Here is a 144,179-nt window from a genome sequence, read left to right on the forward strand (position 1 = left end):
AATTAAATCTAATTAGGTTCCATGCATGTGGCCAAGATTTAGTTTACACAACACATCTAGCTTATTAGCTATGATTTGCTAACACCCAGAATTGGCTGAGTTTCCCAAATACTGTAAATTAGGTCTGTTATATCTAGACTGCAACGATCTAGATCAGGGGTGTCAAACTCGCATTGTCACAGTGGTGTCACATGACGTATCGGGACTTTTTCCCCCTTCGCTAAACTGGGTGTGGGCGTGGCCACATCTGGTCCGCGGGCCAGGAGCTTGACAGCCCTGATTTAGATGATCATGGAAGCTAAAAGATACAGAAAACTCTTTGCTGCCACCTAATCATCATCTGGATTTTTGCAGCCCAGAAATGTTCATTTCTCCTAAATGCTGCATGGCAAATATCTGTTAATAAAAGAACCCTCATAATAGGAAGCTATACAAATAGATGATAGTTTTGTTATCAAGCTATGTACTGCTTTACAGATAATAAAAACATTTATATCTTCCTCCTTCTCCTTTGCTGTTTCTGACACTCAAGCTGGCTCTAAATCATTCATACTGTAGATCAGCTGGTTGCCTGGTGATAGAATAGTATTATTAGAGCGTTTTTAAATAATAGAAACAATTTTGGCTTCAATGGAATTATAATAAGGAAAATAAGCGTACAATATACTGTTGCTTTATGTCTTATATAACTTTTTAATTTGTTACACAGCTCAATCTGAATTTTTCTTGATATTCAGGTTAAATAGTAATCCATAAAACTGATTAAAACAAATTTGCAAGACAGCAAATATGCACCATAATTATAGTATGGCTGCCAACGACATCAGACATGCTTCTAGGCTACTCATTTGTCTTTAAAGAAAATAATCAGTTTATAGATTATCCTAAGCAATAATGTGGTTTAGTCATACAGGTAATCCTCAGTTTATGACCACAATTGAGCCCAAATTTTCTGTTCCTAAGCAAGGCAGCTGTTAAGCTGTTTGACCCATTTTGTGACTTTTTTTTATGTGAGAGCTGTTAAGCAAATTATTGCAGTTGTTAAGTGAATCATGTGGTCGTTAAGCGGATCTGGCTTTCCTCATTGACTTTGCTTGTTGGAAGCCAGCTGGAAAGGTTACAAATGGGGATCACATGACCCCAGGACATTAAACAGTCATAAATACATGTCAGTTGCCAAACACTCAAATTTTGATTATGTGACCATGGGGATGGCGCAACAGTTGTAAATGTGAAAACTGGTCATCAGTCCAATTTTTTCAGTGCTGTTGTAACTTTGAACAGCCACTAAACAAATGGTTGTAAGTCGAGGATTACTTGTACTTACAAATCAGGCCATTATGGCCCCTGTTCAATCTTGATTTAAATTATGCGTGAGGGTAGTCTAAGATTAAAACTAAAAGCATGTTTATATTTTTATAACAGTGTAAGTCATGCGACACACTTTACAAACCAAAACTGCCACATCAAAACCAAACACACCACCCTATGTTGCAGTATATCAGGAGATCATTATATAAAAAACGATATGAATTGATACAATAGATCCAGCTGCAAAGCACATCTGTTAGGGGAAAATGCGGTACGTAAGAAATGTATATAGTAAAATTCGTCAGAAAGTCCAAAATGAATGGGTGATGAATGAACATGGATTTAATAGTAGCCTTTGATTTATGATCATAATTGGGGATGGAGGTTCGGTTGATAAGTGATACGGTTGTCAAATAAGTCATCACATGATCGGACTCTAGTTTAAAACAATTTCTACTGCAGTCATTAAGTGAATCAGCTGTTGTTAGACCAGTTTGCAAGGCTGTGTAGTTCATTTAAAAATATTACTGAGAACCACCACAGAAGTACTAACCCTTTAATTAATACAGTGAAAATAACAGTTTCTATATATAAAAACATGTCTATAAAGAAAGTAAAGAAATATTTTATAGGATTAATTTTCCATAAACAAATGTAATCGATCTTACAAAATTAAAAGTACATATTCCAATCATTGTTAAAAAGACAGCAAAGCTGTCAGAATCTGATAAATTCCAGCATCGCATGAAAACTGAGTTCTACAATTCCAGTTATATTCCTTCTAATATTTGTTTATCCAGTTGCCTCTTTCGAGATCTTATTTCCTCTTTATTATGCTGTAAACATGTCTGCCTTTGTATCTACTGCCACGGTCAGCAAATAATTTTGCTAGATGCCTAACTCGGAGAAGGAAGTGGGTAACTGGCAGTTAAGTTTGACTCCCAGAAAAAAATGCTTATGAACAAATTCTGGGGCCACAGACATTATTTTTCCAGACAAGCAACTTAGTTCCTGGGTAGATACACTAAACAATCGGGTAAGCTAACTATGTTTAATTCTTACCTAGGGGTAATTTAGCCATGATTTAACCATATTTCCTGCAAGGCTAAAATGTAATTGACTAGATGGAATCCCCTTAGCATCTAAGAGATTACCAGTTACTGATCTCTCAAATGAGGGATGCTCAGACGTATCCTCAGATTGATAATGAGACGGTTAGACAATCTGTTACTCATTGGGTCATCGTTTCAGAAATGTTTTCTTACCTAGACTGAGAAACAGAATGACCACAGGTGGGCAAAAGAGTAGAAGAAGCAGGAGTAAATTCAGACTTCCTGCCAGCTTTATCTTTTGGGTTTTCTTGTGAGAAGCTGATAAGGAGCATCAGAAATTCTTCCTCTCCTCTCCTCTCCTCTTTGTAGGTGCAAAAGTATAGATTTATTGTGAATAGGTGCACATTTCCCATGAAATAAAACTCTCTATTAATGTTCCCCCACCCCAGCATGATAAAAATATTTTTGTGAAACTTGATCCGATTCCTATCCCATATACATTCAGAATTTAAAACTCTATGGTTATGCATAATGAACAGAGCAGTCTCTATTATGTATTCTTGTAAGTAATTTTGCAGAAACTGCATAGGCTTCCAGTCTACGGTCCATTCAGTTGGGTGAACTTTCCTTTTGCTGTGCTAGGATTGAAGGATAGCCGGAGTAGTGGTCCTTTAGCAACTGACACATTTAGTGTCCATTCACAGTTATAACTGTGATGAAAAATAACTACGCGACTGATGCTTACAAGTTATGACATTTGCAAGTCTGTAAAAGCTTAAATAAGATCAGAAGCACATTCGGTTTCTACTTAGCAACTGTTTCACTTAACAGTTGACTTGCCAGTTGCAATTGTGGTTGCTACATGGAAACTATCTCTAGTACAACTCTTACCATTGCTTGTATGAACAGTTGCCTTGAGAAACTAAAGAACAGGCTAGAGTAAAAATAGTTCAACTACAGCCGACATACAGGTAGTCCTCAACTTACGAGCACAATTGAGCCCAAAATTTATGTTATGTGAGAAATTTGTTAAGTGAGTTTTGCCCCATTTTACGACTTTTCTCATCACGTTTGTTAAGTGAATCACTGCAGTTCTTAAATTAGTAACCCGGTTATTAAGTGAATCTGGCTTCCCCATTGACTTTGCTTGTCAGGTGGTCACAAAAGGTGATCACATGATCCTGAAATATTGCAACTGTCATAAATATAAGTTAGTTGTCGAGAGTCTGAATTTTGATCATGTGAGCATGGACATGCTGCAACAGACATGTGAAAAATGGTCATAAGCCACTTTTTCCTGTGCCGTTTTAAAACTTCAAATGGTCATTAAATGAACTGTTGTAAGTCAACGACTACCTGTAGTTGTTTTAGGTTTACAGAGAATCCTTGACTTACGACCACAATTGAGACAGGAATTTATGTTGCTAAACAAGGCAGTCATAAAGCGCAACATCACACGCCCGCATTGCTTAGTGATGACAATCTTGGTTGATGTCTTAACTCCAGACACACATGAGTCATTAAATGAAAAGCAGAGGAAGTTCCAGGTAAAGAGTGTGGAGATGTTGCAAGCAACTGAAGAAGATTCTGGGATGTCTAGAGCAGGCCAGACACAAATTGGGATGTGTCTGTGTTCTGCAGTATAATATGAATTCCGGGAAGCCAGGGAAAGAGATTGCAGTGCCTGTCTGCACGCATTTAACATTGGGGAGCCAGAGAAAGAATATGCTTCAGTTTAGAGCAGGGATCCCCAACCCCCGGTCCATGGACCGCCACGGGTCCACAGCGTGCCAGAAACCGGGCAATGCAAACAAGCGAAGCCCCATCTGCGGGATGCAGGCAGTATGCAAAACCACGCCCCCTCTGGTCCGCGGGAAAAAACTCTCTTCACGGAACCGGTCCCTGATGCCCAAAAAGTTGGGGACCACTGGTTTAGAGGCTTCTTGCCACCCTGTGACTCTAGGGCTGCCAGAAGCCCAAGTTCAGCACAGCACAGCACAAAGCCACAGCCACCCCAGCTCAGCAGAGCAGCTATGCCCCAGGAAGCCCTGGCAGAATGGCACAAGGCTGCAGTGCCTTGGAAAGCACATAGGGGCTTCTTGGCATATCGTATTTCTGGGGCTGGAAGAAACTCCAGAGCTGCAGCGCAGAACTAAGTCCAGCCCCAGCCTGGCTGAACAGAGTGGCACGAACGGGCTATTCATTGCCTCAGATGGCCCCAGCCAGCCAAGCCTATTCCTACCTGCAGCTGCCCTTGCCATTTTGGCACTCCAAAGCCCCTGCTGTCTGTGCTCTGTTGTCCTAGCTAACCATTGCCATCTTCTTGGCCCCGCTGCAGACAAAGCATGGGTGACCTGGCCCTTCAGGAGGCAGTCCCCCCCCTTCAAGTTTCATGAGGTCATCACCTTGCACAACCTGGTGAAGAGCCAGACTGGGCAGGTTTGGTCAGATACAGGAGAACCAGTGGTGGGTTGCTACTGGTTCGCCCCAAATCGGGCAAACTGGTAGCGGTGGGAGGCTCCGCCCACCCGCTTCTGTGCATGCGCAGAAGCATCATGCGTGCGCGCACACACACAAGCGAAGCAGCAGCAAACTAAATTGAAACCCACTACTGAGGAGAACGAAGAGTGAAAGTCAACTAAGGGACCAGGGATCCTGAGACGCAGAGGCCAAAAGGCCATATATTGTACATAGGTGGGGAATTGAAGCACCCCCATGGACATTGGTGCAGCAGGTGGCTGTGAAATGCCTGAATTTTGAGCACATGAGAACCCTAAAGGGCAGGTCGTAAGTTCGTTCATTCAGTGCTGCCCAGCTTTGAATAGTAGCTGAACAAATGGTCATAAGTCAAGGACTACTAGTATAAGCAACTTCCAGAACGCTAACTCCACTCCCACCCTCCATCATGGAGGGAGAGAGCCTTGGGACAAAATAGGCGAAGAAGAAAAGAACAACTAATAACATTACCTTTTATGGTGCAAAACGACTGCAGGTAGTCCTCAATTTATGACCACAATTGAGCCTCAAATTCCTGTTACGTCAGACATTTGTTAAGTGAGCTTTGCCCCATTTTACGACCTTTCTGGCCACAGTTGTTAAGTCAATCACTGTAGTTGGTAAGACAATTGTTAACTGAATCTGGCTTCCCCATTTATTTTGCTTGTCAGGTCGCAAAAGGGGATCACATGACCTTGGGACACAGCAACGGACGTAAGTATGAACTAGTTGCCAAGCATCTGAATTTTGATCATATATATGATCATGGGGATGCTACAAAGGTCGTAAGTGTGAAAAGTGGTCATAAGTCACTCTTTTTCAGTGCTGTTGTAATTTTCAGTGGTCACTAAATGAACTGTTGTAAGTCGAGGACTACCTGTATTCAAATGCTGCCCATCATAGGGACTTTCCCCTGTTCCACATCCACAATTTGTTCCGCGCCCCCATTTGCTTTCTTCTGGTCCCCAAATCATCACTTTATAATTTTAATGTTTTCATTTGTTGGGATACGAGAAGGGCGGCAAATAAATTTCATAATAAAATAAAAAATAGATAACGTAGGGAATTGAAAATACTTTGCTGTTCCAGTGATAAAATAATGTTTTCCTTCCGAAGAAGCCATTAGCCATCGATGGTTTTGATGCTACCTGATGTGCTTTGCAAATCATTTTTTGGACAGCAACCCTTACAGGATCAGCTCAACAGCTATTGGCTACTTTATACTGGTTCAGACATATTGCATCCTCCTTCCTGCAGCCTTTTAGAGCAATATTGCTTTCAGAAACATACTGGTCTGTTTCTTTCAAACCAGATACTTCCCTAGTAAACGTAGTCCTCAACTTACAACAGTTCATTTAGTGACCGTCCAAAGTTACAACAGCACTGAAAAAAAGTGATTTATGGCCATTTTTCACAGTTACAACCTATGCAGCATCCCTATGGTCATATTTATGACCGTGGCTGTGTCCCAAAGTCATGTGGTCCCTTTTTGCGAACTTCTGACAAGCACAATCAATGGGGAAGCCCTCACTCAACAACCGCGTGACTAATTTAACAACTGCAGTGATTCACTTAACAACCGAGGCAGGAATGGTTGTTAAAATGGGGCAAAACTCACTTAACAAATGTCTCACTTAACAACAGAAATGTTGGGCTCAACTGTGGTCGTAAATCAAGGACTACATTTATTTACCAGTTCTCAAAGCTGTTCCCCGACTTGGGATAGCCCAAATAGCAGCCGGTCAGCAGCGATTGCGGGGAAGGACTGTGCCTTGAAGCAGTACAGAATATAGAATTGGAAGGGACCTCGGAGGTCTTCTAGTCCAACCCCCTGCTCGAGCAGGAGATCCTACACGTTTTTAGACAAGTGAAAGAGTTTCCTCTTTTCTTGCAGGTCCTCCCATATCTGGCAGCACTTGGAGCCACTTTAGAATTTAGGCTGTTCCAGAAAAGCCTTATATATCAAAAGCATCAAGGTCAGCAGTTGATAAGTGGGGGGTGCTTGCACAATTTTATAGTAGTGGTGTTCTGAAGAGGTGAAGAGTAGGTTTGTACAATAGCCCACCCCAGGCTCCTGTTTGGGTTGATCCTAATCTTCTGGCTTCCCTCTTTCCCTATCCTCTGCCAGCCCCACAGCGAACATCCAGCCCAAAAGGAGGCAATTCTGACATTACAAGCTAAACCATAGATCTAATCATCATTACCAGTAGTCATAGCAGTGATGTGACTGACAAGACTTTTTTCTTTCCCCTGCTGGCTTTTAACAGTAGAGGGAAGTCATGGGCATTTTTCTCCGCATGGGAAATGTGGCTATCCATCTCATCCTACAAACTAGGATATAGGCAGATGAGAGACTGATAGTAATAATAATAATAAAAGTAATTTTAATAAAAATAATTTGATTTTTTTAAAAAAATAATATGTAATAATTTAATAAATATTAATAAATATAGAAAATAATTTAAATAAATAAATAAAAAGTAATAAATTATTTATATTTTTAATCATTCATTAAAATTTTAATACTCTTTTCAAAATTAAAAAAAGATAAATTTAATAACAACGGGAACAGCGACATTCTTGCTGAGTTAATGTTTAGCCAGAAAGGCAATCCCAGAGTGATTAGTTCTCACCCAAACGTTTAAGACAGAAATCACAATCCTTGGGGTTCACACAACGCTCTAAATTAAACTCGATTAAACCTTTGGATTAGCTCTTCAATTTAAAAAAAAAGAAAAAAAGTGGACTCCTTTCCTTATTTTGACCTGATTTTCTGTAGCTGGCACCGGATTCTTTAAAGGCAACCAGCCGGCAACTCGCGGGTTTCTAAAAGGAAGCCGACCTCGCCGTCTTAGACGGGGCTCTTGTTCCCTTTAAGGACCGTCTGCGTGCAATTCCGCCAAGTACACACGTGCAATTCAGGCACGGCGCGCTCCAGCTTGCACCCTTCTCCTTTAGGCCTGTATCCGCAGCTCCGCGTCTCTCTCTCGCCCCCCCCCCCCCCCACTTTATCCCGCGTCCCCCCTTCATCATCGGGCTTTATTTTGTCAGAGGTCTCCGGTGCAGATTTGAGGTGTATGTATGTGTGTGTGTCGGGGGGGGGGAAGGTTGTCCTCCCGACGGCAGACGCTGGCCTTGCACACCGGGATTGCGCCTGCGCGCGCGAGTGACACACACACACACACACACACACACAGAGACGGACGGACACACATAGACACACGCAAACACACATATTCTTCCCCGCCAAGGGACATGGCCCCGTTTCTTGAGAGCGGAGCGGCTCGCGGGGTCTAGGGAAGGGAGAGGGGCGGGGGGCGGGGCGGGGCGGGGAAGGAAGGAAGGAAGGAAGGAAGGAGAGAAGGAGTCGAAAAGCGAGACGCCGTCCGGGCGGAGAGATCTGTCTGACCAACAAGAAGGGCAGCTCTGCAAGCCGCGGCGGCTCCGGGCCGGGCTGCAGGGGAACCCGATGCACGCAACGCCTCGCCTCCCCGGCAAAGGCTTCCAAGGTGAGCGCGGAGGAGTCGCCTGTTCTTGCCTTCCACTCCAAGGGGCAGGAAAAGAGAGAGAGAGAGGGAGGGAGGGAGGGAGGGAGCGGGGGGGGAAAACCTCCCTGGCGTTGCCCGCCTGGGTCCCACCGCGGTGGTCGTGGGGGGACCCTCTCCTAAAGAAGGACCCCTCCCTTCCCCGGCCGTTCTCAGCTTCTCTCCGGACCGCCTGCCACGTTCTTGGGCCTGTTTCTGGCCTTGGGAAAAAGTCTCTTGCCTGGACGTCATTATCAGCCAAGCACGAATCGTTGCCATATAAATCTTGGGAGAAGAGTTGTTGTTCTCCCTGTTATAGTTTCCTGCTCTATATAGGTTTAAGGCTTAGGCTAGGCTTGTCGTCACGCTCCAAGGGATTTCCTCCTCCTCCTCCTCTGCCTCTCCTCGCCCACGACCCACCGGATTTCCTCTCTCGGGTGGCGTGGAGGGACCGGGGGATGCCTTCGGGGCTGTGGTGGGGTTTTCCACTCTTGTGATCGCGCTTCCCTTTGTTCCCGCAGGGAGCGCGGATAAAAAAAAAAAAAAAGAAGAAGCTTTGGGCCAAACTCTCAGGAAGTGCAGAGAAGTCCTGAGTGTCAAAAAAGTTTTTTTTCCCCCTCCCCCTGCCCAGCTTTTCCTGGGAGATCATGTATTATCTGCCTCTGAGATTCCACCGAGTCCATTTTATTATTGCTGCCTGTCTGCGCTATCAGATTTACTGTTTAAACTAGGGTTTGATGGCCCCCTCCCCATCTCCCTGAATGGTTTCTGTTAATCTTACTGTTTCTACAAATGATTATTTCTTGAGTGGGGCCCATCCATTTTTTCCCTTTTGTTTGTTTGTTTTGCTCCCCACAGATACTTGTATCCCCATGTGCTTTCTGTGCATACTTCTAAGGTTTTCTGTTGGAGGATTTTTGATCGATGCTTCTATCTATGCTGCATGTAATACAGCATCCTTGACTGCAGCATATATAAGATAATTTCTCAATTCTCTCCGTTAGAACAAGATAGTTAAGAGAGGAGGAAGATGCCTGGATAAGGGATGGTTACTGGTCTGATCAGGAGTTGAAGAAGAGTGAGCTGCTGTTGTGTTAAAAAAAAATGCTGGTCTTTTGACTTTTCTTTGTTTAATCGTACATTGGGAACTTGGGAGAAAGTAGTTTGGGCTAGGCTTTCTACCCATCATCTGACATACTGTACTTTCCTGTGTCTCTGAATGGATATAATGATAAAAGATACTGGAATCCCAGTCTTTTAACAAGGGAAAGGGAAAAATTCTAAGTCTGCAACTTGGTAAATTATTGGGTTTTATAATTTTTTAAAAATCCACAATACTGAACCCAACTTTATATATAGCCTGTAAACTGAATAGCTCAAAAAAAGCCTGTAAATATATGTTCAAATCTTGGTTAAAAGAATTATTTAACCAATTTGTTTTATTTTGAATTGTCTTAAAAGAGAATGACCTAAAATTGTTGCTTTCATTCGGCTATGATGTCTATTAAATTGAAATGCAACTTGCTGTCTGAGAGGTAGTAACATGCCGATTTCCTGTTTACTAAGATGGTCCTTCCTAAGGTTTTTGAATATTTTATTGAGAAAGTTTTAAGGAAAAGATCCTCCTCCCCAATCTAAGCCATTACAGTCATTAGTATTAATTATATTTGTCCCTTGACGTTATCCCCAAAAGCTCAAGGCAGTGTAAACATTATTTCCCTATTCACCTTTATTCTCTTAATAACCTTGAAAGATTAGACTGACGGACAATCACCACCCCAAAGTCATGTAGTGATTTTCTATAGTTGAGTACTGATTTTAATCTATATGTCTCTAGTTTTAGACAGGCATTTTTTCTATAAAAATAGTTTTAAATGTCAAACTTATATCTGCTAGTATTCTGTTTGGAAAAAATGATTTTTTTATTTATCACAAGGGTTATTGAAGTTGCATAAGAAAGAGGATGAATTAGTGATTAACTTCCTTTCTGCAAAACATATTCTCTGCAAGAAAAAAATAGTTAAGTCAGCTATTATCCTTGGCATGATGTAAGTTATCCAAGGACAGCTTTCCAGGAAGTTTAGTTTGCTTGTGGAAGGTCTAAATTCTTCCTGAAAATTTCATTTAGAAAAACATAGGTAGCATGTCAAAATAAATGAAACTAGAGTGCATTTTATACTGAAAAAGCAGAGATGCAGCTCAAATTATTCTGACTTAATTATATTAATTGCACAGTGTTAACAAAATATTAATGAACTTTTTTAATATTTAAAGCTTTTCAAGTCAATTATTTTTCTGCACATGAAAATAGATGTTTTATCCTCAATCCTTATTAGCCCCCCCCTTTTTTTTTCTATTATACTTCATGCCATTTTTAAAATCTACATTCCTGTCTGCTCTAGAAATTCAGTTTTGGTTCTTTTTTTCTGCTTGAAATTCTTTTGATTTGATTTTATTCCATCTCTGCTCTGCCCATTTTTAATATTCCTCATCAATCTAGCTTAAGGTGACCAGATTTTAACATTGGTAAAGAGGGACATTGTGGGCGTGGCTTATTTTGTGGGCATGGCTAGCTGGTCATGTGACTGGGTGGGCGTGGCTAGCTGGTCATGTGACCGGGTGGCCATGGCTATGTCTATAGGGTAAGGTGAACAGATTTTAACATTGGTAAGAAGGACACCATTGTGGGCGTGGCTTATTGTGTGGGCGTGGCTTGGAGGCCATGTGACTGGGTGGGCGTGGCTACCTGGTCATGTGACCGGGTGGCCATGGCTATGTGTATAGGGACTACTCAGAGGGCTGGAAAGTCATTTCTGACAGGTCCTCACACTTTTGACTGGTCCTCACACTTATGACCATCCTCACATTTATGCCCGTGCAGCATTCTTAACAACCATGTCACTCATTTCACAACTGCTTCTCTTCAACATGGTGACAAGATAGGGCAAAAATGTAAAATGTGAGGACAGTCATAAGTTCGAGGACTGGTCAAAAGTGTGAGGACCAGTCAAAAATAACTTTTTCAGCCCTCTGAGTAGTCCATATGCACAAAAGGACTAACCAGAGGGCTGAAAAAAGTCATTTCTAACAGGTCCTCGCACTTTTGACTGGTCCTCACACTTATGACCATCCTCACATTTATGCCCATGCAGCATTCTTAACAACCATGTCACTCATTTCACAACTGCTTCTCTTCACCATGATGACAAGATAGGGCAAAAATGTAAAATGTGAGGACAGTCATAAGTTCGAGGACTGGTCAAAAGTGTGAGGACCAGTCAAAAATAACTTTTTCAGCCCTCTGAGTAGTCCATATGCATTAAAGGATTACAGCAATAGAGAGGGATGAAGGAATGGAAATTAGAGTAGGAGTGAGGGTAAGAGAGGGAGGAAGAGAGGAGGAGAAGGAGAAAGAAAGAGGAAGTAGGGAGGAGAAAAAGAGGGTGGGGGGAAGAGAAAGTAAGAAGGAAAGAAAAGAGAGAGGTGGTAGGTTTGAGGAGAAAGATTGCTGTACAATAAAAAAGATGAAAGGGAAGAAAGCCAACCCCAAGCAAATATAAAGATATTAAGATAAAGAATGAATTGTTAAACTTTAAAGAATAAAAGAGAACAAATATGAATAAATAGCAATAATTAGAAACACACATACAAACATACAATGTATTTTCTTTGAACAGAATATTTGGCTGGTTCACAAATTTAAACAGCGTTTAGTCATTTCAATTAAATTTACAATTTCTATATTTCCTTTTTGCCATATTTATTCCTCATCTATTTTTTAAAAAAACCAATATTACCCTTCATCCTCATCTCTAATCTTAATCAAATTCAATTTTTCCCTTCTATTCTATATTATACCCCTTCCCATTGTCATCTATTTTTATATCCATCCTCACATTGTTTAATTATGTAATACAGTTGTTTAATACAAATTCAACATTTTAATATAAATCAATTAGTTATAAAACTATCTTTTTGTATATTAATCAATATGAACATGAATATTCCAATTATTTCCATGCAATCCAATTTCTTACAAATCAATTAATTATATTTACCAATAATAATAAACCAAATAATTTCTCCCATATATTCCTCCGAACCACAACTTAACCATTTCTGCTTTCAACACAATATACAATTAATAGTATCTCAATTATTACAATTCCCTAGTTAAATACAGCTTTTTTTCCTTTGTGTTTTAAAATCTTGAAGTCTCCTCCTAAATTTCCCATTGTTTGCAGTTTTTCACCTACCTTTTTTGGGGAGGAAAAATAAAAATAAAAATAAATCTCTCTCTGCCTCATTTTGTCACGATGCACCAAAGACCTGGTTTCGGTTTCGTTTTCGTTTCTGAAGCTTAGCTAGGGGAAAAAAAAAACTGCTTTACACTGATTGCCTGTAGGGCGGCCCTTTGAAGCCCCGGGCAAGAGTTTAAACAGTTTTTTTTTCTTTTAGCCATCAGCTGGGGCTCAAGAAAAATCGGGACTTTTTTGAAACGCCGCGGGACGCGGGACAAATTGCTCAAAAGCGGGACTGTCCCGCCAAAAGCGGGACGTCTGGTCACCTTAATCTAGCTGAAAACTGATTGAGATTCCATGCTAAACCATAGTTAGATTCCAACTATGGAATCCACTTGGTACTTCTGTATTCCTGGGGGAAAAGCAAAATGAGTAGTGATGTGGGCATTTTCTCACCACATTATTCTCTTAAGGAGAATGGATTGATTTTTTTGTTAAAATTTGTTGTTCCTAGAGGATGTGGCAAAGAACTACAAACTGTGGGTACTTGGAACACCCCCCTCCCCCCCAAATACCAACAAGATGAGGGTGTGGCTTTATTTTGTTTAGGCCTATTGTGAAGAAATGCTGAGGAAGAAAAGATGACCTTGAATAAGGCAACAGATCCCTAGATCTAGGGTAGACAGACTTAATAGCATTAGGAGATTTGTAACTAATCCACTTTTTCAATTTTAATTTAATACTGTAAAGTTGAAAGGAGAGAAGTTAATTTGATTAAGAGAAGGCTTATTTCTCACTTGTATTCCCATTTGTCATTGTTGTTCAGAAGCAATTGTGATGGATTTGATACAGAGGCCTGTAAACAAATGTTCAAACATAAATCTTCTAAAAATAAATGCAGACAAACACAAACATTATAAGATGGAAACATGGATTTCTCTGCATAAGGCATAGCTTTATTGCATCAATGTTTATTTCCTTACCAGAGCAGAAAAAAATAAGTTTTTTTAAGAGAATCATTTTAATTAAGGGTTTATTTAATTTTGTCTTGGCTTTTACATACCTTCTGATTTCTGGAATTTAAGCCAGGGCAGAGAAGGTCCTTATATATACCTTATAGACTGAATTGTTGCGTCTTCTGCACATATTTAATAGGCTTACATTAAGTTTTTACAGTTAGGAATTAATTTTGCTTCAAATGACAGTTGAAGGAAGATAGAAGAATAGACCTCACTGAACCATAGATTAGTAGAAACATGGGTTATAAATTTGTGCAAATAGTTATATAGATTTTTTTTCCTTTTTAATATTTTAAAATTATTTTAAAATCTTTTTCTATTTGGAAGAAAGTAATATGAGTAGATTGCCTTTTTGACTTTTATATATGCCATATGCTTTAGGCAGTTGTGTACAAACCGTAAGCTTTTTTATATAATGAAATGAAAATGTCAGAATCTTCATAAAGACTGATATTAGGACAAGAATAGTGCTTAATTTTAACAAAGTGAAGTAATTGAATTAGCATTTAACCCCCAGTATTTCTCTTGAAAGTGAAGGGATTAATTCCCAAGAGCAGAAAAATAAAACTAAGAACTAGATAGATTGCAGTACCCAGCCGATAGCGGTTAATCTCAAAAAGTAAACAAGGTTGGCTTGGGATTGTAGTAGGTGCGATGTTACTAGGAAATCTGAAGGCTGGTGATAGACTGGCATTTAAAAAAACCCCAGAAATTAATTAAAATCATTCCTATGCTGTTTGCAAGGAAAATTACATAGATGCATCCATGAAGTCATTAAGGGTTTAGCTTAGCTTGAGGGAATCTTCATTACAGATAGTCCCTCGATTTACAACAGTTTGCTAGTGATTGTTCAAAGTTAGAATGGCACTGAAAAAAGAGACTTATGACCATTTTTCACACTTATGACAGTTACAGCATCTCTATGGTCAGATGATTTACATTCCGGTGTTTGACAACCGGTTCATATTTATGATGATTGCAATGTCCCAGAGTCATGTGATCATCTTTTGCAATTTTTCTGACAAGCAAAATCAATCGGGAAGCCAGATTCACTTAACAACCATGTTACTAATTTAACAACCGCAGAGATTTACTTAACAAATGCGGCAAGAAAAGTCATAAAATGGGACAAAACTCACCTAACAAATTTCTCACCTAGCAACATAAATTCTCGGGTCAATTGTGGTCGTAAGTTGAGGACTACCTGTATTTTTAAGAATTAAAGTAGAAAAAAACTCATAATAAATCTATTTCCAAATAAGTTTGGCTAGATGTGTTTACATTTTCTAATGTTTTAAAGACTTTTTCCTTTATATGACGTGCATGTAGATGGCCTGTGGAAAATGTAAAATCATATAAAGGCATGTGAAATATGTTTATATTGCTTAGAAGCTCAAGAATGCATGCTGGTGCTTCCTGAGGCATGTACCTAGATGTGGCAAATTTAAAGGAGATACACTACTGTAATCCCTTTAGGACAGGCATGTCAAACTTGATTTCATTGAGGGCCGCATCAGGGTTGTGTTTGGACGGGGGGGGGGGGGAGGGGCATGGGCAACTTGATATTACTCATGTTGGGGGCACCTGTGGTAGCCAAGTGCTAAGGCAGGACTTCCCTCAGACCCTCCCTCTCATTATAGTCTTCCTTCCTTCCTTCCTTCCTTCCTTCCTTCCTTCCTTCCTTCCTTCCTTCCTTCCTTCCTTCCTTCCTTCCTTCTTCATTCTACTTCATTCTTCCTTCCCCTCTTTCCTTATTTTTCCTTCCTTGTTTTCTTCCCATCTTCCCTTCTTTTTCTTTGTCTTTCCTCTTTCCCTTTCTCCTTTCCTGACCCTTCTTGGATGCTCAAATGCAAAAGGGGAAACATTTCTACTTTTGTTTTGTTTTGCTTTTAGTTTGTTTTGCTAGCCCTCTGCCACAAAAATGGAGCCCGGAGGATGGGCTGTGTGCAGCCTCCCTGGCCCCGTTTTCAGCTGCGACAGCCTCCTGCAGCCCTCTGCAAGAGGCCATTGCGTCTGAAAACGGAGTGGCACCGCAGGCTGGTCTTTGCTGCTTCCAGATCTAAGCCCCCCGTGGGCTGGATCCAGACCAAGGGGCTTGAGTTTGACACCCCTGCTTTAGGATAACATGAATTACATATTTTCTTTTACAGATTAACTGAGTTGTTTAAAATATCTTGTATCCATGTAACTTCCAATATTAAACTCTGAAAGTTTTAGCCTATTTTTAAAATTATGACTTGTGTATCATTTTCCTTAGCTGGTTAGGTAACTTTGGGCCAGTCACTGTTAGCCAACAATGTCAGGTTCAGGCGACAAGATGGTTGGTTAATTTTTGTCGCAACCAAATGGATCAGCTCTTGATTTCTCTGAAAAAAAGCAGACTCTGCTCTTGAGGAAAATGCTAGGAAGGAAAGTTTGTTCTTTTGAGATCTGCTTATTTCTGGACATTCTAATTAATATACGATCTCAAATTTTCAGAATAAAAGTATCTTGGTGCATACATATGTTTTAAAAATTAAAGTGCAGTAAAGTTACTATTAAGTTTTATAGGATGTATGGTCATTAACTAAATATAGATTATAACTGTTTCTATTTGAGGATATGTTTTTTCCCATTCAGTAATGAGTCTTCAGGTTTTTACAAATAGTTTGATATTGCATATCAAATATTAATTATGCACTAGGAATAAAAACAGAGTGGAATTAGCTTTATGCAAAAATACATTCCATAGGATGCCTTATTAAATCATTATCTCCTCTTATCAAAAGCTGTGTATATGTCTGTGTTTGTATGTTATTTTCAAATCTTTGTTAGTTTTAGTACTGGGGTACAGCTCTGTCCATGACAAAGAATAGCAGTCTTCAACTATCCGAAAGGCAACTGTCATGTAGATTTATTGTCTATGTAAATGCAAGATAGATTTATTCAGTTTATAAATTACAAAGAACTAGAATTTTATTGGACACCTGAAGTAAGAGTTGTTCAATATAGTAGAAACTACCCTGGGAGTTGATGGATTCTTTCTTTGAAGGTGTTTAAATAAAGACTACTATATAGATGACCATCTGCCATGGATGCTGCAAGAGCAGATTCCTGCACTGGGCAGGGAGTTGGATGAAATGATCTCCAAAATTTTCTTCCTCCTTCCCCCCCCACCCTTACATTCTGTGATTGTATTATATTTAGAATGGCATCAAGCAGCACTGGGGCATATTTTGCTGACTTGTGAAGAGCTTTCTAAATGCTCTGAAAGGAACGAAAGCATATTCTTATTAATCTTTGAAGTACAAGATTATAATGTTAATAATGTTAATCTTTAACATTATTTTGTTGCTTTCCTTTACTGGGATTGTGTGCCTTTCTTGCAAGACATCCTTTTTCCACCTTTTGTTCATTCAATTAAACTGCCTCCTGTAAGACCTTTTTTTGGTCTAAATTTTCTGTAAATCGCATTTAGTGTGTGAAATCCTTTGAGTATTATATGTAGTCCCCAATTTATGACTGCAATTGAGGTTCAGATTTTTGTTGTTAAGCAAGTGAATCGTACCTGATTTTATGACCTTTTTTTTTTTTGCCATGCTGTTTAAGCAAATCGTTGCAGTTGTTAAGTGAATCATGCAGTTGTTAATCAAATAAGGCTCTTTCTCGCCCCTCCCCCCCCATTTGATTTTGCTTGTTGGAAGCTAGCTGGGAAGGTCGCAAATGGGATCATGTGACCCCAGGACACTCTGGCCATCATAAATACATGCTGGTTGCCAAGTTTCCAAATTTGCTAGGGATGCTGTGACAGTTGTAAATCACTTATTTCACTGCTGTTGTAACTTTGAATGTTTGTTAAACAAATGGTTGTGAGTCGAGGACTACCTGTATGCCACACACACACACACACACACACACACACACACACACTCTCTCTAACTATACCTTTTGCGTGCAAACTGACAGCAGATGGGAGTTATTGTGATATAATTAAATTAACTTGCAGCATTGTCATTTGAATTCTGGTGATACAATCATAGGGACATGCTGGGGCAATGAAAATTAATTGTAACAAGTGTACTGAGTTTCAGTAGATTCTATTGCAGAAAGCAGTAAAATCAGTTAACTCAGAAGTCAAGAATGATTAAGATTAAGGAAAAGGATGCTTATGTTCTTAAGGGCAATAGAAGTCATAGAATCATATGGTCTGGAAGGGATCTTGGAGGTCTTCTAGTCCAACCCAATGCCTAAGGCAGGAGTTCTTACACCATCCTGGACAAATGGCTGTCCAATTTTTCTTGAAAACCTTCAGTGATGAATCAGCTATAACTACTGGAAAAGAGGAAGGTTTCTGTGTCTGTCCATCCGTCGTCCGTTTCCCGCTTCCCCCCCCCCCCCCCGGTGTATTGGAAAAGTTTCTGGAATATCTTTTCTTGAGATGCTCACTAAAACAACTTTCTGTGTTTTTCCCCCCAGAGATCAGATGAAGATCTTTTAATATGATCCAGCTTTTGAAAATACATTGATGATGTTTTAGGTTACTGCTATGGATTTTATTTCTGGGAGGTCCAATGTATGGTTTAAATGCATGGCTGCCCTAAAATTTCTTATAAAGTGATTTATAAGAAATTATTAGTTTGTGGAGAATAAGTTCAGTAAAGATTTTTTTTACATCTTAATGGCATTATTTTTACACACACACACACACAGAGACACTCTATACCTCGAGTGCAAACTGACAGTAGATGGGAGTTATTGTGATGTAATTAAAGTCCTAGATCTGTCTGTCCCTTTTTTGAAAACGTTATCATGTTTTATGGTGTTGAACAGTTTTATAAATAATCCACTGTGGTTGCTCCTAAATCTGTCTAGTTAAGTCCTTACATTAAATTTACATACAGTTGATAATAAAAGAAATTGCTATAGTGTTACGGCTTGAAATTTTGATATATTGGTGCTCAGCAGTTGAGGCAGGCTATAGAGAGGCCAGATTTTCCTTGACAATGCAGTTTCTTACTCTGACTAAATGTAGGGATGTAATACACAAGAAACAGAAGTGCTGACCCTTGCTGATCTTTCTAAGTGCTTGCTATTCTACAAATATTCAAATATATTTATGTTTTTCAAGTTCTCTGGAAACTTGCTAAGAAGATAGGATACCAGCTTCCCTATTTCGATAAAAGGCTTCAGCTATTAAGTTTTGTTACACTAAAATTATAAATATTTACTTCTTTCAGATTAGGGTAATGGCTATGAAATTAATGGTAGTGTTAAATTTCTCCCTCATAAAAGCAAAGATTCTAAGTACTTATTTGGATTTAGTCATAACCAATGTCTGTTTTGCTCTTCATTGCTCTGGAGCTGATACTGCTCTCTTTCTGAATGTGAGAAATGGATCACAATTGTCTATATGCTCTCTTTTGCTTCTCCTTTAATTGCTTGCTTGCATATTTCTTGGTTTTATTACACAGTTTAGAGATGGAGGTGGTATATAACAGAGTGGAGGGGAGGCTTTCCTTCACCTTTTATCCTATCTATGCATATCATATCATAGCTATTTATGTTGTCTATGGATTACTTTGGTTAAGATCACAAATGGGACTGAAAGGATTACAATCCATGCAGATAGTCCTCAGGCAATTGGGCAATTGGGATAGAGCATGATGTCATGTGACCACATGACTGCACTGATTTACAACAGCAGTTTCAGCCATTCCGGTCGTTAAGCATATCCCACACAGTTTATTTGTCTGCTTATTAAAATGTTATGCTACCTAACTGCCCTCTAAGGTGACTGTGTTCTTAAGTGTGACATCATGTGATTGTCAGTTATGATCTCTTGCCAGCTTTCCCATTGACACTGCTTGTCAGAAGTCAGCAGGAAAGGCCACAGTTTCATTCATTTACTGAATTTATATAGCTGTCCATCTCACAAGAAGCGACTCCAGGCAGTGTACAGCAAAAAATGTAAAAACAATAAACATGTAAATAGTGATCATTCAACTATGAGATGCTACAGCCATTGTAATTGCAAGCTCGTTGCCAAGTCCCTGAATTGCGATTCCACAAGTGATGGTGGCAACTTTGAGGACCAGTTGTCACTCTCATTGCTCAGTGCTGTCATTAAACAAGTCATTAATCAAGGACTATCTGTACTTTTTCTTGCCCTCATGAGCTCTAAAAAAGTAACTTATCTTTGGAAGACGACTCTTATGTGAAATAGTTTCCTTCTACAGGCAATTTTTAAAATTATTTTTAGTCTTGGTGACACAAAAAGGTAAATGATCCTGTGAGATGACCTTGACCATTGATGTAATATTGGAGATATCCATGTCAGCGTTTGGGCAGGAATGTGAAAGTGGTTTGCCATTGTGTCCTCCTGGGATATTTTCCTGATTTTCCAGCCTAACCTGCAGCCATGGAATTCCCTGCTGTTTCCTTTTCAAGCAGGCACCTCACTTAGGGTTTTCAGATCTATCAGGATAAGCTAGTTGCTGCCCTGTTTACGCTTAGAGAAGTCAACTCTTTCATATGTAAATTATGACAATATGGAATGCAAATATTCAGTGTGTCTACAAACTGGGCATATCTTTTTTCTATCTTGGGTTTACATCATACTAATAGCGTCTTACATAAGTAGACCTGGACTTAGTGACTGTTTGTTTAATGACTTGCTTAAAGTTACAATGGCACTGAAAAAAGTGACTTATGGACGTTTTTCACATGAACCTGTTGCCAAATATCTGAATTTTGATCACATGGGGATTGTTTGACCATCCCCATGTGATCAAAATTCAGATATTTGGCAACAGGTTCATATGTATGATGGTCCTTGGATCATGTGATCACTTTTGCGACTTTCTGACAAACAAAGTCCATGGGGAGCCAGATTCACTTAACAGCCATATTACTAACTTAACAACTGCAGTGATTTCATTTAACAACTGTGGCAATAAATGTTAATAAATAAATGGGGTAAAACTCACTTAACAACTCTCTCACTTAGCAACAGAAATGTTGAGATCAGTTGTGGGCATAAGTTGAGGACCCACCTGTAGTATCTCCCATTCTTTACTTTGTGGTGCCTTAATGACTCTTCTTTGCTCAGCCCCACCAGGTGCTGTAGAACCTGTTGCTATTGTTTGTCAGGTTTCAATTGTGTAAATAGATACAAGCTGGTTCTTTTCTGTCAGGTAACATACCTCCAGAAGAGTATGAGGAGAAGTTACTCTGAATCAGAGGTAGGACTAGTTCTCTGCAAAGGTATAGTTGGAGTATGTGAGCAGGTAGTGGAGATAATTAGCTCACATAGATAGTTTTTCTCCATGATATATTGCCATATCTGATGCTTTCCATAACTTTCAGATTTTTCTGTAAAGCTTTTTGTGCTTTTATTAGTTTGACACATATAATAGCATCATAAAATCTAAGGGAATACTTTGACATTTGTGGGGGTAATATGTAAGTTAGAGATTTCTGTTCTTTTTTTTAATTCATTGGTTGCATAATCAAAACTTACACTTATGTCTGTGGAGATTCTCAGTCATCCAGGTCATGGTTGCCCCAAAGGTGCTTTTTCAAGAGGCAACTGGACTTTCTGGTTTTTCTTTGAAGACATTTCACTTCTCATCCAAGAAGCTTCTTCAGCTCTGGCTGGAAGCTCTGGCTGAAAACACAGGAATTGGAAGCGTTCACCAAACATATCAATTCTGGACAGATACATCCAGTTCACTTGGGAAGATCCAGCCAGAGCTGAAGAAGTTGCCTCTTGAAAAAGCACCTTTGGGACAACTTACACTTATGTGACTTTTTGCAGGAGTATTAAAGAAAATGTTTTTCCTCCCCTCCTCCAGGTGGCGACAGACAAGGTTGCAGGGAGATTCAGTTCTACTCTCTCATGGGTGAAGAACACTGTCAGTCAAATGGCCAGCCAGGTGGCAAGTCCATCTGTTTCATTACACACTACATCCTCCTCTACCACACACTCCACGCCAGCAGTGTCTCCGTCATCGCCAGCAGAACTGAGTCCTGATGACATAGAGTTACTGGCTAAATTAGAAGAACAAAACAGGTAGGTGATCATCACTTTGATATTTATTTATTTATTTATTTATTTATTTATTTATTTATTTATTTATTTATTTATTTATTTATTTATTTATTTATTTATTTATTTATTTATTTATTTATTTATTTATAAATCCGGAGACTCAGGGCGGCTTACAATGCGTTAAGCAATAGCCTTCATACTTTTGTATATACCTGCTTAGTAGGGCTTTCGGCCCCCTCAAGCGGTGTTCTTTTTTATACAAAGTCAGCTTATTGCCCCCACAATCCGGGTCCTCATTTTACCTACCTCGAAAGGATGGAAGGCTGAGTCAATTTATACAGGTAGTCCTCGATTTATAACAGTTCACTTAGTGAATGTTCGAAGTTACAACGGCACTGAAAAAAGTGAATTATGACCATTTTTCACACTTATGACAGTTGCAGCATCCCCATGGTCAGATGATTTACATTCCAGTGTTTGACAACCGGTTCATATTTATGATGGTTGCAATGTCCCAGGGTCATGTGACCACCTTTTGCAACCTTCTGACAAGCAAAATCAATGGGGAAACCAGATTTACTTAACGACTGGGTTACTAACTTAACAACTACAATGATTCACTTAACAACTGTGGCAGGAAAAGTCGTAAAATGGGACAAAACTCACTTAACAAAATTCTCACTTAACAACATAAATTTTGGACTCAATTGTGGTCGTAAGCTGAGACTATCTACACTCTAATGGAAAGGCATCACAAGATAATTTGGTATTCTTTAAAATAAAGCTTCTTTTAGATATTTATAGGAAATGCTTCAGCATGTTCCAAAGATATAAAATAAATTAACTGGGTTCGTCCTGTCAGAGAGAAGTTTCATTTGCTTTGTCCCACCATCATTATTCAATTTTGAAACTATTTATTCATTTAATCAAGATCTGTAATGGTGTGGCTCAGAATGACTAACAATAATATACATGTGTTTACAAATGAGTTAATTTAAATTATATGTGACATGTATGTTTCTGCAAGTATATGACCAGTACATTATTTTGGTTGCTTTTTTAAAAAAGAAAATCTTTATGCTTTATTGAAATCTGAGCTGTTGTATTGTGTATGTATTCAAGATCATAAAATCTAAGATTTTTTTCTTTTAATTTTTTCTTTTCTTTCTACTTTTAAAATCTTTGTAATGCTTTTAGAGTATGATCGATCAAACCAATATTGACTTTATTGACCATCTAGATCTGTAATGGCGAACCTATGAGGTGGCACGCAGTGCCCTTTCTGTGGGCACGCAAGCCGTCGCCCAGTTAAGTTCTGTGCATGCATGTGCACCTCCCGCCAGCCAGCTGGTCGTCGGGTCTCTACCACGCATGTGCGGGGGTTGGGTGTGAAGGGAGGGTACATGCATGCGCGGGGGGCCACATGCACATTGCATTTTGGGGTTCAGGCGCACGTGTGAGCGAGTGAGCAAGTGTGCACACACTTTGGGCACTTGGTCCAGAAAAGGTTAGCCATCACTGATCTAGCCTGATTAGGTGGCTCAGTCTCTAAAACACTGAGCTTGTCAATCAGAAAGGTCAGCAGTTCAGCAGTTCGAATCCTTAGTACAAGTATCCTGCGTGAGCAGGGGGTTGGACTAGATGACCTCCAAGGTCCTTCCAACTCTGTTACTGTTAGATAGATCTTTTACAGGACATTTGTTCCTAACTTCTTTCTTCAGTTCTTTCAGTATTATAACCACGGCTATAATTGAGCCCATCTATTTTGTTGCTGGCGGTCTTTGATCATTTTACTTCTAGTTCTCAGAATTGTTGAGAGTGAGAGTCCGGCGATACACAAGTTTAAATTATTATGATTGGGTGCACGGTCAGCCAGATGTCTAGACTGGATTTGGCATTTTTATTCACCTATTGAGTCCTTCCCAAAGTCCTGGGATAGGCAGATGTTATTTGAAGGTGCTAAGTTATTATTGTTACTATATACACAACAATGTGAAGTCACCAGTGCCAGTTGTTTAGCTGATGTTGGCCTTCATATGCATCAAGTTCTTCCCAAGAATCTAGGCTGTTGTAATGTATTGGCATAGTGTATGTGCAAATCTAGTGCACATTTACAAAAGTGTGGCCTTTTGTAATTGATAGATGGAAATTTCCTTAACACAGAGATTTTCTAAATGCTGTCCCAAGATTTTTTGGTGTGATCCCAAGTGTGTGGATAACCCAGTTTATGCCACAATCTTTTAACTTTGATTTTCCGATGTTGATACTTTGTGATCTTTTCCAGTTCTTCGTCTTTTATTTTACTACCCCCTGGAATTGCCACATCAGTTATGCACACTTTTTCTTTTCAACCAGAGTTATATCTGGTGTGTTTTTTCGAGCCAAGAGTTATCAGTCTGTATTCTGAAATACCACAATAGTTTAACCTGCTCGTTTTCAATTACTTTTTCAGCTGTATGTTCCCACTAATTTTTCACAACCGGCACATGATAATTCATTCCAGTGAATCATTTCAGTGACTGTGCTGCGTTGTTGTTTATAATTAGTTTGTGTAAAATTCTTGGGCAATTCTGGAAGTTGAAGTCCATACATTTTAAAAGTTGCCAGGTTTGATAAACATTGATTTAAATAATCTCTTAAATATAATGTTTCTTTAATGAATGGAAAAGATCATCTTACATCTTACAGGTAAGGTAGATAAATTTCCTTTACTAGTGGCTTCAGGGGCACTTCATGGAATTTTCTTGGCATCAACATAGAAATGGTTTTACCTTGCCTTATATCAGCATGTTTGTCCTTTCAGCATAGACTAAGCCTTGGGGTTTCCTCGAAGTCTCTCATTTGAGTCAAATCTTTCCCTGCTTAGCTTTTTCAGCCCAGATAAGCTCTGCTAGATGGTGCCACCTAGCGGTGCTTCCAACCGATACAATAATGCATTGGATTATTATAATTATTACAAAAGGGTAGTTTCTTTTAATCTTGAAGTAAGTATTCTGTGTTGTGAAAAAATTACATGAGAAGCTGTTTTAAGTACTACTTATATGCCTATGAAATCCTCACAGTATGAATACAGTGAACCAAAATCTCTCTTCAGCTAACTAGTTATTCTTCAAGGAACTAATTCCTAAGTGGGAAGGAATCTCTTGTTGAGTTTGTTTATTTTATATGTAATATCATTTATTGTTTGCCTGTCTGTAGAGGCCATGTTTTTGGACATTCTATTGTTGAAAGAATAATCTCATTGATATCCTTTGAAAAACATTGACTATATAAAATAGTTTGGTCACTTAAATATTTTACATTAATTTTTATGAAGGGCTCTAATAATTCAAAACCAGAAGCATGATTTATATTATTTATTAGATTTAGATCACATTTTTTTCTACAGGAGCTTAAGGTATCATAAACAGCTCTTTGTCATTCCGTTTTCTCCACAATAACAACTTCTGAGATAGGCTAGTCTGAGAGAATGAATGGTCCAAAGTCATGCAAAAATGTAGTGGACAGTTAAAGGGAAAAAAAGACGTAAAAGAAAAGGAGACAGTTTATGTGAAAGGAAAAGAAACGTTGGTAGGTCTTATGAAAAAAGTGAACCCTGGTTCTGTATGTAAGTATGGAGTTCTGTACCTCTAAACAAAAACAATATATATCTATAATACCTTTCCTACAATGTTATAATTAAATAGAGTTTTAATTCTTTATATACTCTAGATCCTCTGAATCATGAGAGAATATGCCCCTGGCTAAGCTACTAGGGAAACAATTCTTAAGACAGCAAATCAGCTTAGTATAATAACTCTTTAAGTATCTTAATAGGGTGTTGGCAGCAATATTTTAAAGTATTTTTTATTTCCAAAATAATTTTAGAAGAAATGATGCTGTTTTGACCATTAACCTGGTTTCATCACACCTATACAAATCTTTACATGGTGATCCGAACTTCCTTTAGTCCAACATATAATTAAAAATTGTTACTATCGTTAAATAACTGAGAAGGGACTTATTTCTTATCTGTCTATATATCCAGATCTGATCTAGCTCATAAGTTAATGATAAATGACAGCAAAGGCAACGTAGGCAGTTTCCTATCCTTGTTATGCTTCACTTAGTTCTTTATAGGTTGTCCTCATTTCCTGTGTTAAAATACTTCTTGTTGTTTAGACCATTGTCAGCTGGTTGGTTTCACTATCTCTTTTTCAGAAATGAGCCTGTTTCACACATTCAGCCTACTTTTTCCCCAACCAGCAAGTTTTGAGTTTTACCCACTTTCACACTTGGATAATAAGTTGTTTTTTTGGAAAATTTCTGAAATTGTGGTCCACACTTTATAAATTGATTAAGATTATTTTTTTAAAAAAATATAATCATCTTTTGTTTAGTATAGGGACGAAAGGGTTATTCTTAACAAGTTGGATGAATTGGCTGCTGTCATGGCTTATAAATGTAACGCCTTTCCTTGCAAACTTCAGGAACTACCAGCCTAGATTTGATAAATGTCTGAGAGGAGTTCTAAAATGATTATTTTGTGTGTTGGGTGAGGGAATCTTTGGATCTGAGCAGATGAAGAAGAGTTTACAGAAATATGTCAATGAAAAAGAAGAAACACTGATATTTTTTCTAGACACATAATATAAAATAACTTTTTATACAAATATCAGGTTAAAGAATGGGTTAAGTTCCACCCCCCCCCCCCACCAAAGTTGGTTTGGTTCAGTCCCAGTGAACAACTAATCTTATTTGTAAAAGGTAAATCATTAATGGAAAGGAAATGGCTTACAGTACTTTGTGCTTATGGCATTAAACTCAACCTTGTCAATTAAAAAACTATGAACATATTCAGGTAAGATTTTCATAATAGAATAATGATCAATATTTTACAGTATAAGTATTTTCTAGATTGTGGTTTTATAGCAATAGAGCTAAAAGTATTTTTTTTGCTTTCAGAATATATCCTTTTCTAAGCTTAGTCTGGAATTTGGACTTGTTTGTTGTGAAGCGTGTAAAGAACAGCTTTTTGGAATAGAGCCTTGCAATTTTGCTAGGTTAAATAGGTGAATTCATCACAATTTCATACCTATATTATTAGAATCAAAGAAGTAGCATAGTATTTATTAAGCCATTTGAAAATTGAGAGAAAGAATACGCAGAAGCTCTTTCATGAATCTTGTAGAAGTGCACATACGAATTATTTATTTATGTATTTATTCAGTTTCTGTGGCCACCCGTCTCAGTCAATAACTCATTTCATGAACTTATTTTCTTAAAACGGGTTTGGAAGTCAAAATCAGAGTGGGGACACAATAGCATGAGGGAATAAATGGCAGAGGAGATGTTTAATTCTTTCTATTCCTGATCAGTTTTCCTGACAGATGGTTCCTTCCCAGTGCCTGGGGAAAGAGGCTAAATTTTTCAAGCCATAGTCCATGTAATCTTTTGAGAAACTATTAAAATGTATGATGTGCCTATGCTCCTTTTGTACTCTTCCCGGGCTCTCAAAATAAAATTTCTTACTGAGAATTATAGTTCTGAAGAGATAGGATCTTTTAAAAACGAAGTGTAATATTATGTTGCTTCCGATTTATGAACAAGGTTTTTTTGTTTATTTACTTAAATATATATGTCACCTATCTTGCTGTTCAAAGTGACTCTTGTTTACCTAAATTAGATCTAGATGATGATTACAATTAAGTATAGTCGTATTTCATTGAAATTTCTGTGTAGAATGTATAATACGTATTATAATATGTATATGCTTCTCATGCATGTATATATAATTAGAAAACCTATGAGCCATTAAGTCATTCTTTCAGAGGTATTTCCTTACCTATATCAAGAAACAGAACGACCGTGGGCAGGCAAAAAAGCAGTGGGAGTGGGAATAGCGTTAACTTCCCCTTTGACTTTGCTTGCGAGAAGCTGGCAGGGAACATCGGACATCATGATCATGTGACTTCAACTAACTGCAGAAACCTGCAGCCGTCACAACTTTGTGAATACAATTGGTTTGAAGCGCCTTAAAATTTCCATTACACAGAAGTAACATGAATGTTTTGTACGAATTGTTTAATTTAGCAGATTTGCAGTACTTTGATTCAGAAATGTTTGCCTTATGATGCATTGTGTGAGCTAATTGAAGGTTACAAAGAGTTTTAGTAGTATATAAATACATACATAAAAAGTTTTCATTTTTCTATTTTTTTTTTGTTTGTTTAATCAAAGGCATAAAAGTTCAAAAAATTAAATACGGTTGTAGTTTAAGAAACACTTTGTACATAGATAAATTCTGTTATACTGTCAAAATACAACAAATGAGATCTGTGCAGGAAATTGGAATTTGACTTACAGTTACACTTTCTATGAATGAAAAGAGCAATGTGTTGAATATTTTGGCAGCCGAGAAACCCATTTTGTGTTTTTCCTCCAGATTGCTGGAGACTGACAGCAAATCATTGAGATCTGTAAATGGATCAAGAAGAAACAGTGGCTCCTCACTTGTGTCTAGCTCATCGGCTTCTAGCAATCTTAGCCATCTTGAAGAAGATTCCTGGATGCTCTGGGGGAGAATAGTAAATGAATGGGATGATATCCGCAAAAAGAAAGAGAAACAGATTAAGGTTTGTTGAGTGTTGTTATTCAGTATTAGGGTTGTTGTTATGGGAAAAATAGGAGGAGGAAGCAGTGGTGGGATTCAAAATTTTTTACTACCGGTTCTGTGGGCGTGGCTTGGTGGGCGTGGTGTGGTGTGGTGGGCGTGGCAGGGGAAGGATACTGTAAAATCTCCATTCCCACCCCACTCCAGGGGAAGGTTACTGTAAAATCCCCATTTCCTCCCGATCAGCTGGAACTCGGGAGGCAGAGAATAGATGGGGGCAGGGCCAGTCAGAGGTGGTATTTACCAGTTCTCTGAACTACTCAAAATTTCTGCTACCGGTTCTCCAGAACTGATCAGAACCTGCTGAATACCACTCTGGGAAGAAGGTATGTTGGATATGTTTGCTGCCTTCAATGATTTGTAAGAATAATAAAGGCGGGATGCAAATAAGAATCAAATAAATAAGGCAACAACAATGTAAGAATTTTAACTATAGTAAGCCATCTGGTTTGCATTTGGCTAGTGATTTTTTTTTTTAAATTCTAGGATTATTGGGTAGATTTCAATTTTCACAACCTTGTAGAAAGTTGAGAACTTTGTCCATAACTAAAGCTCATCAGGATTTTAAAAACATATATATTTTGCTCCTTAAGGAACTTGTTCGAAAAGGGATACCACATCATTTCCGAGCAATAGTTTGGCAGCTTTTGTGCACAGCTCAAAATATGACAATTAAGGATCAATATTCAGAACTCTTGAAAATGACTTCGCCTTGTGAAAAGCTCATAAGAAGAGACATTGCTAGAACGTATCCTGAACATGACTTTTTTAAAGAAAAAGATAGCTTTGGGCAGGAGGTTTTATTTAATGTCATGAAGGTAAGTTATCAACCTAATGTCTTAATGGATAATAAAAAGGTTTACTTCCTGCATATAAATATTATTGTTATCTTCATTTACTTCTGAATATTAGATACTGGAGATGAGGAAAAGGCCATGCCCATCTAATACCCAGTCCTTTGCTGAGGTGGTATTCTAAAGTCTTTCAATGTTATTGAGGGATTCTTGTTTTACTGTGTATAATTAATAAAGCACAGTGATTTGCCTTGCTTTTCTGTACAATGTGGGTAATAGCTAACGAAAGCATTTATTGGACATTATTATAAGACTTCCTTAAACTTCACTAAAAATGAGGCAGTAATTGTTTTGAACCAGGAGTAGAAAAAAGATGGCTTGGTGTTAGGTGCTCATCCAACTAAAGTCAGGTGCAGGATGTACACATCTCTAGGGCAGTGGTGGGTTTCTACCAGTTTGCCCCGGTTCGGGCGAACCGGTAGCGGTGGCGGGAGGCTCCGCCCATCCACCCGGACCTCATCACGGATGCTCTGCGCATGTGCAGAAGGTTATGTGCAGAAGCGTCCCCGCGCACACTCACAGTTCTGAACTGGTAGCAAAGATAAGTGAAACACACTACTGCTCTAGGGTAGTGTTTCTCAACCTTGTCAATTCTAAGAAGTGTGAACTTCCAACTCCCAGAATTCCTCTGGGCTGAGAATGAGAAACACTGCACTAAGGAGATATCATTCCAGGGGTCAGTCTCTGTGATAGAGTAGGCTCATTTTTTTGGATCCTATCAGATAGCCTACCTGATGGAAACTGAACATTGATGGATCATATAGGACAAGCAGCAACTACAAAGACATCTTTCAAATAACTAGACTGTATGCCATTAAGAGTTTTATAGGTGATAATCAGCATACTGATTTGCACCTAGACTAGTAGTAATCAATATGTGTCCTAGAAAAGAGGTGTTACATAAACATATTGAGACACCCAATAACTTGCACATGCTACTGCATTCTGGACTAGCCATAGCTTCCAATTGTCTTCAAGGGCAGTCTTATGTAAAGTATATTGCAATGGTTGAAATGTGAGATCACCAAAGCATGAGGGACTAAGGATCTTCCAGTCCAAATACGGGCTCAAATGGCAAACTAAACTAATTCTCTGCTAAAACTTTTCTAGGCATGGTTGCTGCTTGAGTAGGAATTGTGGTCCAAGAAGGATCCCAAATGTGATGCCAGTCCAAATGGGGGCAGTGTAACCTGGGAGTAAACAGGGAGGGACTACTCAGGGTACCGTCAGTCAAATTATGCTGACTGGCGACTCCCAGGGGGAGGGCCTTCTCTGTGAGGGCTCCAACCCTTTGGAATGAACTGCCCCCTGAGATACGAAATATCCCTGATCTCCGTGCTTTCCGCCGTGCCCTCAAAACCCTGATGTTTCAACAGGGGGGGGCTAAACATATGGACATGTGAATGTTTTTAAAATGTTATCTAATTTTAGGTTTTATTTAATTGGGCCAAACTATGTTATAATAATAATTTTAATTAGCAATTTTATGATGTTTGTGTATCTATATTTTTCTTGACTGTACACCGCCTTGAGTCCTACGAGAGAAAGGCGGTATAGAAATATAATATAATATAATATAATATAATATAATATAATATAATATAATATAATATAATATAATATAATATAATATAATATAATATAATATAATATAATATAATATAATATAATATAATAATATAATATAATATAATATAATATAATAAAATAAATAAATAAATAAATAAATAAATAAATAAATAAATAAATAAATAAATAAATAAATAAATAAATTTAGGATTAAAGATAGAAAATATCCAGATCCCGATAGCCATAGCTATAGTTTTAATACATTCATAATCTTACACAGTCTTTAGATTTAGATGCTTAATGCAATCTTTTCACCACTTAATGTCTCTGAGTCCCTCTTAAAAATAGGTCCTTGACACACTTATGGGTACAATTCTCAAAGTTATGAAGGTTGCACTCCTACTTTGGTAAACTTTCCCCAGATAGCGTTTTCTTGACTTGTTGGATTTCAACCGTATTTGTCTTGTGATCTGAAAATGCTTCAGAGTCCATGAACTTTTAACCTGCTTTGTATGTAGCTATGTGAAAAAGACATTTTCATCTGTAAATGAAAAAATATATAAGTGAAATGTTGGAATAAAAATGTGACCTTTAGAAAATACAAAAGACTTCACGGTTTCAATTAAAACCCCTGATATTAGAGACGGAATTAACTATTGTTGAAAGGTTAGCACATCTGCTGTAAATTCCCAAGACAACTTATCTTAGATAGCTTGTCTTATGTAGCAAATAAGTTTTGTTATAATTGAAAACACTTTCCTTTCTTTATATTACATCTGCTGGCTAATGTAAAACTAACTAAAGGAGATTTTTTTTTTTTAGAAAATAAATTGAATTATAACTCTGAAACATAATGACTAGAATGTAGGAAGCTGTCATATAATCTGTTGATTGAACTAGCTAATATTATTAAACATGCATTGAATGATAGTGACATGGAGCAAGCCCTGTTCTACACTGTTGTCTCTTTTCTGACATATAAGGAATAATGGTGCTTGGGATTCTAATTTATTATGGTGCTTGTCATGGAACACGAAAATTTTTCTGCATTTTATTGAATAAAGTTTGAAAGTTATTAAAACGAATTTTATTTAAAATCTTCAAAATATAAATATGTAATTTACTATTATATTATCTGTATAAAACTATAATTAGTTATTCCTCTCATATCAAGTTAGAAACTGGGTTCTACTGGGCTGTGGTCTAATTGCCAACAGGCAGCATGGAGTGGCCCCACTCGCATGAGCGTCACCGCAAGTGTCGCGGGTGGTTCAGCCACACTTGTACGAGCGTCGTAGACAGTCCCCACTCTACTCGAGCGAGTGTCATCTCACAGGCACATGCGGTCCCACTCGTGTGAGCCTTATTGCGGGCACTCACAGCCCCACTTGCATAAGTGTCATCACAAATGTCATGGGTGCTCACATGTACGCATACTCACACATATGCGCCTGCCCCTCCCATATAACCATCCCCTCTTTCCCCCCTCCTCCTGCTCTGGGCCGCCAACCTGGAAATGTTAGGGAATTCTGGTATAATCTGCAGACATTTTCTCTATTATAGTGGCATTCGCACCTTCACCTCTGAAGATAAAAAGCATTAAGGTTATTTGGGAAAGTCAATGTGGATATTCATTATTCTTTCTAAATGTTACCCTCTTATTAATGTTTTCTAGGCATATTCTTTAGTGGATCGTGAGGTTGGTTATTGCCAAGGAAGTGCTTTTATTGTTGGTCTGCTCCTTATGCAGGTAGGAAGAAAGAGCCTCCTATTTCAAAAGTTATCTTGAAATTCTACTACTTCATTTAAAGTAAGAGAGTAATAATAAAAGGAGGGGCAATATTTACAAATTAGAACTCCCTCATATTGGGAGTTGTCATAATTTATCACAGATGTATATATTTTTCAAGTCACACTCTAAGTTTTTGGGGTTGAGTCAAGGTTTGAAGATCTTGTTAATTTTTCTTCTCTTCTACAGGCAACTATATACACTGCTCAAAAAAATAAAGGGAACACAAGCAGAAAACATCCAAGATCTGAATGAATAAAATAGCCTTATTAAATACTTTGTTAATTACATACAGTAGTTTTGTGTTCCCTTTAGTAGTTTGAACAGTGCATAAACTACTGTATGTAAAGAACAAAGTATTTAATAAGGCTAGTACATTCATTCAGATCTCGGATGTCTTCTGCTTGTGTTCCCTTTATTTTTTTGAGCGGTATATTATTCCCTTGCTTGCTAAAAGGGAGAAAATCCCATTACATCTGACTTTTTTTTTTATTTAAAGAGTTGTTCTAGAACAGTGAAGGTGAACCTTTGCAATTCTATCACAAATTCACGCTCGACAATCAACTGGTCGTCGTGCATGCGCAGGCCAGTTTTTGGCACTGCCACGTGCGCGAAGGGATCGCGCTCAAGAAAAGCCCAACTTCCGGGTTCTGGCACACATGCGCACCTGACAATCAGCTGACTGGCGCATATGCTTACACCGGTTTTGGCAGTGCCGCACACGCGAAGGACAGCTGATCGCCTGTGCATGTAGACAAGAAACCGGGAACACAAACAGACAAGGCCGCACATGCCTGGCAATATGGCTTTGTGTGCCACTTTGGGCATGTGTGCCATAGGTTTGCCATCGCGGTTCTAGAACATAGAAACAGGTCATCTATGGGAGAAGATTTCTAGAGAATTGTAACATCTTCCAGCAAGACATATATAATCTCATTCACAAAGATACTAAACCATAACTCTTATGTGGTTTGATTATAAATCAAAGGGATTTTTTTTCAACATGAGGTCACGGTTAACACCAATTCCAATGGTGTTTTATGTATGTGAGCACTGTATTAGATAACAGTAGAAAAATTGGTTACAATGTTTTTTATTGCCAAGAAATTATTAGCGTTAGAAGTCCAGTGTAGAAAGACCCAGGATTGTTATGTTAATCGCAGAACATATTTACTCAAATTGAGAAAAGAAAGAGGAGACTTGCTCACATCTGCAGTGCCATTTGCTTACCATACGTAGGGAGGCTGTAAGGACCTGAGAATACCAACAGTATTATTTCTTCAGTTCTTTAGATGCTGCAATAAATATATAGTGCTGCAGTTTAACACATCTTGTTAAAGGCTTGGCAGGTGTAATTTTTTCCAGATACATCTCTTGAATTACACCTGCAATTAAGTGGTGTTGAAAACGTCTTGTGAACTTTTGAAGTGCTTTGTAACTAAGAAGGTTAAGCTGTGATTGTAATCTCCTTCAAAATAGATGCCAGAAGAAGAAGCCTTCTGTGTATTTTTTAAATTAATGCAAGATTATCGACTTCGAGAACTCTTCAAACCAAGTATGGCTGAGCTGGGCCTTTGTATGTATCAATTTGAATCCATGATACAGGTACATTAAAAAAATCTGTTATCTCTTGCCTATATCTATGTTTTTAAGCAGTTGATTTAAAAAGCTGAGTGCATAAGCATTAATTAATTGCAAAAAGGTTGCAGAAAAATGCCGAAGTATGAAATGTAGAAAGCAATGGTACTATTATCTATGATTTTTAACACATTGTCTTTTGTATTTTAAACATGTTCTCTATGTAAAATGTTTTAATGAGATAACAGTGCTTCACTTCTAAATATAAAAATAGTTTAATGCAGTGGTGAAATCCAAATTTTTTTACTACCGGTTCTGTGGGCTTGGTGGGCGTGGCTTGGTGGGCATGGCAGGGGAAGAATATTGCAAAATCTCCATTTCCTCCCCACTCCTGGGGGAAGGATATTGCAAAATCTCCATTCCCACCCCACTCTTTGCCAGTATTTGCCAGTTCTCTGAACTAGTCAAAATTTCTGCTACCAGTTCTCCAGAACCTGTGCTGGATTTCACCCCTGATTTAATGTTCTTTTAAATAATCTCTAATGATTTTATCTCTAATAATCTCTAATAATAATTTCTAATGACATATGAAGTCTTCCAGATTGGATTTCAAATTCCAATGTCTAACTATGTAAAATATTTTAAAATACATATTTCAGAAACATTATTGAAAACAACTGTTCGATTTGTTTCTTCTTTCAGGAGCAACTTCCAGAGCTTTTTATGCATTTCCAGGCCCAGAGTTTCCATACGTCTATGTACGCATCCTCATGGTTCTTAACTATTTTTCTTACATCTTTCCCACTACCAATTGCAACAAGAATATTTGATATATTTATGTCTGAGGTAAGCTATCACGACTATCAAATAAGATGGATGGCTGTTTGGTTAACATTTTGTGTTTCTGGGGAAGCTGAATTCAAATCCCCATTTATAATGGGTTATTAATTAAGTTTAGTGTCATTTTCCAATAAATATATCAATGTAAGGCTATTTTAAAAATTCTTAAAAAATAAGCATTACAAATATTTATTTGGAAGAAAATAATGATATTATTCACAGGGTTTAGAGATTGTGTTTCGGGTTGGCGTGGCACTGCTTCAGATGAATCAAGCAGAATTAGTGCAACTTGACATGGAAGGGATGTTACAGGTAAGCTAAACATGCCATTGTATTGCATTACTTGACACGCGGGTATAAATCCATATTTCTCACTTCTAACTCTATGCTTTCATTCTCTTTCCAGCACTTTCAAAAGGTTGTTCCACATCAATTTGATGGTGGACCAGACAAGTTAATCCAAATGGCTTACCAAGTCAAATATAATGCAAAAAAGATGAAAAAGTAAGTATTTCTTTTCTTTAAAAATGCCACCATGCTATTATTACAAAGAGGTGAATCACTGAATTATGACATTCTCTTTCTACATAAGTACATGAATTTTATTATATAGAAGTTTCTAGAAAGTCTATTTATTTGCCAGACATATAACCAAGAGTTTATTCTTATCCCTAGATAGAAAATGTAGGCATTTCCATTTTCTCTCTATAGGGCTTATTCTTCTGGCCTAGCCATTATCTCACCTTCTTTTCTTTCATACCCCTGCCTTCCCATAGCCACTGATGTCCCATACAAATTAATATGAACAATAATCAGTAGTAGTAAGTACAGTTTCATATTATTAAAAAGAGATTATCATGTCTTTCAATATTCTTTAGGCTAGAAAAAGAATATACTACTATAAAAACAAAGGAAATGGAAGAACAAGTTGAAATTAAGGTAAGTAGTTAATTATTTGAGCAAGGTAATAGGAATTTCACTTTTGTAATAAAAAAGTCAGATTGGACAGGATTATTATTACAAAACATATGAAGTATATGTTTGTGGGTTTATTTCATTTACTTTATTCTTTTTATATTTTTAATATACCGATGTTTAGGATCCTGTTGTAGGGTGTGTGTTTTTTGATGAATGTAACAGGAAATACAGAAGTTAATAGAATTATGCTAATTCAGAAGTAGCTTTGAGAATCAGTGTTTTATAAATGGTTGGAATATTGGGTTTCATTTTGAATTAGTTCAAAATTCTCTTCTGTCAGAAGAGCACTGAGACTAATATTGTGTGAGATGTGATGTAAAAGGAAAAATCAAGAATCCATTGTTTTAAGACTTTTGGAATAAAGGTGAATGCAGTTGCCATCAATGAATAAACAAGGACTCTAGCAAAAGCAAGATATCTCTCTACTATATGCCTGAGTTTAATGTACTAGAAAGTTTAACATTTACATTTAATACATGCACATCTGAATATATTTTAATGAGAAAGCAAGCAGCATCCATAGTGTTGGTTTTGTGTACCATATTTAAAATCTAGCTGTGAGCAATTCTGAATTAAGTTGTAACTTCCCTGATGATCACTGAAATATCAGCTTGCATATTTATTTATTTGTTTGTTTGTTTGTTTATTAAATTTATATGCCGCCCATCTTGTTGTTTGAAGCGGCTCTGGGAGGCTTACAAAATGTTATAACTTTGCACCATTAGAAAGGATGAGGTATATGATATATCAGGAGTCTGTTTTCCCCTTTGAGGAAATACTGAGAAGCGTCTAGCTTTGAGTTTAACAGCTGTTATAAGCCTTGCAGTCCACAGAATGACCGATATTCTTTTTTAAAAAAATTAACGTCCTTCAGTTCCAGAAGATAGAAATTATTTGACAAATATTTCAGATAACGTTCTTTACAGTTTTGCTTGATTTTCAGAGATTGAGAACAGAAAACAGACTCTTAAAACAGAGAATTGAAACGCTGGAAAAAGTAAGTATCCAAGAAACTGAAGCCTGAATTATGTTAGTCCTAAACGTTTTATTAATAACAGAGTAGCTGCATGAAGATTAATAATGTGGTATTATTCCTGTTCTTTGTATTGATGGGCTTTCATAATAAGATTTGATTTTTTAAAGTATACTCTAGTTGCCATTTTGTATGAAAACATAAGTGTGGGTATCATGGAATTCATTGGGAGAGGGGAGTTAAAGTATATTTACAATGGACAACAGTTGAAAGTTGGCATCTCCAGGTAGTCTTCAGGAAGCCAAGTCGTTTTCTACTTTGCATTAAGAAAATAATTCTTCGCATTTGTGTAATAGTTCTTCCACCTAAATTTTCCATTTCTTTGGTACTTACAATTAACTGAGAAAATATGACAACCTGTCTAGCTGCTGTCCATTTTTTCAAACTTGAATTACTTTTAGAAATTTTGTTTTTGTTCCAAGCTTATCACAGAAAATAAAACACAGGTGAATTACATCGTTTGTCAATTGTTCAATAAATCTTTGCTTGAGTTTTGCTTAGATCAAATGAAGATCTTCATTTCCCCCTCATACTGCTGCAAATATATTCACTTCCAGGTTTTTAAGAACAGAATAGCTATCTTTATCCTTTGAAGAGCTATGAAGAATAGAGTTTCTGTCAAATTCCAAATTAATTATGTCTCTGTCTAAATATCAGTAATTTCTAATAAGATCAAGTAACTATCTCCCATTTTATCTCATCCTTTAATTCCTAGATGTACTGTAGACATATAAAGAATGACATGTAATTGTTTTAGAAAATTGGATCCTTTTATATGAACCATGGTTTTTCCCCCCCTTGACAGAGGATCAAGTATGTTCCAAAATCAGCCTGTTTCATTAATTTTCAGAAGGAGGGAGGGAGAGAGAAAAGTGCAAGTAATAGTGTCAGAATCAAAGGAAGGAAAAAAACTGTGTCAGGCAGTTGCATGGTGAAGATGAAAATGTATTTGAACAGAAATAACTGGACCTAGCATAATTATGTAACACTCAGTGAGGTGAAGGATAGCAACGATAACAGTTTATTTTTAAAAATGAAGTGTTGTATATATCATTCAAATTCTTGATGCAGCATTGTTAGAAAATATGGGTTAAAATGTACATCATTGGGTTGTGTCATGTTGTTCCATTTCAATCCCCTTATTTTAACCTGTAGAAGGTACTGCAAATATACTTGTGGTGTGAAATATTTACCAATGAGAGGGCAATCTGAAAAACCCTACTTTCCTTGGGATTGTGGAAATAGGCTTCCCAGGGGTGAAAGCTATGATTAATAGCTCATATTGGCCTGGTACTTATATCAAGAACAGCAGAAAATCTGAAGCATAAGGAAATTGTCAAAAATATTCTGTTTCTTCAATGTTGCTGCTTTTATAATGCTATCACTACTTTTGAAATGTTTACTTTTGGGGCAGAATTTTATTTTGTTCTTATTAGTAGAGGCAGCAATAACTGTAAGAATTAGAGAATCTATCCGAATTTTCCGTTCTATGCCTAGGTAGTGGGAATCCAGTTTCCTATGAGCAGTGGATGTTTATTATTTTTGTCTCTTTTAGCCCAAATAAGACAAAAGATATTGCTCACTATGGTTTTTAAAGTAGCATGAAGTGGTTTTCACACATCTGTTCTTCAGGTTTTCTGTAATATCCAAAAAAAACCCTGTAGTTATCAAATTAAATATATGATGGAAATATCTAATTCAGTCTAATCAAATCTTGGTCCCAGCTCCTAAAATATATTTTAAAAAACCTAGCAGTAGGTAGAATTTATAGAATAATCAGAGGGTCAGCCATTCATCCTGAAATGTAATTGAACTTCTTTTATTTGGCATGTTTCTAAATGGTTTCAGATTTGGAAAATCTGTTGGCTCTTCCAGTGGTAGGATCCTACCGGTTTAACAACCGGTTCGGTGATTGCGCTCTTTGCGCACGTGCGCAATTGAACAAAAAATCACCTTCCGTATTAGTGCTAGGGAATTAAAACAGCTGAGGCGCGGCAATCCAGTCTGCCACGCTAATCAGCTGTGAAGTTATAGGTAACTAAAGCACAGGGGTGGGCGGGCCCAGCTGATCGGCGGAGCGAACTGATTCACTCCCAGCTGATCGGCGGATCTACCGGTTCACCCGAACCGGTCTGAAACGGTAAAATCTCATCCCTGGCTCTTACAAAGTTTCACCCAAAGGATCTAAGGGCTAATATTCCCTTTTTTCCATCATATGTATAAATTATGTCATGCTATATTCTTACAAGCTTTTTAGAGAGCCATCTCCATTTTAGGAAAGCTTAAAAAGTAATGAGAGCCTAGTAAGTATGGGTGCCCATCTTCTAGGATAGATCATGCTATGCTTAGCTTTTAAATCTAGGTAAGTCAATATCCCTGGGAACCGCTATGATTCAGGAAGTGTTCTTGAAGGATTAGCTAATACCTTTCTTCGAATATTTTAATGTATCTTGGTGTCTATCAATATGACATCATCCCTCCTCAGCTGTAGTAAGCTTGTTGCCACTCAGAGCATGAAATATAACCCATCCTTCCTTCTCTGATAGATATTCAGTGGGAATAAATAGGATCCTTTTTTCTGATACTTAATCACAGCTTTTTTAAAAAAAAAGATTTCAAAAAATAAAAGAGCCATAAAAGTTCTTGATCCCAAAACTTTGTTCTTCTTCCCTAGGATATGGCTATTCCCCATAACGAGAGCTGTCCTTAGTATGTTCTGAGGAAATATTACTTGTTACTAAAAGTTTCTGTCTTGGATCTCACAAAGTAGGATGGAAATTGCCTTCCTAAATCATATCACTTTAGAAAAGGATTAAAATCTCAAATCATCTTGAATATATTGTCTACAGTATAAATTTTCCCTAATCTGTACGTATCAAGAAGTTTACTTAATCTAATCTGATAGTACAAACACATTTTCATTTAGCTGTGTCTTTTTGCTCCTTAAAGCAAATTTTGCATGTGGATCTGCTGATTTATTTTGTTCTGAGTTGCTGTATTTATAAGTGGAAATGTCTGATACATTTGTGGTTTAGGTGGATGTTTCTGGATTGAAAAATGACAGAATATTTGAATTATTCTGAAAGTTCTCTTCAATTTATCGTTGTAAATGATATCAATTTATCATTGTAAATTTATCATTGTAAATGATAAATTAGCCAGGTTTTGCTAAAATTAGCCATATTTTATTTGTATACTTCAGATCTTCTTACTTGACTTTTTCATTACTGAACTCTTATTCCTTAAATCCTGTTTAGCACAAGTGGTTCTGCCTTTCTTGGATAGCCAAACTTTTAAAATATGCTCAGATTATGCTTCCTTTCAGTTTGTAACACTTTGATCAAATATATTCCTCACGTAATTGGAGAATTCTTTAAGCAAGGAACTATTGAACTTTAAAGAAAAATGTAAAAATATGAAATGTTATTTTTCAAAATCAACTACCGGTAGCCTATGCTACTGAAAGATTTAACTATTGGAACAATGCATGCTTTAACTTTATTGTATTGGGAAAGTAGGTAAAATTTGAGCATAATTCTCTGTTTTTACTCTGTTGCTTTGTTTCTCCTTTCTCTTATTTCTGTCTGAATTTTTTTCCCTTTTTGTAGGAAAGTGCTTCCTTGGCAGATAGATTGATACAGGTATACTACTTTAGTATTTCACACTAATTATTTTTTCTGCTACCAAACAAGCCCTTAGCTTTCTATTTTTAGCGCATGGATAACTACATGCATTTTCATATGAAATGTTTACTGTAATTAATTGAGCAATTGTGCCATATCAGATAATATTTAAGCACATGCCTGCATGTTACTTTTAATAACATCCAGGATTCTTAATCATTGGTGGGCTCTCATCTTTTGCCACTAATTCCGTAGATTACTATGAACTGGTAACAGACGTGTGCATGCACAAATGAAATAATAAATGCATGAACAGAGTTCAACTGAATGCAGGTACACAGCTGACCTTGCTTAAGAATACTAAACATTTTAAGGTGGTGCAGTTACTAAACTGCTTTACTTTACTAAATTGATGTATTGGCTGTTAACACTTACGTGACGATTTGCAAGATCTTAACCGTACGGCAGAATAAATATGTAAAACTCTCGGTCTTCCCTGGATCGATCTTCCTATTGCTTTAAAAAGAAAATTATGTCCTAAGGGACAAGTGACGAGGGCCCAGGAAGCTGAGGAAAACTATCTTACAAAACGGGAGTTGGCCACCATCAAACAACAGAGTGATGAGGCCATTACTAAACTAGAGCAAGCTGAGAATACCATCAGAGAGCTCCAGCAACAGCAACAATGGGTAAGGCTGATAGCACCTTGATCTCTGGTCTTCCTCCTTTACTTGTGCTTATTTGTATTCATCATGGCTTGTTTCTGTTCTGTTCTGTTCTGTTCTTCCAAATACACTGAATATGGTTGAATCTTCGTTGATAAAAGGAAACCAAAAATGAATGAAGAATGCCATATGAATCTAATTTACTCCAAAGCAAAATCTATTGATTTTAATGAGCCAACTTCATAATATATTTCCTTATGATTGCATCTGGCATATACAAGCAAATGACTATAAAGTGTAATTACAGCAGGGGCCCCCAACCTCCGGTTGGTAGACTGGAACCAGGCCACAGCATGCCAGAAACTGGGCTGCCGAAACAAGTGAAACCCCATCCGCGGGATGCAGGCAGCATGCAAAACCACACCCCCTCCAATCTGCAGAAAAATCTCTCTCCACGGAACCGGTGCCTGCTACCCAAAAGGTTGGGGGCCTCTGAATTACAGGATGCCTACATTTCTCTCTATTTCTACTCACACAGCGTTATGTGGCTAGATATATAATTTGACAAATTTTTGTGAAATTTAAAAAGCACTTAGGAAGGGATGATAAAAGCATTTTACTATGCATCATTAAGTTATCAATGTAATGTGCCACAGTTAACATTAAAAACTATTAGCTGTTATCAACTTAATGCCCTCCAAATATGATAGACTGCAGTTTTCCAACTAGCAATTTTGGAAGCCTGTTTGACCCATTTGGAGGGCACCTATTTGGATAAAGTTAGAACCTCAATTGTAGAAATTTTTTTAAATGCATTAGTTATATTCCATATGCAAATTTGGATCAAATAAGTTTCACCAAAACAAAAATGTTGTTTTGTATCTGAATCCAAGTAGTCCTCAACTTACAACAGTTTGGTTAATGACCGTTCGAAGTTACAACTGCACTGAAGAAAGTGACTTATGACCATTTTTGACACTTATGACCATTACAACATCCTCATGGTCATGTGATTCACATTTGGATACTTGGCAATTGATTCACATTTATGCATTTATTGCAGTGTCCCAGGATCAGATGATCACCTTTTGCGATACAAGCAAAGTTAATGAGAAAGCCAGATTCACTTAACAACCTGTGTTACTAATTTAACAACCGCAGTGATTCGCTTAACAAATATGGCAAGAAAAGTTGTAAAATGGGACAAAACTCACTTAACAAATTTCTCATTTAGCCACATAGATTCTGGACTCAATTATGGTCATCAGTAGAGGACTACCCATATATAGAAAGTTTTATTTGGTCTGTACTGTTTGAAAAACATCGGAAGATGATTTTTTACAAACTAGAATTAGTTTCAGCTTTAGAAAATAATTTTGAAATGTTGCTAAACCTGTTTTATTTGTTCATTAACAAATAATTGATAACTGAAAAATACCTTAAAGCCTGTTACTTGTGTTGATAAGGTTGGGTTAGGAAATGATAATAGTGTGGGCAGGGGTGAAATCCAGCAAGTTCTGACAGGTTCTGGAGAACTGGTAGCAGAAATTTTGAGCAGTTCGGAGAACCGGCAAATACCACCTCTGACTGGCCCCAGAGTGGGTGGGGAATGGGGATTTTGCAGTATCCTTCCCCTGCCACGCCCACCAAGCTACACCACGCCTACAGAATTGGTAGTAAAAAAAAATTGAATTTCACCATTGAGTGGGGGATTATGGAAGCAGAAGGAAAAATAACATTTCCACAAGGCAAGAATACCTTTCTTATGGTTAGGTTCTAGCAGAACTAATAACAAAGAAAGCAGAAGTACAAGACTTGATTGGAATCTTAAGGATTCTGTGGAACAGATGGATGATTAACTCAAATGTGAAAGAAAGAGATTCTTGTTCTTGATTAGTTCATGTGTGAAAAACAGAGATTGTGGAGACTAGCTCTCTGCCGTGCTTCTTGTCTTCCAACCTATGATTGCAAATTGTAGAAGGTGAGGATGGAATGTAACATTAAAGCTATTGTTACTATCTACTGGTGACAATTTAGAAACGTAGAGTGTTGTAATGGGATAGGACTCACAAAGAAAATACAGCTTTCTGGAGACAATTATATCTTTGCAAGTATAGAAGACGGCTTTTCAGAAGTTATTTCCAATAATAAAGTTTGTTTGTAAGCACTTTCAGAATTCTTAGATTGTAGTAGACTCTCTTACATTAATCATTAATCCTGCTACTGTGATTCTTGCATTGCAAAATCAATGATTCATTTTATTGTTTAACGAAAGTGCTTTATTTTTAAAATAAGAATTACATTCTGATCAATAATATAAATAGCAGCATTAGAAACTTTTTAAAAAAAGTTCTTAGTATGTATATGCAAGCATTTTTTGGGTTAATTTAGGTTAATTTTTAATCTTCGTTATATAACTTTCTGACCTGTTATAAGTTCAGTTGAGAGGGAATGGCTACTGGAATACTGTAACATAACTAATAGGTTCTGTTAAAACATGCCTCAAGTTTTCAATATAATTGTTCTTTTGGTAAAACTTTATTTAAGCTTAATTTCTTCATATGGCAATTTTCTGAATATTTTTTTAATCTTATTTTTACCCCTTTGATGGAAAAAAAATGCTTATTTTAGTGTTGAACAGTGTATGTCAACAGTCCATTATTTTAATGAGGTCTAGATTTATCATCACAGTTCCTTTTCCCTCAGCTGAAAGTTAATGCATTGATAAATTCTAAATTCTGGAAATATAACCAAGGAGAGCATATGCTTATACTACAGGATTAGTCCAATCTCATATGAACAATCCTGGTGATTCAGCCCAAATTGTAGCAATAAAAGACTAAATTCATATCATATGAAATAGTATTCCATTTCTTTGAGGTGTCTAATATACGCAAAACAAATTTTTCTTCTGAATTTGCATTTTGGTAGTTGTGATGTTTTCCAGATCCTGATACAGCATCTGTGCTTTGTGCTACATTCTAGTTCCAATTGATTTGTATTACCTTAAAAGAATTCCAAATTGCTTGGTATGTATATAGATTTTAGGAATCGTCTGAGACAGCCATCAGACATAAATCATTAATTCAATAGCCTTGGACAAGAATATAGACTCTTAGAATGTTTGGATAGATAAGTGGATTACAAATTCATTTCAGCTGAGGTAATTAAAAAAGGGTACAGAAAGATTTTAGCATTGACTTAGTAGCCATGAAGAATGTGGTGAGAAGTAATGGATAGATGCCACAGGAAGGAACTGAATGCTATATAAAGCATTCCCTATTTTTAAATCAGATGCTGCCTGCACATAGTCAGTTCAAGTACAGTGACTTAAAATTTCCTTTCAGTGAAAACTTTATAATGAATAATATCCAGAGTCTGCCACTATCATTCCATCATTGTGTATTGTTTAAAAGCAAGGTTGTTTTTCTGAGTGTCTTATATTTTAGACTGGTTCCTTACCTTATGGCCTCATTTAGAATTTTGTATCAGTAGCATTCTAACTAAGTGTATTTAAATGTTATATGCTGTATTGCTGCCTAAAAAAGGCTAAGGTAATATAAAAAATAATGCTGGATGTTCTGGAAGTATTTTATATGCTATAATTAATTGTGGATTTTTTAAAAAAAATATTCCATACTGAATGGCTTTTTTAAAGTCCCTTTTATACGTTGGTTGCTTTAAATCAGGGGTGTCAAACTCATAGCCCGCTGGCCAGATGCGTCATATGCTGGCCACGCCCACCCCCAGTTAGCGAAGGGGAAAAAATCCTGATACATCACGTGATGACGACGTGAGTTTGACATCCCTGTTTTAAATCAAATGCCTTTGAAGGAGGACTCTGTCTTGTCAAAAAAAAATTAACATTTTTGATTGTGTTCCAAATAAATATTATTCAGTTGAGAATAACTAGACATAAAGTTCAGATAATTCAACTGAATTTAAATGAGTTGCTCTCAAAAACAAAACTTGGGCCTCATTTAAACCTAATGTTTGTAACAATATTTTGAAAACACGTATTTGTTACAAATGGTTCCTAATCTTTGAGAATGTTTTAAAAGCTGGGATTTTCTGCTGCAGAAAAGTGTGCATAAGTACACAAAATACCTAATATGGTTAATTTTATAGCACCGGAAGTGGATTTTCTTTCCCTAGGTAGAATATAAATATAATCTTTACAAATATACCCTATCATTTTTCATGCAAAAATCAATGGCCAGTTCCTTAAAACCTTGAAATAAATTTAGATCGCACAGATAAAAACTTTAATTGTGCCCCAAAGTAAATTTCATTGAGGACCTGCTCATTCCTTTTTGGTTTGAATAAGAAATTGAAATTGTGGTGGTTCAGAGACTCCTGTAAAGTCTTATGGAATCCATAGTTCATAAGTTAAGAAGCTTTGCTCTCTATGTGCACAAAATGTTTCAGAAAGTCAATGCACCATTTTGGAGGCTTTGGGAAATTATCTCTTCCTTATTTCATTTAGAAAGTTTAAATTTTTAGAGAAGGGAGACTTAGTTTTCCAGGTTTAAGTGTATGCCATAATGTATATCTTCTTTCCCAGGTTGATGAATCACAGATTTTTGCTTATTAGGAAATTATCATCATACACTTGACCAGTATTTAAAACGCCTTGTAATTTAATGACTTGTATTATGTTTTATAAGACGGGGTCCCCAACCCCCAGTCCGTGGCCCGGTGCTGGGCTGCAGCCTGTTTGGAACCGGGCGGCAGAAGTGGTGGGCAAACGTGCATTTGTGTGCGTGTGCATGCACATCTGCATTTGTGAAAGCGGCGTGCACACGAAACCATCCCCTCCACCCCCACCGCTGCTGGTCCGCCAGTCCGGAAAGTTTGGGGAAACGCTGTTATAAGATGTAAGCTGCCCAGAGGATAGGAATGATATTTGCAATAAATTACAGTGACAAAAACTTGTCGAAAAGAGGGTCAATTATCCATTGTGCAGTTGCATAGTTGCAGCCAGTTAAGCCAATATATTAAATACTGTTGACATTTAGATAAAGCCAAACAGGATGTGAGAGTATATTTGATGCTGCTGTGATTTGTTGACTGCAATTGCACTCAAGAGATGAAATCCTTAAAGCAGTGGTGGTAATGGGGTGCATAGTGCTGTTTGGCAATGGCCACATATTTCCTTGATAGACTCTCAATGACATTTGATAATGGCACAGATACAAATCTGTTAACCAACTCTTGATCGCTGTGGGTAGATCTCTGTACCTTATTTTCAGCAATGAAAGGATTGGCTCTAGCTGCTTTGTTCATAATAAACAGTGTAAAAATGAAAGATTGAGTTCTCTGTTAGTCATTGCTGCAGACTGGCTGACTCAGATTGCCTATAATTGGAAAAACACTGGCTTAGTGGCTAAGTGGAGAAGTAAACATACCTTTTAGTCTTAAAATATTTCTACCATATCTTCAGAACTGGGTGGTTTGTTCGTCAAGTGGAACAAAACTTTAGCATTATCACAAAATGTTAATAATTTTGATTAATTGAGTAGTTTTTTTAATTAGACCTTAAGAAAACTAGATCAGCATTCATTCAACTTTTAGAAACAATTTATTTACATGTTTGAATTAGGGAAAAATCACAGTGGAAAGAAAACAAAGGTGTACATAATACTAAACTTTTGAAAGGAGTAGCATTGTCTTTGTTGTGATGCTGTAGGTCTGGTGAGAAATATTTTAGAGAAAGAAGCTTTACTGTTTCTAATATTACAGCTTTTAAAAAAGTCTTTTTGTCTGCTTTATTATGTGCATGATTTTGCATTTTAAGATATCTCCTTTCCTTCTGTTAACACCGATGTTGGATTTACTTGCTCTGTAGCATAAGAGCAGTTCCCACCACAGTGAAGACTTTGTGCTGCAGTTGCAAAGAGAGTTGATCGAAGCAAAACTAAGTGAAGCCGAATCACACAGTGCCCTGAAGGAAATGCAAGATAAGGTTATTGAGATGGAAAAAGTAAGTCAAACTATGAGCACTCTGTAGAATCAAAGTTTTCCAAATCCTTTGACCATTACATACTTTGCATAACAGAATAATAGAATTGGAAGGGACCTTGGAGGTCTTCTAGTCCAACCCCCTGCTCGAGCAGGAGACCCTGTCATTTCAAACAAATGGTTGTCCAGTCTCTTTATGAAAGTCTTCAGTGATGGAGCACTTACAACTTCTGAAAGCAAGCTATTCCATTGGTTGATTGCTCTCACCATTAGGAAATTTCTCCTTAGTTCTAGATTGCTTCTCTCCTTGATTAATTTCCAGCCATTGTTTCTTGTCTTGCCTTTTGGTGCTTTGGAAAATTTATTTTCCATTGAATAGAAAATTGAATAGAATTTAAGGTACATGATAAATATGGGTCAGTTTTAATATATATATATATTTAAATGTTTTAATATTTGTATTCTATGTTTTTTATCTTGGCTGTACACCGCCCTGAGTCCTCAGGGAGAAGGGCGGTATATAAATTGGAAATTAAATTAAATTAAATTAAATTAAATTACTTTAAAATAAAATGTTTGTTCATGAAATGTTTGGATGTCCATAATTAGATTTAGTTGAAGATATTGAAGGACCATCTCATCCATATATTTCCATCTGTGCATTATATTTAGCATCAGGCACATTACTGTGTATTCAATTATTTTCAGTATCACGGTGGGGAGATGACATGAGTCTTCTATTGAAGCACTCAAGAAATGGAGAATCCTTTGTATAGAATTTTGACCCTTGCTATAAATTATTAATGCAGGCCGAGGATTTGTCTCTTTTCTTTTCTATATATAAAAACAGTCAAGCTAACTTTGAATACCTAAAATGTATTGTAATTTATGTTTTTTTTTATTGCATCCTGAACTGGGTGTGATGATGTTGTTTGAGTGTTGGTTAACTGCCATTTCCCTACAGTTCAGACATAATTGTTGTCTATGCAGGAAGATAATAGTTGAAAGAAAGTACAGTAAAAAAATAAAATTGGAAGTCAACCCTTCATTACTGGTGGCTTCATGGGAAGATCCACATAGTTTTCTTGGCAGCTTGCTTGCCTACCTGCTTGATTTATTTGATTCATGTTCCATCTTTCATTTAGGAGCTCATAGCATTGTATATACTGCTGTCTCCTATTTTCCTCCAGAGCAACAAGTCTGTAAAATGCATCGTGCTGAGATGAGAAGATGACTGGCTCAAGCCACTCAGACAGCTTTTGGGGCTGAGGGTGGACTCATCTAGGTCTCCTCTAGGATCTAGGTCTCCTGATTCAACACTGTGACCACCTTGCTACAATGTGGGAATGGCTTGGTGTTACTTTCTTCTGGGTTGTCTTTTCAACTTCCCAGCCTAAGCCTATATCCTTGGAGTTCTCCCACTCAATACTTCTGAGCCCAAATAAGGTCAGCCAAAGAGATACTATCTTCTTTAGAACTTTCATGTTGTCATCATTACAGTTCTTTAATCACTACAGTGAAGAAATAAATAACATGCTCCTTCCAAAAAAGAAAGGTTTCCCTATTTGAGGAGGAGGGATGGTTTTTACAGTATATTCTGAATTGTTAAAGCATAACTGCTAGTGAATTATCCCATAGCTGCAAGAGGTAGATGTTGCGCTAATATTGTGCCTTTTGTCATTTTCTGCAGAGGAACAGCTCTTTGCCTGATGAGAATAATATTGCTAGACTTCAAGAAGAATTGATTGCAGTGAAACTAAGAGAAGCAGAAGCTCTTACGGGTTTAAAAGAACTTCGGCAGCAAGTTAAAGATTTGGAAGAACACTGGCAGGTAATTCTGTGCAGATAAACACTAAGCCCCTAAATCAATTTGGCAATAAATTGTTTATGGTGGAGTCCATCAACTAAATATTGCACTGCGGAATAAATAACAAAATCTGTGGAAGTATATTAAGATATAGCCATGTTTTTTAGCGTCATCTCATTCGCACTTCTGGAAGATGGAAAGACCCACCTAAAAAAAATACTGTAAATGAACTTCAAGATGAGCTAATGACTGTCAGACTCCGAGAAGCAGAAACTCAAGCAGAGTTAAAAGAAATAAAACAAAGGATGATGGAAATGGAAACTCAGGTAAGAAACAAAAATTATTGAATATCTGGTGTTGCACATTATATCCATGAGAACGCAATATTTGAAAAACACAAATGAAATTACTAGTGTTTTTTGGGACAGGAGAGCTCATAACCCTATAATTTAAGGTACCCTCCATCTGTGATGATCATTGGATGATTTTGGATTATGTTCCCTGTTTCCCCCACATAAAATTTCGTAAGGTTTAATGGGAGGACAAAAAAAAATACAGGTAGTCCTTGATTTACGACCACAATTGAGTCCAAAATTTCTGTTGGTGAATGAAACATTTGTTAAGTGAGTTTTGCCCCATCCTAAGACCTTTCTTGCAGTTGTTAAGTTAGTAACTCGGTTGTTAAGTGAACCTGGCTTTCCTATTAACTTGGCTTGTCAGAAGGTCGCAAAAGGTGATCCCAGGACACTCCAACCATCATAAATATAAATCAGTTGCCAAGCATCTGAATTTTGATCATGTGACTATGGGGATGCCACAACGGTCGTGTGAAAATGGTCATAAATCACTTTTTTCAGCGCTGTTTAACTTTGAATGATAATGGTTGGTCCTCCATTTCTGGATATATCAAATGTGATAGGTATCAGCAAATCTTTACTTCTTTTTTCTTTTGAAGAGTTCTTGGTACACTCTAGAACAGGCTTGTCAAACTGGCACGCAGACCACGCCCACCCCGTGCTCCGCAAAGGCAAAAAACACTGCGATATGTCACGATTTGGCCCATGATGCAAGCAGTTTTGACATTCCCTGCTCTAGAAACTTAATAAAACCCATTTTTCTTCTCTGTAATCTGCTCCAAATTCTAAGGGCAGATACAATTTAAACACAGACTGTATTTATTTTATCTTGCTTTATAAAGAGTTTTTGAAGACTCAAAGGTTTACACACTACCTTATGATGCCTGAGTTGGGATCTCATCCATATAGGTATTGCCTAGAGCAGTGATGGCTAACCTTTTTGCCATCGTGTGCCAAAAGCATGGGGAGCGTGGGAGGGTCACGTGTTTGTGTGCCCACACCCATAATTCTATGCGCCCTGCCCCCCCCACCCCCCCGCACATGCACGTGTGACACCTCCCTCCCGCACTCGCCACACTTTTGGCACGCAATGGCACAGTTGGCCCGGTAGGCCCATTTTTCTCCCTCCCCAGGCTCCAGAGGCTTTCTAGGAGCCTGGGGAAGGCAAAAACGGCCTTCCCCACCCTCCTGGAGGCCCTCCGGAAGCCAGAAACGGCCTGTTTGCTGACTTCCGGTGGGACAGGAAAGCCCGATAATCAGCTGGCCAGCGCACGCATGTGTGCCAGAGCTGAGCTCGCGTGCCCACCGATGTGGCTCCGCGTGCCACCGGTTCACCATCACAGGCCTACAGTATTTTTCCCCCCTCACCACCAATATGGGCATTTTGTTTTTTTATTTTCAAATGTTTATTGTTGGATGTTTACAAGTAGATCTTTAAATGATATGTTTTATCTATATGAATACTTAGATCCAGAAAACACATATTGAGAATGTATGTTCTAAATTAAAACATTTAGCTTTCTGTTAAAGGGTAGATTGCTTTGCTTTTGGTTCAATAGGGCCTAGTATGTTATAACAGTAAAAAGCAATGATTGAAGATGTAGGATCTAAAAAAAGAACAACACTGAGCAACTTTATGATATAATAGTACTGCATGTTAAAAAGCAATGTGAATTTAAGTTCATTTATGACTTTTATCATGTTTCCTAGTTTAAACAACAGTTTTTCTTATCTTTTCAGCCAGTAGGGGGTATAGGTGTTCTGTGTGATCATATATAAGCAATGCATATATATACACACACACACACACACACACATACAGGATCAAGTGTTTATACACATTCGGTAGGCAAGTTGTGAAGATATTGTAGTTCTTCAGAAATTCATGAACTACAATTCCTGGAGTCATTCCCGCTGGATATGCTGGTTGAAGCTATTAGGACTTGTCACATTTAATCCAAAACAGCAAAACCGAACATACTATATAACATAATATAACATACCCAGATTTCAATCAATTTACTGTTTCATTTTGATTTGTGTCTTGTTTATGAGAAATAATAGTTTATTCATCAGGATCAGCTAGACTTATGGCCATACTGATCAGGTTAGCTATGTAGATTAGATGTGGCCATACCATAGGTGGATGGGGATGGGCTTTTCCAGTGGTGAAATGTAAAATTTGTTACTACCAGTTCTGTGGACATGGCTTGGTGGGGGGTAATTTGACTGGGTGGGCGTGGCCAACTTTTTTTTTTTTTTTAACTTTTAAAAGCATTTTTTTCTACAACCTCTTCGGCCGACGAGGTTGCGGAAGAAAATGCTTTTAAAAACCTCTGACGATCAGGCAACTCAGCTGGGATCGTCAGAGGCTTTTCAGAGCATTTTTTCCTAAAACCTCTTTGGCCGAGGAGGTTGCAGAAAAAAATGCTTTTAAAAGCCTCTGACGATCAGGCAACTCAGCTGGGATTGTCAGAGGCTTTTAAAAGAATTTTTTCTACAACCTCCTCGGCTGAAGAGATTGTAGAAAAAATGCTTTTAAAAGCCTCTGACGATCCCAGTTGAGCTGCGCGATCATCAGAAGCTTGTTTTTTTTACTTTTAAAAGCCTTTTTTTGGCCGAAGAGGTTGTAGAAAAAATGCTTTTAAAAGTAAAAAAAAAAAAAAAAAAGCGCCTCTGATGATCGCGCAGCTCAACTGGGCATGGGGGAGGGGGCCGCAGGGATTTTTGCTACCGGTTCTCCGAACCACCCGTTGCCATCGCTACCAGATCAGGCAATCCGGTCCGAACCGGGAGCATTTCACCCCTGGGCTTTTCAATTTTTCCAGGGGTTTTTTTGGGGGGTGGGTATCTTTTTTTAATTATATAAAGCCTACTTTATAGTCAATTTCTACAATTTTGGAATGTACAGGTAGTCCTCAAGTTACAGTTCATTTAGTGACCATTCAAAGTTACAGTGGCACTGAAAAAGTGACTTATGACCTTTTTCACAGTTACAACCTTTGCAGCACCCCATGATCATGTGATAAAAATTCAGATGATTGGCAACTGGTTCATTCTTATGACCATTGCTGTGCCCGGGATCACATGATCCCCTTTTGTGCTGTGACAAGCAAACTCAATGGGGAAGTCCGATTCACTTAACAACTGAATTAGTAACTTATCAACTGCGGTGATTCACTTAACAAGGAAGATCGTAAAATGAGATAAAACTCAATTAACAAATGTCTCACTTAACAACAAATTTTTGGCTCAATTGTGGTCATAAGTCGAAGACTACCTGTAGTTCAAAATAATTAACATCTTTTAGCTTGAAAACATTTATCCAGACTCCTACTTATATATTAATATATTCTTCCAAAAAGAAACCCAAACTGTGCATGACTAAATCAAATCAGTTAGTGCATTTGCAAGTCTAATTCCTTAAATTTCCAAGAAAGAAAATCTGGTGTTATCTTTTCTGATACATTCATTGAATAGTTCAATAGACTTGTAATATGTTACACAAAATCAGTGTAGCCATATTGTACATTGAATTAATTTCAACATTAATTAAATGCGCTACCAGAGCCCTGGTAGCGCAGCAGACTAAAGCACTGTTATTAACATCAGCTGCCTGCAATTACTGCAAGTTCAAATCTCACCAGGCTCAAGGTTGACTCAGCCTTCCATCCTTTCTAAGGTAGGTAAAATGAGGACCCAGATTGGGGGGGCAATAAGCTGACTTTGTATAAAATATACAAAAATATGAAGGCTATTGCTTAACACATTGTAAGCCACCCTGAGTCTTCAGAGAAAGGCGGCATATAAATCAAATTAAAAAAAAAAAAGTCCAAAGAAGCAAACTTTTTTAAAAAATTTGGATCCATTGAAGTTCCATTATTGGCTATTCTGACTCTATTCCATAAATCATATCAGTAATTTTAACTTTAAATATGTTTTTCAATTATCTAAAGATAGTTCTGGAATTCTGATAAATTATAACCTTCTTGTCCTTGGTGGACTGTCTTCGTACATCGATCTATTTATATATCAGATCCCAAGGAAGGAAATTACGGTAGATTTTTCTCCAATTGATGATTTATTTTGAATATTTTCTGGATTGTTGAACCATCTCTAGCAAATTAGGCAAAGATGTCAAAAAATATATATATTCAGAATTGCTAGAATATCATCAGCATATAAAAATAATTTTCACCCTGAATCTGCCATTGCCAGAATATCTGCCAGTGATAGTATAAAACTACCTAAGAATGATTGCTAATGGTTTAAAAACTGTCAAGTAGTAGTGGAAAAAGTAAGCAATCTAATGGGTACACACTGTAATTCTTCAGCTGATCAAGAAGTAAAATGAATAAAGAAGGGGGGGAGGGGGGAAATGAAAAAAAATCAAGAAGTAAAAAAAAAAAAAGTGCCGATCAAGAAGTAAAAAACAATAGATTGTAACTAATACATTACAATCTATTTAATAAAAGAAGACAAAAAAACTATACTTGGAGATAATTTACTCTGCAAAATTAATCTGAATCATGTCAACAGTTTTCTAGCATCCTAATATATTAACTCAGCAAAATCCAATTTATCTGGACCTATATACAAAACACATAGTGAGTGATAAAAGTAAATTGCCTAATAGTTGTCAGTTTTTGATAAATCCAGATTGAAGTGGGTGAATGATGGTAAACCTACAATCACTGAGCCAACAAAAATTAATATTTACATTAATTAAAAAGAAGGGTCTATACCTTGCACAAAATTTAATAACCTGATTTTAAAGTCAGTGTTCTATAAGCGCCATAAGAAGGTATCAATAGTTTACCAGATTTAAATCATTCATTTTAAACAATATTGAGTCTAAATCTATAAGAAATGTATACCATTAGAAATTTAGGATGTTGCTTGTTTAGGATGTTGCTTGTTTTCTATCCAGATCAGGCGCTTATTTGAGGCCACATAATTGTAATCCAGTCCAAACCAGTCCTCCTACAGCACTCTGCCGGCCAAAACAGACTGTGTGGAGGCCTCTCACGGCCCGTTTTTCGCTGGCAGAGTGCTACTGGAGGCTGGGGAGGCGAATAATGGCTGCACGGGGGCTTCATGAACCCCCCCATGGGCCATTTCGGCCAGCAGAGGAACTGAGGGCCAGTCCTTTGATATTTCCAGGCCAGCCCCACAGGCCAGATTTAAGCAGATTCCGAATCTGGCCCACGGGCCTTGAGTTTGACACCCCTGCCATAGAGCAACCAATAAACATTATTTAAATATATTTCCCATATATTTTTAAATAAGATTTCTGTTTTTCTCAGAAGCATAAACAATAAATAACCTATGTATTCAAGCCTTATAAGCCTCCACTGGGAAGATACGAGACTATTCCTGATTACTGTACCAATTTCATTTTAAACACATACAAAGGCATATAAAACCAAAAGTACCCATAGGTGTCAAATCTGTCAGATGAGCCAGGCCTCAAATATTTAGATATGTTAAGAAAACAACATAGCCTTAGGGAATTAGGGTTGAAAGAAAGGTACATTTCAGACAGAATTGATTGATAAAAAAAATGCACAATATCATGAAAAGGAAATACTGCAGTTTAAGATTCATATGAAACACTTTATCTTTTATGTGGCTGCAAAAGATCTCCACACATTTTTGTCAACTTTTAAGAGAGCTGCTAAATTTCAAGAGATTAGTTTACATCTCATTCAAGAGGAGGTGGTGCAAGAGTGTAATGAGAAAAAAAAACCCCTAAATTTAAACACAAGGAAAAACTATAATCAGCCTTGATTGCAAGATGGAGCAAAGTACCCATAATCCTCAACTTACAACCAGTTTGCTTAGCGACCGTTCAAAGACACAATGGACCTTCCTAGGAATACTAATGATTTGGTTCTGAAGTTCCAGTGGTCAGCTTTTTACATTAACAGTAACAAGAAATCCGGTAGAGTGTAGAAGAGAAAAAAGCATTATATCTGTGAGGCTTACTCAAAAGCAGGGAATGTACAGTATATTCTGGAAACAAGACAGCTGGATTTTTAAAAAATGATAAAATTGAAAAAATTGAACATTGCTGTTAAGAAAGAATTGATTATAGAAGCTAATAAAAAAGAGAAGATCTGGAAGCAGGTAGAAAGGCATAATATACAAATGAGTTGTAGAAGAAGCAAGAATGCTAAAAAGGATGACTCTAGAGAAGATAAAAGTAAAACAGAAGAGTTTGACATTTGAATTGCTATCCTACAACAATAGAAAAATTAGTAATAGAGGCATTAGTAAAAATGTCAGGTTGAAGCAGTACTTAAGAAATAGTTGGTGATTGATACCATGTTTCCCCAAAAATAAGACCCTGTCTTATATTTTTTTGAACTCTGAAATAAGCCTTATTTTCAGGGAGGACTTATTATTTTGAGGCACGTGGAGCAAGACAGAGCTCCTCTTCCCATCTTACCCGATTTCCAGCTGTCTCCCTAACCCTAACTAGAGGAAATGATGGGGACCAGATGCACATGCGTTTAAATATTTTTTGGGAGGCCTTATTTTCAGGGAGGGCTTATTTTCGGTGGGGGCTTATTTTAGCGCATGCGCTCAAAAACCCAATTGGGCTTATTATCCAGGGAGGTGTTATTTTCAGGGAAACAGGGTACTACTAAGAAAGCAGAATGCCAGGCAAAGCAGAACAATCAAGACAAAATTCTCAAGAAAGTGAAAAATATTGCAAAGGAAGAAATGATGAATCAGAAAAATAAGGAACAATGGAAAGTCCTCTTAAGGTCAATAGAATCATTATCTTCAGTTCCATAATCACATGAAGAAAAAGCTAAAGGGTCTTTAAGCTTTTACAAAAACAAAAAAACAAAAAAAAATCCACCCTGCAAATGTTATAACTTCAGCAGTTGCAGTTAAATAGAGTCTGTGAAACTATAGGTTTCCCCATCTTTTTAGGAAAAACAGAATAAACCATAAACATTCAACAGAAAGACGAATGCTAAACTAAAATCTGCAGTTGATAGTAATGTAGCACTTAACAGAAATAGAGATGGCAAAGAAAAAAGAAAGAAAGAAAAAGCAAAAAGCAGCAGCTGTGAAAGTAAGAGATAAAATAAAAATGCAATGGCTAATGCTTCATCAAACAGGAAATACTATATATATAGTATGTATTTAATATTTTAGGGCAGAAAAATGTCTTATATTTAACACACAATGTCTTAGAAGTTTATCAGAGTTGAGCTTGAAGGAGAAAGGGAGCATATGTGATAGAATGATAAATGACTGATTCTGCAAAAAATTGTGGGAGAAGGAACATGTTAGAAAAGTGTGGCAAACAAATCAGGAGGAATCTTATAGTAGTTAACCCAATCGACACATTATATTAAAAGTTATAAACTGTCATCATCTGATCAAGTGAGCTGTGCTCATGAAAGCTTATGCCTTGTAATAAAATTTGTGTTATACTATAGTAAAATAAATAAAGGGTTTACTGGGTACTTACTTATAAGGATGTAGGCATAAAATTGTGAAAATAGAGAGAGTAGTAATGCAGGTGGTTTATTGTGGTGGAATGTAGTCTGGAATCTCAGGACGAAGGGCTGCTTTTCAGAGGGTAAAGAGGCAGCAGATTGGTTAGCAGGAAAGGGGTTAAAAAAGTGAAAAAGCACTGAAAAAAGTGACTCACAACCGTTTTTCATACGACTATTGCAACATCCCCAAGGTCACGTAATCAAAATTTGGTTGTTTGGCAATGGCATGTATTTATGATGGTTGCAATGTCCCAGACTCATGTAATCCCATTTTGTAACCTTCTGATAAGCAAAACTAATAGGGAAGCCAGATTCCCTTAACAACCGTGTCACTAACTTAACAACTGCAGTGGTTAACTTAACGACTGTGTCAAGAATGGTTGTTAAATGGGGTAAAATTCACTTAACTCTTCTGCTTAGCAGCAGAAATTTTGGACTCAATTGCGGTCGTAAATCAAGGACTACCTGTAATTCCACGTGAGACGTTCTTGGGACCCAACATCTATAGGGGAAAAGAGACAGTATATATTGAAAGGTGGTCCTTGCAAGAAAGTAAATTATGAGTCTATAAACAGACATGAAGCAATATACATCCCACCTTATCTCACTGGAGCATCTAATCCCATGTTATTTGTTGTTATATTATTATCATTATAAAGTTTTCATTGTTTATAAAAAACTGGTCCTTTGCTAAGAGAAATTGTACCATTTTCAACCATATAAAACCTGGTTTTACTGTAAAATTGATTAGTTTGGCTTTCTGCAGCTTTTTTGACCAAGTATTCAAGTCCATACCATCACAATGCAATATTCCAGGTATTACGATTTGGGTGTTTGATCAGCTGCTATCGTATTAGGAACTTCATGTGGAAAAATAACAGGCTGAGTTTTGTGCCCCCAGCTGTTTAGAACCTTCTAGAACAGAGATATCAAACTTGCAGCTCATGGGCCAGAGGCATCATACGCAGGCCATGCCCACCCCAGCTCCGCGAAGGGAAAAAATGGCACGTGACAGCAACATGATGTGGCAAGTTTGACACCATGTTTTAGAATGTTAGTTTTGGAAATATATCCTGTTTGTAGGCAGGCAATTTTGAACTGTGTTTGGAAGGAGGGCTCATTGAAAATGTTTTTAAGATAATTCAGAATTGCGTGTAGAACTTAAAAGCATTATTTTTGAGCCTTGATCACTGTTACCTCCAGGCTCTGTCGTCTGTATTGATTTATGCTCCATTTCAAAGCATTATATTGGCTGAATGGCAACTAATATTCGTCTGCCTCATTCTTCATCAGAACCAGATCAATAGCAACCATTTACGGAGGGCTGAGCAAGAGATCACAAACCTTCAAGGAAAGGTCCAGTATTTATCTGCACAAAACAAAGGGCTCTTGGCACAGTTAACTGAATCAAAACGAAAGCAAGCAGAGATTGAATGCAAGGTATGGACAATGGATAAATGAATTGTATTGCATTGAATATTGTATCTGTAAACTAAAAAAAAAAATCTACATTAATTGAATTAGTGTAACCGGACATCTTTTTCAGGAAGAATGGTAGATTTAAAGCCTAATTATCATTAATATTGGGTAGCATTTATTAAGTTGTCAAATAGTATATCATTTATACATTAGATGAAGATTTTAATTTTAGAAAATCATGTATCTTATCATGCTTTTTTTATACATTTATTTTTTACATTATATAGCTTTCTAGGAAGTGTAGTAAGATGCTCTATACAATCTCCTAGTTTTCAATGATTAGAGTACTAACTTAAAGTACTGGGTTTATTTCATAAAAAAGATCACACATTTTCCTTCTCACGGCTTGGGGAAAACTTTGCAACTTTTCTGCACCATGCATACAATCGTGTTTTGATTAAACAGAGTGTATTGCAATATTTATTGTTTGTATGCGTATCCCATACATTTGCTTACCTGTAGGTGATCCATTGCTGTGTTGTTAGATCTGAACAAATGCTAATCCAAATTTCTGATTGTGTCACTTATTTGGGTTTGGGTTTTATTGGGTCAGACACAACTTTGCAGCTAACAACAACAAAAAAAGAGAGGAGATAAAACTCTTGTTGATAGAGATACATTTCAGAAATGGAAGGGCTGGATAGAAGTTGTTTCCCTGATTAGCAATTTCTTTTCTTAAATGAGCATATTATTGTGTTTAAACAGTTCAATAACTTGTAGGAATTCTGCAATAGATATTGTTTTCAAATTGTGGACAACCTTACAAAGAACAATATCTGGGTCAGAATAGAAGTATATGTGCATCTGGGTTTTTTCCATAAATAATCAACATTGATGAGCCTGATATAGTTAAGGTGGTGTTTTCTGTGCATTAACCACTTATTCCTGCTTTGATCCCTATCAGAATCTCTTCCTGTTTATTATTTGCTGAGGGAAGAAAGCTTAGTGGTCAGATATGCAACAGATGTTTATCTAGTTGGGTTTAGCGGGAAGGAGGGCACAGATTATGAGAAGGAAGGTACAGTCATTTAGTTCAGTATTCTTGTGCTGATTGTGGTTTACAACAAAGCCAGTCAGCTTTAGAGTAGCCAAAGGCTAGAAGTTTTTTAAATTGGTGACATGGTCAAGAGCTAGAATGGACAAGCCAGTAGTGTCACTGAAGTGGGCAGAGTCTGTTTTCTCATCACTAAGAATCTATTCCGTATTTGAGAAAATATAATCCTGAGAAAAATTAATATGCAGGTAGTCCTCAACTTACAACCAACCATTTGTTTAGCAACCGTTCAAAGTTACAAAGGCACTGAAAAAAATTACTTACAGTTGTCCTCTTACAGCTATTGCAGCATCTCCAGTATGTATTTACAACATTTGCAGAAATCTGTGGACATGTGATTACCATTTGCAACCTTACCTCCAGGGTTCCAACATTGCATAGTCAATGGGGGAAGCCAGATTCACTTAAAGACCTCAGGATTCACTGTAGTAATTTGCTTTGCAATTGTAACTAAAAAGGTCACAAAAGCAGGAATGATTCGTTTAACAACTGCCTTGCTTAGTAATGGAAAGTTCTGGACACAGTTGTGGTCCTAAATCAAGGACAACCTGTAAGCTGATCATTTTTATAGGGTGAATGTTGATAAGAGTCCAGTTGCTTATACGATCTGTAAAATGTTTTAAATATAAATATCCATCCATTTGTTTTCTAATTTTCCTGCAATGTGACTCAGCTTGTCACTTATCACTTCTTTTTCCTAGAATAAAGAAGAAGTGATGGCTGTAAGACTCCGAGAGGCTGACAGCATAGCAGCTGTGGCAGAACTTCAGCAGCATATTGCAGAACTAGAAATCCAGGTAAGAATGAAAACAATTCCTCTTTTATAACTTCCCTCCAGTTTTAAGTTAAAATGCTCAACATAGACATTAGTTTATGGAACTAATAAATTTAGAACTTTTTTTTTCAAACCATTTACTAAACTTCTGTAGAAACAGCAACAGTGTTCCTGATTAGTAGCTGTCCAGCCATACAGTTTTGATTGGAAAATAGCCTACCTATGTATAGAATTAGTCACTGAAGTTGTTCCTTAGGACTGTAAATTGCTGGATGATCACTAGGTGGGAGCAGAGAGTTGGATAGTTACAGTATGTATGTCTCTTCTGCCTTCTGGTTCTTGCGCACACTTTCTCAGCTCAGATATATTAACCTTAGTTTTCCCTTCATTTGTAAACATCATTACTGTGCTCCACCCTAGTTGTGGCTTGTAGTAATTGCACCTTGCTTCTACCCCAGAACTCTGTTTTTAAAAAAGTTTGTTATGTGTATGTTTTGGGGCACTGATAGAAAACTTTTTGTGGCATCAGGATTTCTTTTTAAAATTAAATCTATTTTTGGATTGAGTTACTAGTTGAGTTTTACAGTACAAGATGGAAATATATATTTGCTCAGCTTTTGTGCAAGCCTGTGGCACTGAGATAAGCACAACTGTGTGCATGCATTGCAACAGCTTCCTGGGTTAGGAAGCCTAACTGTCCAGTTTAAAATATTTATAAACAGACAGTTCACACTAAATGGACTTGATTTGCTGAGCTGTGGCTGTGCTGCTCAAAAGAAATTACGAAACTAACTCTCAGATAAAGCATTTGATTACAAGATAGTGATACAATAATAGTATAGCAGTAAACAACACCAATAGTTTAAATGTTATATTTTACAGTAATCAAGAATTGTGTTTAAAGTATGCCTTTGTTCAAAGTTAGCCATAATGCATTTTACATAGGTCCATCTCTTAAGCCTAATTAGTATATTAATGGATCAGTTATAAATTAGGATGTGCTTTTCTGGTTCAGGATAACTCTTAATTATTTAAGAATTCAGGAATTTCCCTTTCAAGTCAGAACTGGGCCACAATAGTTTTTCATAGTTTTCTGTGAAATGCCTGGGTGCAGTGTAAGATGCATTTGGCATTAAACACATACAGTTTGTCTGGTTATTACTACACCCACATTATAACTGAAATTACTTGGCATGCCAGTTCCTAGATAAAATCAGTTTGGGGCCACTGTCAAGGAAATAAAAGCACCTTTCCAAAATAACGCATGTTCTAATCTTTGGTTGACACACTCATCTAAGTCATTTGAATTCCTTTCATTTATTTTGATGAATTCCAGCAGAATTCTCTACATTCTTTTTTATGTTTGTTTATTTGTATCCTGCTTTTATTATTTTTACAAATAATTCAAGGCAGCAAATATATCCAACACACGTTTCTCTTATTTTCTCCACAACAATATCGTAAGGTAAGTTGGGCTGAGAGAGAGTGATTTGGCCAAGATCACCCAGCTGGCTTTCGTATCTTAAGGTGGGACTAGAACTCACAGTCACCCAGTTTCTAGGCTGGTGCCTTAACCACTAGACCAAATTGGTTCTTCTGCTTTATAGCTCTTCAGCCCATCCGAGAGCATTTAAACCTGTATTAGGATCTCAGTCTAGTCTTTTTGCATGAATAAATATTTTTATCAGAATGTGGATTATATGTTAATGGTTAATGCTGATGATTAGTGCCTACTTTCCCCATATTTGACCATATGATATTCCTGCCCTTGACATTAGAAAACATTAATATTTAACTGAGAAATCTATTTTCTTTTGGATGAAGGTTGAACATGTTATGGAACATTAATAAGCTCAAAAAAATCCATTTAGTTGCGAAGCTATTTTTGCCAAGAATAAATGTTACTTTACAAAATAAATCTGTCTTTAAAATTCATGGAATCTTCCTTAGTAAAAGCAGCAAACCATGATGATGTAATCATGGCAGCATGTGTGTAGTGACATCATCATTCAAATTTTGCATTTATACATATGATATTATTTACATGCCATACTGACATCCATGGCATTTGCTCCTAGTGCTTCCTCCAGAGATGCTGAGAGAACATCTTTATTTAATATTATAAGTCTCACAAAAACATTTCAAATGACCTGTACGTCTAAAAACAGAATTTCCATTTTCACTATTACAGGAAACTTTTAACATTCTCTAGCAGCATGTGTTTTTTTTGAAAGTACAGAATGAATCATCGTAGTCATAAAAAGGCCACAAATCTCCCACAACTGCGCTGATGAATAAATTTAATTAATTTTTCAGTACAAAATGTCATTACTCTGTAGTAAAAGTTGAGGCAGTGTGGGTTAGGGCAGGTTTATTTCAAACATCCAGAATATGTTCCCCTCCCCTCCCCAAATAACTTTTTTCATACCTGAAACATAACATAAGTATAAAATAGAATGCAACATAAGAAAAGTCTGTTATACTCCAGGAGTAATTGAGGTCTCTCTGATATTGAACTGAGGAGACTGCATCCATCCTTCCTGCCTTCCTTCCATCCATCCATCCATTTACATTAAAAAGTTTTTAAAAAGTTAAGCCAAGAATAAAAACCAATAAAAATGGAGGAAAGAGAATTAGAATTCAAATGTTAATTTGCTAACATTTTGCAATAACGAACGTGACAATTAATAATTTAATTATATATGTTTGGTTTGCTAGGCACCCCGGAGTTTTTAGAAAAAGCCAGGATTCTCCATTAGTGATAGAAAGTATTTGCTAACCCCTTCGAATATAAAATAGTCATTTTATTTTTAGCATAATGTCAGTAACATTATGAAAGAATTTACATACATTACTTAAGGGTAATTGGATTCAATCTCTGTTGCATTACTTACATGAGATAACGCTTGCTTTAGTTTTTAGTTTGTGGCTTCCATAAATTGATGAACATGTCCTTCTGAAGTATTCTTACCTTTGAGTTATCTTTAATAATACTGTAATTTCAGTACTGTTTCCTGTTGAGAATGTACTTCTTTGTAAACCTAATACTAATTCATACTTTTCCTCTTAATTCAATGGACTGTATTTGGATTTTACTATGCTGACTGGCTTATTCTGACTTCATTTCATGTTATTTGTAGCAAAACTGATCAGATATATTTTGGAATGCAAATACTTACTACATAGGAGTCAGATAGGAGCTTTTTTTTTTTTTTTGCTTTAATTTATATGCCGCCCTTCGGAGACTCAGGGCGGCTTACAATGCATTAAGCAATAGCCTTCATACTTTTGTATATTTATATAAAGTCAGTTTATTGCCCCCCACAATCTGGGTCCTCATTTCACCTACCTTTGAAAGGATGGAAGGCTGAGTCAACCTTGAGCCTGGTGAGATTTTGTGAGTTATACCTAGCTCATAGTTTTTGTTTGTCTCAGTGGAATGGGTAACTTGAAAATAGATTAGCAGTTCTTGTATTTTGTCTCTTTAGGGTACTTTCATATGGATTTAATGAAATGGCAACAGTTGCTAGGAAAACTAAATTGCAAGAGTGTATAGCTACCCATTTAAACATTTGTTATATATACATATTCCCTAAACAGCTGTTCCATTTAGGGAATATATGTGTCTTGTTACAGTAGATCTTCACATATAAGAATTAAAACTGTTCATTCCTTGCAGTCAATTTCATTTGACATTTTATCAGCCATTGAAATGCACTATGAATTAAGGCATTAATCATTAGAATTATAACAAATCTCCATAATGTATTTGTGGAAAGCTCTGAATCCATTTTGGAAAATATTGTATTAAATCAAACTTGCCAATAAAAGTTTTGGATCTGATGTGATATACCTATTTCCTTTTCCTGAACAGAAAGAAGAAGGGAAAATTCAAGGGCAACTTAATAATTCCGACTCTACTCAGTATATTAGAGAATTGAAAGATCAGATAGCAGAGTTGAATCATGAGGTAAGCTCTCATTTTTGCTCACTTAAATTCCTTTTCTGTAACTTGTACTTTGGGTTTCTTCTATTTGCTGATTCCAAGTAACTTGTTTTTTCAGAATTTTTACATTTTTCATTTAGTCATAAGAAAATACTAAACATGGATAATTTTGCTCTGTAACAGATGAGGAAGTGTCTTTTTGATAAAACCTAACTTGATTATGCTTGCACTTATTTCTAAAATTTCTGTACAGCCTCTTTAGACTTTTAATATTTTTTCATCAACTTGGTTTTAAAATTGTCCTCTTTCTGAGAGCTAAATTTGTAGAAGTATGGGCCCTTATGATAAGTGCTAGTTTCAGCTTAATTGATAGGATCATTTTAGTCAATTGGAAATATTTAACTAGCTCAGCTATACAATGTTGAAAAGTATGGACATTAGAATTTCAGTCTTAATAAATAGTGAATGGTAAGAGACCAGAATACTTCTGTGGAAGCGTTATACTCCTGGTATGCATTTTTTTTTTTAATCAGATAAAGAATATAAAATACCTAGACTTTTTATAAGTTGTCCGGCAGTAGAAAGCTTATTTTGACTTTAGCCATAATATTACCCATAATCATTTTACTACTTTTTATGATTGCTGATTTATGATTTGGGACAAATTGGTATGGAACCATCTTATATTAATCTGTAGTCCAGCTACAAACATTTTTAAAATTATTTATTAATCAAAATTATGTGACAGCCCCCGTGTACAATGAAACTTTGGACAGCAAATAAAATAAAAATATAATCCATAAAATTCCCCCCTCCCCCCCATCAACTTGAGAACACCCCCCCCCCCCCTCAAATTTCAGATCATACACCATGCATATTCTCCCACACAGGAACTCCCATAACTAATAACCTGGCTTACAAGTATATGTATCAGACTGGAAACAGTAGTCATGGTGTAGATTCAGATGCATGTCTGAAAATAACTTGCCTCATTCTACATCTGCAGTCTCTTTACGTGTTCTTACATTGAGCAGAATATGCATTGCAGCATGTATCCAGGCAAAATAGTATGTCAGTTTGTGGTTAGAAAAGTGATTTTTATCAATATTAATTAGAACCTTTTATTAATATTCTTTGGGAGACCTTATAGAAAGCTCAAAAAAAAAAAAAGGCAGGGTTATTTATGCTTGGAAATAATTGTATAATTAATTAGTCTTGTGTCTTTGTTCTTGGAAATAATTCCATTGTTTAGTGGGGCTTACTGTTTGGCATGTATGCCTAGATTTTAGCATTGATTATCTGTTTGTGCCATTAAAGTTCTGCTTCTGTGACACATGGTAATAATGAGATGCTATCCTATGGGATAGTTTGTGAAAGTTATATTTGGGCAAAAAGTATTGTTTTTACCAATTGCTGACCGAGTTTTCTTTCTTTGAGTACTTGGAAGGATGATAGCATAGTCTAACAATTTGACCTTGAAATCATTTTGCCCTCTTTAAAAAGTTCAGAAAGTTTATTTCATAAAACATATTATTTATCTAGCATACCCTGCCTTTTCTGAAGAGATAGACATGTATAGATTGTCTTTGGAAATTACAAAAGAATTATAATAGCAATAGCATTTAGACTTATATACTGCTTCACAGTGCTTTACAGCCCTCTCTTAAGTGGTTTAGAGTCAGCATTTTCCCCCCAACAATCTGGGTTTTCGTTTTACCGACCTCGCATGGATGGAAGGCTGAGTCAGCCTTGAGCTTGGTGAGATGTACTATGAGGAAATCTTGCAGTTTGACATAACATTTTCTTTCATATGAATTTAATTCCTCTAATAGTAAATCTTCACAAAATTTTAGTTCAGTAAAAACCAGATTTAATAGATTGTGACTTAAGTAAATACATTGTGTTTGCTGAATGCAGTATGAAAACAGGATTTCGTCAATACAGAAGTCTTATTTGTAGAATGAGGCATATAAATTTCTAAGTAATAAATATTGTACCTTGGTACTTGACACTTCAAAACTTGCCGAATTTGGTACTCAATGCATTTTGACATGAAAATGTTGTCCCAGTACTTGTTGTTTGTTTGGTACTCAACATGCTGCAGTAGAAAGAGGGGGAGAATGGACAGGAAGACAGCCATGCTGGGAAGGTCACTGCAAAAGGAAATGGTGGATAGCTGCAAAGGGCGAACAGGAAGTCAGCCATCTGGGAAGGTCGCTGATATAGGAAAGGGGACAGACAGAAAGTTCTTCCCAGCCAAAACACAGGGTTATGTAAGTCACATGGTTTGCTTGGTACTCATTGTTTTTAGTATTCATCACATCTCCCAGAACCAATTAACAATGACTACCTAGGTACCACTGTACAGTAAAAAGGAAACAATTATTTTCTCCTTTCCCCAACTTTAGCCATGCTTTTCAAAATATTCATGGATATCTAATTTAAGCTCATCTTCTTTTAAGATACACAAAAATGGGTACAAAAATTTGTACATACAGGAACCAGGTTGGATAGGATAGGATAGGATAGGATAGCATTGCATTGCATTGCATTGCATTGCATTGCATTGGATTCTTTATTGGCCAAGTGTGATTGGACACACAAAGAATTTGTCTTGGTGCATACACTCTCAGAGTACATAAATTATGTAATCGTATGGAAAATAAATATGAGCTGTATGTGTGGACCTCAAATGTTTCTCCTCGAGAAAGGAAGTGGAAACATATTGCTCACGTTAAAGTGATTTTTATATGAACTAATATAGCAAATTGGGTGTTAACAGGTGCAAAGTAAAGTTAGGTAGCAATAAATACTTTGCCAAAACTCTGGGAAGAAACAATGCTTAAACAGTATATTATCCATTTCAGAAAATTGCATCTCTTCAAGTCAATATCCCTGAAGGGAGAATATTTTAGGACTGATTTACAAGACAATAGTAGCCAGAATTGAAACAAATATCACTCATATCCCACCTATAAGTACTGTCAGGCCTCATCTTACTGGTATATTGAATCCAGCCAAGGCCAGCCAGGTGTTATCATCTGCTGAGGCATGGAGGCAGCAGGGATATGTAAAATAACTGAAATATCTATGGACTTGAAACTGTCGAAACAAACATTGCTTGCTTTTCCAGCATTCAGTAAATGCCAGAATATGTCAGAACTATGTAGCGTACTATAACATAAACCACAGTGCCTGCATTTCGTTAGTTGGGAACCTTTGCAAAGCAACTTTTGGAAAGGATCAGTTTAGTGACCTGCATCCATATCTGGACTGTCATTTTTTGACTGTAAGTATGTGCTGCTATGGGGATGCCGTGGCTCAGTAGCTAAGACGCTGAGCTTATCGATCGAAAGGTCGGCAGTTCAGCAGTTCGAATCCCTAGTGCCGCGTAACGGGGTGAGCCCCCATTACTTGTCCCAGCTTCTGCCAACCTAGCAGTTCGAAAGCAGGTAAAAAATGCAAGTAGAAAAATAGGGACCACCTTTGGTGGGAAGGTAACAGTGTTCTGTGCACCTTTGGTGTTTAATCATGCTGGCCACATGACCACGGAGACGTCTTCGGACAGTGCTGGCTCTTTAAAATGGAGATGAGCACCGTCCCCTAGAGTCGGGAATGACTAGCACAAATGTGTGAGGGGAACTTTTACCTTTTTATGTGCTGCTAACTATCATAAATGTTAAAATGAGCCAGCATGACCCAAATACAAAAACAGGCCTCTTCAGGAAGATATATTGATTCAGTTGGCTCTTGAAAAGATTGAGTCCAAATTAAAAATATGTGTATTATTATTCTCTCATTTGTACTATTTCTCAATTTTATCAACTGCCTTAATTGGAGTTAGTGCCATTTACATATGTTCTGCATTCCTGAACAGTTGTTTTGGCTTCCTGTTGGATACTCCAAGGAACAAATGTGTCGTGTAGATTAGAGGAGTGGTATATAAGATTAGAATTGATAAGATTGCCCACAGGCTACATTGGCAAACCACAAAGTTTCTTGGGAAGTAGAAGGAAGGAATAGTGGTTTCCAGTTATAGAATGAAGAAAAATCCTGGATTTGCAGGTTGTGACTGTTGCATTGTGAAGTGTTTTTAGATCCTCCCCTTTTTTCTTTTCTTTTTTTTAATTCTCAGGCAATAATTTCTCTGTATAGTAAAAGCAGCAGTAAATCCAGTAGCAATACCATATCTGATTTGTAATGCCAATCATCTCCTCTATTAGAACAGACATTTTTGTTCTGTGGTTTTGTTTGTGTAACTTATTTATGCCTTCTGTTTTACATATTCCTCGATTTGAAGTATTGGTAGCCTCTTTTTAAAAGAGATATTTTCTATAAAAATATGAAATAGATATACAGGTAGTTCTCAACTTAAGACCATAATGGAGACTTCCCATTATTGTTGTAAGTCGTGACGGTCATTAAGTAGGGTACCATGTGTCTGACCTTTTTTGCGACAATCATTAAATGAATCACCATGTTTGTTATTTGATCCATGGTTGTTAAGCAAACTCCACACTTATTAAGCAAACTCATTGTTTGCTTTGGGGCATTTTTGCTGAAAACAAAAATAAATGTTGTTTTTCAGCAAAAACATTGTAAAGCTACTGTCGCATAATCACAGAATACTACAAGCAAGCAGCTATAAATGCAGGCTAGTTGGTGGGCACCCAAATGCTGTCATATGACTATGGGAAGCAGCATCCATCAGAACTTCAGAACTGGGTCATAAGTATCTTTTGGAGTGTCTGTCATAACTTTGAATAGTTGCTAAACAACCAGCTATAAGTTGAGAACAGAGTAATTAACCCTATTTTTAAAGGAAATTCATATCTGTAGGTATGTTATATTTAATTGTTGTGAAAAGTAGTTGAAGGATCTTATGTGACCTTTTTATATTTCACTTCTGCAAGCAATAAGCCTAGATTTTTTTAAAAAGTGTTTATTGTAACTTTAACTATTCTTTTGATTGTGGATCTGCAAGTAAACAAAATCTAGAGCCAGAATTGCTCAGATGCAGGTTATCCTTCTGATAAGGATAAATTTAACTGAAGAACATTTGATTGATATCTAGAATCTCTTTAATGGAAGGCTTTTAATCATTTCAGATAAATAACCTGCAGAGATTATTTAGATAGGGGATCTCTTTTCTGAAACTATCTCACTTCCTTTTCTTAAACTTGAAAGCTAAACATTCTTTCTTCCCCAATGAACCTTATACTATCACTCTTCTGATGTTTCTTTCCTAATGTAGTTAGTAAAAGATTCTGATAGATCTGTTATCTCTTGTTCAGATCATGTTTCTGTTGAAACAAAATGGGCTTTTGTAGAACAGATGAAATGTTCTACTTTTAGACGATTGTAAATGCTAAATAATTACTTTGATAAATTATTTAGATTAAATAAGAAAAAAGGATTCTCGGGTAGTGCTAAATCAGGGGTGTCAAACTCGGGGCATCACATTGTCATGTGACATATCACAACTTTTTCCCCCTTTGCAAAATGGAGTGGGGGTGGCCAGTGTGTGATGCATCTGGCCCGCAGGCCGCGGGTTTGCTAAATAATAGGAATATATGTTTACTTTCTTAAAATTACAAAACACAGTTGTTTTTATATGTGTTTTAGTTCCATTACAACTGAATAACATCGTATGACTTCCTAGGAAAAGATCCAAAAACCAATTGTTGATCCAGAAATAAAATAACCAAGTTGTTAATAGGAGATTGACTCAATTATTACACCAAGTGCACCATTAGCTTTCATCCTTTACTTAGTGTCAGTACAAAGTATTGTGGGTAATCTTTGAAGAAATGGTTTAGAACCTGGCTGTTAATATAATTTGGTATCTGAGCCTGCTGTTTTCTAAGAATTTCTCCTCATCAGATCCTGCAAAAGAGTCACATCATGGATCCCCTCTGTTAAAGAGTGCTATCTCACGGCCCAGAAAGAGATCTTTTCCTCTGAGGCGCCTGTTCTTTGGAGTATCACCATATGAAAGATTAGATTAGCCCCAACCTGGTGGCCTTCAGCCATCTTTGAAGACCTTGTTATGCCATTGGAGATGTGACAGAGCCCTTGGGATGATTGTGTTGATGGCTTGGATTGATTTATTTTAAGTTAATTTTAAGTTTTTAACTGCTATTCATCACCCAGAGTCATGAAATTGAGATAGATGGTTATATAAACCTAAATAAATAATACAAACTTTTGACATTTATACATACGGTTGTAATGATGTTAACACATAATACTACGTTAGCTTCTTCTGCTCCATGATCTTCTGACACCAAAGAGAAAGAAAAAATGTTTTCAGATTTAATATGTGAGTGTTCCAACTTGTGGCGAAAACTTTCAGAACAATAAATCATGTGCTTTCCTTGTACGGTATCTTGCAGATGCAGTAAGACAAGACCACACCACCAGATTTGTCCTCCCACAACAGCAAAGTTATTGGACAACTAAAAGTTGCTGTTTTTGTTATTACGTGTCAGATTCTGAGCATCTATGCTGGTGGAGTCTAGATTTTCAGTGATTGTGGTCAGTCTGAGGAAACTGTGATGTGATAAGATAGCATTTGTGAGGTCATGTGGTTAGCAAATACCCAATCTAACATAGCAGCTTTATGGACCCTCGGTTTTAAAGTAACTTTATTCACTCTGATATGTTGAAGGGTGTGTGTATTTTTGAAAAACAGAGCTGCTGTTCATGCCAGATAGTTATTAAAGTTGAGGGCCTTAATAGCATTTTGTGTGTGTGTGTCTCCCTTCTTGTGCCATTTTTAGGAGCTCAGATTCCGTTCAAAAGACACATTTCGGGAGAGAAGGAGAATGAGAACACAGCACCCGGTCTGTGACTTGTAACAGCCACATCCTTATTTTCTAGGATCGCATGGCTGCTACAGAGAGAAACTTCCATTGTAACAGGATGATGCTGGAAACAGATGTAGCTCCTTTAATAAATCACAGACAGGAACTGAGTTTGTTGTATTGTGCATTTTGAAGCACTCCTTCCAAATTGAATCCAAAAACCATGTTGTTTTCTAATTTACCCCAGAATTGTCTGAAAGAAGGTGTAACCTACAAATTTAATATTTACATGTTGCGCTCTGTGTTTAAGATAATTGGCAAAACGTTTAACATAATTCATATCCAACTGGATAGTTCTTTTCCCTTTCCCACCCTCTGACACCATCACGGTAGAAACTTCAGTCTACAGGTAGTCCTCAACTTAGGAACACAATTGGGCCTGGGATCTTCAGTTGTTGAGCAAAGTGGTCATCAATTAAGATATCATGTGACCAGGGACTACCTGTATTTTCATTGCTTTCCTATAGTTAAACTACCTGATTAACTTAAGTCTAATGGAAGCTGTTTCAAGTATGGTGTCTTTTCATTTTTGTTTGTAATTTTAGGGTAGTTTTTACTGATTATTATCCACCCCAGTTCCATGGTGTGGAGGGGGAGATCATATAAATTTAATTTAAATCAATAAGCATAACTCTTTTGTTGTTGTTGCTAATGTTGTTACACAATGTGAAATACAGAGGGCTATATTTTTTGGAAGCTAACTGAGACAAGGAACAGAGGAACGAGTTTGTGAAACGTATATGTCAATATATACATTTTAATAGAAAAATTTAATAGAAAAAATTATGCTGATAAGAATCATAGGTGAATGGGGATTTTATAATTCAGCTCAATTTTATAAGAAACAAAATTTCTTTTTTCAATCTGACTTAATGAGACCATAATTGAACATTTTAAGCAGTCTTCCTTTACACGTCTTTATTATGTTATTTATCACTATGTCTTTATTTTCTTTAAAATTTAGTATGGCTGCTGAGGATTATCATTCTCTGTTGAATCCTACACTTGCTACTAGCAGCATAAATCTTTCAAACCGGTTAAATCAATGGTCCCCAATCTTTGCAGCTTGGTGGCCCGGCTGGGGCGTGGGAGAGGGGAATTGGACGGTGTGAGCGGCATGTTGGAAGTGCATACGCAGCTGCACTTGTGCAAATTAAGCTGTGCACATACACCCTAGCCTGCTGCTTACGCAGCCTGGCTGCAAATAAGCCACAGCCCCAGTAGTAGGTCGTGGCCCAAAGGTTGAAGACTCTGTGCTAAATAATACGGCGCTAGGATCTGTTTTGCAATAAGCAAAGTTGCTTATAGAATTGAGTTTGAAACATGTTCTTCTGATTGCATGCTATCGTTTCAATCACATACTTTCTATTAAGATTTCAAAACTTTTGATTATATGGTATTAGCACAGTGATCAAAAAGTCATGACCCTCCCTGATCAAGTTATTGGTTTCCTGTTCTGACTTACTTGAAATATTTTGCTCTGAATGTATCACAAGTTTTAATCTTTGTCAAGCTAGCACTACAACATCTTAGTGTTAAAAATCTTTTTTTTTCCGGTTTGCTGTTTAGCTTTAGATAAGTGATAAAGCTGCAAAAACCTACTCCCATGACTTTAAAAAAAATAATAATTCAGATGTTTAGAACATAAATATATATCCTGAATTAAGATATGCATAACTTTAATTTTCAGTCTAATTATACTTTTGGTATTTCTGTAAAAGTGAAGTGTCATAAATGCTCAGCTGTAACAAAACTGCATCATAATTTGTGGACATTTGAACCATTTACAAATATTCAGGTTTTATGTTGATAACACTTACCTGAACAGCAAGCATTTTCCACCACTACCACCCCGAAAATTAATAGAATCCTCCCTCCCACCCAATCCCTACCCACCTCTTATGTATATTGTTGTACTGTCGGGAAATCTAAGTTGACTACCATATTCCCTTTTAAAGGTGAATTATTTAGGAAGAAATATGTTCTTTATTTCAGATAAATGCAGTAATTATGAATGGCTCACATTAATAGCAGCTTTTGCCTGAAATAATATGTGTGAATTGATTCTGGATCTCATTTGTATGACATATGCCATGAGAATTAATCATTACTAAACATATTTGTTACCTCTTCTTAGATCATGGGGTATATAATAGTTTTCCTTTTGAGATATGGCGTGGGCTAAAGGAAATTAAACTGACTATTACACAATCCAGTTATCCAGTCACATTGCCTATACAGATAGTCCTCGACTTACAACAATTCATTTAGTGACTTTTCACAGTTACAACTCGCTTGCGCGAGTGGAGCTTCATGCGTGCACACTTACCACCCCTTGAGTGAGTGGACCTTCATGTGCACGCCCATCTCTCCGGTGGTCCAGTTATGAACCAAGGCCCGGGAGTTGGGGACCCCTGCTATAGACCAATAGCAAGAAGGCTCACCACAAGATATTACACTTATGTCTATTTTACTATTTGGTCCACCTTCCTTTAGGCCCAATTCAGCATTTTGATTCTTTTGGTACACACCTGGACAAGGATTATTGAGATAATCAGAGTAGATATTGTAGGAGGAGACTGTGTTAGGCTAATTATGGTAGCCAACAGCTAACAGAAGGAATCCATTAGCACCTTTTCAGATTCATAATTTCAGATTATTTGCCCCAATAAAAGTTTGATTTGATTTGAGATTAACAATTTATTAAAAGGCATGAGCACCTGTTGAGGTGAATCACAGTTCACAAACACAGATTGCCTTTTAATAAAGTTTGTCAGTCTAAAAGGTGCTAACAGGCTCCTTCTGATTAATCAGTTGTTTTTTTTGTACTGATGCTGGCTGAGGTAGGGCTGCTTTATTATATCTCGGTAATAATAGTATGCTTCCTAATTGTGTTGCTATCAAGAGAAACAAACTGTGGAAGTAAGCTTCACATGCAAACTGTAGGTAAAAAAAGAAATTATACAGACATACAGTTTGCATATTGCACAGCTTTTACAGTGTGGATGAATAAAAGTACGTTTTGAGTTATATCATTTGTGCTCAACACTTTAAACACTGTGGAAGAGAAATATCAATGTTTCACAAATAGAGAACCAAAAGATATATGATGCAATGGATCTCTAACTGGAATTTGCATTGCCTACATTTTAATTTTAGAGTAACCAGTGTGCATCAGAGCAACAGAAACTGTAAATAATTCCAGAGTGCATATTTTCTATTTTTGGACGTAAAAGAAGTTGGTGGAAACATCTCAGACAGTGGGTTAAATTCTAAATCTATAAAATCACAGATTTTTGACAATTCTTAGCACCATCACTAAGGTGCAGTTCTGATTATAATAGGGGTAATAGTTCTTCAGCGTATATTCTTGTAAATTTCTTTATGGCAATATATTGTTTCTGTTGTTTAAGTGAAAGAAAACATTGAACTAAGGAATTTTTGTAATTAGACTGTATTTTCCTTCCCCCAAAGTAACATATTGGCCATTGATAATATTTTTTAGAGCATTTGAATCTTAAATGGCTGCCTTGGTTTGTTGCATTTAAAATTTAGATTAAAATGATTTAATACTTCTAATTTTTTTCTCTGCTATCTTTTTCTTCTTGCTTATGTTTGGGTGTAACAGTCAACTACAGGTAAGAAGAGCATGTTGTGAAAAAGTTCAAGCAGTATGAATTTCTGTCTTTTTGGAGCATGGCTATATTGTGTTCTCAAGAAGATAACCAGATTCAGTGTGGCAGATGTGGGTTTGTAGGTCCCTTGGTTCACTTCTTAATTCTGCATTTTCTAAAGTGACTGGAGACATTGGTAGGGAAATCAGTTGTCATTACTGCTAACATTATTTAAGCTACAAGTAGTTGGGGTAATAGTAGCCTGTGGTTTTGGCCAACTACCTTTCTGATGCTTAAGTTAAGGCACTCAATCCATCTAAGTGGGCAGCATCTAGTTAACTTTAGCTGATCTTAAAAAGCTAAGTACTGTGGGATCAGACTTAGTTACTATGTAGGTTGGAGACCATCATGGAATCCCAGTGCTGGAGGCTAAATTGGGAAGTTTTAAAAAAAAAAACTGAAAAGAAGGAGTGGCAAACCAGTTGCATATATTGTCAGGAAAACTACATGGACATATTTATGAAGTTCATCTGGAATTAAGCTTTATAAGAAAGAAACTTGACTGGTTAATCTTTCTATTTCTTTATCCACACCATCTGGATCATCCCTTTTATTCCAAACATACAAAAGCAGATGTTCTGTCATACTCGTAATCTATCTGCCCATCACTTTAGATGTGAAATTCAGATTTATGCTAGCACTGCAAGAACAAGAGTTCTATCCAATAGTAGCTTTTTGAAATATCCAAATATTCTTCCTTAGTTATTCCACAGCCCACATTTCTCCCAAATAATTTTTAAAAGCATGGCCTACTTCCAATTCTGGTTCTCTCTCTTTCCTTTTCTATACAGTATGTATTTCTTCAGCTGTTGGTGCAGAAAACATTTCCATTCTGCTGCCATACTTTCTCCAGAATGGGATAACTTTTCCTGCCCACCATTACTTTAAGGTCATCTCCTTGTGTTAACATTTGAAAGAGCCAAAGCCAATAGGGTATGTTTTTAAAGAAATCTTAATACTTAGCATCCGGTCAGTTTAAGAATGTGTCTCACACTTCCAGCTGTATTTCTTGTTTCAGGATAATTTCCAGTCTGCAGAGCAGTAACTGAAACTCAAGTAGGGTATGGCTGATATTGCTGTTTTATCAGCTTCTCCACTGTACTGTACCTTGAATGCAGAAAGATCAGTATTTAATTCTGCCAAAATTTGATAATTTAATTTGGCTTTAAGAAGAATATCAGCAGAAGAAAAAGTCAAAAGCCTTTCTGAAATTATTCTCAATTTCTTTTCAATATTACATGATACTGAGATAGTTTGTAGGTTACTTAAGGATAATTTGCACGCGGGTGGGTGTTTCCATTTTAATGTTTGGGGGAAAAAAACTTCACAAAGTTTAGTGGACATTAGTGTCCAATCAATTTGATAGTGCTTAAAGTAGAGATGGATGACTTTTCTGATCTTACTAAATTGCAGTTTCCTATTGGCTTTGTAGCTGTTAAAATTTGAATCCCATAGTGTGAAGTTCCTAAACTCTGGCACAGTCTACCAAATTCTAATCTGAATTTGAAAATGCTGCAGTCTTGTTTGTGGAGTATCTAATTTGGGCAAGGCTCCTGGCATTTTCCAAAAATTATTTCTCATTATAATGGGGTGAGTCTTAAAATGGGACATCTTGCTAAATATTTTATTCTGAGCATTGTGTAATTCTGGGCTTTTACATACAAAGTCTGTTGTAATTTCATGTTATGATTTTAACATCTGAAGCATGTTTTCAGTGGTTCCTCACCATTTATGGTTCAACATCTTATTTAAGACCCTGTGCATGAGGTATTGAGTGTGTAAGCTTTTCATTTTAGATCTAATTAGTGGATGGCATAGTTCATTTCCTAAAGACACTTGCACTTGTTAGAATCAAGCTAGCAAAATGGGCTTTAAAATTTCTAGAACACAATTTATTCTCGTCCTCAACAGGCATTTTGTTTGGAATATTAGCCCTATTACCTACAAGCTGTAAATATTTTAAACCTACTCATTAATTAATAATGTTATATTAATTGACATGTCTGGACTTTTAATACTGTTTTTCAAGTGCAGAGTTTAATTTTGCATAGTGGAAAGGACAAAATACTTTATTTTTTCTAAATAATGTCAACAGAATTCCTTACAATATTCTAACAATATTAAGTGCGGTATGTATTGTCACATTCTCAGATGATCAAGCACAGGAATAAAATAAAAATAATAGGTTTTATAAAGGGGTGAGGAGGAAATATTTGCAGAACATTGCAAAACATAACAAAACAGTTGTATAAAATACACAGCCAGAGGTCACCAAAATTATTGTCAAATGGCAATCCTTAGTCTAACTAAATTCATTTTTAACTCAATTTAAACGTAAATGAAATTACAATTGGTTTTTGCTCTGAATCCCCCAGATGCTTTTGAGAATCAGGCTCTGATGCACCAAAGCCAAAATGCAACCATACATCCATAAAACTTTGTGCTCTTTTCTGTAATTTTTCTGTATAGCTCAAGTCTGTTGATGTTCGTGTTTCCCGGTACTATAAATGATTCATGTGTAACTGGAATGATGAGATTGAAATTCATCTCAATAATGAACAATTTCAGGAAGTTCAATGCCCCAAGTGTCTAATTGATCATGTTTATGATTGGAATGTTTTCTTCAAAGCTGTCATTATTTAAAGTTACTCAGGACCAGTTTACAGTCATATAATATTTTCATCTTGTTTCAGATTCTTCTAAAACAGGATGAGCAATGACTTGCATATACTGAAACTCTACTCTTGTAATTGCAGCCCATAATCCAACAGCGATTGATCCATAGTTAGAAATGAAGAGGACAAAAGATCTGTTCTCTAATTCTTTTTTTTTTTTTCTTTTAACAGATCACATGCTTAAAAAGTAAGAAAACTTTTCCAGGCACAAACACTTTTGATGGGATTCATATCGTGAACCATTTGTTAGGAGATGATGAATCACTGCATTCTTCAGATGAAGATTTTATATCCAATCACATTCAAGAACACGGGATCCATTTTCATTTGCACAGCAGAACTGGTCACATGGAAAGGAATCCAACAGTGGCAGACAGTAGTGACAGCGATACTGAAAACACTGAATCACTGAGCACAAATACTGAGAAGGAAAACAATAAAAAAAGAATGGAGTCTTATTCTACTACGGTGTGATCACTGTGAAAAGTTTGGCTTTCATTCTTGAAGAGCTTCTTCCATAATTAAGAAAATTAGCATTAAGCATTCAAGTTGACTTGGTCCTTGCATCTTATCTGATGCCACAACCTATCTCCATCTGTGTTTGCCAAATCTTTCTCTTTGACGTTATTGCCATACAGTAGACTGAGAAGATATGAGGTGGTTGATAACTCTAACAGTATTAATTACTATTCCTTGTACGTTTCTCATGCTAGAAGATGTGCATTCATAATTGTTGCCTTCTCAAGAACCATAGCTGCTGTTCATAAATATGGAAAATCATTACTCTTCAGAAGGAACTATCTCGTGCAATAGTTTAATGCTCTGTGAACAACTATGTTCCATAAGCAATTTGCAATCAAGATGGATGTGTGCACGTTGGAAATATCAGATATGAAATATCTGATTATTTTGAGTGTCTTATTTTTAATTAACTTCAACTACTGGAGACTAACAGTTTCCAATCTAAAGCCTCTATTTGTGCTATTTTATATAATTAATGGTCATACTTCATTCTAAAGGATTGAAAACTTTTGTCAACATTTATGTGCATTTGTTTTTGACAATGTTGCTAATGAATTTGATCAAATATGTTAACTACAAATAATATCTATTTTGTATATATTTGTATAACTGTACTCCTACCTAAAATGTATATTGAATTTTGTATGAAATGTGTAAATGTTATACAAGTGTCTTAGCATTTTAAAAGAAAAATGAAATTATGTGTAAGCAAGTAAAATTGGGAGCGATGTATGGGAAAAAATAAGAAAAACACTAATTCTCGTTCTGAGACTTCTGTGTATCAGATGATCTACAGTTGATGTCCCATTTAATTATGTTCGAAATGATGCTCTTCACTGAAATTTTAACCTTGTGTATATGTAACTATATAATAAAACCTTTTTCATGATTTAACAAATGCTAAACAGTTAAGTTTAACTCTTCCTCAAAAGTGTTGATCATAAGCTTGCTCAAGTGTGGTAAATAACTTTTTATAGTAAATAAAAATATAAAAAATACAGCCAGTGATCTATCATACTAAGATAATATGCATTCAGAAAGTATTCAGACCCCCTTCACTTTTGTCAATTTTGTTATGCTGCAGCCTGATGCTACAGAAATTCTTTTTTTTTCCTCATTTTTCCACTCAGTACCCCATAATGACAAAGTGAAACAGAATTTTAGAAATGTCTGTAAATTTATTTTAAAAATACTGAAATATCACATTGGCATAAGTTTTCGGACCCTTCACTCAGTACTTTGTTGAAGCACCTTTGACAGCAATTACAGCCTCAAGTCTTTTTGGTTATGACGCAACAAGCTTTCCACATCTGGATTGGGGATTTTCTGCCATTCTTCCTTGCAAATCTTCTCAAGCTAAATCAGGTTGGATGGCACCATCAGTGAGTGGACAGCCATTTTTAGGTCCCTCCAGAGATGTTCCAATAGGGTTTAAGTCAGGGCTCTGGCTAGGCCACTCTAGGACATTCACAGAGTTGTCCCTAAGCCATTCCTGTGTTCTTGGCTGTGTGCTTACAACATCATGTTGGAAAGTGAACCTTCGGCCTAGTCTGAGGTCCTGAGCGCTGTTGAACAGGTTTTCATTAAGGGTTTCCCTGTATTTTCCCTGTATTCAGCTTTCCCTCAACCCTGACAGGTCTCCCAGTCCCTACTGCTGAAAAACACTCCCACCACATGATGCTGCCACTACCATGCTTCACTGTTGGGATGGTATTAGGCAGGTGATGAGCAGTGCCTGGTTCTCCTGTGCGCTGCTTGGAGAGTCCAAGCATGGGTTAATTCAGTCAGATATGTTAATTACTGAGTTGGAATTTCTTTGGCCACACTTTCCTCCTCCGGCCGAGCCTCAGTTTTTTCAACTCAGTCAGATAGAGAGACTTGTTTGAGTTAGCTCTTCAATATATTGTATTTAATTAGGAAATAATTGGCTAATTCCAAAAATAAAAATAAAAAAGTACTAAACAGAGCCTCTTTAAATTCGGCTTGGAGTGGCTGGGCAGAGCGCAGAGAGTGAGTCAGCGCTGCGAACTCTGCTGGGATAGCGATACAATCGCTATGGAGGCGGCCATTGCCACGTGGACCCGATTTCAGAGAAGAATGTGGCAGAGAGACAGGTGATCCTTGTGGACATTGGGGAGAGCCGAGGCTTCGGTTTCTCCTCATTTTGTGCTGCCGGGGAGCCACGGAGCAGAGGAGGAGCGCGCTGATCGAACGGCCGATAGCCGCCATTTTGAGGGCAGCAGCCATTTTGTTTTCAGCTTAAAAGCAGCTTTACCTTGCAATTTCAAACAACTTGGAGGAAATTGGAGCAAGTGAGCATCACCACGAGGCTTGGCCATCAAGAGGAGCCGTTTTGCACGTGAGTAAACCGTGTTGCTGGTCAAGCCCTTTCTTGCACCTGAGGTACCCTGATTCTGCTGCTGCTGCTTATAGTTACACGCAAACAAACCATGTTGCCGGTTTGGCGTGCTTGCAAGTCTGACTGTGCAGTGAGTAATTAGCTAGGTTTCTCTAGCAAAATTGGTTTCACAGTTTTCTATAATTCCTAATTTGTACTCTGTTAGAGTTATGGCAAATACTAGTGATTCTGAAGGGTCATCCCCCAGTCAGCATCAGACTGAATGTTCTGTACATAACAAGCCCAGATTGCGTTCTAGTAAGCCCTCTACTAGCTCCCAAGCCAAACATTCTAAATCATCATCTGCAGCTGCTGAGAAAGACACCTAGAGAAGGCAAAAGGCATTAGAGAAGCATTTTGCAAAGGCTCAGCAACAGGCTGAGGCTCCCAAATCCCCAGAAGTGTCTAGGGATCTGAGTGGGCCTACTGATACCTTAACCCCATCCTTACAACCACAGGATGTGCAGGAAGATCAGCCTAACTGGTCTCACACTGTACCTCAGGAGCAACAGGGGTTTCATGCTGTTCCCTTTCAGGAAGGGTTTGTTCTGGCCCAGTTCAGCCTCCTTCAGCTCCCTTGCAGGGACCTGGCAAACAGCGTTCAGCACCATCTGCCACCTTTACGCCAACAGCAGCTGGGCTCCACCCTCTGGAGGCAACAAATCAAGGGCTATCTTCAGAATTGTGTTATGCTATTGTGCAAACTATTACTCAAGGCATTGATGAGGCACTGGCACAAAGAGGTTTGCTGGCTCCTGGGCATCCAGGTCCTTCAAGGCCTGATCCTATGCATCACTCTTCACATAGACATAGAGATTATAGGGAGGAATCACGTCAGGCTTCTCCATCAGTCCACAGCAAGGTCTCGCTGGAAGGGGAGGAGGAGTTAGGTGATTTTGAAATGTCAGGTGATGAAGAGATGGCTCAAGATAAACCCACTTATACAGGTTTATTCCGTCCCCATCTCTTTAAAACCGTATTACTAAAGGCTAAGATGACAGCTAATATGGGACAGATGGACAGATCCACTGCAGATTCTAAGGACTCTCAGGATCTTTGTGCCAGTCTCTTTACAGAGCAGGTTACGACTCAGGAAGTTATCCCTTCCCCAAAATTCTTTGTTGATGTGATTCAAAGGCAATGGGAACATCTTACTTCAGTTCCAGCACCTAGTGGCATGGACAAAAAGATGTACACAGTGGAGAAGGAACTGGAGGAGCTCCTACAGATTCCAACAGTAGATTCCCCCTTAGCCTACTTGGCTTCTGCAGCCATCCTCCTTTCTGATAACGCAGAAGGGTTGAAAACTGAGGATAGGAAGATGGATTTAGCTGCACGCAAAACTCACCAGGCAGCAGCTTGGGCAATTAGGTCTGCTCCAGCAGCTTCCTTCCTTTCTAGAACATCACTATTATGGCTGAAACAGATGCAGGCCAGGGCCTCTCCAGAGGATGTCCGCCTCCAACAAGACATCAGTAAACTGATCGCTGCTACAGAGTATACAGCTTCTGTCTCCTGCAGCGCACATAGAAGGAACGTTCAAGGTAAATCCAACGTTCATTTCCTCCAGACATAATGTTTAGAGTTGAGGCCAAAGAATTCAATCTTTATTTCATCATATCAGAGAATCTTCCTCACAGTCTGAGAGTCCTTCAGGTGCTTTTTTTGCAAACTCAAAGTGGCCTTTCATGTATTATGTACTGAGGAGATGCTTCCATCTAGCCACTCTGTCATAAAGCCCAGATCGGTGGAGGGCTGCAGTGATGGTTGTCCTTCTGGAACCCTGTCCAATCTCCACACAAGATCTCTGCAGCTCAATTAGAGTAACCATTGGGTTCCTGATCACCTCTCATACTAAGGCTCTTGTCCCCCTTGCTGAGTTTGATTCGGAGACTAGCTCTTGGAAGAGTCCTAGTTGTGTCAAACTTCTTCCATTTGACAATTATAGAGGCCACTGTGCTATTAGGAACCTTCAGCACAGCAGAAATTTTATTGTAGCATTCCCCAGCCTTGCAATAATGCTGTCTCTGAGCTCTGCAGGCAGTTCCTTTGGCCTCATGGCTTTTGTTCTGCTACAGCAGGGCTGTCAAACTTGCGGCCCATGGGCCGGATGCATCACGTGCTGGCCACATCCATGCCCGGTTTAGGGAAGGGAAAAAAAGTCCCAATACGTCACATGACGCTGCTATGACACGAGTTTGACGCCCCTGTTCTACAGTGTGTGCCTTTCAATTTAATTTACCACAGATGGACTCCAGTCATGGTGTAGAAACATGTCAGCAACGATCAAGAGAAATAGGAGGTACCAGAGCTAAACTTCAAAGTGTTGTTGTAAAGGGTCTGAGTACTTATGCCAATGTGATATTTCAGTCTTTTCTTTTTAATAAATTTACAGAACATTTCTAAAATTCTGTTTAGATTTTGTCATTATGGGTGTAGATTAATGAGGAAAAAAAATGTAGAATCAGGCTACAGCATAACAAAATCGACAAAAGTGAAGGGGTCTGAATACTTTCTGAATGCACTGTATGTATTAACACACAATAATAAGCAGATAGGACAGTGTTACAATTTCACAGGTGCGTTATAATCCATTTTTTCCTGCTTCTCATTATATCTTGAGCCCTTTTTCCCATTTCTTTGTTTTTTTGAAAAAACAAGTAACACACAAAAAATATCAGGCACAGTTACCAGAATAGGGTGTTTTAACAAGAAATCTGATAAAAATAACATAAGGCATCATTAGAAACTTATTTTCTAGTCAAAATCTACATATCAGTATTAAGCTTTAAACTTGGTTAGCATCTATATCATTAAGAGAAGGTATTATAAATAATGCATTTAATTAATATATTTATTATTTGATCCCTTCAAATGCAAATTTGCCCTAACTATCTCATCTCCTTGTAATTGGATCATTTGAAAACCCTGCCCAGGACCCTAGACAAAATGTTCAAAGCACTGACCATTTGTGAACAATCAGGATCACACATTGAGTGTCAGTTAAGATGATTTATTGCTCATGCCTACACACAAGAAACTAGTCAACTGATGGTCAGCACTCAATTGGCCCTAGATAAGAGTCAAAGGAATTCAAGGGGGGGGGGTGGAACTTGGATAGTTTGTACCAACGCAATGACTCTAGACTAGGGGTGTCAAACTCACGTCACGGCGGCATCACGTGACGTATCAGGACTTTTCCCCCCTTTGCTAAATCGGGTGTGGGCGTGGCCAGCACATGCCGCATCCGGCCAACAGGCCAGGAGTTTGACAACCCTGCTCTAGACTGATTCCTCTTTTGACTCCACCCCCAGACTCTGCTTGCTCTTCTTTTCTTTAATCGCTTCTCTATGTTAAGTAGAACATAATGGTACAAGGCCAAAGAGTGAAAAACCAAGAACTGGGACTCCAATGGTTTAACATCCTTTGCCTGTTGGTTGCTTTAGTTTTGTTTTTATGTTTTTAATGTTATTTAGCTCTGTGGAATGCCACCAGAGTTGCTTGTTTTTGAGATGGGTGGCTATATGTTGATTTCATATAAAGAAACAAACAGATAGAAAATAAATAAATAAATAAATAAATAAATAAATAAATAAATGCTAATAGTTTCTAGATACATCTGCTTAAAAAAATATTCAGATAAGGTAGGGTTGATTGTAAGAAATGCCTCCTGTAAACCATTCAGAAAAGTCCTTGAATTATGAGCAGATTTTTTTTCTCCATTCTCCAATTAAAATATTTGTATCTTTTCTTAATATGAGATATACTAGCAGTTAAATACCAACTCAGTCATGTTTAAAATATAAGCAAAAATTAAAATATAAAAGCAGCCGTGATCAGCAACTGGCAGAAGAAAATCAGAAGTGTGTTGTAAAGTTGATTCAGTGATTTAAAAAGAAAAACAGGAGTAAGGATGTTCAGCAGGTTGTACAAGAGAAAGTCAACGGGAGGAAGCACATAAATAAAAAAGAGAAACAAGAGAATTGAGGCACTTGAATAAATATAGAAAACTATCACTGAAGAGTACAAATGAGGAAGCTGACAGAAATACAAAGGAATTATATGGCTGAAAAAAGCAAACAGCAAAAACACTCAGACACAAGCTTTGAGGACTCATTGATAAGGAAGGTGATAAAACTGCAGAAAACAATAGAATAAAGACATTTTGGTAAATTAATAAAATTCTCAATTGTTTACTTCAAATATTGCTTGCATACAGATTTTTTAAAAAAGTTGGGCGGGGAGGGGAGAATGAAAATGTTAAATTCTAGATGGGAGAAAAATTATGCTTTAATGAAATAATTTTAACCAAATAGCTCACTCATTCAAGGAATGAAACTGAAAACATTTCAGTATATATATGCAAATGATTCGCTAAAGAAGAAAGAGGAAGACTACAATAATAACCCTGGAAACAGAAAGAAAAAAGGTGACTGCTGAGCCAGTAAAAAAAATACTCTAAAATAATTATACCATTGAAAGCATTACTTGAAAAAGCAAGAGAACTCTAAATAATTAATATTTAATTTATATTAATTGTTAAAGATCTGTTAAAGTAGCATTGCAAAATATAAGTCCATAGCTGCAAAAAGCTTTAATAAATTTGACACGTTTTTCATTCTGTTAAAAGCAAATCAGAAAGGAGAGAATTGGAAATACAGAAAGTAAAAATTAAAGAATAAATATTTTAAAAAGAACTGATACAGAATAAAATACTTTAAAAATGCATATGTAAACCAATTTGTACAAGAAGGACAAGAACGAATGTGAAAGAAAGAAACCAGATATCGGATATAAACGTGGAACATGATGGAATATATAGTAAAATTCTTTTTTAAAACAATCAATTTTCCGTTTTAAAAAATCCATTCTCATAGACTGATAAGTTATTAATATATGAAGAAATAATACTAATGCAGCACTACATGGTCATGGCAAAAAGAAAGCGACTGATAAAAGTAAATCCTAGTAGAAAAAGAAAGGAAAAATATTATCAGAAATCACCAAAAGACAAAGAAGTCGCAGGCAGTTCTCGATTTATGACCACAATTGGAACTCAAAATTTTATTGAGTTGTTGCAGTCATAGATCTGATTTTATGACAAATTCTTATGGAGTTTGTTCAGTGCATCACCGTGTTAGTTAAGCAAATCATGCAGTTGGTAAACATCATTGGGGTCATTAAGCGAACATAGCTTCCCCCAGGGGAATTTTTTTTTGCCAGAAATTGACAAAAAAAGGTCACAAATCATGATCCTGTGACCCCAGGATGCTACAACCTGTTGAGAATGCAAGCCAGTTGCCAGGCACCCAAACTGCAATAATTTAATCTCAGGGATCGTACAGGGTTCATAACTACAGGTCATAAGCTACTTTTTCCAATGCCATCATAACTTTGCACCATCATTAAATGCTGGTCGTAAGTCATGGAGGACTACCTGTATACAGTGGTGGGATTCAAATAATTTAACAACCAGTTCTCTGCCCTAATGACCAGCTGGGTGGGCGTGGCCATAGTGGGCGTGACCAGGTGTGACAGGCAGCATTCGGCCTCCTGCACTCCCCTGGGAGCAAAAACAAGCTGCAGAGGGGCCACACCGCACCCCCCTCCCCCCGTGTCCCATTTTGGGCCTAGTAGGCCTCCCTGCATTTACCTGGGAGCCAAAATGGGGTGCATGGGGACTCCTGAAAGGGGCGGTTCCAGCCAGCAATTTAACTACTGGTTCGTACAAACTGGCCCAAACTGGCTGAATCCCACCACTGCCTGTATAGAACTAATATATCACTTAGCCATTATTACTTTTCTATCACCACGACAGATCTTTTTATATATAAATATTATATTATAAATTATTAGCGTTAATTGTATTTAGGATTGCAAAACCCAGATTCAGATCCAGTCCTATAAATTTCACTGAAAGACTTTGAACTGACCTGCCTCACAAACTAGAGACGTAAATTATGATATACACCTTGTACTCCTGGAGGAAAGCCAAACTCTTAATGCAAGACTACTGTAGGATATAAAGAGGAGAAAGATATAATTAGCCTTAGAACAACAGTGAGGCAAGGCATGAAGATTACATAACAGAAACCCAGGAAAAATAGAGATTTGAGAGAAACTGAATTGCAAGACCATAGAAGAACTAGTTAACACAGTCATTGGCCCACTAGCAAATCACAGCCTGCCAGTCATTCAGTATGGTTATGCCAAAATAACAGTAATGGGGACCAGGTTTGTATCATTTGAACAATGGCTGGATGATTACTATGAAGACACTAAATCACTTGTCAGTAAATGACTAAAGTCACTGAGTGATTTGTCAGTTTCCCCATCTTGGAGCACTCTAGATCTCTTGATCAGATTACATGGTTTCCGAAACAGATTGAGAAACAGGCTGCTCCCTCCAGGTTACAAAATAGATTTAAAAGGCTGATTGCAAATGTCGCAGTTGCTATTTTATTAGCTTCTTCTCTTTTTTGTTTCACCTTTCAAAAACGATCTTTTCTGCATAAGCTGACAAACCAATTCATCAGGGGAATTCAGGCTGTGTCTATAATTACATACTTGAGTTCTGTGGTATGGGTTCTAAAATTAAGATTGCAATTCTGCAGGCTGACCTGGGAACAAGCCTCACTGAACAATCTTTTCCAGCTGAATTAGCACAGAAAAAAACAACAGCACCGTACTTTTATACAAAATCTTCGGCAGATTCATGCAAATGCTTGAGGATGGTCTACAGTGGTGAAACTTTTTAGTTTTGATTATTGCTGTGCAATGAAATAACTTATCATGGAAATACTGAATTATTAGTTATTAAGACAGTGGAAAAAATATACACCCTTATGGATAACACCTCTGATTCCTCTCAAGGTTTCTGTCCTATTTGCATGTAATCATATAACTACAGCTTTCCTCAGAACCTACCATAACTAAGGCCGCCAAGTAAATCTACTGCAAATTAATTCACTATAATTTAAGGGGTAGCAGAGAACATCCTGGCGTACTACAGAAGGCATTTGAAAGCAACATCAGATCTGCTTGATAGTAAATGATGTTCTATATATTTTTTTCTTTCTTCCATTCAACTATGTCTCATTTTTGGAGACTGCCTGGGCAAATCCTTGCAGTTCTCTTAGCAAGATTTTTCAGAAGTGGTTTGTCATTGCCTTCTTTCTAGGGCTAAGAGAGAGTGACTGGCCCAAGGTTATCCATCTGGTTTCATGCCCAAGGCAGTATTAGAACCCACAGTTTCCTAGCTTGATGCCTTAACCACTGCACCAAACTGTCTCTGCTCTGTAACTATCCATATCCATAGCTACGCAAGTAGTTTCTCCCTTGTGACAGCCCTACCCATGTTACACTATTCCCAAGTGGAGCCACAACCCCCCCCCCCAATATTCTGTCCCTTAAATTAAGCAATATAGGAATATGGAGATTAAGCAAGGTGAAATCTGAACAAACTTCATATACTGTAGCCTTCCACATACTAATCTTTTAATGTTCCCTTACACTCATCTAATGTTCCTATCCCTTCTTTTAGATTCTTCTTTTTATATATAGGTTTAGTTTTTAATTTATATATCTGTTCTATCTTCTTTTTTTTTCATGTGCTTATTTTTATGTATGATTTATGTACATCATCCTTATGCTGGTCTATGACCATAATAAAGATTTGATAGGATATATGATATGGTCACCAGAATTATTTTCAATATGTAAATAAATACTTTTTTCAGTCAAGAATGCACATAAATTCTTTATGCTGTGCTTGATGGTCACAAAGGGCACAACCAGAGATGGGATTCAAATCACGGCGCTACCAGTTCGCTATTGGTAGCGTGCGGGCACCCTTGCTCGCTTTGTGAGTGTGCAGTCCTTTGCATGCGCAGAGCATTTTGATGACGTCTGGGTGGGTGGGTGGAGCCTCCCGCCACCACCACTGGTTCTCCCAAACCAGGGCAAACCAATAGAAACCCATCCCTGGGCACAACCAGTAATATGACATCACCAGAATGAGTGGGGATAATGTTTTTCAGCTTTTTAAACAAGTGTTTGCAAGTTTTAAGGTCAAATACTATTTTACACACTGAATTTCTTAAATCACCTGGTTTATCCTTTAGAAACAATCAACCAGAGTCCGTGAATATTATTTCCACACATTCTGGGCAATTATAAGAGAAATGGAAGCTGTATAGAGGTTTCAAGTAGCCTGCATCTTAAGAATTATATCATTTTAAAAATATCTTAGTAAAGATCTAACATTATACGATTCTTTGCAATAAATTCAGTAAGCTATAAGTTAAAAAGCAGAGCTTTGTGCTGCGTGTGAATTCAACTTTTAAACTGCATCTTTGATTGCTTCAAGTTTAAAAAGCCACAACAGTATTTTAGTGCACTAAACAATGAAACCTTGTTAGCTGAAAATTGCAGGAGAAGAAATAGATTTGTCCACATAAATAGATGGTCTCCAGGAAATTCTTAAACAGCCTTTTGAGCTTCTCTAACTTTCAGTTTTTCCTTGGCACACTATTTTTAGCAGCCTCCAGGAATCTAAGCTTCATTTCTCCAACAAAAGATATTTCCCTGGACTGCGGGATGAACATTGCACTCGGTCTTCAAAAGTAAAATGCAGTTTGTAAAACCAGGGCTATGTGCACGTATATTTACACACATAACACACCCTGTCGCTCACTTTTCTTTGTAGATTGCATCTGCTTTATTTTCCCCCAGTGGGAATCCAACTATAAGCAGCTGTGACTCTCTGGCACCTGGGTTTGGGCAGCTGAGCTTCTCAAGAAAGGATCTGTATATCTGTCGTTGGTGGTACCAGCTGCAGGTTTTTGCACAAGCAAAGCTCTTCAGTCCCTGGCATGAGAAATTCAGTTGAAAGTTGGCCATAAAACACATTGAACAGTGAAGTGTAATGATCTTACAGCAACTGACATATTGCCCAGGTGCTACGAATAGGAAGCTGAAGTTGTTTTTGCTGCAAGAACCAGTCAGGGTCACACTACCATATGATCCTATCTGATTTCGGTTTTAAGTTGCAATCTGGAGCAGAAATAAACCAAAGTGTGAGAAACAGCATGACACTGTCTCTGAGCCATTTTCTCCTATCTCCCCTCCCTGCTCTTCCTTCTTCTTCACTCTCCACCGCTACTTTTCATCCACCAGAGGAAAGCCTGTATTTTTGTTTCTGTTTGCCAAAAGGCACCAATGAGCTCTAGCAGAAAAAAGGAATAAAAAACTTGCTCACCTTGAACTTTTCTACTCTGAATTGTATTTTCCCACAATCGCATTTGGTAAAAATTAACAAGTTGGGGGAAGGAGGGATGGCATTCTTATGACTGAGCCTCATGGGTTACATCTTTGCGGAAATAAAGGAATATCAGGATAGGAACAACTATGGTGAGTACAGGGAGTGCTTGACTTACAACCATTCATTTAGTGACCGTTTGGAGTTCCAATGACACTGACCATTTTTCACACTTGCAACCATTGTAGCATCACTGTGGTCATGTGATCAAAATTCAGAAGCTTGGCAACTGGCAGGTATTTTTGACAGTTGCAGTGTCCCAGGGTCATGTGATCACCTTTTGCGACTTTTTGACAATATTGAATCCAAGAATGATGAAGGGCTTCAGTGTAGAAACTGGGAGACTGTGGGTTCTAGTTCTGCCTTAGGAATGAAGTCAGCTAGTTGATCTTGGGCCAGTCACTCTTTCTCAGCCCTAGAAAGCAGAAAATGGCAATCCAACTTTGAAATCTTGCCAAGAAAACTACAAGGATATATCCATGCTGTCTCCAAGAGTCAACACTGACACATGCTGTCAAATAATACTCCTAAAGTTTTTGTTTGCCTATGGTAGATATCACATCAGTGGTGGGTTGTTACCGGTGTACCCCAGATCTGGCGAACCGGTAGCAGCGGTGGTGGAAGGCTCCGCCCACCTGCCTGGACATCTCTACGCATGTGCAGAAGCTTCTGCGCATGCACAGAAGTATCGCGTGCATGCGAGAGAGAGAGCACACAAGTGTCCACAAGCGAACCGGTAGCAATGGGATTTGAATCCCACTACTGTATCACATGGATACATAATCTATACATTAGTTTTAGGGATAATATTTAGATGAAACCTACAGTTCCAAAAGTTTTCTATCTCTGGGACCAGATGGAACCTACGGGTCTATCTATCATCCCTGCTTGTGAGTTTTTGCTGAAGGAAACAGTACGTGTTCCCTAGCAACATTTTAGATAGTCCATAACAATGCTCTGAATGTTTCTTCAAATAAACTATGAAAAAAATGTAACAATGAACACATATTGATATTACAGAAAAGTTTAGTGTTAATTTGCATGACTCCAAACTTTGGGCCAGGTTAATCTCTGAAAAGACCTTCCATAATTGGGGCACTATTCCCAAGAAATGTGTACTGAACAAACATATGACTTCAGTTAAGATAGGTGATCCATTCTACAAAATTCTAGCCATCATTTTGCAGAGTTCAAAAGCCATAGGCCTAAAATCTCCTCTTCAGTGTTTCTGGCATAGTTGGTTTGGTCTTGTTTTGATTTTTTTTTTTAAATTATAGTTTGCTAATTAAAGAAGGAGACAACTGCTCTGTTCTTTCTCCACAGAATCTAGAAACATTTATAATGTGGTCCAGAAATGGGACATCTATATTCTTTCAGATGTTGTTGGACAACTTCTACCAGTCTTCATTATTGGTTGCAAATGGCTGGGCCTTCTGAATATTGTAGAGCCAAGAAAGTGGAGATGCTACTAGGTTTGTAATTGGCTATAAATATTATCCAAAGACATGATGTGTAGCCACTATTCTAAATCCTAATAGCATTTAGCCTGATCTCTCTGACATCTAATTATTCTAGAATTCTTTGTATCCACAAACACTCTTATTTCTAGCATTGTCACAATAAACCTATGGGTTTCTGCCTATTCTTAGAACTCTAGATTATGGCCTTGTTCTGTCTTCAACAAACTAACTCCACAAGCAGAAATCCCAGATTTGTCTCAGCAAAAGTGCAAGGATCTGAGATTCTGGCAAGGTACAATATTTAAAACACTGATTTGTTGACTGATGATGATGATGATGGCTGGGGAATTCTTGTAAAAGAAGTTCATAAATCTTAAAAGTTGCCAGGTGGAGAGACATTGATCTAAAATAATGCGCTGCCCTAATATATAACGAATATGGTCAGTCAGCAAGCTCATCATTTGGCTAATTCTCCATTTAAGCTGCCTAAATTGATAGCCATTTCAAACTTTTGCCATAGAATATTCTAGATTGTACACAGTTTTTGGGAAAGAAATTTCTTTTGTCTTGAGTCGCTATTATTCACTTTCCACACACTAGACTTGCAGTCAGGGGTGAAATCCAGCAGGTTCTGACAGGTTCTGGAGAACCAGTAGCAGAAATTTTGAGTAGTTCGGAGAACTGGCATATACCACCTCTGGCTGGCCCCAGAGTGGGGTTGGAATGGAGTTTTTGCAATATCCTTCCCCCAGGAGTGGGGAGGGAATGGGGATTTTGCAGTATCCTTCCCCTGGAGTGGGGTGGGAATGGAGATTTTGCAGTATCCTTCCCCTGCCACGCCCACCAAGCCATGCCCACAGAACCAGTAGTAAAAAAAAAAATGGATTTCACCACTGCTTCCAGTGTTACAGGAGAGAAAGAAAAAAAAATCTCACTCATTTTATACAAGTCACATACAATTTTATACAGGTAGTCCTCAAGTTATGACCACAATTGAGCCCAAAATTTAGGCTGCTACGTGAATCATTTGTTAAGAGAGTTTTTCCCATTTTACGACTTTTCTTGCCATGGTTGTTAAGTGAAGCATTGCATTTGTTAAGTTAGTAACAGTTAAATGAATCTGGCTTATCAGAAGGTCCCAAAATGTGATCACATGACCCCAAGACACTGCAGTCATCATAAATATGAACCGGTTGCCAAGCATCTGTATTTTGATCATGTCACCATGGGGATACTGCATCGGTCATAAGTGTGAAAAAAGGTCATAACTCACTTTTTTCAGTGCCGTTGTAACTTTGAATGGTCACTAAATGAACTGTAGTTAAGCCGAGCACTACCTGTATACCACCCTCACATGCCTTTTTGTCCCGAACAAACTTCAAAAGCTGTAAGTAGTTATCTTCATAATTTTATTTATAATTGCCTTTTACTGTATCTTGTCAACCCCAGTTAAAATGCACAGATCAAAATTTGAACATGGTATAAAGTGCGAAGTGGACATAGGAAGCTGCCAAGGGTTGATCCTAGCTTGGTGTTCCCTCGCATGCTGGCTGGGGAATTCTGGGAACTTTAGTCCAAACATCTTCAAGCTGCCTCTAGATTACCAGTAGTCCTCAATTTACGACTACAGTTGGGACCAAAACTTCTATTTCTAAGCGAACCAGACATTAAACGAATCATGCCCATTTTTATGACTTATTGTGCCATGGTTGTTCTGTGAATCACATCATCATTAAGCAAGTATAACTTCCTCCATTGACTTTGTTTGTCCGGAAGCTATCTGGGAAGGTTGCAAATGGGGAGCATGTGACTGTGGGAAATGCTACAATGATTGTAAGTGAAAGGACTGGTCATAAATCGCTTTTTTTCAGCTCCATCGTTAACTTTGAACAGTTGCTAAAGTCGAGGAGTACTTACTATCATTTAACTATGTATTATGTATTTTTAGCTTGTACTATTTTATAGCTATGTTCCTGAACAAGAAATTTTTGTAGAAGTATAAAATTGCATTTGAATTGTGTATAAGGAGCCCACATGATTTCCGAATGGCATTTTGTAAAGTACAGATCTTTTATGTTTTATATCCAGGTAGTCCTCGATTTACAACAGTTCATTTAGTGACCATTTGAAGTTACAATGGCACTGGAAAAAGTGACTTATGACCATTTTTCACACTCCATGATTGCCGCAGCATTCCCATGTTCATGTGATTTACATTCAGATGCTTGACAACTGGTTCATATTTATGACGGGTTGCAGTGTCCTGGGATCAGGGGTGGATTCTAAATTTTTTTACTACCGGTTCTGTGGGCATGGCTTATTTTGTGGGCGTGGCTTGATGGTCATGTGACAATTATTTAGGATTTAGCAGAGGTACTGATCTATCAGGCTTTTAACTGCTTGCAGAGCTGTACTGATCTACCCATTTATTTTTTGCAGGCACTGGTCTACTTATTTATTTTTGCAGGCACTGATCTACTCATGTATTTTTGCAGGCACTGATCTATTCATGTATTTTTGCAGGCACTGGTCTATCCATTTATTTTTGCAGGCACTGATGTACTCGTGTATTTTTGCAGGCACCGGTCTACTCATTTGTTTTCTTTTAACACTGATCAGCTGTAGGGCAGCCCTTTGAAGCCCCACGGCAAGAGTTTAAACAGTTTTTTCCCTCTAGCCATCAGCTGGGACTCAGGAGGCAGCAATAGATTGGGGGTGGGGCTAAATAAAAGGTAAGAATAACGCGGGGGTTGGGCAGGGGGGCCGGGGGGGCAGAACTGGTTCGGTGACGTCATATTATCACCGCTACCGGCTCGGGAGAACCGGGCCGAACCGGGAAGAGCCCACCACTGCCTGGGATCATGCAAACCCCTTTTGTGACCTTCTGACAAACAAAGTCAATGGGGAAGCCAGATTCACTTAACAACAGTGTTATTCATTTAAAAACTGCAGTGGCAAGTTGACAAATGGGGCAAGAAAAGTTGTAAAATGGGGCAAAACTCACTTAACAAATTTCTCATTTAGCAATATAAATTTGGGGCTCAATTGTGGTCATAGGTTGAGTACTACCTAGTACTCTATTTACAACCATTTGTTTAGTGGCTGTTTCAACAACATGCAATTTTAAAACTAAATGAACTTCAGGTATCTCTACAGTGAACTGGGGAATGAGACAAAGATTTTGTCATTTAAATTCTAAAATGTGAAACATCTCCAAGCAATTGTTAGTAGGATGTTTAGAGAACCTCAAGAGTCTTCTTTTGTTGTTGTTGTTTGATTGTTCTAGAGTATAAAATAATGTTCTCAATTTGCTAAAGTATAAACTGCTCCTTGGTCCTCTGATTTTTTTAGTATATGGTATGTGTCTTATTATTTTTTTTTTAAAGGTCATTCAGACAAAGTAATTTCTGTATCAACTTTTGAAAAAAAAAAAAAGGTAAGCAATTACATGTAGAATTTAAAATGAAAATAGCTGACACTGGGGAGATTGGTTATGGCTTCTTAAGATTTGATCTTGTCCTCCAGGAAGTTATCTCAAACCCAGGTTTATCTTTGTGTCTTTCATTTATGCACAAGAGTCAACACTTCCAATCAAAACAATAGCCTGAGGCGACTCACCATTTTTTCCCCTGAGAACTCTATTTTTCATTTAAAATTAAAGGATTTTTCTTAAAAAAAAAAAAAAAAAGATAGGTCAGGGAGCACCAGAGGAAGGTTCTATGAACATGCTGGTGCTCACCAGAATATTTTCTATTCTATTTCAGAATTCTGTCCCTAAAGTCTCTCTCTCTCTCTCTCTCTCTTTTTTTTTTTAGAAACAAACAAATATTCTTAATTCTTAACCAACAATTCACAGGAAGATGCATGCACTCCTGCTTCATGGGGGGAGCTCTGACATGAAATTCCTGAAGAAAAATATTTATTTATTTTATTTATTTTATTTATTTATTTTATTTGATTTTTATACCACCCTTCTCCAACAGGACTCAGGGCGGTGAACAGCCGAGATAAAACATAACATATAAAATTTAAAAAACAGTTTAAAAGACATTAAATAATTTCGGCCGTCAATTTAAAACAACCCAGTTAAAATCAATTCAAATTAAAACCGAAAGGATGGGATCAAGCCAGCCTGGCTAGATGAAATAAATGAGTTTTCAGGGCCCGACAAAAAGTAGGGAGGTCTGGTATTGTGCGTATCTCTGGGGGTAGGTCGTTTCAGAGGGCAGGTGCCGCCACAGAGAAGGCTCTTCCCCTGGGGGTCACCAGCCGACATTGTCTGGCCGACGGCACCCTGAGGATGCCCTCTCTGTGCGAGCGAACTGGCCGGTGGGAGGCTATTGGCAGAAGGCGCCAATACCACGGCCCTAAGCCATGGAGCGCTTTAAAGGTGGTCACCAACACCTTGAAGCGCACCCGGAAGACCACCGGAAGCCAGTGCAGCTCGCGCAGGAGAGGTGTCACATGGGAGCGCCCCGTCGCTCCCATAATCCCCCGCGCGGCCGCATTCTGATATCCCACTACATATTATGATATCCCACTACATCATTTGCAGATCCTGGTGCCCTCCGGATGTGGCACATTACAATTCCTGTCAGCCCTTGATTGTTATGGTCACCCCATTAGCATGATTAGGGGGTGATGGGAGTTGTAGCTCAATACATCTGGAAGGCATCCGCTGGGCAAGTCTTTTCTATTGTCACTCCCTATAATTCTCCCCTCCCTGTGAGTAAATTTAGAGGTAGCAAAATATTGGTGTGAAAAATTTGCTTGGGCTCTGCCACCTTCTGGGGGAAGAGCTCTAATGCTTTAAACATCTACAGTGTTTATTATAAATCCTGCAAGTCAGTGTTTTGTGATACAGCCAATGTTATTGGGCTTTTTTTGGGATTGTCCTCAACATATTTATGGCACAAACATATCCTTACACCGTCCTTTTCCTACAATGTCCCCTTCATCTCATCCCCAACCGAGGTCAGACAGGGGCCATGTTTCTGTATTGACAAGGTAGTCCTCGAGTTACGACCACTTGAGCCCAAAATGTATGTTGCTAAGTGACAATTTTTTTAAGTGAGTTTGCCCCATTTTACGACTTTTCTTGCCACAGTTGTTAAGTGAATCATTGCATTTGTTAAATTAGTAACACAGTTGTTAAGTGAATCTGGATTCCCCATTGGCTTTGCCCGTTGGGAGGCCGCAAAAGCTGATCACGTGACCCCAGGACACTCCTAGCATCATAAATATGAACCTCTTGCCAAACATCTGAATTTTGATCATATGACCATGGGGATCCTGCCACTGTCTTAAGTGTGAAGAATGGTCATGAGTCACTTTTTTCAGGGCCGTTGTAACTTTGAACAGTCACCAAATGAACTGTTGTAACTCAAGGAGTACCTGTATTTTCTCACTTATGCTGACAGCATATGAGGGTGAACTGAAGATGAGTCAAATTTGTTAAGGTTCCTTTAGAGCAGTGTTTCTCAACCTTGGAAGCTTGAAGATGGGTGGACTTCAATTCCCAGAATCCCCCAGCCAGCAGCGCTGGCTGGGGGATTCTGGGAGTTGAAGTCCACCCATCTTCAAGCTTCCAAGGTTGAGAAACACTGCTTTAGAGCAAGGGTGTCCAACCTTGGTAACTTTAAGATTTGTGGACTTCAACTCCCAGAATTCTCCAGCCAGCATAGCTGTCTGGGGAATTCTGGGAATTGAAGTCCACAAGTCTTAAAGTTGTCAAGGCTGGACACTCCTGGTTTACAGGGAAATCAGAAGGCCTGGGAACAGAACATCAGAGTCCATGACAAGCCATGGTCCCTTCAAAATAATATGTATATCATGATCATCATCACCCATGATACATTTATGAAATGAAGTGTGATACTATTAAGTCACATTATTCGAGAGATGACTTCATGAATTAAGGATAGGATTGGTCATGGAGAATGGAAATGTCACACTGAGGGTACCATGTTTTCCCCAAAATAAGACCCTGTCTTATATTTTTTGAACCCCGAAATAAGCATTTGGCCTTATTTTCGGGGAGGTCTTATTATTTTGGGGCACGTGGAGCAAGACGGGAATCCTCTTGCGGTCTTACCTGATTTCCAGCTCTGTCTCCCTAACCAGGGGAAATGGTGCGGACCAGTCATGAATGCGTTTAAATATTTTCAGGTGAGGGCTTATTATCCAGGGAGGTCTTATTTTTGGGGAAACACGGTAGTTTTACACTGACTCAAGGATGGGATGGGATGAGATGGGATGGGATGGACGGTGGATAGCACAAGCAGTGTGGAATAAAAGCCCATGGTGTAGTGTGAGACCATAACTTGTAGCATGGCATATATTTGGCACATAGAACCTGTCCTATTTAAATCCTGAAATTTTCAGGTAGATCTAGTGACAGAAGATTGAAAGTTCTCTGCTACATTCACATGTAGATTAAACCTAAATCTAGTTATTTATCTGCCAATATCATTGCTTGGACTAGGACAATGGCTCCCAGCCAAGAATTCCCAAGCACTGTGGACCAGTTCCATTGCACCCTAATTCACCCTTTGCCGGAGTGCTCAAGGTAGCCTCATGCTTAATATAGAGGCCTCCAAGTTCCCCTGTAAAATGGATTGGGGTAAGAGACAGTGATTGGCTCAAAGTGGCCCGATGGGTTATGTAGTTAAGCCAGGATTAAACACCAAGGGTTATCCAATCCTTTGATCACATTGGCTCACGAGATGCAGGGAGGCACAGGCTTTACCTGTTGGCTTCCTGCCTGCCACAGAATGAGGGCATGCTTAGTTTTTGCTTTTTTTATGGCTGGATGAGCTAGGAAACCGCAGCGAGGAAATAAATAAATCACTAGTGAGGACCGGTTGCTGCTGAAAGGTGCCTGGAGGGCTCTTATAATTGGGGGTGGGAGGAGGTGCTGGGAGGGGGGAGAGGACAGGTTTCCCATCCCTCCATCCTTCATTCAGCTTGGCGTGGGGGTGGGGGAAAGCAACCGACTGTTGCTAATGGGGGGAGAAAAAAAATCATGTGTATTTTTTTTTCTTCTTGTGAACTCTGCGGTTTTGAGCCTTCTGCTAATTTTACAGGCGGTGTGATTTCATGCAGAGTTTTTAACCAAAGCTGGGCTAAGGGCAGGTGGGTGTGTGGGGCGGGAGGGGAAGGGGGAGAAGCAGTCACAACGCTTACACACACGCGCGCACACAAACTTCTGTCTCCAGAGCCTTGCTGATTTTGGCCGGCTTGCCCAAACCGCAGGCACCTTTGGAGAGCGTGTCCTTTGCAAGCCCCGGAAAGGCGAAGGGGGAGAAAAAAGCAAAAAGGAGACCCGGGTTTTTATAGGAGACCGTAGTTTCTCCTATTATGGGGGTTGGGGGCTCTCCCCCCCCAACTCCTCCCAGTACCCCTTGTTTTCTTAGCAGACAAAAATCCCTCCCTGGATGCATCGATCTCCGAGGAAGGCCGACGGAGAAAGCCTCCCACTTCTTCCAAATTTAATCCTGACCTAAGTTCCCGAGGGAAATGAGCAAGCTGGGAGACCGGCGGCGAGGGGAGGGAGGTCAAGGTATTTTCAGCCGCGCCGGTGGACGTGTTTATCCCCAGAAGAGCTTTCCACAACAGGCTATTAGGAGATCGGGAGAGGTCATGGTCATCCTCCGGTTAATTCCAGCCCTGGAGGATTTTATTTACTTATTGTTTTAAAACTGCGATGACTTTTACCGGGGGGAGGGAACCACTCCTCGTCAATCACTGTGCCAGAGTTCTGTGGTGGGCGTGGCCCGAACGAGCTTTCTCTCGCCAGAATATGCCCGCGCGTAAAGTTCCCTCCGGCACACGAACATCCGGGTCTTCCAAAGCCCCTCTCTCTGTTGCCCCCTTCGCTTCGCCCTGCTTGGTCTCCTGCAATAAGGCGTCCCAGAAAAAGAATCCCTTTACAGCAATAGCAATAGCAATAGCAATAGCAATAGCAATAGCACTTAGACTTATATACCGCTTCACAGTGCTTTACAACCACTCTGTAAGTCAGGGGTCTCCAACCTTGGCAACTTTAAGCCTGGAGGACTTCCAACTCCCAGAATTCCTCAGCCAGCAAAGCTTGTGGACTTCAACTCCCAGAATTCCAGCAAAGCTGGCTGAGGAATTCTGGGAGTTGAAGTCCATAAGTTTTGCTGGCTGTGGAATTCTGGGAGTTGAAGTCCATAAGCTTTGCTGGCTGGGGAATTCTGGGAGTTGGAGTCCACGAGCTTTGCTGGCTGAGGAATTCTGGGGGTTGAAGTCCACAAGTCTTAAAGTTGCCAAAGTTGGAGATACCTGGGATAGAGGTTCTCCCTTAGAAACAAGTCTCTCTTCCCCACCTTTCCCACTCTCTCCTTCCCCTCCCCTCTCTCACACAGGCACAAACACATCTTCCTTGGATTACAGATGCCCATCTGTAATGGGCAATAAGGACAACAAGGAGATGAAAGGAAGATTTTCTAAATGTCAGTGGGTCTGAAAAGTCACAAGTTTAGCGCTTGAGATAGACAGAGGCCCTAAGATGGGAAACGTGGATAAGATGCCCGGCTTGAGGTAGAGGATCCAAATGGAAGTTTTCCATAGTTGTCTTAACTTAATAAAATAACTCAGAGATGATCTCAGCTGAGTGACTTCACTTTGCTTTTTGGTTAATTCAACTTTCCACCATACAGGTGGAAGATTTTTCCCCCTATCTTGAAAGAAAATGCTGTCACATTAGCTTGGATTTCCTAAAGAGGGGTTGGCAAAATCACATTTTAGAGCTGCATCCGGTCTTCTCTCTCTTTCTCTCTCTCTCTCTCCCTCCCTCCCTCTCTCTCTCTCTGTCAAAATGGTTGAAAATCAGTTTTTTTCCATCCTGAGGTTGGAACTACTGTGTTGAAATAGCTTAAGCCTTAACAGGGACTTTGTGACACTGTTTCCAACCAAAAACCTGCCTGCCTCCATAGGAGGAAACCCAAATAAACTACAGTATAATAAGCCAACCTGGCAATTTAACCCCTTTGAGGTATTCCCTTATTTCCCTTGTTGAGGTATTCCCTTGCAGCATGTCCTTTCCCCCCCCCCCCAAAAAATCATAAATTTGGCCCCAAAAAGAAGAGCCACAGTGGCGCAGTGGTTAGAGTGCAGTACTGCAGGCTACTTCTGCTGATAACCGGCTGCCAGCAGTTTAGCAGCTCGAATCTCACCAGGCTCAAAGTTGACTCAGCCTTCCATCCTTCCGAGGTTGGTAAAATGAGGGCCCAGATTGTTAGGGGCAATTATGCTTCCTCTGTAAATCGCTTAGAGAGGGCTGTAAAAAGCACTGTGAAGCGGTATATAAGTCTAAGCGCTATTTCTATTGCTAAAAGGTTGGATAGCCCTGTTGTACGTCGTCTTGCTGCACTAATAGATGGAAGAGGATGCTAACTGGTTGCCAATGATGAATAAGGTTGTTTCAAAGTTGGTTTCTGTATGTCAAATGGAGATAACAGCCATCTTGGCCTTTGCGCCTAATTGTAAACTATCGCAGGCTGATCTTAATTTGAGCCAGTATCGAAAGCCTTGGCCTATAAAATAAGAATGTGGAATTTGTTTTGGTTGAGGATGCAAACATGGTCTTTCCATGAGAGATCAGATGGGGTGGGGAGAAATAATAATCATTGGTTTCATTTAATTTAAATATAATAAAAATAACTAGGATTAAATATTGTTCATGTAATTAAATGATTAAATAATTTCTCCCTTCTGAAATGTTAAAAATGATAATTTTTATATAATAATTAGCCTGACTAGGTGGCTCAGTGGCTAAGACACTGAGCTTGTCGATCAGAAAAGTCGGCAGTTCAGTGGTTCGAATCCGTAGTACACGTCTCCTGCGTGAGCAGGGGGTTGGACTAGATGACCTCCAAGGTCCCTTCCAACTCTGTTACTGTTAAAAAAATAATTAGTGGCAAATATTGAATGGGATCTGGGAGATGTAAAGCAGAGCTTTTAAGAGAAGAGACATGATAACCTGGCTGATTCCTTGTCTGTACAGGTAGTCCTCAACTTAAACAGTTGTTTAATGACCACTCAAAGTTATAATTGTTATAATTATAATTGTTGCGGTGGGTGGGAGTGTGTTTGGGGATTGTTATGTGTGTTGGACCTGGTCTTTGGGTGTTAAGTGAATTTCGTTGTATGGGTATACTGTGTATACACGTACAATGACAATTATTATAATGGCACTGAAAAAAGTGACATGATCGTTTTTCACACTTATGACTGTTGCAGCATCTCTACAATCACGTGAATAAAATTCAAATGCTTGACAACTGACTCAAATTTATGACAGCTGGACTGTCCCAGGGTCATGTGATCCCCTTTTGCGACCTTCTGACAAGCAAAGTCAATGGGGAAACCAGATTCACTTAACAACCATGTTAATAATTTAACAACTGCAATGATTCATTTAACAAATGTGGCAAGAAAAGTTGTAAAATGAGCAAAACTCACTTAATAAATTTCTCACTTAGCAACATAAATTTTGAGCTCAATCATAAATTGAGGACTATTTAGCAGCAGAAGGGAAGTTATCTTCAAGGTTGTGTCCAGCATTGCTGCCTGCAAGCTTCCTAATGCATAGGCCTGGAGACATTTTTAAGACAGTTCATTCCCTATTTTATCCCTCACTGCTCTTTTTGTTACTTGAAGGGGACAGAAGAACCAAATATGGCATTATGTGCATGCAGGGTGGATTTGATTTAAATCGAGTTGATTTAAATCACAATTTAAATCATGATTTAAATCACTAGTAAAAAGGCTTGATTTAAATCAACTCGATTTAAATCAGAATTTTTAAAGAGCAACTGTCATCTCTGCTACTCCTTTGACCCACTGTTGACTCACCGATAGTCCCAGTGTTGCAGAATATACAGCCTCATGCTACATAACTAAGCTCCATTTCATGCTGAATAAACTAAATTATTTATGTAATCTTAAATAGAAAACTATCTTACAATAGATTTTTACCCCAAAAGTTTTTTATTAAAATAAATCCGATTTAAATAAAAAAAATCCGATTTAAATCAAAAAAATCTGATTTTTTTGATTTTTTTAAAAATCAAATTGATTTTTATCCACCCTGTGTGCATGTAGCAAGCTTGGGCAAGGGTTCTAGGGCATACCAGTCAGTTATGGAAATACTAGACAAGGATTGATTTAAAGAAAGACTCACAGAGGCTTGGTCTCAAAACACAATTTGACATATTTGACAGCGATAAAATGGGAAATTCAGGGTGCCCAAAGTGCCACTTTCGTGCAGGAAAGATTTCCAGGGCAGCATCTATTATTTCAGAAAGGCTGCAGGTCGACCCTGCCTGTCAGTTATAAAAAAACAAACATATAAATTAGGGGTCCCATTCTATTCTCTCTGCTTGTAACTCCTGCTGCATTGACAAGGTGAGTTTCAGTCATTTGTGCTTTTAACCACGATTTGCTAGGGATTGTTTGCTGTCTATCACACAATTAGGAATATTTTACTAGTGATCAGTAAAGTGGTGTATCTTTCCTGGGCAAGGGAGGCATAGTACTATTATTTGGAATTTTAATATCATTTTCTGGGACACTGGAGAGCTGAAGCCTTGCCTCGATGCATATGAAAATTGTTTCAGAGTACTCTTGTGTGGAAGTGGTTATTTGTGACACATAGAAAGTGGTAGCTATCAAATTCTACTAGGAACCGATATTGTTACTACTAAGAGCCGCGGTGGCACAGTGGTTAGAATGCAGTACTGCTGCCCGCTGCCTGCCTGCAATTGGGCCATTCAAATCTCACCAGGCTCAAGACTGACTCAGCCTTTCATCCTTCCGAGGTGGATAAAATGAGGACCCAGATGGTTGCGGGCAATATGCTGTCTCTGTAAACCACTTAGAGAGGGATGTAAAGCACTGTGAAGTGGTATATAAGTGTAAATGCTATTGCTATAGCTATCATGATCTCTGTGCACCTTTGCTGTGAATCATGCAGAGATGGAGTGTTTGAATAGAATCATTAAAAGTACAAGAGGCTGATAACATTAATGGACATAGATCAATCTGTGCTGTAACACCTTTTAGTATCACCTCCATAGGAGAAATATATTTCATGCTTATTCTTGCTGGATTTGAAAAAGAATTTCCAAGCAATTCTGTAATGTAAAGTTTAAACAGTTAACAATAACTTTTTACTATTTCAAATAGTAAAAAAGTTTATAGTAATACCATTTCCCAGAAAATAAGCCCCCCCCAAATAAGCCCGCCCTGAAAATATTTAAACGCATGCACAGCCGGTCCCCGCCATTTCCTCTAGTTAGGGTTAGGGAGACAGAGCTGGAAATCAGGTAAGATGGCAAGAGGAGCCCCAAAATAATAAGATCTCCCCGAAAATAAGGCCAAGCTCTTATTTTGGGGTTAAAAAAATATAAGACAGGGTTTTATTTTCGGGGAAACACAGTACCATTTTAGGTGATTCTTTTTGAATAGACATATCTAGGCTGCAAAAATTCAGAGGACCACTAGATGATAGCGAAAAGACATAGAAAACTGTTTGCTACCATCTGGTGGTCATCTGTTTGGTTGCATCTTCAAAGTAGTATGCTTCAGAAGTGCAGTTCCATCCCTTCCAAGTTAAACTATTGTAACTGAAAATAATTCATTATCCATTACGCATTACTGTCATTTTAATGTAATCCAAAATAGGCTGTTTCATATACTGGTTCAAGCAATCTAATATTTTGAGCAAATATACTGTAATTTTGGAAGACTTTACTGCAAACGTTTCCGTTCCCAAAATGGGATTCTTATAGGACTGGAAGACTGAAATCCATTTAGAGAGATTAGCTTCAGAATTACATTCTATTCTTCACTGGGAAAACTAGTCCAGAAAGGTGTGTTTGACTTGATACTGGAAAAATGCTTTATGCTATGAAGGCTTGTATGTTCAAGGGTGCAAGTTTTTTTAAGCTTGCACAATTTTGTGCGCATTCCATCCATATCTCTCCCACCATCTAACTTTTCCTTATCCTTATCCATAAAGAATGTTAGGGACAGAGAAGTTGTATCCACTGAGAAGAATCACACAATTCTAATTTAAGGGTACAGATGTTCTATAGAAGGTACCAATTCTTGGTCCAAAATGTCATTTATCTTTTCATCTGCTTCTGATTAACTCTACTAAATTTTACAGAATCTAGACAGGAACATAAAAATATTCTGCCGAAAATATCTTCAAAACATGATTCTACCTATTTTTTTTCTTACATTCACGGGGTTACATCTTTGGGTTCCAATCCAGAGCATGCCCCCCACCCCAAAACCCATGGTTGCATCTGGACTTTACATTCATGGGATGGAATAAAACATACACAGAAGCGAGCTGTAAAAGGAATACTTCTTAATAACACCAACCTATTTAGAAATCTATAATAAAAATGCACAGCCTTATCCGGATAAGCAAAGTTAGTCTTCTGAGGAGGCAGCTTTGGAGCAACTGTGAAAGAGAAGGAAAACATTTCATACCTGCTGTTATATTTGTCATCAGAAGTATGCCGAATAATACTCAATACTGGCACTGGATCTAAATATAAATTCTCCCTGATCAATTCTCAATTCAGCTCGCTTTCAAAACTCTCTAGATTTTTGAATTGGAGAGGATGGCAGTAGAAATCCAAAATAGGAGAAATTGGCCTAAATTAAGAAATAAACATCAACCTGTCGTCTTAATATCTGAACTATGTGTTGAGATGCTTTTGCATGTGCACAATTTTCCATTTTTTAGCCCTTTCTGCTAATTAATCTTCAGGCAGAGATTTAGAAATGGGTTTCCCTGTGCCATTACAGTGCCTTGTTCCTAAGTCCCAGTTAACTTCAACTTTTTTAAAAAAATCCTTAGGCTAAGGATAGACTAAAACTAAAGAAGAACGCCAGGCTATTTTTTGAGGGGGAGGGGAAGCAAAAGCAAATGTCACTGGTGTTTCAGCACAAAAGCACCCTTAACGCTCAGGAAATGAGGTTTGTGGTTTGAGGGGCTGAGCTCAGAAAGTTGTGTGTAGAAAGAAAGAGAAAGAACTAAAAAGAGGCTAGCCCAGATACAGCCATTCTTCAGTCTGGAGGAGTCGCAGGAAGAGCGCTTTATGTAGTTAAGTCCCCGTGGGAGAAAACCGTCGTCCTTCCACCGTCCTTCCCCACGGTAAATGAAACCACCTTCTTCTTTTTTTTTTCTTCCTCCGATGCTGTCTCGGCCTTGTTCGTCTGCCTCGGTGCACAAAAATTAGTCTTTTACATCTAAGACGTTGTTGCCTTGAGGGCAGCGGGACTCCACTCCGGCCCTTTGAGGTGCCCGTGGCGCACTTGGGACCCTCTTCCCACACCGCGTCCCTGATGTCATCCAAACCCCCCCCTCCCCATCCAAAGGACGCGCCCCTCCCCCTCCCCATTGATTAAACCAACTGGGATGCGCGTGTACACTTGCCAGCAGGGCAATCGCGTTTACTGGGAGACTTCACCGCCAGACCCCCCCCACTCTCCCCCACCTCTTAGATTACAGGGAGGTGGCGGAGGTAGAAGCACCGTCGTCCTGCCACCGGTTTCCCTCCGCCGGCTTCTTTTTTCACCATTCCCTTCCCCCCTCGCCTTTCTAAATCTCTCAATTGGAGCAAATAAGAGAGAACCAACCCAAGGACCGGGAAACGGATCAGATTCGCAGCAGGCTCCCGCCCCCATTCTCCCCATGCGCTGGGCGATCCTGAGCTGCTTCCTCAAATCCAGAGAGGTCGGGAAGCCGGATCTCCGGGCGATCCAGTACGCCCGTGGGCACCTCCCCCCCGTCCCCCCCCCCCCCTCTCCAAGATCAGCGCAGCCCTAACAGGCAGGATTCTTTGGGGAACGCCGTCGTGGGTAAAAAAGGCGACGTTCTCTACGGAGAAACCTTGAGGAAAGTTTGGGTAGGAAATTTCTAGTGCAGGGGTCTCCAAGCTTGGCAACTTTAAGCCTGGCGGACTTCAACTCCCAGAATTCCCCTGACCGGGGAATTCTGGGCGTTGAAGTCCGCCAGGCTTAAAGTTTGCCAAGCTTGGAGACCCCTGTATCTAGTGGAGGTTGAATAACTCCCGGGCGTTTTCAGACCTCGTCGGCCTTTGCCAGGAACTCGCCTCCCCCGCGGGGGTTAGAATCGATCGGATTTACGGAATGAAAGGAGAAAGGAGGAGGCGGTGGGATTTTTGTGTTTTTTTTTCTCCCTTCCCCTCGAAAATCCCTGTTAAACCTGCGCTTGGGATTTGCGCGCGCGCGCGCGTGCGTGTGTGTATGTGGAAAGGCGCCCCTGGCTGAATAAGCCCGCCGTTTTTCCCCCCAAAAGCGCGCGTCCGGATGACTCTTTCTACCTCTCTCTCTCTCTCTCTCTCTCCAAATCAAAGCCTTGGTTTCGCCCGCGTTTCAGGGCGGGCCAGCAAGGCCGGGGCCTGGCAAGAGAGTTGTTGTGATTAATCCCGAAAGGCAACCGCGAGGTAGCGGGGTTTCCCCCCCTCCCCGGCTCCTTTCCTATTGGCTGGGGAAAATGTGATGTGAGGGTCTCTTTCCTTCACCCTAAAATAAAGCTGTTGGAAAGGATCTCGACGTCCTAAACCGTCAACAGCTTTAGCCTGATTTCGGAAGCTAGTTGTCACCCTCAGGTCGTGTGAACTCGTCCTTAGACGCGCCTAAAGGTTCAACCAGAGGGCAACGGGGGCGGTGGGCGCCTCCTAAAATACCCAAGTTTCTATATTTCTATCCTAACCCAAAAGTTTTAAGTTTTAACTTAGACAATATAAATTGACTTTCCCGCAAGCCCCCCCCCCCCCAAATATTTTTAGGCTAGCCTGAACTCGATGGGACAGAAATCCAGATTTGGTACACAGGGGGAGGGGGTGGAGGAGCAGTTAAGACTACCTTTTGCACCTGGCGTTAGTTAGGTCTTGTAACTTTTAGGGTTTTTTTTTTCCAGCGAGGCTTATTTTGTGTGCGAATGTGGGTTTTTAAGAATCGCGTGTGAATGTCTCTCAAGCAGATACACATCTCCCTTATCTCAAATCAACCTCTTGCTTGAACATATGCCGTACACCATTTCTGTTTAGTAATGGAGAATTATATAAATAGCGGCCCGAAAGTCACCAAGCGCCGAGCTGAAACAGAGATCGGAATCAGCCTAAGGAACCATCTGAGACTTTTTCAGCCCGAGCTTCTCTGTTACAAACCGGCGCAATCGCAAAAGAGAAGCAGAAGCAAGCCAGCTCAGAAAGAGACTGAGAAGAGGGCATCGCTTAGGCTACCTACGTGCCTCTCACTTTTTGAACCTTGGGCGGGAGGGGTGCTACACAGTCCCGGAGACATCTGGGGAAACCAGGCAGGGGCGGGAGAGAAGAGGCTCCTCTGGAATGCCCCGCCCGCCTCCGCGTTTCTTCCTCTAATTCAACCGAGGGCGCTCTGTGTGTGTGTGTGTGTGTGGCTGGCCCAGATAAGGCAGTCAATCTATCAAGGCGCTTTGATTTCCCTTCCCAATTTTCCGCCACGCCGTCTCCTTCTCAAGGATGAAAGAGGCGGCAGGTGGGGGGCGGGCGGTTTTCTCCCACCGCCATCCAAAGCGGTGGCCAAGGCGTCCGATTTCCATGCTGGGTTGGCCAAGCCAGCGCGTTCCAGATCCGCAGATTAAGCAGTAGGCATTCTGCGCTCTGGGTATCTTTCTCTCTTGTGTCACTCACGTCTCTTGTGACTTTTGATTGAACCTCCTCCAAGAACCATCCCCGGGGGACGTTCGCCTTTAGCGAGCCTAAAGGGGGGACGCGATGGCTCCGCTGGAAGTGCGCTTGTTGTATGGTGGTAGCCCCCTCGCGTTTCCCCCTTAGACTTTCGAGGCGGGAGAAGTCACGGGGTGAGTGGATAGAGTGTCATTAGCTTCTGTGTTCTTAATGGTAATGCTATGGGTAACACTCTTTCTGTCCTGTTCCTCTTATATCTGCCAATCATCTCTGCAGCGCTAATTTTTTTTTTTTAAAGGGTGGGGGTGTGGAATAAAAGCGCGCAGAATGGAAACATGGAAAGATGCCAACGCATTGGTATCCTAATCAATCGGCCTTGTCTCTTTGCCGTCTCCTTATCAGTTTTAAAGATTTGCGGGAAACCAGACGGTTGGACCCAGACCGCCAGGATTGTCTCAGGCAGCGCCTTTCTTAGTTCTTGAGGTCTGGACAAGCGAACGTAACAGTAACAAAGTTGGAAGGGGCCTTGGAAGTCATCTAGTCCAACCCCCTGCTCACGCAGGAGATCTGTATTAGGGATTCGAACCGCAGACTTTTCTGATCGACAAGCTCAGTGTCTTAGCCACTGAGCCACTTAGTCAGGCTAAAAAGGGAATTGCCTGCGTCCCTGGGTGTCCCGCCGAAAATGTTGGAATTCCTCAAATGTAAATTTTATTAAGTGAATCTTGATTCCCATCTATAATTCTTTAGAAGAAAGGCTAATTCCCAAGTAGTAAGCTATAAGATCTAATCAAACCGCCAGCTTCTTTTCTCCTTTTAATTTCAGAAATAGAAGTCACTTGGTGTATTTCGTTTCTCTAAAAACCCATGAACAGCCCACCTTCAGTCCTGGAAGCTCTCTGGCTGATCTTGGCCTGTCACTCTTTCACCGCCCATTTTACGTTGCAGAGTTGCTGTGGGGAAAATAGGGGGAGCCAGCGCTATAGGTACTGCTTTTAACTTTTGAACCAAGAGCAGGATATAAAATAAAGAAATAAGATGGGTGTGTGTGTGTGGATACCACTAATTATTCAACAGTTACTTCAATTATAGAGGTACTTACTCCCTTAATCACTTTACAGTGTGTGTACATGTGTTTGTGTTTTGAAAGCAAGTGCAGAGGATATATAGGTGTGTAGTATGCTGGGTGTGCAAGTGATTGGTATTTTTGTAGTCATTTTCTCCACAATAACTTCAGTTCTTGTTGTAAATGGAATAGGAAATAGGAAATAGTCTACTTTCTGCTTATACATCGTTCCCAAACACATATTTATTCCATTAATGGATAAAAGCCGTTGTTGGCTTAAGAGTTCATCTATGTAAAATTCAACTCACCAGCCGGAAATGCACACACAGACAAAAACACATTTCAAAATGGAATTCTATAGGTGTCATTCTCAGGACCTTTCAGTTATGGTTAAGTGACTTCATCTAACAACTTTTTAGCCCCTCCCTTTAAATCACACCCGGAACATTTATGTAACATATTCCTTTCACTGGCCATGGTGGTCACCATACAACCCGTTCCATCAGGTGAGTCTTAGTAGATATATTCTTATCACATCATTGATTTTTAACCTTGATGGCTCAGTCCCAAAGGGGCAATTGGACTTTCTGGGTTTGTTTGTTTTTAAAGACTTCTCATCCAAGAAGATTCCTCAGCTCAGAAGAAGCTTCTTGGATGAGAAGCGAAATGTCTTCAAAGAAAAACCAGAAAGTCCAGTTGCCTCTTGAAAAAGCACCTTTGGGACAACCGTGACCTGGATGACTGAGAATCTCCACAGACACTTGATGGCTCAGGTTGTGGGAGAACGCTCAGCCCATTTAGTTAATTGTTGACATACTGTGTGAACCCAGAATTCAGCAAGTGGGTTGACTTTGTTGGGTGAACGCATGTGCGTTCTCCTTTACTATCTTCAAAGGGTGTTTTAATCACTCTTTATTTACTCTGGATGGGCAGGGAAAAAAAACTTGGGGGGGAGGGACAAGAAATAAACGGTATTCCGTATTGATTTGAAGGCTAACCAAACAAAAACTGCCTGTAAACGATTTGACTCAAATCTGAATCTAACCCTCTGAATACAGTTGGAATGATAGCTAAGTAAATATCAATATGTCGACCTCTTAGCTTGCAATCCTAGGTGTTCTTAAGTACTTTAAACACACTTTGGGCTGCTGCAAACCAGAGGTGAAATCCAAAATTTTTCCCTACCGGTTCTGTGGGCGTGGCTTGGTGGGTTTGGCAGGGGAAGAATATTACAAAATCTCCATTCCCACCCCACTCCAGGGAAATGATACTGCAAAATCTCCATTCCCTCCCCTCCTAGGGAAAGGATATTGCAAAATCTCCATTTCCACCCCACTCTGAGGCCAGCCAGAGATGGTATTTGCCGGTTCTCCGAACTATTTCCGCTACCGGTTCTCCAGAACCTGTTAGAATGTGCTGGATTTCACCCCTGCTGCAAACCAAGATGGACCCGAATCATTCCACCCTAGTTTTTTTGGGTGTGTGTGTGTGTGTGGAGCTTTTCCAAAATACAGTATTTTCTACCCCTAGAATTGGAGAGTTTTGGCAGAGGACTGGACAGTACAGAAAAAAGAGAGGTAATGATTCATTCTTTTCTCTGACTAACCCCACCCTTCCGAATTCACAGCTACTTTCTCAAGCTAGGTAGCATCTGGCCATTTGCAGCAGCTTTCCAAGTTTAACCCGGTCCTGGATGAATATGCCACTCCTCCCACACCCTATCCAGTACTCCAAAAGGGGGGGGGAAGTAGCCGATTCCAAATGCTCCTGAATTTTGCTTCTTGTGAGGAAAAAAAAAAAAGGCAGGTAAAACGTGGACACAAGCATGACTAGGAGCCTGGATAGCTCAACAGACTAAACGCCTGTTATTAACATTCAGCTGTCTGCAATTATTGCAAGTTCGAATCTCCCCAGGCTCAAGGTTGACTCAGCCTTCCATCCTTTCTAAGGTAGGTAAATTGAGGACCCAGTTTGTGGGGGCAATAAACTGACTTTGTATAAAATATACAAAAGTATGAAGGCTATTGCTTAACGCACTGTAAGCTGCCCTGAGTCTCTGGAGAAGGGCGGCATATAACTCTAATTAAAATAATAATAATAATAATAATAATAATAATAATAATAATAATAATAATAATAATAATAATAATAATAATAACTGCTTTCAGAAGCGAAGGTGAACGTTTCCATCATTCTTCTCTATTAGGATAAAACAATACTGCGGTGCATTAATTATTAGAATGCAAGTTTTTATCCCTCCCTCCAATGAAGGACAATTTTCACTAAAGTGTCAGAAACCAACGTTGAGTAAACACCAACGGTTTGTGGCATAAATTAGTGTCTAAAATCCAGCAACCCTAAAGCGAGAAGACCACAAGATTTCTATGAGGCTCTTGTTTTTTTGGCCTCACCCCACCTCCCCGCTGAATAAACATGCCATTTTAAATTATCCGTTTTTCTCTTCTCCCTGGAGAATTCTGGTTGCCCAAAGCACCGACCACCATTTCCGACACAGGAGAGAAGGGGCGTATGCCAAGGAGCTAAAGATTTGCTGGTCCCTAAGTCAGTTGAACAATCCGTCTCAGCCCTGAATTGATTTATTTTTTTTGAGAAGATCACCTCACTAAATACCCACAGGATAAACTAATAGGTTGTGTGAAAGATCATTAAATACTAGGAGTGGAAATCTATTTATGTGTACTCGGATATGTGGGTCCTTGTTGTTTTCCGAGCTAGAGTTAGGGTTAAAGTACTGATGATGTTACCTAGTTTGGTAATAAAACGTCTGCAAGAAAACCACCAAGCTCAGAGAGCACTAAGGACTCCACATTTCAGTCCTGAGCTATAAATATTCTCCTTTATGTATGCCCCAAAGGACCGAGTGGATTTCCTTCCAGGTCAGTGGTGAAATTAATTTTAGTTGCATACACATACAATTAATTGATCTAGCATGTCATTATTTTGGTCACCATCAAATTCCACCCACCTACCCCCTCATTCCTACCAGTTCACCATGACAAATCAGTGCATTTAAAGGACATATTAAGCCACAAATCAAATATTAAACTAACCTATTCAATTCTTGTGCTTTATTTATGCTTCTAGGGATGCCTTAGCAAAACACAGCTAACCTGGTTACAGTATTAACCCACTTCTGCCTTGGCACATTACATCGCACATTACATCGCATCCAAACCCCCTAAATCACAAACAACGATAGTAGCCATGATTATTTATTTATTTATTTATTTATTTATTTATTATTTATTTATTTATTTGATTTATATGCCGCCCTTCTCCAGAGACTCAGGAGACTCAGGGCGGCTTACAATGCTTTTAAGCAATAGCCTTCATACTTTTGTATATACCTGCTTAGTAGGGCTTTCACTCCCCCCCCCCCAGCGGTGTTCTATTTTATAGAAAGTCAGCTTATTGCCCCCCACAAACCGGGTCCTCATTTTACCTACCTCGGAAGGATGGAAGGCTGAGTCAACCTTGAGCCTGGGGAGATTTGAACTCGCAGTAATTGCAGGCAGCTGGCAGCTAAATACTTCTTTAACAGTCGTTTAGTCCACTGCACCACCAGGCTCCTCTGGTGATTAAAGACTTAACAATGTTAAAGCAACGCAGCCATTTTTGAAACAAGCTGGTTTAGAAGTTCCCTGTAAGGTCAGAAGATCGGGTGAATTGCGTAAGCCACGTTTCAGTTAAACATGGATAAAACTCGGGCGGGTGGTCTTTGAGGCGAAACAAGGACATTCTACCGTTTCCCATTTTCGCGTTCTCCGGATTCCCTTAATCACTGTTGCTTGCAGTTAAAGCCCTGTTTGTCCTGCAAAGACCGAGATTGGTGAAACTGGTTTTAAAATCAGGAAGTGAAAACACTGGAATTACCCACAGCTGTTCAGATTGACTCGCAGTTTAACTTTCTCCCTTAAAAAAAAAAAATGGAAGAGCGAATCCTGTCGCAGAGGATGGCGTTTGACCGACTTAAATCGCCTTCCCTCTAGTCTTAAATTTCTTTACATCTCCGCCTCGGATTGTAAGGATTTAAACCACTTTAGAGGGATGAAATAAGCCTCAAGCAAGCTGTCTAGAAGCTACGTGTCCCTCTCTTTCCAATACGATTCAGAGCCCACGATTTTCGAGGGAACAGCGCGCCTGGCCCTCGTTTTCCTAGAAATAGCCATCAATGGTAGGAATCCCTTTGCTTAACCAAGAGAGAAGGGGGGGGGGAGCGGCGAAGGGCTCGAAAAGGCTGCCAGAGAATGGCAGGCAATTCCAACTCGCCTGCCGAAGTCCAGGAACTGAAGCTGGGTTTTTTAGCTGGGGTGATGATGTGAGGTGGGCTAAGGGAATCCAAGCCCCGCAGACTCAGTATACCTGCGCCTCTCAGGTAAACGGCTAGGGCTGCGGACGGAGGCGACTTCGAGGGTCACCGCTGTCCAAGAACGGGCGCGACGCAACTGCTGAATGGAAAAGCGCAATTTTATTCTGCACCAGAGTTTTCCTTGCGTTCGAGGTGTGCGGTTTTTTTTTTATGTATGGTGTGTGCGGGAGAGGGAGGGAGGGAGGGACAGAGGGGAGAGACAGACGGATAGACGTTGGACCCTCCAAAATCTCGCTCACCTGCAAAGTGAGCTCTTTCGGCCAAATTATTTCATATTTTTAAATTGTCTTTTAACTTTCATATAGTTGTGGGTTTTATTTTTGGCTGTGCACCGCCCTGAGTCCCTTTGGGAGAAGGGCGGTATTAAAAATTTAATAAAAAGAAAAAAGAAAAGAAAAAAAATCCTTGACATTTGAAATCTCTCTCTCTCTCTCCCCCCCCCCCTCTCTCTGCGTGTGTATGTGTGTGTGTGTGAGAGAGAGAGACCAGTATTGGACGGAATAGGACAAGCGGATCAGAAGACCGGATGCGGTCCCCTCTGCTATATTGCTTAAAAAAGAAATACTCCGGGAGGGAGATGCGGGAGGGGCGTGTTTTCTGGAGGGAGGGCCATGCTTTTATTTATTTATTTTTTAAAGGACCGTCTTTTCCTCTGTTAGGCTTGAATTACCTCCACCCCCACCCCGCCCACCGTCCGAAAGGGCGCGCCAGCCAAGCGGGTGGTGGTAGGGGGAGAGGTTGAGAAAAGAAGGAGGCGGTTGCAGCCGCGCTCCCGTCGGGCTGGGGCCACCTGTGTGAATGCCACCTGGTGGATGGTAGGGCGGCTTCCCGGCCCGGCGCTCCTCCCCTCTGCCTTCCCTCCCCCGAGATCGGTGACCAATGGCTCCTTCCCCCTCCGCCTAGGTCCCTGGCAGCGCGACCGGGGCCGTTGGAGAGCTTTGCTGCTGGTGGCCGCGCAGAGGGACGAGCGCGGCGGCCGCTGCTGCGACGACTGTTCAGCCGAAGAGATCCGAAGGCGTGAAAAGAGCCAGCCGGGGGGGGAGGAGAGAGAGAGGGGGGGCGGCCAGCCTCAGGCCCCTCACCATGCCTCGGTCGTTCCTGGTGAAGAGCAAGAAGGCTCATAGCTACCACCAGCCCCGAACCCCCGACGGCGACTACGGCGGGACCTTGGAGAGCGTCTTGGCTCAGATCTGCGCAGGTAAGAGCCAAAAGCCCTCCGGGGACGATTCTTCCCTCCGGCCCGCCCTGCTTGGGAGGCGCAAGGCGATGGCCTCTGGGCACCTGCTTCCCGCAGGCTGAGATCCCGGAGAAGGTCCGGGTTTTGACAGGCGCGGCTGACGGAAGAGCCGCGAACCTGCATCTCTCCCCAACTCCACCCCACCCCCGGGTCCACTTGTCCTGGCTGATTGCGCTGACCCACAAACCGGTCACGTTTGAATCACCCGCGTCCTGCTAACCCCGATCTCTTTTAAGGATTAGTGTAGCAGACTCGTGGCGTTACAAGCGGTCGTGGGAACCCGAGTTGAAGTCCCTTCTTTGATTCAGCCCCCCCCTCTCCCCCAAAAAAAATCCCAAATCCCAAATTAGGGATCAACAGCATCCTCGGGGGAAAAAAAAACCCAACCCAACGGTCGTTTCTTCTTTTTCTCATTCCTGGACAGATAGTACGGTTTCGCACCTGGCTCTCCCCGAACGGAATCTCCCCCCAGATCGCCTCTCCCCGGATTCTCAGGTGCCCGATGGGGCGGACAGGAGCTCCGATTCGGCCCCCAGCTGCGAAAGCAGCAGCGTATGTGATCCGGCCGCCGAGATGGAGGATTTTTGGAGACCGCCCTCCCCCTCGGCTTCCCCAGGTAGGGATGAAAAGAGGCGGCGGAGGGGAGACCGGGCGCTTTGAACGAGGGCGCGTTCCCGGTGGATGAACCCCGAAGTAAGCCAGTGGCTTCCCGATCCGCGTAACCTGAGACGGTTGGGTTAATTCAGAAGACCGTGATTAAAGCTGGCCATCCTACGGTATTAACAAAGCCACGAGGAAGGCTCTTTTTTGAGAAAATAATAATTATAGATGGGGTTTTTTTTTAAATGGGGGGGGGAGGGAAGGGAGAAGGAGAGAGGAAGCTTTTCAGAGCTTATCCCGACTTTTCGCTGCGTCCTATGGCCAGGTAGTCTTTTTCTCCGTTGTTCTTGAATTGGTGGAAGTCAAGGACTCAAGTCTTGCGGTCGCCGTTAACCGGTTTAAGTTTGATCGCTTCAGCGTCGATTCATTTTGTCGTTTGAAATACGGAATGAGTGGTGCTTCTGTCATTGGGCCAGGACTCCTTAAAACTCTACTTTAAAGGGTGGTCTTGGCTTTCCTCCTAAGAGGAGCAAGTCGTTTTGAGTTCAGCGAGGCTTCCTGCCAGAGGAGCCTGGCTGGAGTTGGGGGTTGAAGCTCAGATGCCTCCTGGAGTCCGCGAGGAAGGGAACGAGGCTTTCCCTTATTGTTCCCCAAACGGTTCCCAAGAGCGTTGCTTTCTTCAAAGACACCTCAGCCTATTTGCTTAAGTTTTGATGTAACCCGCGAACCCATCTCCTCGAAGAAAAGGATGTGTGCGTGTGTGTGTGTGTGTGTGTGTAGGGAAAGAAGACGAGACACATTGGGGCGAAAAATGATCGAAGCACCTGCAATACAGTATTGCAGGCTGACTCTGCTCTCTGCCAGTAGTTCGATCCTGACCGGCTCAAGGTTGACTCAGCCTTCCATCCTCCCGAGGTTGGTAAAATGAGGAGCCAGATTGTTGGGGGCTGGGGGGGAACAGGCTGACTCTGTAAACCGCTTAGAGAGGGCTGTAAAGTACTAGGAAGCGATATATAGAATAGAAGAATAGAGTAGAGTAGAGTAGAGTAGAGTAGAGTAGAGTAGAGTAGAGTAGAGTAGAGTAGAGTAGAATAGAATAGAATAGAATAGAATAGAATAGAATAGAATAGAATAGAATAGAATAGAATTCTTTATTGGCCAAGTGTGATTGGACACACAAGGAATTTGTCTTGGTGCGAATTTAAGTCTCTCTCTCTCTATATAAGTCTAAGGGCTAGTGCTGTCCTGGAACCCACTGCGCCACATTAAATCGGACCGGACTCTCCTGGCGAAATTCCCCGGCGGGCTGGGGAGAGAAGCAGTGCCGCGGAAGAGGGGTGGATGAGTTAGACGACCGTCTGGCGTTCCCTACCAGGAAAGCGCTGAACAGCCCAACTTTCCTTTTTGGGGGAAAGTGACGGGAGCGGAGAAAGAAAAAGGCGCCTCTGATTGACAGGCGCCCTTCCTTTCGCCCCCCTCGACGGCCCAGAAGAAGCCTCGACGGCGACCGCGGCTCTTTTCTGGCGACCGTTCCAGAGAAGCGCCACCTCGGGTGGCTCCTTCGGCCTTTGATGTGGCGAGACTCGGGTGGAAGCCGCGCAGCTCGCCGCTTGGCGAGGCCGATCTCTTAGCAGCCGTTTTCCCTCTGGTTCCCCCCCTCCCCTCCTTTTCTTGGTTTTTAACTATAAAAACAGACTTCCTCTTTTTTCAAGAGCCGGTTGAGAAGTTTTATGGCTGGAATAAGAAAAGCGTAAAAAAAAAAAAAAAGAGCTCTCCGGCAGCTGAAAATGGGAAAGAAATATATATATATATATATATATTTTAAAAAGTCCATTCCAAACTCATGAAAACGGCTCTACCATAGGAGGAGAGAAAGCCTCGGTTAGTTTTATTAAGATATAATTTCCATTAATTATGAAGATGTAGCGTGGAGAGAAGTGCAAACGGCCTGCTACTTTCCCTCCCTCCAACCGAGGCGATCAAAAATTTGACCGAGCTGGATGATATAATTGATATTGTATATGGTGACAGCAGCTAGGTTACTGATTGGTCAATATTGGAAAAGGGATGTTTTGCCTACTATTGAAGAATGGACTTTGAAGGTGGCCAGTTTTGCAGAAATGGCGAAGATATCAGCATACTTAAAAGACCGGACTCAGGAGATTTATGCATGGGAGTGGAAGAAATGGATAGATTATGTGCAGAATAAATATCAAACTAGGAAGTACCAGATAGCTTTTAGTTGAATGTTGTGTAGAAATGTATAGTATACAGGGGGCAGAATAGATGGGCGGCAAAGTATGATATAATATGATTTGGATTTGGATTTCACCTTGGGGAAGTCATGGGAGGAGGGGAGGGCTAGGGAGGGTTAGGGAGAGAAAGTGGGGGGGAAATGGGAAAATTTGTACATGTAAAACTTTTTCAATAAAAAAAAAAAAATTGACCGAGCTGGATATTGTAAAAGTGTCAACTTTTGGCTTCAGGCCAATAAAATGAGAAACGGGGGCCGGTTCGCATATTATAGGGAAGAATTTATTCAAAGCCGTTCCAAGGTGTAGTTGCAGTTGTTTTGTGAGGCGGTTTGTCTAAGTTGTGTCAACTGGAAGTAAATATCATTGGGGCTAAAAAAAAAAAATGCCTGTTGAATTTTTCTTGACCAGTCTTCTTCACCCTTTGGTGACACAAAAAACATGTTTCACTAAAAAAAAAAAACAACACCATCCCAAACCTGTTTAGAAAACAAATACCAAAGTAAGCAGCTAGCAGGAATAGCAGAAAACATCCTGAAGGACTCAGTTGCTGGTTAGTGGGAGGAGCAGGTAGCATTCTGGCAATACCATGCCTTGAAATTGATTATGTGACTCATGGGAGTAATTTTGGGGAATGAGCAAACTCCCGCCCTCCTGCTATTTTACAGGAAGTCCACAGTTTGGGTTCAAAATTTCAAAGACGGTATAAAGTATAAGACAGCTACCAAAGATTCAGCCCTCCAGGAACAATGAATGAAATCATTGACTACAATTAAATCCTGAAATCCAAAACTGAAGCTGATTTATTCAGCTTCAGGTTTACGGTACTTAGGCATTTGTTAGGACTGTCTCTGGATTTTATAATATGTATTTTGTGAAAGATCTGCCACAAAACTGAACTGGGGGTTCAGTTAGTCACCAGCCTTTCACCAACTGAAATTATCAGAACAGGAACAGAATAATTTGGAAATATCTACTGAGCCTACAGAAGTTATTATTTCTTTGCCTGCAATACGAATGAAAGCCCATCATTGAAAAGTGGCATAATGGTCAGAAGACAATACAAATCTAAAGATAAATGACTTAAAAGACGATTAAATTCCCTTATCTCCCAGGCCTACAGTATTTTTTTATTCCTTTGCTGAAATACAGTGCATCCTTTAATTTCTTTATAAAGTTGTTTTATCTCCTCCCCACACTTGCAAAAGATCCTTTGTTGGTACATTATGTGAGGGAATAATCTTTAATTACATCTTCATTGGTTAGCTAGTACAAAAATGAGAATTATTTAAAATTCAAGAAGGGGATGCGAATATTTGCTGCATTTCTTTTCATTTGGACTGTCTGTTCCAGAGGTCCTTAACCTTGGGAGGGAATGTGTGTATGTGAGGTTAATGGCGATTAAAATAATTGTCAGGATTGATGTGAACAATCTCAAAGCATACAGCTCAAAAGATAAAGCTCTGGGCTCTACCCATCCATCCATCTACATCTTTATTTTCTGATAAAACCTTATTGTGGGAAATACAAATCATACTTGATATTGATCCTTTGGTTTTGCATCATTTTATTGAATGAAGAAAGAAAGGAAAGAAAAGCAGGAAGGAAGAAAGACGTGAGCAGATAGATTTGCCCTCTCAAGTCTTGATACTTGTTTTCATTTTTTTTGTTTCATTTTAATTGAAATTTAACTGAACCTATACTTTTTAAATTAAAATTCTCAAATTAAAAAAAAAAACATATATAATGTGAAGATTTTTAAAAGCCCCATCACAAAGCAGTTTAACTAATTCAGTTACTTAATAATTGCATTTAAAATGTCTAATTCAGTGTAAAGACACACCTTGCAGTTTCCAGGTGGAAATATAATAATGTATCCAATATTTCTAAAGCCAACACGGCCTGACCTGAAAAAGCTAAGCAGGGTCAAACCAGATTAATATTTGGATGGGAAGCCAGAGGAATTTTCAGGGAATTCTGTAGATTAAACCTATAAGTGAAAACAAAACAGAATTAAACCCACACAACTTAGAAATACTGGAGCAAAATAATGGCAGTTCACCTCTGTACTGTTGCTCAGAAAATTACACGGACATCCCTGTGATGTATCCACAAATGAGTTTGACTCATATATTGGAAGTGTCAATTTAGACAAAAAAAAAAAGGCAAACATCTGAATTTAGAAAATCAGCAGTGTGGTAGTCAAATATCCTTGGTTTGGGTTTGCAAGAGTTGATTGTTTTCAGAGGAACCATTGAAGCAATTGGCAGTCTGACCAAACAAGCATGTTGGAGAGAAATATCAGCAACCATCCTTGTTTTCTTTGTGCAGAAAAAAAAAACCCCAAATAAAAAAAGTTACAGCCTAGAATCTTTATGGCTCAAGTCTTTTTATTTTGCTGCAGACAGATTGTTTGTTTGTTTATTTATTACAAAGGCAACCTCAATTGTGGGTTGTTTGGATTTGCTTCTAAACGTTCTCACTTGAAGATTTTGTATTCATGTTTTCAATATTATTAATGTTGTCAGTTGTTTGTGGAGCATTGCTTTGGAAAGCCTATTCCACCTCCTCTTAGAAATTTCAAATCCCTAAAGTTTCTGATGATGCTGAAGACAATTGCAATTGGTTGCATTCTCAGGTTGTTTCTAGTCAAATCCCAAAATGGGAAGTGCTTTTGCTCTTATCTCTTCAAAACATCATATTTATATGGCTCATCTATCTAGAAGATGGGCTAAATGCATTGCTCAAGAAGGCTCACGCAGGCAATCATTTCTGATTGAGAGATCATTCTATCAAGAATGATAGAATGAATCTCAGTGGTTTTGCGCCAGGAAGGAAAGAGATGGAGAATTAATTTCCCTTTCATCTCAAGATTCTACAGAAAAAAAGCAGTACAGAGTTTATACTTTCGAAAGCAGCCTTTTTTTCTGACTTAGAGCAAAATACATATGGAAACTATAACATTATTGCAGAAACCACACTCAGGTCATGAAAAAAATTGAATTCATATGTAGATGAGTGGTTATTATGAAGCTCATTTAAATATGTGAGGAGAGATTGTTCAGAATTATTATTCATTGTCTACAGGAGTGTTTAATTTTTTCACTGCATGTTCTTTCTGATAGAATGTTTTGTGTTTATTTGGAACCCTAGATAAATGAGAGAGTAGTTGTCATGAAATTGCAATGTAACATTGGTAAAGCAAATTTCCCTTCCCTTCCCTTCCCTTCCCTTCCCTTCCCTTCCCTTCCCTTCCCTTCCCTTCCCTTCCCTTCCCTTCCCTTCCTTTCCTTTCCCTTCCCTTCTCTTCAGCTTCCTTCCCTTTCAGTTCCCTTCAGTTCCCTTCAGTTCCCTTCAGTTCCCTTCAGTTCCCTTCCCTTCCCTTCCCTTCCCTTCCCTTCCCTTCCCTTCCCTTCCCTTCCCTTCCCTACATATGAATTCCCTTCCCTTCCCTTCCCTTCCCTTCCCTTCCCTTCCCTACATATGAATTCCCTTCCCTTCCCTTCCCTTCCCTTCCTTTCCTTTCCCCTCCCCTCCCCTCCCTTCCCTTCCCTTCCCTTCCCTTCCCTTCCCTTCCCTTTGGCTTGGGACTGTATGAGCTTCTTAGTAAATGTCTCTACTCTATTTGTATCTTTCAGCTTCTGTACATGTACATTTACTTAGTAAATGTCTCTACTCTATTTGTATCTTACAGCTTCTGAGCGGTCCATCTGTCCATCCTTAGATGAACCTTCCCACTTCTCCCTGCCCCTGAAACCCTACACATGGAGCAGCCTGGGAAACACTGAACTGAGACATTTGGTACAGAACTGCAGGCCTTGCTCAACTCTGGAACGTGGTCTCTTCTGTGAGCGAGGATCTGAGCCTGCTCTGTATGCCTCGGAGCGTAACTCAGCCCTTGGACTCTATGGTGACTTTGGCTCTCCTGGACTCTTTGAGCGGCCAGCGGCAGCCCCTGGGATCTTTGTGGAGACCCCACCTGGACTGCAACCTGAGAAGAGTGCAAATAGCATCAAATTGGAATCAGAACTCCTCTGTCGCCCTCTGTTGCTCAGCAGTGGCTCCTACAAATGCGTCAAATGCAGCAAGGTAGGAATTAAATTCTATTTTGGAGGGGCCAGGCCAAGGATGGGCAAACCAAAAGGCAAGGGTGGTCAAAAGAGAGGTAGATCAATGATCTGAAGAAGTGATGGGAGGTGGGAGTCAGAGTGTCACATGACTTCCCCCGACCTTTTATTGATCACATGATTCAAAATGGTCTGATGTATCAGGCCACAAATTTATTCTATTATTTCTTTTTGCTCAATGATTGGTCAGATGCCTATGAGAAGCCCACAGCAGGGCATGAAATCCAAGTCACATTCTCCAATATCTATTAAAAAAAAAAACCAAAATCTAGTATTGTGATTCTGATTGTGGGTTAGTATATATAGCTATGATTATGAGTCACCATTAATATCTTTTTCCTTATCTGAGTGGATTCTTCATAAATATGTTCATCACATGCTATGTATCACAAAAGGTCTACTATCCTTTACATAAAGCAATCCAGTTTTCAGTTGATCTAATTAGTTGATTGACTTGTGTTATGGATCACAGGTAATATTTTTTTTAAAAAAACTTGTCACCTGGATGCATAGAATAGCTTAAATTGGGAATCCTTGTATGAAACCAGCCTTAACAAACCACTAGAATACAATTCCTGGGAAAACAGCATTTATTGTCAACAGCAAACCACTTCTTAAGAATCCTTTCTAAACTCATGTTGTCCTTTGGTTATTGCTCGGTGGTGTCACCAAGGGAAATCCTTGGTCACACAACTTCAAGGGCCTAGAGTCAGAATCTGCTGTGAGCTTTAGCCTTGAATACTGATGGGTTCCTTCATTCTTTCTTTCTCAGGACTTCTCTACTCCGCATGGCCTAGAAGTGCATGTTCGTCGTTCACACAGTGGCACCAGGCCCTTCGCTTGCGAAATGTGTGGCAAGACATTTGGACACGCCGTTAGTTTGGAGCAGCATAAAGCTGTGCACTCCCAGGTGAGTGTGCAGGAGGAGATGACTTTGGGGGGGGGCGATGATGGAGTCTCCAGGAGGCATGAGGATGGTCAGATGGGCATTCATTCTGAATGATTCCTCCAGTTGAGCTCCAGTTGTAGCTCATCTGGAAAAAGATCTATTAAAGAGTCAAGTAAGAGATCTTTCCTACATGTTTTTTTTTTTTTTTTAAATTTGATTTATATGCCGCCCTTCTCCGGAGACTCAGAGCGGCTTACAATGCGCTTACAATGCGTTTGTAGGAGGCTGCTAAAAGATACACTCCATCCACGGCAGATTTCCACATAAAGACCAGAAGTTTGTACAACTGTTATATATGGCATAAGTTGTGACATCAGTCCAATCTCTAGATAAATTGAATACCTTTTCCTACTATTAGCAATGGAGACATTCTCGGATGGCCAAGTGCTCGAGATGATAAGATTGATCCTCTCAAGACTTCTGAAAGTTACCAGGTTGGAAATTGCTGCTGTCTGTGATTGAGCAATGTCTATAGCAAAAATGTAGTAATAGTCACTGCTTGAAAAGCCACCTGGTTCTCAGTGTGCTCCTCATAGAGAACTCTTATGCCGAACCCTTTGTTTTTCCATGCAAATATTATGACCCGAAGAGCTGAACCCTTCAGCATTTCAGCCAGTGTATGGACTTATCCTCATTCAGAACTCATCCATTCTTTCCAGGTTCTGTAATAACAAGAATCCGGGAAAAGTTTTAGATGCAGGCATTGCTGGGGGGGAAGCAAAAGAGAGACAATGAGGGGAAATCAGTGTGTCTGTCCCCATCAATAGCATGGCATTTTTCTCACACACCTGGCTTCTAAAGCTCATTTTTAGAGCCATTCACATTTTCCTCTCAGCTAAGTAATTTATAATCCATTGCACTGATCCAGGACTATAGGCTCTGCTCCTGAGGCCAAGGTGAAGCAGCAAATCCCAGAAGAAAAGAGTATGAAATTTAGGGAAGAAGAAGGTGAAGTTGACCAAGCTTGTGCATCTGTGGTGGGAACTGCAGGCTGGTTCTTTGCTGTTTCCAGGGCAGCCCTGCAGGCCAGATCTAAGCACTCTGCTGGCCGTATCCTGCCCACGGGCCTTGAGTTTCACACCCCTGCTCTACCAGACACAGTAGAATTTACTAGAGCAGAGGCCAGGGCCTCGTAGTGGAAAAGAGAAGTCCTGCTGTAGACTGATAGTTCTTAGATGGGATGGGAGGTTTCCTTCCATTTTCCCAAAACCCAACCCAATTTACTATACTTTCCAACACTTGGACAGGCTTCAGTCTGCATCAGCAATGGGCGAGCTAAGAAATGGTGGCCCTTTGTGAGAACTTGTTCTCTGCAAAAGTTAAGTGAGGTATGGGGAGGGAAGTAGTGTGGATGAGTTCTGTATCTAGGTACACACTAGTGGTGAAATCCAAATGTTTTTTACTACAGTTCTGTGGGCGTGGCTTGGTGGGCCTGGCAGGGGAAGGATACTGCAAAATCTCCATTTCCACCCCACTCCAGGGGAAGGATACTGCAAAATCCCCATTCCCTCCCCACTCTGGGGCCAGCCAGAGGTGGCATTTGCCAGTTCTCTGAACTACTCAAAATTTCCACTACTGGTTCTCCAAATTGCTCAAAATTTCTGCTACCGGTTCTCTAGAATCGTCAGAACCTGCTCCGTTTCACCCCTCGTACACACACTGTTGCCTGTATATAGAAAGAAGATGTGAAAAGCTTTTAGATGGACTAATATGATAGTTTGGGCTGCCACATGGAGCTTGTTTGAGTGCAACAACTACCAATCATCAGACCCCATTGAGATATTTCTATTATATGAAAACTGGAGTTGTTAGGAAAAGAATTTTAGGCTCAGGATGGTGATTAAAAATAAATGATCAATTAACCAAAATTCAAATTTGGTTGCAATTATTTCTTTAATACATTAACTAGGATTCTTTTTTTAAGGAAGCACAACATACAGCTTTTTATAGGATAGCTGCTTCAATAATTAAGGGAAAACAGCTATATGTGATGCAGGCCAGTAAGGGGAGAAGATCAAAGGAATTATAGAGGTAGTCCTTGATTTATGACCACAACTGAGCCCAACGTTTCTGTTGCTAAGTGAGATATCTGTTAAGTGAATTTTGCCCCATTTTACGACCTTTCTTGCCACAGTTGTTAAATGAATCAGTGCAGTTGTTAAGTTAGTGACATGGTTGTTAAATGAATCTGGCTTCCCCATTGACTTTGCTTGCCAGAAGGTCACAAAAGGTGATCACATGACCCCAGATACTGCAACCATCATAAATATGAATCAGTTGTCAAGCATTTGAATTTTGACCACGTGACCATGGGGATGCTGCAATGGTCATAAGTATGAAAAACGGCCATAAGTCACTTTTTTCAGTACCTTTGTGACTTAGTTCAAAGTCACAAAACAAACTGTTGTAAGTTGAGGACTACCTTAGTGGCATTTGAGCCCCAGGGTACCTTCTTAAAATATCACAGAACCTGAAACTGAAAAGTGAAGTTTCATGGCGAAGGGGAATGGGAGAAATTTCCAACTAATTGTGGAAAATGGTATTCCTTGTTTCTTCCTTGATTTTATCACTACTGCTTCCCATCATTTTCATAAGAACCTTTGAGAGATCCAGTTCTTCTTTATAAGGGTATATAGGAAAGTATGAAGAGAAGAAAATCCATTTCAAGGAAAACTGCATTTTTATTTAGTTTATTTAATACAGATAATACATTGCCATAGATGATTTTCAACTGCATTACAAGGCTGGTCAGTCAGGGCTTTTTCTCATACAGTTTCATTTTTTATACTCTGCATTTACACTGCCTGAGCAGCATATTTAATATAAACTTGATTTTTCCTACATTCTGGATTCTGTTCAGATATTTGCATAAGGTCTAAGACACATGAGGGAGGCTTAAAAGTGCTTCTCATGACCAGCGTAATAATAGACCTTCCAGTTTAATTTCCTAAGTCCTTGTGGTTCAGCTTCTTCAGATTTGCTCCAAGGTGATAAACAGTTTTCCACAATCTGTTGCCTTCTGTTTTGGATCTACTATTTTCACGATACTAACTGGAAATTGAGAGTTGTAGCCAGTGGTGGGATTCAGCCAGTTCGCACCACTTCGGGAGAACCGGTTGTTAACTTTCTGAGCAGTTTGGCAAATTGGTTGTTGGAAGAAATCATTAGGGCAGAGAACCGGTTGTTAAATTACTTGAATCCCACTACTGGTTGTAGTCCATGAGAATGGCTGGAACCTGCTTGTGACCTAGATGACTGCTCTTGGAGTGGAAGTTCTAGATTAGATTGATTTCCGTTATGGACTGGTAGACCTAGGCCTAATTATTGTAACTAAATCTTGCTTTCTCAATAAACATCCAATTTAGACATGAAGATAGGCTGTGGGTGGAAGGTATGGCTTAAAGCAATCTGAATTGAGTTTTCATGCCTGTTACTACCCATTTGCTTCAATGGGAGCTTGTAGGCCTTTTCAAATTACAGATTTGGGTAACTTGACCTAGATGAGGACATTATAGGTAGGGTGTACCAGGGGTGAAATCCTCCCAGTTCAGACCGGATCGGGCGATCCAGTAGCAATTGTGGCAGGTGGTTCGGGGAACCGTAGTGATGGCGGTGCAAGGCTCCCTCCCCGCCGCCCGGGTGTCATTACTTCCTGGTTTTAACCAGGAAGTAATGTGTTTTTTACCCTCTGTGCATGTTCAGAAGGTTTTGAGCATGCACAGAGGGTCTGCGCGCGCATGTGACGTGCGGCACATGCACTTCCGAACCGGTAAGGAAGGTAAGTAGATTTCACCCCTGGGGTGGTACTGTTCATTTGTGAAAGAAAGTCTTGCACTGAAGCCAATCCTGTGATTAATATCAGATTTTGTAAAAGGGATGTACAGCATAAGTCATACTGGAAAGTAATATATTTTCCCTACACCTTTCACAAGTGTTTTGTTTGTTTTAACATCTGGTTACAGCAGTATCACCTTCCTTCTTGGCTTTCCACGCAAGCTACGCTTGTGGGAAATTTTCTTTGTAGCTCTTAATGCACAAGAGATATTTAGTTTTTATGTCTGGGTAGCTTGTCCTGAAATTTCTTTGGGATGAAAGTATGATCTATGAATTTCTAGAATTAATAAGCAACCAGTCAAACAATCAATTGGTAATTCTGTTCTATTTGGAGAATTTTACATATAAAAAGAGTCTGAGCCTCAAAACACCTCCATTTGTCGGGTGAGTCAGTTATCCCCACCAAAACAGCAAACCCATCAGATTGTTCCTTCGTGCTGTTCACACGAAGGCAGTTTCCTTGGGCTGCAAGTCAAACTTTCCAAATGGCAACCCAGAGAAGTGAGACATCTGTGCAAATGCACATTTCTTCCAAAGCAGAAGCATTTTAAATTTTTAAAAATCAAGTTTCTGCCATTTATTGGATTTCTTTTTCTTTTTCCCAATGCAACCTCAGCTAAATTTCAGGCAGTGAGGTGTAGGCCGAAGCAGGGTTTCTCCTGGACACAGTGGATCTTTCTGTGAAGTAAAAATGTCTTATGGCAATTAATTTTATAAAAAGGCTAATTGATTCTTCCTGTTTATGTAGTTTATTTTAGAGGTTTGTTGGAATTCATTACTTTCTGTAGGGAAACTTTCTTGGTGGGAGAGTTTCCTGAATATTCTGAAATACGTCCAGACTCAGATTGTGTTCCATTAGTTGGTAGCTAGGCTGATTCTGGAAATTAAAGTCCATATATCTTAAAGTTGCCAAGTTTGAAGAACACTGTACTAGCTCAGCTTAGTTTAATTTATTTTTCCAAAGTTTAATTATTTGTAGATAATTTATAAATATATTTATACCTGGATCAGAGATAGTGAGATAATTAATTATCATCTAGTTTAATTCTTTTTTTCCCAAAAGTATTCCAGATCATTAATAATATTTCTTAATTCTTTCTTCCACTAAGATTTTTCTTCCCTAGTTCTTTAAAACTGTACACTGTAGGAATTTGTTTTACAAAATAGATTTTTAAATCCACTTTTGTTATGTTGTGAGTCAATTAATGAGGATAAGACAGTTAATATTTTAGCTGTATTGCTGTGCCTTGTATAGTTCACTAAAGTCTGTTTTCGTTTGGCAGGAACGCAGCTTTGACTGTAAGATCTGTGGGAAGAGCTTCAAGAGATCTTCTACTTTGTCCACACACCTTCTCATCCACTCTGATACCCGGCCTTATCCATGTCAATACTGTGGAAAGAGGTTCCACCAGAAATCTGACATGAAGAAACACACTTTCATCCATACAGGTGAAGTCTGCATTTTCATCCAGCTTCATAGATTTTCTTAGTGGTGGGATACAGTAAATGTATGGTCATTCATGTACCCCACTAGTTCCTTTTAGGTTTTTTTCTCTCTCTCTTCATAATCATCATCTCTTATCCTCTTCCTCTTTCTTTCTTTCTCTCTCTCTCCATCTACCATCTATCATTAATTTATCTCATCCCTCTTTCCCTCCCTCCATCCATTGTACCAATTTTCTTAGTAAATCAGGATGGAGAAAATTTTAGAACCAGTATATCTGCTAGTATTAATTCATTTCAGAAAGATGAATAGGGTTGTTGTTGATTGAAATAGAAGAAATCTTATACTAGAGGTTGATAAGACTTAGCCATGTACATGAAAATATGTAAGATAGGTATAATTTGTTTCTATAATTAATCAGTCAGAACAAAGCAATTTTGTGTGTGTTGTTTTTAGGCACTATGTTAATCATCATAACTTTTCTATTGTTCTTAGCACTAATCAAGATATGGGAGAAGTTAATGGAATATAAAATATCTGCTAATTGACCTTCTCTTCACCCTAATTTTAGGAAGTTATGGTTTTCAGTAGCTAGAGAGAAGAGCTAAATTTTAAAATGCAAGAGGAATATACTGTATCACTGCATCTCCTATATTTATATTCATTGAAAAGTAATAGATTTCTGCACGCCAAAATTCTTGCAAAAGCGTAGGCTCCATAATTAAGGAAATAATTCCTGATCAGATATAAAATTCATCAGATGACCTTGGAGAAGTCATCACTTCAACTTTGTCTATCTAGCCAAATGTTCATGTCTCAGACAATCACCCTTTGTCCTGCTGTGAAAAAAGTGAGGCATCTACCTTCTGCTCTGGATACCACTATCCATTGTACTATAATAGCAGGAGATAAGGGCTACCAAAAAAAAGCAAAGGAAGCCATTTCAGTAATGTAAAAATAAGGTATGCTATAGACCAGGGGTGTCAAATTTGCACCGTCACATTGTCATCACGTAAAGTATCGTGACTTTTTCCCCCTTTGCTAAAATGGGGGTGGGCGTGCCAGTGCGTGACGCATCCGACCAATAAATGGAATATATTGAAGCCACAGTATATCCATAGGAGCCCTTATTATAAAACTGGGACATTTTTTCCTGTCTCAGCATGAAGATTTATTTTCATGCATTTTTCAAGTATGAAGAACATTTGCATTTCTTCTTTTTATGATGAGCTACTCCACATAAATGCATCCTTATATGATAATCGCAACAATTATATACTACCATTTGATATTGCTTTTCATGGCTCCAGTAATCATGAATATCATCATATCATTCTCTAGACTGGGCCATACACACATTCAGTATTATAAGTTTGTCTCATCATAAAGGCTAATTCATAATTAAATTCTAAAATCAAATAATCAAACAAACAAACAAATGTGTCATTTCTTCCATACTCTTAGTCCGGGGGAAAAGGGGACACATCCTATTTCTATGAAAAGGGAATAAAAATTATTGATATCATTTTCCTAGAGTGAAAAATATTACTTTCAGAAAATGCTAAGAATGATGATTAGAAGAATTAGTTAGATTTATCTTCCTTAAAAATGTTTCTTGTATGTAAGCTGCTAATAATACCAGTCTCTTTGAGACTTTGTAAAATGGGAGATTTTCCTGCTCCAGATACCAGGCAAACCATTGTCTGCTTAGATGGGTTTTGTTACATTGTGCTATCTGGTATTAAAAGAACTAGATCCAAATTTAGCAGCATAGGCAGCATCTATATGAAATGAAATGACTTTATTTTAATAATTGATTAACCCCAGATTAAAGAAAATCACATATAAATAAATAAAATAAAGTAGTAATAATAATAATAATAATAATAATAATAATAATAATAATAATAGGCATCACAGATATAAATCTCTTAAGAAATGATCATGGATTTTAGCAAGAAACCACATCTGTTTAATAACTAAAAACTTTTAAAATCCAATCATCCTGTGTTTATTGACAACAGCTTTGCGTGACTGTTTGGGGCATACTTATATATCAGTGGTGTCAATTTGAAAAAAGGTGATGCTGATATGTGGCTTGTGAGGGTAATAATACCTTGGCTGCCCCTCTAACAGGTTCTAAAACACGTAGCAGTAGTCAATAGCCACAAGAGTAACCTCTTCTACTAGGTGAAATATGAGCAGGTTGTAACTTTCAGTGTGTGTGTGTGTGTGTGTGTGTGTGTGTGTGTGTGTGTGTGTGTGTAAAAATTTCTTGGTAAGGTTTTTCAGAAGTGGTTTGCCATTACCTTCCTCCTAGGACTGAGAAAGTGTGGCTAGCCCAAGGCTATCCAGATGACTGTGTCTAAGAAGGAACTAGAACTCACAACCTCCCAGTTTCTAGCCTAATGCCGTAACCACTACATCAGATTGGCTCTTTTCTGTCTCATTGTTTGTTCTGAAGTTATTTATTTAGTTTTTTCCCCAATGAAATAACTTTAAAACTGTGTGTGATGATGGACAAAGCGGCATAAGCTCAAAAAACATTTTCTCTTTTGATAAACACAGAAACTAAGGCAATGAATAATGGAGACAGATGAAAAATAAAAAAGATATTGAGATTTAAATGAATGTTTTTCACAAGCATTTCCTTCTGGCTAATTTAATCAGCACTTATAGCTTCTATAACTACAACCTGATCTTTTTTATATTTGGGAGTCCTTGCCATGGGTCTCTGCAGATAATCTTGATAATGAAAAAAATGACACACAATTATGTCACAACAGAGCCTCCACATTTTTGTTCTCATGCACTGAGGTTGGACACAAGTTTGGAAGTCATGGGGTTTGCATTGTGATGTCACAACACATATTTTGCTCCTTGCACACTCTGGCTTGTCCCTGTGGATGCCTAGAGTATCTATAGTCGTTAAAGACACTTTCAGGAAAAGATTACCAAATAGGTTGTCAGTATTATTTGAGGGCAGGCCTTAGCCACATAGCACCTGCTTCTCCCTAAAATGGCATCCATTATAAAAAAACCCACATTGATTTGGACTGAAATTGCATGAAATCACCAAAATCATGAGATTTTTGAGCAAGCTTGCATAAAATCTCATGAAGACATACATTTTTTAAGAAGGGATGAAAGTCTTGATGAACAACTGCTGAAGAATTCTATTCTTCTTGTCTATGACACTTCAGCCATAATTATTGGAAAGGTCAGTGTTGGAGTTATCAGATCTGGACTTCAAACATCCAGATGTTCATGAAATGGCAGCAAAAAGTTAAAGTTCGGTGGAGAGAGGTTTTTCCACAGACTGGAGGGGGTGTGATTGTGCATACTGCCTGCATCCCACAGATGGGGCTTTGCTTGTTTGCACGGCCCAGTTTCTGGCATGCCGCGGCCCGGTGCCAGTTCACGGACCGTGGGTTGGGGATTCCTGATTTAATTGATTCCACTAACAATATCTTCCTTTCTAGAAGAATTTTATCCTTCGTATTTCTAGCCAGAATATCTAAGACTAAATACACAGAACATAAGACTGTAAAATATCTGTATCTACTTTTTAAGTTAGTTTGATAGGGCTGCTGTATTATTTTTAACTTTGCGTCCATCTTCTCATTCTTTTCAGGTGAGAAACCCCACAAGTGCCAGGTGTGTGGCAAAGCTTTCAGCCAGAGCTCAAACCTGATCACTCATAGTCGGAAACACACTGGCTTCAAGCCCTTCGGCTGTGATCTGTGTGGCAAAGGCTTTCAGAGGAAGGTGGATTTGCGGAGACACCGAGAGACACAGCATGGCCTGAAATGAGAACCTGGTGGACTCTGGAATAACAACACAAACACTATGTCAGCGAACTTCCCTTTTCTCCTTGTGGGCTGCCCGTGTCCTGCCTCTGTCTCTCTGGTCTGATCCTTGAGTTCACTTCCTGCCCTATTCTCACTAAATAGGAAGTTGGGAGGAACTTGGTGAGAGTTTTACAGAAATTAACTCAAAAGGCCTTGGAATGAACATGAAATGCCAAGCCTAAAGAGGTGGGGAGAAGCACCTTTTCAGAATTAAATCCTGGACGAATAACATATGTATAGTATCTGTTCCCCTTTCACTCACACCTTGTGGTACAAAAGGCCCTATTTGGATAAGCTACTAGCATCTGTGAACTAGAAAATTATTTTTCCCAAGGAATCACACAGTCTACGTTGGTTTCCTGGAAGTTATGTAATTTTCTGGGTTGCCCAAACTTTACATGGTATATAATCCCACAAAGGGGTACGATAAAGGAGAGTGTGATTTTTGTTTTGTACCATTTAAGAGTTAAAACTTCACGTTTTCATTAAATTATTATTATTATTTTGCCTGGGAATTTTAAATTGACAGTGGAGGGAGCAATTGTATTTCCCACTCGGTCAGGCAGAAAGTACCTCAAGGGATGGTAAAACCCATAATTGAAAAGAAGGTCCTGTCCAGTGCTACAGTGATGGGAGAAGATGTGAAGCCTTGTGCCATCAATGTTGTAGCCATTGAGTCAGTTCCATCTTTCTGTCCCAGCCACATAAATATTCAAATATGTGTTTTTTAAAAAAGAGAGAAGAACTCCGTGAATTTCTCTTTTATAGTTCATTATTAAAGTAATACAACGAGCCTATTAAAGTGGGTAAAGGAAGTCAAAAACGTCAGTGGGAGTCAGAGGAAAAAGTTTATGTTTTTCTATGTAGTTCACCAACCAACCACAAGCAAAGTGTTAATATCGTTGTACTGTCCGCCTCCTCAAAATTACAGTGGAAGATCCTACTAAGCCATTTCTGTGGGTTGATCCTGACCATTTTGTTAGACTATTGAACACTAGTGGGGGCCTGAGGCAACGTTTTTTTCCCTAGAGGAAGAGCGATTCCCCACTTCAGCCTCAGTTTTATGGTGTCTGCAAGGGGGAAATTAATATTGGGTGCCTCATGAGGCAATTATGTAATTTGTGACATTTATGTGATGATGTCATGAAGTGTGCGATTTACACCATGGGTCTTTACTAGAAAATGCATTTTCTTTTCCTTGCAATCACTGCTGGTGTAGGACCCTGGGATTAGGAACCAGTAATTTCTTATTTTCTGCTGCAGTTTTCTGGTATTTCCAATTTGCACCTGTAAGAAGATCTCTTGAAACAACAAGTTGTTGTTGTTGTTGTTTTTTGCAGTATCCATTGTAAGTGAGTCTCCTTTTTGGTTCTTTAATAGGATTGCCCTAAAATCAAAGTTGAAAGACCCATGATGACACCCTTTACAGATTAAGATACTGAATGCCTTAAATTATGGGGAAAGAAATATGCACTCAAAGCAGGCAAGATCATACATCTTTTGGTCCTCAACTAGGCACCAATGTAAAATAGGGGTGCTAGCCTGCAGTACTACCCTAATGCTCTGTTCCACAATCTTATCTTGGATCAGTTTTATTTACTGCGGTATCCCTATGCCATGCATTGATTCTTCAGTAATGACTATCAAGGTGGGAATTTGAGGGAACATGATGTCTCAGTGGTGTCCTTCAAAAGTTTGAATCTACCCAGTGAAGACTGAGAGTCATTCTCTGTACACATGTTGCATACGCTCTGTACACATATGTGTGTGAAAATAGTCTGTGTTTTTCAGGCATTGGAAAGAACACCGTTTATGAGGAATTGCAAAGAAGGAACTTAAACATAAAGCAAGCAGGGTCTTAATGCTAGGTATTTTAGAGGGAAATACCTCTAATAAAATTTCTACAAGGGAAAGGAACAGGTAGGGAGAGTGACAAATTTCCCTTCCTAAAATGGCACTGGAACTTTGCAGTTAAGGATCACAGAGGCAAGAAACAGCCTCCATCTCAGCTCTGCATAGCTAGATAATTCATAGCTGACCATCCTTAATCACAATGACACCAGAAGAACAAGACGTATCTTTCGACAGCATGGTGCGAGTTCTGCCTTTCTACAGTCATGCTGTGACATCACACAGAAGAAACAACTTCTTTGTGTCACAACTTCAAAATGCATGTACACAATTCCTCATTTGCCCCCAATCTTCCTTACCTGTGTATGGGACAGTTTGTTTTGAAGTAGTTCCAGGTCAAAAAAAGAGTTGCCTTAACTAATCCTGGCCATACCTCACTATGAGAAGGGAAGAAAGGGCGGAGGGGATTGTTTTACTTTATAGATAGGAATGTAATGTTTTTTTTTGTGTAGATTCTACAATGTGTCTTATGTTCATTAATTCATATTTATTCAAGTAAAACTTAAATTAATAAAGTTCTGAGGATTCTCAGGAGTTGTATTTATTTCAACACATAGAGTTAACTAAATGTTCTGCATCTTAAATGGACTTCATTGGAGTCACATCCAAGAATATAGGAAGAACAATGTATTAGTTTTACTACGGTATGTAAATTTCTAATGGGTTTTGTTTGGTAAGGCAATGTAATAACTGCACATAGAATATATTGCTTTAGACCTAGAATCAACGTGTGCTCTATAGCAGGGGTCTCCAACCTTGGCAACTTTAAGCCTGGCGGACTTCAACTCCCAGAATTCCCCAGCCAGCTTTGCGCTGAAGTCCGCCAGGCTTAAAATTGCCAAGGTTGGAGACCCCTGCTCTATAGTTTGCAAGTGAGAGTATAAGATTCTGAACCAAATTTGGAGATGTCCGTTGAGATTCTCAGTCATCCAGGTCATGGTTGTCCCAAAGAGCCTTGGTAGTACAGTGGTCTAAGGCACCCTGTTATTAAGCTGGTTATTAAGAGCAGCTGCCTGCAATTACTGCAGGTTCGAATCTCGCCAAGGCTCAAGGTTGACTCAGCCTTCCATCCTTTCTAAGGTAGGTAAATTGAGGACCCAGTTTGTGGGGGCAATAAGCTGACTTTGTATAAATATACAAAAGGATGAAGGCTATTGCTTAGCACATTGTAAGCCGCCCTGAGTCTCCGGAGAAGGGCGGCATATAAACCAAATTAAAAATTAAAAAAAAAATTAAATGTGCTTTTTTCAGGAGGCAACTGGACTTTCTTGTTTTTTCTTTTGAAGACATTTTGCTTTTCATCCAAGAAGCTTCTTCAGCTCTGACATGAAGCGAAACGTCTTCAAAATTAAAAACAAGAACATTTTTGGGACAAATTTGGAGATATTCACATAATGTTTGTGAGAGTCCACTACAAATATTGTAAGAAAATGAGCCTCAATTCATGTTCAAGTACTTGAAATGCTCTGTGTTGTATATATTCAGGAGATTTCACACATAATCTGTAATCCTTGCCCATAGGGGAAGGAAAATAAACTACAGAATTCAGTAGAACTTACATTTGGGTAGGTCACTGAGTTCCCCAATAAAAACGGAATATTTATTTTATTTATTTATTTATTTATTATTCGAATTTCTATACCGCCCTTCTCCTTTCGGACTCAGGGCGGTGAACAGCCAAAATAAAAACATTTATACATAAGGTACGATTAAAAATAGATTTAAAATAATTAAATTTGGCCCATAGTTTAAAATTTATCAATTTAAAATCCATATCAAAATTTAAAATCAACCATAAAATCATAAAATCAAGAGAGACCGGCTAACTGAAAGAGATGAGTTTTTAGGGCCCGACGAAAAGTCCGGAGGTCGGAAATCACTCGTATCTCTGGGGGTAGATTGTTCCAAAGGGTAGGTGCCACCACAGAGAAGACTCTCCTCCTGGGGGTCGCCAGCCGGCATTGTCTAGCCGACGGCACCCTGAGGAGGCCCTCTCTGTGGGAGCGAACTGGCCGGTGGGAGGCTATTGGTGGCAGAAGGCGGTCCCGTAAGTACCCTGGCCCTAAGCCATGGAGCGCTTTAAAGGTGATCACCAACACCTTGAAGCGCACCCGGAAGTCCACCGGAAGCCAATGCAGCTCGCGCAGGAGAGGAGTCACATGGGAGCGCCCAGTCGCTCCCATAATCCCCCGCGCGGCCGCATTCTGCACCAGTTGGAGCCTCCGGGTGTACCCCAAGGGGAGCCCCATGTAGAGAGCATTACAATAGTCCAGACGAGAGATGACGAGTGCTTGAGTGACTGTGCGTATTATTTATTTATTTATTTATTTATTTATTTATTTATTTATTTATCGGACTTATATGCCGCCCTTTCTCCACAAGGACTCAGGGCGGCTCACAACAATAAGCAACAACAAGTCCAAATTAAAATTCAAACAATAAAAGAATCTAAAATTCCCATTAAAACCCGTTCAGTCCAGGCCAGCCTGGTGAAACAACCATGTTTTAAGGTCACGGCGGAAAGAGTGAAGGTCAGGGGCCACCCGGAGCTCCAAGGGGAGCTGATTCCAGAGGGTAGGTGCACCTACAGAGAAGGCTCGCTCTCTAGGGGCCGTCAGCCGACATTGCTTGGCCAACGGAACTCCAAGTAGGCCCTCTCTGTGTGAGCGCACCGGGCAATGGAGAGCTGTTGCTGGCTGCAGGTGATCCGCCAGATACTCCGGGCCTAAGCCATGTAGGGCTTTATAGGTAATCACCAACAATATTCGAATGTTCTTGCTATATGCCACTTAGCAACATAACTTATCTTCTTCCACAAAATATTGGTGCAATCTTTTCCACTAACCTAGACCACTCCTACAATTTGGAGCTATTGTGAATTGTAAGATTTATAGCCTGACATATCCAATAGCCTTAAATTGGGGATGGCAATTGAACTGCCAAGGGCATTTTCCCAATGTGTGGAACTGCTAAGTCATGCTTTCCGCTGTTGTACAGTTCCATGAATACCATATTTTATGATTGCTCTGAAGGTGTAGATTGTATTTTAGGTTTTGCCACAAGCCTTGGAATGTTTTATTGAGCAAACCTATGTGCCTTTATAGCTGTCCATCCATGGGGTATTTAGCCAGTGTCAGCATAGGACAATAGAAATTGTAATCAATAGAAAAAACATTGTTTCAAAACTCTATGCACATCACCACCATGTTTCCATCTCAGTTTATTTCTGTACTTCAAATTATGTTTTACTTTTTATCCCTGAAGATCAACATAGGAAGTTCCTTATCAAAACTCTTTGGGTGATGACTCGGCTTACTGTATGACCAGAATCTACGGAAGCCTTCCCAACCTACTGCTCTTTAGATATGTTAGAATATAATTCTTATAACTTCAGCCAAGCCTGGAATCCTTAGAAAATAATCCATCATATTTAGAATGAAGCTCTTTAGAGAAGTCTTGGCCTTCAGATTCAGCTGCCTTTTCCAAGAACCTTTATATGAGTTAAAAAATGAAGCTGCAGAATAAATTTACCACAGTAAAATAAGAAGGAAAGAGTTTAATAATCACAACAGATTATTGAGTCTGTTACAGTACATTTGAAGACTGCAAATAGCTTCCCTAATGTTATTGCTTAGTTGCATTAAAAATGCATGGTGTATATTATGTGACTCATTATTCATGAAGCAGGTTTCCTACCTTTTGTCTGTCAAAGTATCTGAAGGAAAGAGTAAGAGGAGATCTGGCACTTATACACCTTTGTTTCTCTTGCTGAATTTTTAATAACACCTCCAGCGAGCCAGTTGGTGAAGCTCAGTGTCTGCCGAAGAGTGAAAGGACAGAGCTATCTAGAAAGACTAACCCTTTGTGGTTCTCATTTGAGCCTCGCCTTCATCCAGTCTTGATTAAATTACCTATCGAGTGTGCCCGGCCATCATGATTCACAGCTCTGAAAAACAAGCTGAATTTCATCTTAAAATATGTGGGGGTGAGAGACTGAAATGAGAAAAAAAACAACAAGAAGAAAATTCACCACAAGTAAAAAAAAAAGGCAAAAAAAAAAGCACGCTCTTCTTTGCTGATATTATTCTTAGCAGAAAAATGGCTTCGTTTTAAGATTTTACAAGGATTGAAATCTTTTCTCCCCCCCCCCTCAAATTTCTTCCAAGTTGTACAGGGATGATAAGCAAATCCCACTCCCTACCCTATCCATTCTCATAAAATGCAATAAAGTAATTTGCATTAAATTAATTGCTTTAAGTAACAAATCCAAGGTCTCTGAGTGTGTTTCAATGATTGCCTGCAGCAGAACATACATAGCTTGCATTTACTTTAAAAGATTAGCATTGCTCTCAACTCAGTGCTTTCCAAATGTGTTACGAGCTGATGAGGTACACTACTTGAAGTGTTATTAGATAGGACTGGGGCAGAGGTGGGTTTCAGCAGGTCCTGACCAGTTTTGAAGAACCGGTAACAGAATTTTTGAGTAGTACGGAGAACCGGTAGTAAAAATTCATATGGATTTTTGCAGGCCAGGTAAGGTAACTAGTTCATTAAAGTATATTGCTTGAGAATAAATTCATACTTGAGCTGATCCAAGTAAAACAGCACATTCTCAAATAGGTTCCACACACATTCTCAGGGGAATCCAGGATTTTGCAGAATTACAAATTTTTTGGGCAAACATTGTATTAAAAAGTATTAAAAACATTAATCTCTCAACTGAATTCATGGAAAGTAGGCATAAAGAGAACAAAGGAATAGTAGTTGCTTGGAACATAATGAAAACAATTATGTGCCACAAAAGCATGTGGAGTTTTCCTCGCTGGGTGAGGGTGACTTTCCCGCCGCCTTGAAAGAGGCAGTGGTGAGGCCTCTCCTCAAGAAGCCTTCCCTGGACCCGGCAATATTGGTAAATTATCGTCCGGTCTCCAACCTTCGCTTCATGGCGAAGATTGTTGAGAGTGTGGTCATGCAACAGCTCCCCCAGCACCTGGATGAAACAACGTATCTGGATCCGTTCCAGTCGGGCTTCAGGCCCGGGTACAGCACGGAAACGGCATTGGTCACGTTGGTTGATGATCTCTGGAGGGCTCGGGACAGGGGGTGCTCCTCTGTCCTGGTCCTGTTAGATCTCTCAGCGGCTTTTGATACCATCAACCATGGTATCATGCTGCACCGGTTGGAAGAGTTAGGGGTGGGAGGCACTGTGTTGCGGTGGTTCTCCTCCTTTCTCTCTGACCGGTCGCAGTCTGTGTTGACAGGGGGACAGAGGTCAACCCCGAGGCCCCTCATATGTGGGGTGCCGCAAGGGTCGGTCCTCTCGCCTCTCCTGTTCAACATTTATGTGAAGCCGCTGGGCGAGATCATCCGTGGTTTCGGGGTGGAGTACCATCAGTACGCTGACGACACCCAGCTGTACATCTCCACCCCGGATCACCCCAATGATGCCCTTGAAGTGATGTCCCGGTGCCTGGAGGCCGTACGGATCTGGATGGGGAGGAACAGGCTCAGGCTCAACCCATCCAAGACCGAGTGGCTGTGGTTTCCGACGTCCCGATATAGTCAGTTGACGCCATCACTGACTATTGGGGGCGAATCATTGGCCCCCACGGAGAGGGCTCACAACTTGGGCGTCCTCCTGGATTCACGGCTGTCTTTAGAAGAGCACTTGACAGCTGTGACCGGGAGGATTTTTCATCAGGTTCGCCTGATTCGCCAGTTGTGTCCCTTTCTGGATCGGGACTCGTTACGCATGGTCACTCATGCCCTTGTCACCTCCCGCCTGGACTATTGCAACGCTCTCTACATGGGGCTCCCCTTGAGGAGCACCCGGAGGCTCCAACTGGTGCAGAGTGCGGCCGCGCGGGTGGTAATGGGAGCGACATGGTGTTCCCATGTAACACCCCTCCTGCGCGAGCTGCACTGGCTCCCAGTGATCTTCCGGGTGCGCTTCAAGGTTTTGGTTACCACCTTTAAAGCGCTCCATGGCTTAGGACCTGGGTACTTGCGGGACCGCCTACTACCACCAATAGCCTCCCACCGGCCGGTACGCTCCCATAGAGAGGGGCTCCTCTGGGTGCCGTCAGCCAAACAATGCCGACTGGCGGCCCCCAGGGGGAGAGCCTTCTCTGTGGGGGCACCTACTATCTGGAACGAGCTCCCCCCAGAGATACGGAGGATCCCGGATCTGCGCACCTTCCGCCGCGCTTTAAAGACCTTACTATTTCACCAGGCGGGCCTGGCCTAATTTTCCCCCTCTTTTATAAAAGATTTTTAATTTTTAAATATCTTTTAAATATCTTTTAGTATTTTATACATTCAATTTTAAATTGGTTTTAAAAGTTCGGGGTTTTAAATTTGTCGGGGCCAAAATTATTTAATTTGATTTTATTCTACTTTTAAATTTTGTATGTATGTGTTTTACTGTTTGGCTGTGCACCGCCCTGAGTCCTTCGGGAGTAGGGCGGTATAGAAATCAAATCAAATAAATAAATAAAATTAATAAATAAATGAAATGATGAAAAATTGAAGCAAAAAGAATTGCAAATGAGTTGAAAAACCATACAAAAGGCAATTGCTGCAAAATGGGAAATGAGAAAAAGATTGTGTGTGTATGAGAGAGAGAGAGACAGACAGACAGAGAGAGAGAGAGAGAGAGGGAGAGAGGGAGAGGGAGAGGGAGAGGAGAAGGAGAGGGAATGGAATAGAATGAGTTTGATGGATTTAAAAAAAATAACTTGCTTTGCAAGCGGGGAAAGAAAGGTAAGCCAGGGAGTTCCAAAAGAACCAATTACATTAAAAATAAACTAAATAAACTAAACAAGATGAAATAATATGGGGTGAAAGTGAAGTGGGGAAGTGCTTGAAAGAGTATTTTAAAGATTTATATGGCAATATTTTGACTACATGTAAATAGAGAGAAGCTAGAGCAAATAGATGGATTTGTGCATTTTGTGAGAATGTTTACTGAAGATGGGAAACCAAATGAAAAATATTTAAGATGTGCAAATAACAGTAGAAAAGCCCTGGGTAATATGTGGTCTGTTCTGAGGAATAATGTTGTTGAAAGAAGTGAAACTGGTTGTATATTAGAATCTGCTTTCACCTACAGCACATTGGATTTATTCACGGGGTAGAGGATTAAATACAAAAGCGAGTAAATATGAAAGAAGGATATTGAAGTTATCGGATCCTATAGAGAGGGTAAAGGAGGATCTAATTACAAAGAAGAGTGGATGAGTTGGAAGAAAAGAGAAGACCAAGATTCTCAAAAACAGAAGTTTAAAGAACAATAGGGACTGCATGAAGTCCTGTATGTATGAGGTGGAAGGAAGGAAGGTTTAGAAGCATGGAATGAAGTGGTATGAGGAATGCTGTGATTAGTTTAGCTATATTTCCTTTTTAGGGTTTTTTTGGCTTATGTTTTCTATTTCTTTGGCTTCTTTCTTAGCCTTTTTGGGCACATTACTTTATATTGCTTATTTTATTTTATTTATTTCTATCCCACTTTTATTATTTTTATAAACAACTCAAGGTGGTGAACATAACTAATGCTCCTAATTTCTCCTATTTTCCCCACAACAACAACCTTGTGAAGTGGATTGGGCTGAGAAAAAATGACTGGCCCAAAGTCACCGAGCTGGCTTTCATCCCTAAGGTAGGACTAGAACTCACCAATTTCCCATTTCTGGCCTAGTGCCCAAAATGAATGACATAATGGAATACACACACACACACACACACACACACACACACAGTCAGCCTACTCCACATACACATTCACACTGAGACATATTAATCAGTGCAAATCAATTCATTGCAGGAGAAAGTTTTTCAATTAAGGTTATGCCTGGTATTTTACTGCTTTTCTGAAGGTTAGTAGAAAGATGTTCAAGTTTCCAGTCACCCAAAGTCACCCAGTCAAATTCTGGATCTAAGGTAGGATTAGAACCTGGGGCTTCCTTCTTGTACTTCAGTACCTTAACTCTTATTCCACATTAACTGTGTCTATGCATGTAATTTTTAAATGTGATAAAAGGATACTCTAGGCGTGTATCTGAAATACATGCCTAGAGAGTAAACATGTGAACAATATTTGATTTTAATTAAGTGGAAATGAAGTCGAAATCTACATTTTGTTCTAGAGTTTTGGAGTGTGGCCTGGCATTAAAATACTTACTGCTGTCCTCTGCTCCAATGGTTTGCTCACTTTTGCTTTCCATCAGTGGTGAAATGTAAAATTTGTTACTAACGGTTCTGTGGGCGTGGCTTGGTGAGGGTAATGTGACTGGGTGGGCGTGGCCAACTTTTTTTTTTTTAAACTTTTAAAAGCATTTTTTCTGCAACCTCTTCGGCTGAAGAGGTTGTAGAAAAAAAAGCTTTTAAAAGCCTCTGACAATCAGGCAACTCAGCTGGGATTGTCAGAGGCTTTTTAAAGCATTTTTTTCCCTACAACCTCTTCAGCCGAAGAAGTTGTAGAAAAATGCTTTTAAAAGCCTCTGACGATCCCAGCTGAGCTGCGCGATCATCAGAGGCTTGGTTTTTTTAACTTTTAAAAGCATTTTTTGGCTGAAGAGGTTGTAGAAAAAATGCTTTTAAAAGTAAAAAAAAAAAACCTCTGATGATCACGCGGCTCAGCTGGGCATGGGGGGGGGTTGCAGGGATTTTTGCTACTGGTTCTCTGAACCACCTGCCACCATCGCTACCGGATTGAGTGATCTGGTCTGAACTGGGAGCATTTCACCCCTGCTTTGCATCCAGGTGATGATCCTGTCCCCACCCTCACCTGATCTGTTTTCCACACCCCTAGACCACCAATTCCTTCATAATAAAAGAGAATGTTATTTTGAGAACAAGAGGTTGTAATGAGAGAGATGTCATTAATAACGGATAAATCTCAGGGTGGAACTGGAAGAGACACCTGGAGACAGGTGCTCAGTCCCTCAACAGTTATACCTGTTGGGCTGGTCAACTGACTGGACTGAAATTTAGTAGTGAGGGGAATGAGTTGAGTGTTGACCCCTCCCATCCTCTCAAAGACTTATTCAAACCCACTTCCCTAGCTAGGAAAGACCGAAGAGCCTTTTGGTGTGTCACATTTTGTTTAATGGCCTCAGGAATCTCCTTGTATTCCTCAGGATCTCAGGCTGCTTCTCCAAATTCTTCATCCCAGCTGCTCCTTAGGAAAGCATAAAATATATGCAGAGCAGATATCAGGCTGGAGGAAAGCACCCATAGCTGTAAACATGTCTGGCATACCTCCTGTAGGAATATTTACTGCCCTAACAAAGATTAACTCAATATAGGCCATAAAATCATTCAGAAAAAAAGTCAGAAGGAGAGGTGGTTGCTCTAATATCCTGATTTTTAGTTTCTTCTTCCCTGTGAAAAAAAGGAATATCATTAAAGATATTAAAGCAGGGGAGTTCAACCTTGGCAACTTGAAGACTTGTGGATTTCAATTCCAGAATTCCCTAGCATGGCTGGCTGGGGAATTCTAGAAGTTGAAGTCCACAGGTCTTAAAGTTGTCAAGCTTGGATATCCCTGTATTAAAGTATTCAATAATTCATAGCATTCAACCTTTTTTCTTTCCATAGAAGAGACACCTTCTTTTACCTAGTCAGAATGCAGAAAACCTTTCCTCACCATTCATGAGTATGATGTCCTCCTGGACTACCTATGGGAATTGAGGACATTTTCTTAGAATGGTTCCACCTTCTTCGATGGATGGTACTTCTTGGTTACTGTGAAGAAGAAGAGATCAGCCTTTTAGCCAGTGACCTCTTCAGTTTTCTCCCATCTATTTTTTACTGTCTACTTGGCAACTTTATGAGGTATGGACTTCAATTTCTAGAATTCCCATGCTGGCTGGAGAATTCTGGGAACTGAAGTCCATACATCTTAAGATTGCTAAGGCTGCCAAAGTTGAAGAACACTGATCTACATGGAGTAAATGGGAGAAGGCATTTATTGATTCAGGTGCAGTATTTTCAATACACCAATGATACTAATTCTACGTAATCATCCCAGATCACACTAGTAATGTGGTTGAAGTTTTGTCCTGGTGTCTGGAATCTGTAAAGACATGGATGGGAAGAAAGGAACTGAAGTTGAGCCTAAGCAAAGCAAAAGTGCTATTTCATTCATTCATTCATTCATTCATTCATTCATTCATTCATTCATTCATTCTTTTGATTTTCATCCTACCTATGTGTTTTGTCAGCTCAAAGCAGAATACATTCCCAATGTTCTGGCCTCCTATTTTCCCCACCACAATATACCTGTGACATGAATTGGGCTGGGATGGACTACTGTAATCATGGCTTCTTCACCCCCACTTTTAGTTAAGTTTCTCACAATTCATTGCAGCTCGGTCCAATTATTTGACGTGACCACATGATTCTGAGTAGAGGCAGTGGAGGCGAATGAGGGCAAGGACAGCAATGGCAGAGAAGATGAAGGAAAGTGCTTTTGAAATGGAGAAATGCATGCCTTGAATGTGCTGGCATCAGGGGTCAGTTTATCGACAGTGGGAGAAACTTCAATGTTCATCAATACTAAGGTAAAATGAGCTTCATCTCTCTTCTAAACTGAAATGTGCAAGGTGAGATGATTCCGATGGTATTAATAATGTACTTGTAATAAAAATCCTTTAATAAAAATGTAACTGGTGGTTCTGCTGTCAGCAACCGCAAATATAAAACAGGAGAA

The 144,179-nt window shown here is 39.1% G+C and overlaps 2 protein-coding genes across 2 annotated transcripts; both read left to right on the plus strand.

The window, feature by feature from the left end:
- The first annotated feature begins 8,221 nt into the window (after positions 1-8,221).
- EVI5 (ecotropic viral integration site 5) lies at positions 8,222-78,767 on the plus strand. Its single transcript, XM_070941198.1, has 20 exons — positions 8,222-8,368; positions 21,476-21,693; positions 28,097-28,286; positions 28,918-29,142; positions 32,423-32,497; positions 34,016-34,141; positions 34,817-34,960; positions 35,177-35,266; positions 35,361-35,458; positions 35,833-35,893; positions 36,876-36,929; positions 40,574-40,606; positions 41,131-41,277; positions 47,102-47,236; positions 48,905-49,045; positions 49,189-49,347; positions 58,191-58,337; positions 60,132-60,227; positions 64,080-64,175; positions 77,538-78,767. The coding sequence occupies exons 2-20, from the start codon at positions 21,545-21,547 to the stop codon at positions 77,838-77,840; spliced, it is 2,469 nt and encodes an 822-aa protein (XP_070797299.1). The 5' UTR covers positions 8,222-8,368; positions 21,476-21,544; the 3' UTR covers positions 77,841-78,767.
- A 35,579-nt stretch (positions 78,768-114,346) lies between these two features.
- On the plus strand, positions 114,347-131,519 carry GFI1 (growth factor independent 1 transcriptional repressor). Its single transcript, XM_070939383.1, has 6 exons — positions 114,347-114,461; positions 114,925-115,116; positions 121,047-121,441; positions 122,252-122,389; positions 127,546-127,711; positions 131,341-131,519. Exons 1-6 carry the CDS (start codon positions 114,347-114,349, stop codon positions 131,517-131,519), a joined length of 1,185 nt encoding a protein of 394 aa, XP_070795484.1.
- The last annotated feature ends 12,660 nt before the right edge of the window (positions 131,520-144,179 follow it).

This window comes from Pituophis catenifer, unplaced genomic scaffold, assembly GCF_029215685.1.
Source record: "Pituophis catenifer annectens isolate HBS135680 unplaced genomic scaffold, rPitCat1.0.hap2 SCAF_3, whole genome shotgun sequence".
Lineage (NCBI taxonomy): Eukaryota > Metazoa > Chordata > Lepidosauria > Squamata > Colubridae > Pituophis > Pituophis catenifer.

Excerpts from the sequence above, each read along its gene's own strand:
- EVI5 (XM_070941198.1), top strand. The coding sequence starts at position 21,545 with ATGGCCAGCCAGGTGGCAAGTCCATCTGTTTCATTACACACTACATCC. Across the intron at positions 34,961-35,176 it reads TTGATATATTTATGTCTGAG|GGTTTAGAGATTGTGTTTCG; the intron begins GTAAGCTATCAC and ends TATTATTCACAG. Across the intron at positions 41,278-47,101 it reads TCCAGCAACAGCAACAATGG|CATAAGAGCAGTTCCCACCA; the intron begins GTAAGGCTGATA and ends CTTGCTCTGTAG.
- GFI1 (XM_070939383.1), top strand. The coding sequence starts at position 114,347 with ATGCCTCGGTCGTTCCTGGTGAAGAGCAAGAAGGCTCATAGCTACCAC. Across the intron at positions 121,442-122,251 it reads AATGCGTCAAATGCAGCAAG|GACTTCTCTACTCCGCATGG; the intron begins GTAGGAATTAAA and ends TTTCTTTCTCAG. Across the intron at positions 127,712-131,340 it reads ACACACTTTCATCCATACAG|GTGAGAAACCCCACAAGTGC; the intron begins GTGAAGTCTGCA and ends CATTCTTTTCAG.